The sequence below is a fragment of the Artemia franciscana genome, chromosome 9, assembly GCF_032884065.1.
Source record: "Artemia franciscana chromosome 9, ASM3288406v1, whole genome shotgun sequence".
NCBI lineage: Eukaryota > Metazoa > Arthropoda > Branchiopoda > Anostraca > Artemiidae > Artemia > Artemia franciscana.
Genome location: NC_088871.1, coordinates 32,102,334 through 32,208,727, shown reverse-complemented (window position 1 = coordinate 32,208,727; position 106,394 = coordinate 32,102,334). Strand labels below are relative to the sequence as shown.

The 106,394-nt window shown below is 36.2% G+C and overlaps 1 protein-coding gene across 2 annotated transcripts; it reads right to left on the bottom strand.

Annotated features, from left to right (window-relative positions):
- Positions 1–9,332: 9,332 nt before the first annotated feature.
- LOC136031279 (uncharacterized) lies at positions 9,333–103,908 on the bottom strand. 2 transcript variants are annotated; one of them, XM_065710720.1, is made up of 11 exons: positions 101,867–102,048; positions 90,881–91,654; positions 80,773–80,973; positions 75,816–75,929; positions 43,050–43,202; positions 38,746–38,918; positions 31,134–31,322; positions 25,745–25,939; positions 21,196–22,595; positions 15,318–15,577; positions 9,333–9,878 (listed from the first exon to the last, which is right to left on the bottom strand). In XM_065710720.1, exons 2-11 carry the CDS (start codon positions 91,592–91,594, stop codon positions 9,711–9,713), a joined length of 3,567 nt encoding a protein of 1,188 aa, XP_065566792.1. In that variant the 5' UTR covers positions 91,595–91,654; positions 101,867–102,048; the 3' UTR covers positions 9,333–9,710. The 2 variants fall into 2 exon arrangements, with proteins under 2 accessions (XP_065566792.1, XP_065566793.1); XM_065710721.1 differs by lacking the exon at positions 101,867–102,048 and adding an exon at positions 103,799–103,908 and having other exon boundaries at positions 9,480–9,878.
- Between the last annotated feature and the right edge of the window lie 2,486 nt (positions 103,909–106,394).

The following is a 106,394-nucleotide window of genomic DNA, read 5'->3' as shown; positions in this document are numbered from 1 at the left end:
GCATATAAGGTTTTTACGGAAGGAATGGTAGTAAAAACTTCGGAGGGGGCTCATTCTATTGTGAATCGGATTTGCTACTGCCCTTTTTAAGAGTCAAAAATGATCGGAGGACAACTATCCTCCCCCCGCAAGGTCCCATTCCCCCTAAATGTATCTGATCAAACTATTGAGATAGTCGTTTTGTTCAAAATAGCCTAAAGTTAAAACAAAAAACTCAGGGGTCAACACAGCCCCCCGGAGCACGGGGAAGTAATGCAAGTTATACCCCGGGGACGGATAAGGTTTTTTTGTAAGGGGTGGTGGTATAAACATCAGAGATGGCGTATTTGACTAGAAATTGAAATTTCAAAAGGCCATACGGCTCCAATGTTTTATTTTTTCCCCCAGAGGCACTTCATATGGAAGAGGTCGTCGTGTAAACTTCAGAGGGTGCTCATTTGATTGGAAATTGGAACTTCAAGTGCACTTTTTGAGAGTCAAAAGTGATCGGAGGGCAACTAGCCCCCCTCCTCACGCCCTTTTCCCCAAATACTTCTGATGGGTTTCATCTATTCTTTAATAGTAATTTCTTGTAATTTATTTATTTATATTAGTACTTGTAGGTTTTTTTTTGCTATGATTGTTCATTTAATTTCTGTTCGTTTGGGTTTCATTTATTCTTTAATAGTAATTTGTTGTCGTTTCTAGTTTCAATTTTAACAGATATTTGTATCTGCTGATCTGAAGTTTAATATGGCTTTTACTTTTCTTTGAAAAACTTCCTTTTCAGAATTTTTTTAAAATTAATATCTTTGAAAAGACCGCAAATTGAAAAGACAATAGATTGCTTAGAGAGCTTTTGCTTAAAGAGAAAATATTTGTATGCAGTTTAACAAGCGATTGACAATTCAACAACCTTAAAAAAGAAAACCAAAAGTTTGAAGCTTAGCAGACAATCGGTGTTAGAAATTGGACTCCCTTCAATAATCGACTATTTTTGAAAAGACTTCAGTATGAAAAACTTATCTAGAGGTACACCCCCCCCCCCAAAAAAAAATCTACAAGCGTTGTAAATCATAATATGTTGGAAGAAATAAAGTTTTTGTGCCACCCACAAAGGGCATTGGAAAATTGTCTGAAGTAATGAATATCCAAAATCAAGATGAAAAAAAATGAGGCTGAAAAATAAGCGACAGCGAGAATCAAGACGTGTCAAAATTGAAAATGATAGCGATGAAAATGCAAATGATGATTCTTTGGACCCACCTGAACTATCAAACGTGATAAGACCAAGAGGACAACCCAAACAAATTAAATTCACAGTGGGTGAAAATCAACAACCTGTACTATCAAACGAGACCAGAGTCAAAAAATGAAAATTTACAAGTATTTTAAATGATAATTTATTGGAAGAAAAAGAAGTTTTTGTCCCAGCACCTGATCAATTAACAAATCTACAACCGGGACGATCATGTACCAATAATGACACCTAAGGACAGCTAAAGCAAAGGGAATTGACAAATTTTCTGAAGTAAGGAAAATCCAAAATGAAGAAAAAAGAAAAATGAGGTTAGAATGTAAAAGTTAAAGGTCTAATAACAAAAAAAAACATAATTTTACGAAGGCGCTAATTCTAATTTACGGTGATTTAAAATGTTTAAGGGGTTGATTGATGATAATGAAGCACAGGTAAATGTGATTAGAAAACTAATGAAAGTGAGAATCGCAACAGCTAAAGAAAAGGGAATGGAGTAAAAAATGGCGAGAATCACATTAAACTGTAAAAGAAATTTTGAATAGTGATGTGGTTGGAAACTGGAAAAGACGTATTTGTTATCTATACCGTCTTAAGAAATTGAATGAGATGATGTATGAATCTAAACCACTAAAGCAAAAGGAGTGGAAAAAACTTGCAGGCGAAGATGCAGTTTTTTGTCATTTTTTTTAAATATTGTCTTTTGCCAATCAATAAAGCGAGTAGATGTAGCTATTAAAATAATAAAATTTCAGTTACTATTGTCCAAGGCTAGCCCTTTACTAGGTTGCAGCTACCACTGCAACTACGATACAATTTGAACAGTGTTTTGTATTATGGCGGAATTATCTTTAATTAATTTTCTGCGTAAAGCTTATTATAGATGCACGACTTAATATACCAGGTGGCTTTTTTTTATTATTATTAATTATTTCAATCATAATATCGATGAATATAGTCTGAACTTAGGTTTGATCAGGTGCTGAGCTATTAAAAAAGCATCCTCTGTATGTCGAGATATCCTTTATGAATAACAAATTGTTATCTTTCCACTTTCTAAATGTGTTTTCAAAACTTGGCATGTATTCCTGGTAAAGATCTGATGTCAGCTATGTATCAGTAGAGTGGGTTTTGTTAAATAGTTTTTTTTTTATGAAGGCTGTGCTTAGTGGTCTTACACTGCCTACTGAAGGCTTATACTCCCCAAGAAAGTAAGCCAGATCTCATTCTTACCTTTTACGACACAGGAGGCGATGCATACAAGACCTCTATACCCCTTTTCCAACAACTCAAGAGACTATTGAATGGTCTCGAAGAAGAAACTCCCTGTCCACACTTACTATCTCGTCAAGCGGAACAAAAACTCTGATACCTGGATTATCAACTTTAATGTAGAAAAAAAGAAGTTGTTTTCCTCCGTCAGAAGTTCGATGCCGTCATCCTGACTTCATCTTAAGAAGTGAATCCACAAAGAGTTGTGGGGCTTCGTCACCAGGGAATTTATTTTTATACTGATCCATTTTCAGCGCCCAACTTGATTGGATGCAATCCCTCTGCACTCAAGAATAAAGGAGTATTCATTAGTCTCAAAAGCTTCTTCAACTGAGTTCTTTGAGCCACCCTAACTGAGTGGATAGCATGCTAGACTTCCAATCCAACGTTCTTTGAGGTGGTTGGGGGGTCAGTGATGTAACTCTGGTAGATCAGCCCCACTGTCCAGGGGGCTTATGATAAAAAAAAATTCCTACTAAACACCTAATTTCAGATATTAGGCGAGGTGGAAAACACTTGGTATAAAAAACAAAAACAAAAAAAAAACTCAGAAAGACCAGTTGTCAAATCAGGCCGTCCATTTTATGCCTGGCAATTTCTAAACACCAACTTTGCTGGGCAAAAAGTCAACCGTAACAGAGTAAGGAGTATCTTTAAATGAAGACAGTAGGGTTACACTAAATCTGCTGTAGGATATTATTGATATAGCAAAAGACGATTTTTGTTAATTTTAAAATTCAGCAATAAGAGCTTTGAATATGAATTAATATAATTAAATACGGTGGCATCAGATCGCGTATCGCGTAAGCAAAGGAGCATGATAGGCTTTACCATCCATTGAAGCGACAACTTTTCAATGGCAATCCCGTATTATTATTATTTTTTTATTCATTTCGAGTCAATTTCCTTTATTGACTTGCGTGTCGTCAGTGGTCATGCAATCCCTTCTCTATTCGCTGTTGTTTCAGTTTTGATGCTCGTATCTACCCTTCTTACATGTTTTTACATTTATAGACTCATTCATTAATTCAAATTTCGAAGGGGTTCCAAATATCTCCAAGGAAACTCAAAATAATTTTCTGAAAAACTATGCTAATTATCTTCTTTACGAAAAGGAAATTAATAATCTTCATTCCATTTGTTACAAAATTCCTAAAATTATGGCTTTTATTTTCCGGTTCTTGTTTTCCCCATAAATACTTTCCGTTTGTACCTCTCTCCTTCTTATTTTCAGTTCTCCCTTTCCAGTTTTAATCTTTCTACCAGTCAAGATTTTTCTTTCTTAATCATCCTGGTCATCAAGTTTATCCAAACTTATATTTACTGTGTTCACCCTGACCTCAAATGTAAATGCAGTGCATTGTAACTTATCAAAGACTTTTTAAATTAAACATCACCGTATCTGGCAGACAGACAACTATCCCAAATAAATGGAAAGAATTTCTAATGTTACGACTGGCCAATAAAAGATTTTTATGAATTCATGAAGGATACATCAAACTAAAATTCCTGATACAGTACTTAACCGCAATAGTTAATAAATAAACAAGACGTTTTAAGAAATTCAGTTTTCAAGTTATAAGTATTTTTTTTTAAGTGGTCTATCGTATTTAATTAAGATATGCCTCGTTTTGTCAGCGACTTTGAATAATTCCTAATTGATGTGTAGTTTTTCATTAAGGAGGTCGATTGAGTTTCCAACCAAACTATATTTAAAAAAATAACAACTTAAAACAATCATCCATATCCCAAGCACTTGAGATACATTTTATTTGCTTCCTAATTCTGGGCCATTTTTCAGCAAGGCAATTAATCTTTATTCAGGAATATGAATTGATTTATTTATTTAGCCTTATAATAGGCAAAGATGACCAAGAACATACATACATCTTTTATGCAGAGAAAGGCGCTAAAGGGCTATTTACAAGGCTCGTTTCAAGATTGCTGTTAAATTGATAAGTTCGAAAAATCTTTCCAATTTTTGCCAAGTTAAACCGTCTCTTTTTTTAACACTATCCGTAAATATATTTTATGAGCATTTTATGTCCATATTTGGACATAATTCATTTTTTTTTTTTTGAATATATCCGATTTTTTTTTTCGAGCCAAAGAGTGGACGTGAAAAAAAAAAAAAACAGAGTATCTACCGTTTTGTGAAGACAAGAGAACATATATTTTACCCTTTCCCCAAACACAAAATCCATGTCAAAGTATCCCCCGCCCCCGAAAAAAACTTTTCCTGAAAGGTTTCAACTCGATATCCCAGTTGTGAGACAAAACAGTATACTTAAATAAACTATAGAATTCGTCACCTTTTTTATGAAAACTGACTGTATATAATCCCAATAACGAAAACTCCTCGGCTGCCTTCAGGCTTTGTGCATAAGAAAGAAGAAACATACACTGTTTTATGATTAAATCAAAAACATACTGATGCTTTAGCGTAGTTTGTTCTCTTGCACACGCCTCGGCTAAACATACACATTGTATGAAATCAAGCGATTATTTTCAGATTAGGGATTGGTTGGGAGTTACCAACATTATCAATTATATAAAGCAAGAAATTAAAACCAGTGAATCAAACTTTAGGTCTGGTAAAAGGTATACAGAATTGTCTCAAAGAAAAAAAATCTAGCAAAGAATGGAAGATAATATAGTATAACAATATATTAATAGATTCATGGCACGAAAATCACATATATAATCAATAACAAAACTGTAACATGAGTAGTGGAACGAGGTAGAATTACGGACGGAAACTATGAAATATTCATGAAAAATGTTGAGCAACTATACATAACAAGTCCACGATATACAATTAGAATAGAAGGAAATCAAAATCCCAATCATCAAAAACCCAAACACCCTAAAAAAGCCAAATAAAAAATCTTTGGCATAATAGAAAATTACAGAAACACGGACGGGGAACTTTTGTACTGTGTCTGAACTTAATAATCAATTTAGCACGCCTAAACTAGCGGAGCCACATACAACTGCACAGCAGCTTATGTAAATATGAGCAGTAAAATAAACAGTAATAAATAATCATTAACAGGGCAATGATCATTTAAGCTACATTTGAATGTGAAACAAATATAACGTGATGAACATGGTAACGAATTATTAAAAGCATGTTTGTTAGATATCTCCTACTAAGTCCAATAAATTAAATCAATAATTTATAAAATCATATCATTAAAATGCATACTTAATCCCTCTAGCCATAAAGACGCACCAAATTTCACACTTTCAAAAATAATATTTAGTCAGATCTTATACCTCTAAAGATGTTCATGATCAAATAAAGAACACATTTTTACATAAAAAAAAAAAAAAATAAAAAATAACGAAGACACACCAATTTGCTATTCAATCCTAATTTTACAATACTACATTTCAAGTTAGATTTCATCCATCTTGTTTTGGTTACAAAAAAAAAGTTTATATGCATTTTTGTTAAATTTTTTTGAGTCAGACAAATATTTCAGGGGAGGGGGGTTCAAATCAAACCCCCTAGCCCCTAACCTGGATAAGGCCTTGTAAACACCACTGTTCAACTTCCCGTATTTCGTACGTTGCAAAGCTGATATACTTCTCATTCTCATTATAAGCTTACCATAAAATTTCCCCAAAATCTGGATGGCTGAATAGACATAGCGTTTTCTTGGCAAATCTTTTAAAGTTGTAAAGCATGGACGGTCAAACTTTACATCAATGGATTGATAAGAATTTTAAGTTAGACTGGATGACCTTAAACGACTCTAGAAAGAACTTACACAATACAGCATTGAAAGAGTCCAGTTTGGTGAGTCAAACTTTTAAACTCGAGCCAAGATAAACAACACTCATGTTGCATTTTTGCAAAGCTTAACACAAATGAGCATTAATCCATAAAAGTCGTGGTCAAAACCTGGCGTCGAGTTCACAATATTGATTAAATATGGCCACTGTTAGCTTGAAAAATCTAGGTCGTCCAGCCCTCGAGCGACTAACTGTTCTTTTTTCTCATACACGGCAAAGAAAATGGATGCTAACAAATTCGATTTCAGGGTAAATATCATTTCCTTGAAACCAAGAAATATGGTTCACACGTTTCATGAGGTCAAGGTTTTGCTCATTTTAAAGCATCCCCAGGTTAAGTTAAGACATTTCTAGTTAGAAAATAACTAGAAGACATTTCTAGTTAGGAATAAAGTCACTTAGACCGTTTCATATTCAAAATATACAAAAAAAAAGGAATGAAATAATAAAACACGTATACGTTTTTTATTCTACGAAAGATGAATATCGTCAGAACTACCGGGAGATGTCCAAAAACCCAATTTTTTGTGCTTTTACATTATAATAAAGACAATTTAAATAAAAGAAGAATATTTTGAAGAATAGAAACAGATCAAATAATTGAGAAGATTTTAAGAAATATCCCTGACATAAAGTGGCCTACATGGGATTAGCTTCCCTTCATGGTATCTTAGAATAACAATCTTTGGAAATTTCACACTCTTCCACAAATTTTGACACGAAAGAAGTTGCAAGTACTATTTATATTGAACTAAATATGCAGATTTTTCACTTGTCTAAAATAATAAGCTTTACTTATATAGCACAGGGAGATTCTAACAACACAATCATAGATCATGCCAATTATAGTGATCATTCCTATATGTGTAATATATATATATATATATATATATATATATATATATATATATATATATATATATATATATATATATATATATATATATATATATATATATATATATATAGGAGGCCGGAACAGTAATGTGAGGTCCAGGTGAGCTAATTTAGCAGTAATATACGAGGGTGTTACATGGCAAAAGTGGTTTTATTACCGCAACTTTGCCGCAAGTCTTAACACCAAGATGCAAAATTCTAAAAGACATTTTTCAATAAGTATTTATATAAACATAGACTATAACAGAAATTAATGTGGGGAAAAAAGTATCTCTCTTAGCGAAATAAAGAAGCTTTGTTTTCACCCTTTTCATTTAAAATATTTGTTTCATCATTTCACATGTTTTCGAAAAAAACGTAACTATAACTTCCTGATGAATAAAAAAAGAAAAAGCAATAGCTCTTGAGGAGAGGATTACCTTAGCCTGCCAAATATTCTACGAGTGGTTGGGTGGGAAGAGGGCTCATCCAGGCGGGAGAACTATGAAAAATGCTAGAACATCCTGATATTTTGTGAGGGAGAGGAATCCTCCCATCCTACTTACATGTCCAGATATAGTGTTACTTTGTGTTATAGATGGTAGAACCCTAAATTCTGCGGGAAGGGTGTAACCACTCCATCTTAGCACCGGTACTAGCATCATACTTTATGCCAGCATTACCAGAAGTTAATCCATATTTTAGCACAGAAGATTCGAGCAAAGTGGTGTTAGGGTAATTTGTCGTTTCGTTCATAAATTTCTTTCTTCCCTGAAATTAAAGGTACATCAACACGAGGGGTGGCTGTGGCCGAGAAAAAATTAATTACAGCACCCCATCCCGACTCACGTATAGGCAAGAAAAAAGCTGAATCTAAGTGAGACTTTTGATCAAAGTAGGCAGCCCCCAAGCAGCAAACGCCTCCTCCCCCCAGCCACGGCAACCGGGGCAGCTGCCCCAATTACCCCTCCCTGCGAACAGCTGTGATCAACACTGTTCTAGATGTACAAGATATTACACGTATTTTCTTTTTTTTCTCTTGAAAATGTCAGAAAGTCAACAATCAACACTTGAAAAGAATTATCATTATTTTAAGTATCTACCACAGAGGCTTTCATTAAAATATTTTTTATTACTTCAGCTTCATATTTACTGATATACACCTTTTTTTGTTTTCATCAGAAAATTGTTTCAGCTGAATATTGTACTTGCCTAAAGTTTATCATCTCCTCCAATAAAAAAGGAAAAAAGTTTGGTTACGATATCTAAATGCATACTTCCTCAAACCGAAAAATAGCCCTTACTTTTCCAAGTGTGATCGGGAATATTTAAAAATGTCTTGGAACAGTGCCAACTAAAATATAAATACTATTCAGAAAAGGTAATTCAAAGACCGAACATATAAAATTCAGAAACTGAACCTCTTTGACTAAACCAAATACTTACGCAGAAAACAAATGTTTTTATAATAGTGTGTCAGACTCTGAAATAATACAGGTGCGTTTACATACCTCTAAGGTAAAAAATACTATAAACATCTCCTTCTGATACAAATATTTCAGTGGATGCGTTTGCTTGGATTAGTATGCTACATGGAATCAATTGAATTTCTAACATATATTCTTTCCTGGCAAAACTTTGACAAGAAAAGGTTAATATGTAGATCCCCATTTGTGTCTTCTTTTTTTCGTAGACTAGAAATGTTTTTAATTTTTTATGCTCGTATGCGGGCGGGGTCTTGTCCTCTCTGATCGTAAAAACCTCCAAATTTTCACAAATACGCTCTTATTTTTTGTACAATTTGCCTTAACTTTACATTTTTACCTCCTCCCTCCTCCAAAAAAATTATTCAAGTTCTATAGTTTTACTTTTATATTAACTTATTCATAAAGCTTCCTGAGGCTTATTTTTCATATACATAACTAATATAAAATATGCTCAAATTCTTCTTCTTCCAAAAAGTATTAATTCCCAAACAATATGTGGGACCGTGACATTATGCTTTGACTCAAAATTCTAATATGGTACCAATCAATACAGACAATTTGATAACTAATGATTATACCTCTTACTCAATAGCACGAATGCATTCACAGTACAGTTTAAACTGGTATGGTCGATTAATATCAGATAATTGAAAACCACAGAACCAACATCTCGACCAACTGTATTTTCTATCTAACAGTATGACACGTTTAAAACGACTGAAAAGAAAATCAACAAAAGAAATGACATAATAATAATTTATACACTCCGAAATACCAGCTTATACTGTTTCAGCTTAAGGGGAGGATGTAAGAGAAGCTACTGCTGTGATCCCTTGTTTAAGTCGACCAGTCACCGATTACATAAAATTGACTTTCATTTTTATTGCAGATAGCAGCTTTAGTAGACCCTTAGAAGAGAAAGCTTTTACAATGGTCTCTCTGGAGATTATCTCTTGTAACTATAAGATGGTCATTTTTGACAATGATTGAAAGTAATCAACCCAAACAGGTGAGTAAATACGGAAGTATAGAATGAAGCATCAGACTGTTTCCGGTTCTTCTTCGCTGCTAGGCGAGCGCACAGATGGCACAGCTGAGAGTCTTGAGGAAGTAATGAGCAGGTCATCGTTTTCGTCGTCTGAAACGTCGTACCAGGGACGTTCAAGCCGATTTTTTTTCCTCATTGCTTTTTCTTCACGCAACATTCTCTAAAAAAAGAAGAAGTAGATTGAAACCGTGTTGAAAAAAAAACGAAAAAATTTAACGCGAATTACTTTTTTAGGAGCTGAGAAATCCTTAGCTAAACATCAAATATGGATTACATTACACTTATTAATATCTCTATGCATGTTTAAATGATGCGGAACATTCAAAATTCCACACTGTAGGGGGAAGGAACATTTCTTCTCTTAAGGTTGTTCCAAAAGACAACTATACTGTAAGGCAATTGCTTATTTTTTGTTATTTTCGTTCTAAAAGCACATAATTTGAAAAAAAAAAAGCTGATTCTTGGTATTAAGCGCAAGAAGACCCAAAAAGTTGGGCCAAACCAAGAGTGAGAAGAATGAAACAGTAAAATTGTTAATTCTGTTCAAATAGATCCATCCAATTTTAGAACACCGCCATTTTAGGATGATGAATAGTTATTAACCATTATTAAAAGGTAGAACCCACTGCAGCTAATCTAATATTTATTTCATTTCATCAATACTTATTTCATTCATTTATTTCACACTGCCCTTCAAAATTAGTGGTTAGGAGCTGCACTATTGAGTTGCTGCCTACTGAGATTCAAACTAGAACCAGTCAGATTACTCCCACCCTTTTTAGTCATAATAACGTAAATATAATTAACAAAGTACATAGTAAATAAGTATCTAAGCATAAGCATATAATAAGAAAACAAGTATTATATGTAAGTAGGCTATATTAGTATATAAGCATCTCACATATACGTAACAAAGGTGACCCATAAGGAACGCTGTTACTAATTTTATAACATATTATGATATATTATAAGTGCTTTTACGGAAACAGATTTTCTCGCTGATTTCAAACAAGAAAACAAAAGAACGAAAAATTCATGCAATAAAATCAGCAGATCGATGTAACCAGGACGAGTATATATCTCCTTCTAGTCTATCCAGTGCATTGAGCCTAAACATAAAACCGTTTCATAGACAGCGCAATAGCGTTGTCTACGTAAAGAGCGAAGTGGGTACGATGTGCTATTTACTTATTTTGTTGATGTTGTTTTTTCTTCTTAAGAAGGCACTTTGTATGGAAGGAGTTGTCGTAGAGACTTCTGGAAGGGCTCATTTGATAGGAAATTGGAAGTTCGAGTGCCTTTTTAAAAGTCAAAAGTGACTGGGTTGCACCCAGACCCCCTCCCACGCACTTTTCCCTAAGTTCATCAGATTAAAATTTTCAGATAGCCACATTGTTCAGCATAGTTGAAAGTCTACATGCTATGCCTCTTGTTATGTAAACATCACAACCCTCAGGGCAAGGGCTATCGTCCATCGTTTATATATAGTATTTGCTATCAGAAAGGAGGGCATATTCGTCATTTGGTGTAACAAAAGGTCAAGGGCATTCAGGTGGAACTTTCAGGGAATGTTGAAGAGTGTGTTGAACTAAATCGAAACACGCTACGTCCATGAAGATTGTTAAAAAGGCTTATCTAAGGAGTGGCTTAGAGAATTAAGCTATTATTTTCCAGGAATTATGAGTGGGATGATCAACTGATCAAGATGCAATGTGTACGCAACTACTACTACTAGTACTAGTACTACTAGTACTGCTAGTACTGCTAGTACTACTAGTACTACTACTACTACCACTACTACTACTACTACTACTACTACTACTACTACTACTACTACTACTACTACTACTACTACTACTACTACTACTACTACTACTACTACTCCTACTACTGCGAAGATTACTATTACTAAGTCTAGGGGACGAAGAAGAAAATTATAAGGAATACTGAGGTAGAATTTGAATTAAATCAAAACCTACGATGTGCATGCACTTTATAAAAGGGGCGTTTCAACAACATCTTACTATATTGGAGCATTATTGGAGTAAAGTTGAAGCCTATTTGCATGCTACTCCTACTACTATTTTTACTGCTACTACTACTACTGTTACTAATGCTACTACTACGAAAGTTAGAGTATTAAGGCGAGAACATCAGGGAACGTTGAAAGCATGTCGAGCTAAATCATAACAAACTATTTGCACGCAGGTTGTAAAAAGGGCGTAACAGCGATGTCCCAGGAACTACTTAGGATATAAAATTGAAACTTTCAGGGCATGTTGAGGGGAAATTTAAAAAAAAGGCACTAAGTGTAAACTCCTAATAATTGAAAAATAGTAGAAAACTCCTACTGAGGTTAAGGGTATTAAGGTCAAGCTTTCAGGAATTGTTTAGGGAGATGTTGGACTAAATCAAAACACACTTTGTGCATGTAAGTTATCAAAAAGATGTATGTAAAAGGTCTAGGCACCAGCTTAAGCCATGAAGCTGAAACTTTCAGGGTACGTTGAGGGCAATGTTCAACTAAGCAAAAAGCACTACGTGCATACTACTGCTTCTACTGCCCTTACGATTACCGCTACTACTGAAGCTAATGATAATAAGGTGGAACTTTCAGGGAATGTCGAAGGGGATATTGAATTAAATCAAAGCACAATATAAATTTAGGGTGTCAAGAAAAGCATATAAGCAATATCTTAAGAACAGACAACAGTAATAAGGCTACTAAAGGTAAGGATAAGAAGGTGAAAATCGTAAAGTATATCAAGGGAAAATTTGAATTAAATCAATACACGGTATGCCCAAGAGGGTTGTTAAAAGGGCGTATCAACAATATTTTAGGAATGAACTGGACTATTAAGTTGAAACTTAATGGGCACGTTGTGTCGCGATGTTGATCTATCCCAAAGGCAACATTTACATGCTACTACTGCTACTTTTATTACTACTGCTGCAACAACTACTACTGCTAAAGCTAAGGGTATTAAGGTAAAATTTTCAGAGAATGCTTAGAGGGATACTGAACTAAATCAGAACACATTTTCTGCATATAAGTTGTCAAAGGGCGTGTATATCCCACGAAAGGTCAAGGGCACCAAGTTGAAACTTTCAGAGTACGTTAAGGGGGATGTTGAATTGACAAAAAAGGCACTATTTGCATACTATTACCACTTTTACTACTACAATTACAACTGATACTACTACTACTGCTACTATAACTAATACTTTAGCCGGTACTATTACTACTACGACGACTACTTCTACGAGCATTACTAATAGTACAATTGGATCTAAGAGTATTACGGGGAAACTTTCAGAGAATTTTGAGGAAGATGTTGAACCAAATCGAAAAACACTATGTCGATAAAAGTTATTAAAAGGGCATAATAGCTATATCCCATGAGTATCTGAGTGTTAAGTTGAAACATTTAGTGCATGTTAAGTTGAATGTTGAATCAGTAAGATACTATATGCATAATCCTACTGCTACTTCTACTTATACTACTAATGCTACAACTAAGGGTAAGGGTATTAAGGCACAACTTCCAACAAATATTTTGAGGGACATTGAATTAAATTCAAACAAGCTATGTATATACACACTGTCAAAATGGTGTATCAGCAATGTCTCAGGAATGGCTTAGAGTATTAGGTTGAAACTTTCAGGGCATGACAAGTCGTATGTTGAACTAATAAGAGTGCACTGTGTGCATACTACTAGCAAAAACACACTATGTACATACAAGTTATCAAAAAGGGCGTAGCAGAAGCATATCAGATATGAATTAAATTATTAAGCTAAAACTATCAGGGCGTAAGGAGGGGATATTGAGCTAGACCAAAGAGGCAAAATGTGAATACTATTACTGCTACTACTATCAATATTACTGCTACTAACTCTAATACTAATCTAAATGTTCATACTATTACTTCTGCTAATATAACTCCTACTATTGCTAACACAAAGGGTATTAGCAAAACTTTCAGGAAATAGCGATGGTGGTGTTGAACTGAATTAAAACACACTATGCACATGTGGGTTATCAAAGAGGTGTATTAACAACATCCGAGCAACACCTTAGGATATTAGGCTGAAATTCCCAGGGCTACCAATAATACTACTACTTTTACTACTTTCTATTACTAATATTGCTACTATTACTACTACTATTGAACTAGACCAAAATATTTAAAGTGCATGCAGGTTGTCAAGATATCTAGGCGGTACATCTTCGGGATAGAATAGGGTATAAAGTAAAAACTTTCTGGGAAAAGTCTAAACTTTCAGTAAAGCCAAAATCTAGATTTTTATAGAAAAAAACCGAAAATGTTTAAAATATTATTTTTTTTTAAGCAGTGAAAAACACTATGTCAATTGAAAACAAACAGAAATTAAATAACTGAGTCAAACTAAAACGAGCAGAAACTATGAGGAGTAGGGCTGACACGCTCCCCCCGAGCCATCTAAAGACCAGAATGTAATTTGCACTTTAATGAAAAAAATACATTTTAAACGTTTTCTCTTTTTAACTTTATAAAATCCGAAATTACAAGACTTTCGAGGATGAACATCAATATAAATTAAACTGTCAATGCCACATTCATTTTTTTTTTCAGTAATATGGCTTTTGATGGTGATCTTTTTTTTCATTTTTTTCGGTATTATGAAAATCCTTTTCAGTAAAGTAAAAGTTAACGGATTGTTTTCAGTAAAGTACAAATTATATTGTGGTCTTTAGAAGGCACAGGAGACGTCAGCTCTACTCTTCTTAGTTAATGCTCGTTTTAAGTTTGACTCAATTATGTTTTTAATTTCTGTTAGTTTTAGGTTACATTTATATATCTATTGTCTTTTATGATAGTTTTAAGATTGAAGAATTATTTGACTTTACTTCTGCTCGTCTTTGGGCTAATGTCTCTTCTTATTTTTCTTTGAAAAACTTCCTTTGTGAAAATCTTTTCGAAATGTTAATAATCATTTTAAAAATAGAAATAATCCAACAGTAAATTTTATTTTCCAAAACATGGTTATGTAGCTTCATCAAAGCCTTACAGAGTTACAAAACTGAAAATAAAATAAATAAAACTCTTAAAATGCCAATAAGCTTTCAGTAACTGTTGGCTTCCTTGGAATGAAAGCAACAAGACTAGCAGCATATAATATAGTAAGGGCATACCCCAAATTAAACTGAAATTAAACCATACAATAATGGGTAAGATATTTAGTTAAGTTGTTTTTCTATGTCTTAATTAAAAGTTTTCCGATATTATATAATTTTATTTCGGTTGAATTATAAATGCAACATCAATCAACTAAACACCAATGTTATATTTAAATTTCAAACGTGCACCGTACATAATACAACTGTATAATGTGTCAAAAATTGAAATAATTTTGATAACTTAATTTATAAAGAGGATATGGTAATATTGCGCATGACCGAATCTCAAGCTAGACACCTTTGTTCTTGGCTCACTCTTCAGCTAGATTTAGGCTGCGACAAGGGTATTCGACTATAGTAACATCACTTGTACTATATATAAAGTAATTGGAACATCAGTTGTACCGACATAGCCCAATTTAAAAAGCAACTCTTACCCGTGGAATCCTTTTAACTTGAAGCATTTCAGGTCCTTTCTCCTTCTTTCCTACTTCTAACGGGGGAGATTCCGCTTCTTCTTTCAGAGCTGGACTCTTAATAATGGCCTGCTCGACACGACCAATGAGTCGCCCCTGCCGTTTATGTTCGTGCCGTGGCTGATCGGAGGATTGTTCTTGCTCTAATTTAGGTGTGTCAATAGGAGTAGGAGATAAGCGATCCAAATGCTGAGGAGGAGTTTTGGCAAGAGAAAATGTTCCTGAAAAATCGTATGTTTAATATTTCTGGACCGATTCTTGAAAAACTCTAGTTTTTGTATTTTAGTGGAACCTATGATAGTTTTGAGAAGGATTTGTTCCCTATAGGAGTAGCTGCAGCCTAACCAAGAGTCTGGGCAAGAAAAAAAGCCAAAGAAATTGCCTCATGAGAACAGATGGCACTGAATCGGTAATAATAACGTTCATTCAAACTGCTGAAAAGTAATCTGTAAATGCAAAAAATTTTTAAGAAGTTTCGAAAAATAGCGCAAAACCCCCCAAACATGAAGCCAAATTGAAATAAAAGTAAAAACTTTAACCCGATATTTATAGTCTCCCATCTTAAAAAAATAAAGACATCCTGCTTTTGCATGGGTTGCACTTCTTTTTCTTTTTTCTTCTTTGAAGGTTATTACATAATACAGATGGTCGTAGGTAAACGAATTGTAGACGTTAAGCAAATCAGGTAGTGCTATTATCGTTTTTCAAAATACTTCCTTCGCCTCCCACCCTGGGCACTGAACTCGTTATCTCTAATCGTTATAATATAACTAATCCATGCACTGCCGCTGCACCTCATATTGTGAATTTTAAAGGTAAACTGTCACACGATATGTTGCAGTAGAAAGATAATGGCTACAGTAGGAAATAAATATTCTTGTCTAAACCTGTTGAATTAGAACTTTTTTTCTTTTGTGTATTTGCTGATGGTGGAATCCGTCTAGTTTTTTTTTTTTTTTTTTTTTTTTTTTTTTTTTTTTTTTTTTTTTTTTTTTTTTTTTTTTTTTAAGAACGGGTTTTAATAAATGATTAATTCATAAGGGATTGTATGGAAGCTTTACACTTATAGCTTCAGGTTTGACCGAATTATACCATCAAAATTGCGCTTTTGGGTACCATCTCTTGAACAGGGAGCGTTAGGAAACCAATTAGTCTTCTTAAGAACAGTATTGCTGAAATGTACACAAATGCTGTAACACCAGATGAGGCAGTACCACATGTAACTAAGACTTAACATCTTCTTAATGTCGTAAAAAGACGGCCAAAGGCAAAAAATAAATCCTATGTTGACTCACAAACTATTTGTAAAAACTGATGACGGCGCAGTGGATAAGCCACGCTTGACGCTGGAAAGTTTGGTTCAATCATACCAATTTCAAGGAAAGTATTCCATTATAAGTTGTTTGCACCACGTTCGCGGGTCACATGACATCAAAATTGTCACTTTAGGCACTATTTCCGGAACCGTGAGGATTGGAAAAGGGATGGTGCCACTCAATGAAGGTATTTTTAAGGAGAGTTGATGGAATAGATATACGCTGGATGACAAGATGAAATACCACATGAGACAGTCACACAAGGAAATCAATACTTGATATCTTTTTACTGCAATACACAGATGAATAAGGACTGACATCAAAACTAATGTGGACGTCCACATAGTTTTTAAAATCGGAACTGATGGAAAGATATTTGAACGTCATATGGCATTCAAAAACGCAACTCTTGGGGGCATTTCTGGAATTGGAAGGCTAGAAAGCTCGTTAGTCCATTTTCCGAAAAGTATTATTGGGGGGAATTGCCGAAACACACAGACTGGATACACAGGTGAAAAGCTAGATGAGGCAGTGCCCCATGGTACTGAGAATTGTCGTATTGATATTCCTTATAACTGTTTTTCCAAAAAGATGAATGTGGAATCAAGTTGCTATATGCTAGTATGCATTAATAGATAAAAAACCAAGTTTTGTTTTAACCATTCAGACCGACAGATGCCGGTAGATGGCATCTGTAACTAACAGTCAACAGATTACATCACACGGGCATATATTACCAAAAAAAAAACCATTTACTTCAGCATAGCAGTTTGATAACAGCAAGTTATCATATAATTAATTGTATTTTGCCACAGATCAAAAAGACACCTATTTACAAATGTTTTTTGATTCTTTATATAGTCGCCAATAAAAGTGGACAAGAGAAGAAATTGTGAGAAAGTGCTAGTGTTAGATATAGATACTACTTTCAGGGATAGATCCATAGCCTACTCCAGGACCCGGGAAGGTATTTACAATTCTCTATTTTACCCATTCTTTACTTGTAAGGCTGGAAAGCTATCTGTGGAGACAAGCAATTGATACCTATTTTACATTAAAAAAACAACACATTTGAAAGCTAATAACGACGCAGACTATATTGTCTTTCCATTATACGAACAATAAAGAGGAAAATGAGTAATTTTCAAGACGTACTGAAGTACAAATGTAGTACAAATTAGTTGAATATTTTGCCTTTATATTTAAAAGCTGCTATCTACAATTAAGATAATTAAATATATATATAAATTAAACTTAAAATAAAAACAAGAGCTCATATGACACTTGTGACGAGGTCGGAAGTGCCAAGAGCTCATATGGTATGAGCTCTAGCAAAATTCTAAGAATCAATAGATTGCTTTAAAAGGAAAATCAGAGGCTTAATTTCAGTCGCGATTTAAAATAAGATCTCTGAGTCACGAGGTCCTTTTGAATATCAAAATTCATTAAGATCCGATCACCCAATCGTAAGTTAAAAATACCTCAATTTTTCTAATTTTTCCTCTCTCTTCAGCCCCTCAGATGGTCGAATCAGGGAAAACGACTTTAAAAAGTTAATTTGTGCAGCTCCCTGACATGCCTATCAATTTTCATCGTCCTAGCACGTCCAGATGCACCAAACTCGCCAAAGCACTGAACCCCACCCCCTAACTCCCAGAAAGAGAGTGGATCCAGTCCGGTTATGTCAATCACGTATCTACGATATTTATAAGCGTTTTCCAAGATTTTCGGTTTTCCCTCCAACTCCCCCCACTGTCAATAGATCTGGTCGGGATTTGAAATAAGAGCTCTGAGACATAAGGTCCTTCTAAGTATCAAATTTCATTAAGATTCGGTCACCAGTCCTTAAGTTAAAATACCTCAATTATTCTACTTTTTGCAAATTAATAACCCAATTATATCAGTTCCAATAAGTTCCAATTATATCAATCTTGCATCTGTAACTTGTGCTTATTCTTTCCATCAAGTTTCATCCCGATCTCTCGACTCCAAGCGTATTCCAAGATTTCCAGTTTCCAAGATTTCTGATTTCCCCCCCCCCCCAAACACTCTATGTCCCCGGATACGATTCGAATTGAAAATGGAGCATCTGAGACATAAGATTCTTCTATATATTAAGTTTCATTAAGATCCGATCACCGATTCCTAAGATACCTCGATTTTCACGTTTTCCAAGAATTCTGGTTTCCCCCCTCCAACTCCCCCAATGTCAACAGATCTGGTCGGGATTTAAAATGAGATTTCTAAAGCACAAGATTCTTCTAAACATCAAATTTCATTAAGATCTGATCACCCGTTCGTAAGTTACGAATACCTCATTTTTTCTAATTTTTCCGAATTACCCCCCCCCCCCCAACTCCACCAAAGAAAGCGGATCTGGTCCGGTTATGCCAGTCACGTATCTTGGACTTTTGCTTATTCTTCCCACCAAGTTTCATCCTGATCTCTCCGCTTTAAGCGTTTTCCAAGACTTCCGGTCTCCTCCCCCAATGACACTGGATCCGGTCGGGATTTGAAATAAGAGATCTGAGTTACGAGACCCTTCTAAATATAAAAAAAATTCATTAACATCCGATCAATCCTTCATTCATGAGGTATTAAAAATACCTCATTTTTTCTAATTTTTAGAATTAACCCTCCCTCCAACTCCCCCAAAGAGAGCATATCCGTTCTGGTTATGTCAATCACGTATCAAGGACTTGTGCTTAATTTTGCCACCAAGTTTCATTCCGATCCCTCCACTCTAAGCATTTTCCAAGATTTTAGGTTCTCCCCCCCCCCTCCCAACTCCCCTCAATGTCACCAGATACGGTCGGGATTTAAAATAAGAGCTCTGAAACATGATATCCTTCACCCATTCACCCGTTCGTAAATTAAAAATACCTCATTTTTTTTAATTGTTCCGATTTAACCGTGCCCCCACTCCCCACCCCAGATGGTTGAATTGGGGAAACGACAATTTTTAATTTAATCTGGTCTCGCCTGCCAAATTTCACCGTCGTAGCTTACCTGGAAGTGCCTGAAGTAGCAAAATCGGGACAGACAGACCGACAGACATACCGACAGAATTTGCGATCGCTATATGTCACTTGGTAGATACCAAGTGCCATAACGAGAAAAATAAAAGCAACAATTTTTTAGATCACCTTAGCACACATGATAGAAAGTTACAGTTTACCAAAGAAAGTGAAGATGCAAATAAATATCTTTTTTTTAGATCTGATAAAATAAGTTTTACTTTTAATAAAAAGCCTCTATAAAATAACAGATACCTTCATTTAAAACCCAATGAGGCATCACTAGACAAAATGTTTTGGGAGGGGGTAATGGATTTCACCGTCTGGCTGGTCATTTTTACCGATTAATTTGGTAATATTGCTTTTATGCCCCACGCAAGTTAAAAAGGGTGTTGTAATTTCTCTCGCGGATTGTGTCCCATAGATTTGCTCAGTGTCTTATATCCCAGAAGAATCAAATTTTAATAGAGATGTACTCATTGGAAAAATACAATTAGTATTGTATTAAATAGTATGGCTATACAGACATTGTCCTAAAAATTAAGACATCTTATTCCGTGATGTTTCCAATAAACAAATGTAATTTATCCTTCCTACATACCAAAAATTACAACAAAATTAAGAAAAAAGTTTGTATACAGAATAATATGTACGTTCTTTTCACAAAGGATTAAAAAATTATGAGTTTCTTCAATACTGGTAAAGATAAGACACTATTTACTCGTCAAAGAGGGATATATCAAATACCCTTTGACTGTGGCAACTATTCTGTTGGCAGAGCCAATCAAAATTTCATAAAACAACACAAATATAGCTTTAAAAAAGTTTCAAAATTCTAGCAGCATTTCTATTCCTTCTGGTCCAGTTTTGAACAACCATATTCTCAAAATCCAATACTTCTTGAAGACACCACCCTCATCATTAATGATCTAGGTATTGAAAAAAAATTTTCGAGAGGCAATTGAAATTAAACTTATGTTAAATAATAATATATCTTTAAATAAAGACTTAGCAAAAACACACTTAATACCAAAACGCAAATTTAATCATGATCTAAACTATTGTATAACAAAACCTATCACTAATTTTAATGAATGAATGAATTCGTTTTATTAAATCAAAAAGACCTACAGGGCTAGCTGCCAAAAAAGCAAGACATGATTTAAAAACTTGCCCCTGAAATATTTTTGTCTGAATGAATTACCTTGTTTACCAGTCCTACCTGAACTTGCTTTAAGTCATGATGTTGGGACTGTTTTATTGTTGGTTCTAGTTTTCTCGTTTTTTATCGTAAGTTTAATTTTATATTTATTTTGATCATTTGTAGCGTTGATGACGACTTTTATATATAAAGCCGAAATATTCAATTAATTTCTTTTAAATTTCACTGTCTTTAAAATTCCTCATCAAATTACACAATTTATTGTTCGTCAAAGAGAGAAAGAAAAAAAGAAAGAAACAAAGAAACAAAAAAAGAGAAAGAGAGAGAGAGAGAGAGATCCTTACCCTTAAACGGCGGATATATGCCACTAAGACTCTCGGGACGAGATAACGTGTCAGATTTGGATGCAGAGCTGGCAGGCCTTATGACAATACCTGAGTCTTCAGAAGTGCCAACACTCATCGCTTCAATCTGAATTGATGAATGGGAGGCGGTGTTTTTCAAATCGTGATTGCTCTTACTTAAATGTGACTGAAGCCTGAGAGAAGAAGGAGGGTCCCTTGGTTGTTCAAGATCATCTCCACATGGCTTATGACTAGAAGAATTTGGTATGGATTCCCTTTCGGGATCGGGTGGAGCTGGAGGCAGGACCTCTCCTAAAGGGACACTTGAAACTTTGTCTTTTTCTTCTGTTTGAAATATTCCGACGTTATGAATTTCCCATTCTAAAGAGTTCGATTTTTCATTTTTTGTTTCTAAGGTTGGAGTAAGCAAACTTTGTTTCAGGATATCTTCTTCTGTTGGTGACAAAAGTGTTTCAAGAGACGGATAATGAGACGCGGACGCAGGTTGTGCCATCTCTTCAAACATTTGAGACAAACCAGCAACTCTACCCTTTGGGGATGCAACTTCATCTTTCACTTCATCAGTAGGTGTGTCACCTTCAGAAGCTGATGCTTGACTGTTGGCATCAATTGATTTCTCCCTTCGTTTATTCCATTTTAGCGACAACTTATTAAAAAATCCTTTCTTCTTCAAACTCACGTGCTGGTTATCAAACTCAATTGGAGGTGGGAGATGAAATTCTTCTCTCCTTCCATCAGGAATGTCAATACCTCTTTCCGAGTCACGAAAAGTACCTGCTAATAAATCTGGTTCAGGAAACTGAGCTCTCTCTAACACTGATTTTGCAGTGCCCTGTTCTCTATTAGGAGTTGATTGAGATTCCGGCAATAAATTTCGGAAATCTCCTTCATCAGGGTCAGATCCTGACGGCTCAATAATCTCGAGGACTGATGCATTACCACTCTCAGATACTAGCCGTATTTCTTGCATTTTCAGTTTAATCTCTTCTTTGCTTATTTTTCTTGCTTGCACACGCACAGGTAGAGTGGCGCTGGTTTGATCATGTCTAGAACCCACACTTCCTCCATTATCTCCTTTCACCCTAATATTTGCTACATCTGTTCTTGTTCTTTCAGAAGCTCGACGTTTAGGAGACAAAGGCTCTACTCGTGGTTCGATACAAACTCCATCCACCTCCAAAACTTTCCGCAAACGAGATTGAGGAGCACAACTAACAGACAGAGGGCTTGTTGTTTCATATAGAGGTATGCCATCAGATTCGCTAAAATACTTTGATTGGCATAATGAAGGTTCGTCAAGAGAAGACTGAGAGCTTGAGAGATGATTCATGTCTAACTTCATTGTAGTTGGTGCAATAGCGATGCTTTCTAGACGACATCTATAAAAAGAAAAATGTATGTAAGTAAAAAAAAAAAAAAAAATCGAACGATAAATTCGAGAAAATGGGCAGCCAAACAGGTATGAAACTAGAAACATACACAAAAAAACAAGATAGACAGATAAATTGCCGAGTACAAGTTATTTATATATTTATTTATCGGAGAAAAAAAAGAAGAAGAAGAATAAAAAGAAAAAAGAAAAAAAACACGCTTTGGGTGGAGAAGGAGATTATTTCTACGGGTTTTTATATTGAGCCAATACATTTATTTTTGTTAAGAGAATTGGCAGAAACATAATAACAGCTGTATTTCTAGGAAAGGGCCTGTAAATTGTCTGAATAATCTTACATATACAAAAAGAAAGTAGCTTTTAAATTCATCATTAAATTTCTAGCAAAGGGACAAGGGTACAGTAGTTCTCACCTTATCTGACTCAAATCCCAAAATGAAAAATGAAACTGGAATTAGCAAGAGCCAAATTCTTCACAAGCAACTTATTACTGAGCATCTCAGACGCTGAAGTCCACTTTCAGTATTTTTTAGATTTTGGGGTGGAAGAAAGTTTAGCCCAGGACTTGGAATTAACAAAGGGACATTCCCTAAGCCTGGGGATTAGTACCCTAAAGCTAACAGAATTGTTAGGCTACCTAAAGCGGAATGAATTTTGAAAGTTAATTTGACGAAATTCATACTAAGATCCCTTCAAACACAATATTAAATTCAAAATACTACTGCTACTGCTGACAATTCATAGCAGCACCAAGCCACCTGAGATCATCACAACTACGCATGCTCGATCTCCAGCAATTCTACTATTACCTTTACTCTTTACTCCCTTCCAAGAAAATTCTCCCTTCTTCAAATCGTTCTTTATGACTTCTTCCCAATCCATCTGAGGACATACTACTTTTCATTAAGAGCTAGATGACTCCCATTTAGAGCTAGTAAGCAAATTGCTTTGCTATTACCGATATACAGCTAACATCCCCATAACCGCTAAATTTGTTCATATCATGTTATTATAAATGAACTTATTTAAAGTTTTCCGAAAGTCACTAGGTTTTTCTTCTTCATTAAACATTATATTTACAATTTTCAATATCTCATCTCCAACTTCGTAGCCACCCTTTTTCAAAAACTTATTTAACAGGGTATCAACATTCACAGTATCGTCATTTATTATTCTTTTAAGTTTCATCTCTGATTCCTCTTTACTAGATAAATCTTCATTCACTTATAAATTATCAAAACCATTTCACTATTTTATAACATTCCCTACACCTTTATTACGGTTTACCAAACTCTCAAAACGTTCTACCCATCTCTTCTTAATATTCGCTCGCCACTAGCTTTAACCTACATTCTATCCTACTAGCACTCATGCACAGTGGCTAGCGAACAACCTAAGCAAACTCCAAAAAAGCCTAGAAATGTTCACTGCCATTCGATCAATACACTAAAGCCATAACTGGCAATTTTCACCTTTTCCCCCAATTTTTTTTCACTATATAGATAGTGGATTTTTTTTTACTATCTAGATATTTATAGTTAGATTATAGATGCAAATATATTTTATATATATGTATATACATTATATTATGGATAGGTCAACTAGATATTACAGATACATAGATACAGATTCTATTAATGTTATAGATAGATTATATGAGGGTAGTTCCGAAACTAGTGCCGCCTTTTTTTTTGTATCAACTTCAGATATCCGAGTCATATGTCATTAGTGTAGTGGTAATGCTTTAACCTTCCGTTTTCATTCGCAAGTGACTTCATTACTCGTAGATAGATATATCACATAGATAGATGAATTTTAATCCTCAATGGTTCAACTGACAATGTACAAAGATTAGAAAACAGTAAACTTCTTGATTATTAATTTGTCCCACAAATCAGATGTAGTACAATCCACAATCAGAAAAGTTCAGGCATTTCCGACTGTAGCACATGAGTTCTATGCTTTTCTAAGGAAAACAAATTGAAAATTATAATTACCACATGTTAAGGTTTAAAATAAAAAAAAAAAAAAATAAAGTTGAATTCCATTTCTGAAAAAAAACAAAAAACAATCCAACTAGAAAAATTTAAGACAGCCGTTTTCCAACTATGATTTTCACTCCAACAAACGACTAGAAACTCGGTATAAATTTACGTTAAAGTGAAGGCACTCCCAAGTCCGTGGCCTCTTGCAAAAAGGGCCTCAGTCCATTTTTTTCGAAAATGAGTCTAGTATATGGTTCGAAAGAGCTCGAAGAGATCTATCGATTGGCCTATTCAAAATGGAACTATGTTTAACTCTAACCGAGTTATAAATTGTTCCAAAAGGGCACAAAATATAGCGTAAGTCCTTTTTCTTCCACGTTCGGAACAATTCAGCAACTTCAACTTCTCCAGCGAATTTCGATCGAAAAGCTAACTAGGAATTAGTCTTTAAAGTTTCTTAAATTCTGAGTTGTGAGAAATACCTTTTCTTTGTGCGTTTTTATTTTCATTTTGCTCCCATGTTATTTTAGTATAAATGGACTTAAGCCCTTTATGCGGAACTCCACGGATGCGAGGAAAACGAAATATATTTTCTTAGAATATCAAGATCCACAACGGTTCCAATCACTTAAAAATTCAACAAGCATAAGACCTTTTCTACTCCCATTGGAAAGTTTCTGCAAGCTGGTCCCTGGGAAATTACTACAAGTGGCCTTGAATCTAGGGTTAGCTATAATTCTTCCTGATCTCAGGAATTGCAATTCGTCCTGATCAATAATTCTCCGCAAAATACTAATTTCTGTCCCTGTTTCTCTTATTTGCTTTTCTGGCAGTACCTGATAATACCTAACTAGAATATAGAAGCTAGGTCTTTCTTTGATAATCTCAGATTTTAATCTTCATTTTTTGAATTACAAGTCCTCCTGATCAATAATTCTTCAAAAAATATTAATCTCTGTCCCTGTTCCTCTTATTTACTTTTCTGGCAGTACCAAACTGGATTATAGATTCTGTATCTTTCTTAAGTACTCTGAGATTTCCAGCAGCATCAACAACAAAGACGATATACACTTTGACTTGGCAATCACCTGAATTCGTTTTACCATTAGAAATAATTGAACCCTTTAAACCTAAAGATGTAAACAAAGAGTACCTCAAAATCTCCTCCGGTGTTGTATCACCATGCTTCCCCTTAATAGAGCCAAGCCTGATTCGCTTCCAAGCATCTTCAGCAAGCAAAAGCTTGTGTTCCATGTCTGCTAAGCCTCCAGAGAACCATCCACGCTGGGCTGCTTGCCACCTTTCATGAAGGGATTCGACAACAGAGACAGTTTCCTCAAGAGTTTGCCTGAAATAACTTACGTTTATATAAAATTAAAATACGATTAACCTAACACATTGAAAAATTATAAAAATACCGAAACGCTCAACGAGGAAATTTCTCTCTCGGCTAATTAAAAAAATATAGGTAAAGTTTATCTACGTTACAGAGCATCACGACCCGTATCCACAGAATCTCGAGACTGTGATATCAACTGTCAGTCCAAAACTAGGCTTAAAGCATTTGACCAATCACGCTTATGCAAATTAAAATGCTTCTTCTTCTTTTTTCAGCAGGCTCCTATTTTCAAGAAAGGGGTAGATTATCAAGGAGGCACACTCGTGCCTCTTTAAAGAGGCGAACCACGACAATGTTAAGCGATCTTCGGCTCCAGTGGTCGCAGAGGGGTGGATTTTTGTTTTGTTAATTAAAAGAGGGCCTTTCCGAAGCCAAGAGCGGGGGGTTAGGGGGGCGGCAGCCCCCCACAACAAAAAACCTGTACAAAAGTCTTTAAAAGCGGGGGGTTTGGGGGGCAGCAGCCCCCCAACTGCCTCTCCTAATTCCTGTACGTTTTAAGGTTCGATTTTGGGACGCAGCCTCTTTAACTCTTTAAGAAAACGAAGTTTTTTTCATATTATACGATATAGAGTAAAGGCACATTTGATAAAAATTAGGGATGCGATCGTAGACATCTTGATATTCAATGCACCCCATAACGTCCTGATTATGTGTGCGCATCACTTAAGGACTTGCGTAAGGGAAATTAGGCGTTAGAACTGGTTCACAATAGCTAAGAGAAAAAAAATGCCAAGAATAAATTACTTAAGAGACCCAGGCCCTTAAGGAACAATATAAGATCACGGTTACTTCAGCAGCGTGATGCGGGGCTTACTCAAGTTTTACTGAAATAGGAACATAGTCAGAAACAAGACAGCCAGGCAGCTTTTCGCTGATTCAAAAGCTGCAGTTCTAAATGATCAAAACTTCAAAATTAGGTTCCAGGAAGGAGTCTTCAAGCTCTTACCTTCCCAACCGCCCCCTACTCGTAAAGCAATATAAGGTGTTGTGGAACAAACCAAGAGTTGCCAGTTTGTCAAACAAATATTTCTAAACGAAAATGTTCTTTATAAAACCGTTTCCGTACCCACTAACACGATATTCTCTTAAATCATCTCAAATATTTCAAATTTATTAATATTTAAATTTAATATATAAATGTAAAATTTATTTTAAAAAGGTTTCAAATTAATCGAAAAAAAAAAGTTTGCGATAAGAAAAACTCTGCGAAGAGCATTCATTGATAATAATAAATAAAAAATTAGTCATTCTTTTATGCCAGTTTTACCAAAATATTTGATTTGGAGCTCAGAATTAGCGAAAATTGGGATTTGCAGAATATGAAATTAAAAGCATCCAATAAGGAATGAGCAGAGCAGTTTGTAAACCAACGATTATACAAAAACAGTTTTAAATGGTGAATTTTGGTCATTTGAAAACGGAACAGTTTATAAGAAACATAAGTTCCACGAAAAGTATTGCCATTTTAAAACCAAAAACGAGCATGAATTGGCTAGTATAACATATCAAACATGTAGCCAGTAGAAATTAATAAAAACAAATAAATGAAAACTAAAACAAACGTATTATAATGAACGAAAAGGTCAAACTTAAAAAAGAAAAGTTATCATAAGTAACCGTAGTGTCGTCATCTTAAAACCCAAGAGCCTAAAATGTCTTTTCCGCTTTGCTGAAAACTGAATAGAATATATACCTTGAAAATTTTGTCAAGCCAACGGATTTTTCCATTAATCTAACGAAGTTATTACACATTTGAAAGGAACAGATTTAAAAGGAAGAAAATGCTGAATTAGAACGAAGCATCTTAAAATAGTAAAACTAAATTGATTGCAAAAACACAAGTTATATCCATAGATTTTGTTGCCGTGGTACATTAATTATGTTATTTAAATCATTATTTATTTTCCATAATGCGCAAATACCACTCCAACCTTGGGGGGGGGGGGGGGGAGCAGCAGCATCATCACTTAAGGTACTTTTTATTTTTCTTTTTTTTTGAAGTCTGACTTCATTTCTGAATTTCAATTTGTTTTAAGTCTGATATCTTATATAAGGTATTTTATCATGTCTAAAGTTTTAAAACAAGGCTTATTTTTCGTTGAACAACTGTATTTTATAATTTTTAGTTGAGCTCATTTTCTGGTAATGTTTTGTTCTGCAAATTTTGCATAATTTCCTGAAATACGCAACCAAAACCTAAGAAATACTCCAATACGAACTCTGCTGGATATTAATTTTAAAAACAAAGTTAAATTAATATCCTGATGGAATAATTTTTCTGATGGAAAATTATTTTCCTGATGGAAAATAATTTTCCATAATTTTAAAAACTCCATAATTTTCCTGATGGAAGTCAAGAGCGAAATTGAAACTTAAGCGCTTACTAGCGCTTTATTGAAAACACAAACCGACGCAACAAAACTTGGAGGGGCCGCTAAGTCCTTAAGTAGCCTGCAGAAAATAAAAGACTAATTTGTGACCCCTCAATAGTCCTTCACCGGTCATGAAATCAATTAATTTTTGTATACAACTTCAAACCTCCAAAAAATGGAGCAAGCTAGGTATTAGCAAGGCGCTAGTTCTTCAGAATTCTACAGATACAAGGAAATATTACGAGTCAATTTATTTAGACGTTTTGTAGATGTATGTTGCATCGACTGTGAGACAATAGTTTCTGTTCGTTTTAAGTTTTAATTTTGTTCTTTAAAAACGTTTGTTTTCAAACAAATTTTTGCTCGTTTCCAGGTAGCAATAAACATTACAAAAGATTTTTGTCAAACATAGGCGATGCAACAAAGAAGTCAACATGAGTTTTTGTTATAATGGGGCATTAAATAAAGGTTAAATATAGGACCTATCTTAAACTTCCCCACTAAAAATATGTGCAATTTTGTCACGCAAACAGTCCATGGGGTGAATTATCATCAATGCCTTTGCGGAGTTTGAAATAAAAAAAATCAACTATTTGTAAAATATCATCCCAGATAAAATACATAGAGATATAAGAAAACTCAAAGACACTAAAAGATTTTAAACGTATAATGAATATAATTTACAGAAATTCATGTTAGTACCATTGCAAGTTTTAGGCCGTAATACTGCAGAGAATTTTGAATTTCTCGAAATAAAGCATACTTTCGTTACTTTTTGGACTTCAACATTTTAGGACTGGTCACTAAAATCGCAATGTCATGATTATTATAAAGGTTAAAACAAAACAAAAATACACTGAATTCAGGAGTGGGCATTGCTCACAATACCAACCAAATAGCGGGCCAGTGTGTGATGTCATATGCTTTCTTAACTTACTTTTACAATTAGGATAAACAAACATAACATTCATCGTCATTCCTGAATAAAGTTTGAATTTGAGTGAAAACATTTTGCCACTATACAGTTAATTTTTCTAAATTCGTTCTTTTTTTTTAATTTTCACTTAATAAGGGTGCTGGGAGAAGGGGCATTCAAGAGAAAGATTTTAAGGTATCCAGTTAAAAATTTCCGGCTAAGGAGATTTCAATGGTACACACTGTTGTCCCTTTTCGTATACCCTTGAAAAACTGTTTTCGAAATTATGTTTTACTGTTAGGATAAATATAAATAACAGTTGTTATTCCAAAATCAAATTCAAAATGATTTTTTTTTTCATTCGGCAGTTTTTTGTTGTTGTTTTTTTTTTTTAAATCGAAGTTTTGAGTTTGGACTTACTACAGGGGATGAGAGGGGGAGTATACAAGAGGGAAATATGTATGCCTCCTGTTAAGAGTTTCTGATCACGCACATTATAATTTGAACCTTTTTCATGCTTCCTAGCCTTTCAACTGCAGAAATGGCAACAAAAATATCATTTTGGTACCATGTGGCACTTTACGATGTCATTATCAGGATGAATTTACAAAAATAATGTAGATATGATCAAGAGCTTAGAATGAGGCAATAGGCATTTGTGTACGATTTTCCAGTAGCCTCTTAGTCCTGCTAGTCAGCAGATGAGTCATAACTTGGAACACACTGCAGCGTTCTGTCTGCCTCATTTTTCAATATGGGGGCTAACAAAATTGATGTTTCGTGGCACAACATGGCAGGGAAAGAGGGAATGCCATGAGTAAAAAAAATCGAAAGAAAAATTGTAAGCTTAGAAATATATGCGACAATAGAAAAAAGACCTAGTGATAAAAAACAGAAAAAAAAACTGATTGAATTGTACCACAGTTTGTACATAGTAATATTCATCCAAGCAAAAAACATATCACTTTCAAGCAAGTTCTCAGTCTTAAGTTGACACATTCATCATCACTTTCATTCCTTGTGCTCAACGGTGATACAAATTTTGTCAACCTTTTTTTATCGGGATATAGAGCTAAAAATTACTCTACAAAATGTCTGTCTAAGTTTAGCCTTAAATTTTTGTTATTAACAATCCTTTCATATGGTCCCATGTCCAGAAATATTCTAAGTTAATAATTCAATAATCCATTTTAGAAATATAGTTCTATCTTACCCAGCACTATCTGAAGCTTTTCTATATCCCGACAAAATAATTAACGACTCTTCACACGTAAGAATACCACCTTGTCAGATGGGTTGCTTTGCTTGAGGATTGCCCCCTCCCAAAGATGGCAAGGGGGTATTTGTCCTCTCTTAGGTTTTAAAGAACAACTTTTTAAGAGGTTTTATTGAAAAATGCCTGTTTTGTATTTTCACTGAAAAAATTGAACCCAGGTTTCAAAAAATAAATCTTCTAACATTTCCGTAAATTAGCACTACTTACACCACTGTGTTCCCCCTCCCTCAGTGATGACCATAAAATAAAGCTGTAAATAAATCTCTAAGCTTTAAAAAGTCTTTTAAAGAAATATTCAGGCATCGCACCACCTGTAAAATAAGGAAGCAAATATAAAAGTTTAACTTTGCAGGAGCCCGAAAAAGAGGCCTAAACTGTTGAATTGCGGCACAAAGGGGCCAAAAGTGAAAGTCAGAAGTGACGCTGCTGATATTAATTCACAAATTCAGGAACTGTGGAAATAAATTTACATGTTGTAACATTAGTGCAAACTAACAATCCTTTCATACGGTCCCATATCCTGAAATATTCTCGGTTAATAATTCAATAATCCATTTTAGAAATATAGTTCTATCTTACCCAGCACTATCTGAAGCTTTTCTGTTGCCATGTAATCGATCTCTCAGCACGGAAGCTTCACGGTGAAAGGCTCGTAACTCAAGAAGCAAACCTTCATGCAACGTCATAACATCTTCGTGAAGACGCCCTAGTTCACGACATAGTTCATCTCGCTCTTTTGCAAGCCGTTTCCCCACATTTAGCACATCCCTGAAAACCATGAATAGATACATAGGAATAGTTCAGACTATGTTCAGTGCAAGACTAAATTTGTATATTCACAGAATCCCCACAAACAACTAACAATAGAGGGAGAAGAAGCCAGTTAATTATAATTTCCTATATTCAGGATTTGTCCAGTTGAGGAAACACAAAAATAGAAGAAAAAAAAACACTCTAAACATTCTTCCTTTCACTTAAATGCAGAACCCATTTGACACCAATAACTGAAAACACTTGATTAAATTTATTTTAACATTTTATTTTTCTTAGTGCGACAAGGAATCAGCATCTATTATAGTCACTAAAAATAAACAGATAAATAAATACTGGCAATAAACGACGGAACTAGGCTAATTCCCCTCCCACCAAAAAAATCCAACCTGCAGAGAAAATTTCTTATTAATCCCCACCCCCTACTGATGAATCCCCCCTGGAAAGTTATCCCCATAGACAATTAACCCAAGAAAATTCTCCCACATGTGTAATTGAGCATTCGTGGGGGAAGTATGACAAATAAAAGAATGAAGAAGATATTTTGGGATGTTCTACATATATACCAAAATATAAACAGAATATATGGTGTAGAATATTCAACGTAGATAACTTCAAAGACCACACTGCCTCTCCATAGCAGTTCAAAATAGGGATGAAACCTTTTAATCGACACTGAAACAAATATAAAATTTTTAACTGAATATTTCGGACACATACACAGTGTCTATCATTAGTTTTACTGCTGATGATGGACACTGTATATGTGTCCAAAATATTCAGTTAAAAATTTTATATGTGCTTCACTGTCGATTAAAAGGTTTCATCCCTATTTTGAACTGTTATATTTTAGAATAATCAACAATATTTATTTTTATATTTTATTTCTTTTTTTTTGGCGGGGAGAAGGGTGAGTTACCATAGATAAAAGGAAATTATTTCCTTTTTACCAAGCTAAAAGTAAAAGGAAACAATTTGAAAGACATGGAACTAGTGGCAGCTGTAGAAGGGTCGCCCTATGATGGAAGCACGCAGAGATACAAACTGGAACCAAGAAGCATAAGTAATGACTTCCCGTGGACCTGGTCTGAAACCAGAATCTACAGTGCTTGATACTAGTTCACCGCTTGCGATCAAGAAAGCGTTGAATAGCCGTACACGAGAAAGTATGTTCGTCTAAAGCACCTTTAGTGGCTGATTTTTCTGTATCATTATTATTAAACTAATGAAAAACATGAGTCAAACTCCAATTCAGAACGAAGAAGATTGTTTCCTTTAACCTTTATCTTCTCCTTCTTTGACAATTCAACCTCCAGTTCCTAAAAACAAGAAAAAATAATTGAAAGAAATAAAAATATACAAATAAATCCTATTGGATATGCTACAGCCTATATTCTACACATATTATTTAAATTTAGGTAGAGTATTCCACAAACCCTTCTTTTCTTCATTTTTTTTATTTGTCTAGCTTTCCCCTTGACGGCACGATTTTAAATGAAGGGGAAAGTTTTCCAGGGGAGGGGATTTTTCGGGCGGATCTTTCCATGGAGTGGGGAATTTCCCGGAGGGTAATTGACCAGACACCATAAATGACCAGGTCTGACAATTTAATCTCAAGCCCCCAAAAACACAAAAAAAAATAATTAAAAGAAATATAAATATAAAAATCAATCCTATATGGTATGCTTTACCACAAATTCTGTATATATTTTGGAATATAGGTGGAGTATTCCATAATAACCTTTTTTCTCCATTTTTAAAAAATAAAATAGTCTTCCTTTCGCTTTGGTTGCTCGCTCTTAGATGCGGGAAAAAGTTTTCCGGGGAGGGTCGTCCACACAGGGGGGAAATGCCCACGGAAGAATTATCTAGTCGGAAGAATTGTCCACGCAGGTCATCGTTTGAGGAGAATTGTCCATGGGAGACGGAATTTTTCAGGCGGAATTATCTACGGAGAGGGAACTTCCCGTGGAAAAATTAACCAGACACCGTAAAAGACAAGGTTAAAATAAGATACTTTTTTATAGTATTTTCTTTGTTCTTCAATGCCAGTCACAAACATGCAGGGTGAGTTGTCCCACCATCAGGTATGTTCCCCTCCCCATGAAATAACAGAAAATAAACCATTTCTTAGTTTACAAACCGTACACATATTGTACACGTTTTCCTTATTCTAACCCCCTCCCACCAAAACAATTTCCCACGCATATACCTATCCCTTAGCCTATTTTCTGGGTAAAGGCATGATGACCTCACGAGTCATTATCTGTTATGTTGAACTTAGATGTCGCTAGTTTTACAAGTGGCTCTGTTTTAATACAATGCTTTACAGTTAATTTAATATCGTAGGGGAAACAAAAATTCGTTTCCGACATGTTACCACATCCCTAAAAAACCTCAGTTCAGGCAAGGCAATCAACTGAAATCTCCGTTTTAATATGGGAATTTATTAATCCAGAATTAGTGGTTTGGCAAGGGTGTGGTGCTTAAAATGTAAACACTTAAATGTTTGAATTTGGAAGCTATGAATTTTCCCAGTTATTCTCTGACCTTCACCAAAGATCAAGCTTAATTTAAAGTTAGAGTAGAGACAACACACTTTATTTTAGTTTATGTAATTAGCACCACCAAGGTAACTGAAATGAATAAATTCTATGTCATGAAAGGAAACAGCAAATCCATATGAATAAAACTTGACCCGTTTAAAAAAAAATCCATTTTCTGCTTGAAATTTTTCGAGTGGGGAATTTAATTTCCCTCCTTAAAAAGCATTTAATAAACGTTACGGAGCACAACATAGGGTGGAAACAAATTTTTAAAGTGCTGCAAAAGTGAAAGTGACAAATGAAAGAAGGAGACGTGCATTTTCAAAGTTTTAACGAAAAATAACAAGGACCAAGGAAAGAGACGTGGCGCCAGTAAGGTTCACAGAAAGAAATGTAGCTAGAATATTTCGTCCGTATAATCAGCAAGACATCTTAGGCGCAAAGAAAGAAAAAAAAACAGAAACTGAAGCAGATTAGTGGTGGGGAGGGGGAACTAGTACTTTTTTCATTCTAATCATTTACTTTGTCAGCTATCAGACATCACCCTTCCTATCTATGCCTCAGTTAAACATCCAGTTACGACATATCTCCAACTGGTATCTAATCTCAGTCGACATTCTTTTACTAAATGCCTTCTTAGGTCCACAGCCATCTTATGGGGGCACCAGATCATGACAATGTAGGGGGAGCCTTTTTCAATTTTGACAATGTGGGGGAAGCCTTTTTCAATATTTTCCAAAGTCTGTAGAGCAATCAGCCCCCCCTCCCAGTTCAAGATCCTGCCATTTCTTTTTGGTAACTGAAGAATCAGCTCTCAATATTCGACTGAGATGATTCCAAAAATTCTTGATACCTGTTACGGCTTCAGTATCCGTATTTTGGAACTATCAAATCGTAAAAGATGTTTAGTCAGCATGGGGTTAAGCTTCAGAATGGCCTCCTTGGTTTCTTCGGATCTCATCTTTCTAAGCCAAGTCGCTCCGCCCTGTGAAAGCTACTTTCCAGAAGACTGAATCTTCCAAGAAGATTTCCAGAAGATACCTTATTCAAACCAGGGGTATATCACTTATTCTAGTCCCCAATTTTCCACGGGTTCGTGAATCATCTGTGTACCAGATGGTTGCCTGCTTTGTCATTTCTTCCTCCTTCACTTCATTTCCATTCTTTATGACAATCTGGAATTGCCTTACAAGTTTTACCAATTGGACAATATTACCTATGGGCGTCTGGAGCTCTACTCACTTCCAGCATTGCTACTCCAGCAATGAGTCGCATGTTTACACCCAGCTTTCGATTTTTTCGTTTTGTATCTGCCGTCTTAAAGTCCAACGATCAGCCATCTGCAGCCTAATAACACTTTTTATTGCTTCTGAAGTCCTATATTATACTTAGATCCCGGGATACCTTGGCAGCTCCGTGATTCACTGAAGTGATCATAAGACAGGCTAGCCTTTGTCACCTTTTTGCCTTTATTAAAGCTTCACATGGCTCACACCTTGGGTTGAATTAATGCAGACCACTACGTTATTTGCAAGAATTGTTCGAATTAGAGCCTCGTATAAATACATAACCTTGTCGACACAAGTCCCAGCATTTCCGCACTTTCTCAATACAATGAGCTTTCCACCTCAAACGATGGTTGAAAATGATTCTCAGTTATTTTATCCTTTTTTAGTGATATCAGGAGAGCATATAATTTTAGAAGAAGAAGAACTTTACACTTTCTTTTATTTGTAAATACTACCACTTCACTCTTTGAGCAAATTGCAGTTTATGTTTTTGTGACCACACCTGAATTTTATCCAACATATGTTATCCTAGCTCAGTCAGAATATTAAGACCATTAGGAGATATATAAACAAGAAGATGAAAACCAAGAATTAAAATCAGGATAAAAATATAAATAAAACAAAATAAACATACCGGTCTAATTCAAAAAGCACCAAAATAAAGCAAAACTAAATCCACAAATTGTTAAATCCGGAACATAATGAAATTCAAACGAAAGTAACAAAAATATAAGTGCGACTTATTAATTTGACTTCTACTCATTTGTCTGTTATTTCTACTTGTATTACCAGAGGATGTTGCGTAACCGAGTTACTTACTTTAACAATGGATCCATATTTAAAAGTTATATTGTGCATACAAATACGGTAAGGAATAAGATATTTACATATGATCATCGTTAACACGTGTAGAACTCTCAAGCTTTTTTCTTAAGAATACACTGATTAGGAACTTGTTTACTATATATACAAATATACTAACAAAAATAAAGCAAAATTCACAATACAAATTGAGTAAATCTAGTCAAATCTTAAAGAAAACTAAAAATCAGAATGTATATGTATATGCATATATATATATATATATATATATATATATATATATATATATATATATATATATATATATATATATATATATATATATATATATATATATATATATATATATATATATTGGCACACTGAGATTTACAAGACATGAAACAACAAGCAACGAATCTCAAATAAAAATAATGGACAAAGAAATCTGCGATTAGAAGTAACAGGGATGATCATATCGAGTCGTAAACGAAATCTGAGGCTAGAAGCAAAGGAACAGTAAGAGTTACTACGAATCCCAGGAGAAAACAAATCCTAGAAATTGGATGGTTCTTTGATGCACTAACAAGAAGGCGGAATTGAATTCACGCCAGGATTTCTTAATATAATTGAAATTTCTGATTTGACACCTCATGACTTAAAAATAAAGAATAACGCAATAATTACGCTAAGCGTAATTAGATAATTAAATGTATACGAACTTGCCGCATGCCGAGGCCTGGGCTCCCGTGTTCTTTTGAATGTTGTCCTTAACTGAATCACCTGGGAATGTCCAGTAGCCGCGTTACTTTTTTTCAAAATTATATTAAAACATATAGATATGGTAGGGAATATGAGATTCAAATATGAATACTGTTACCATAAATAAAATAGGCTTCTTAGGATCTGTACCCAAGATTACGTTGATGAAACTTGTTTACTTAAAAGACCTACCGTGTTGTTTCAGAATGGTTACCTTATCGAGTTGTTCAATGACATAAGAGATAAAGTAAAGACAAGGGAAATGCCGAACCTCATGAAATAGAATTCAAACAGAAAAAAATATGATGCCCTTTACCCGATACATCAGTTCTGAGAGCCAAACTGAGAAGGTCTTTGTCAAAACACTTCAAATCTTTAAAGCTTTATCAACTCTTCTGAATTCTGGGAAAAATGGAAACCATTAATACTTAGAGAAGGGTGTTATCCCACACCTCTTCGGCAAATTTTACATTGGGTGGAATCATCGGTAATTCCAGGAGGGGCTAATAGAACACAGAAATTCCATTGATAATGTTCTTAGATAAATAAATGTCTCGAAATATCCGATTTAGTGTTAGCTGAACATTTAAAAATTGACTGAGATGAACAATAGGAAGAAAAGTTTTCACTAGTGAACAAAATAGGAAAATTGCTTCACAAATTAGAGAGATTAGAAAGAACAGAGAAAATTGAATTTCACATCTAGTGGGATGTGGGTAGCTGTTTAGGACATATGCATATTCATTTTAACAGTTTAAGTGCATAGAAGAAACCCTATTTTTAATATTGATTCCCTAATCACAAAAACTAAAAATATTGCGAAACTATTATGCATGGTTTTTTTCTACCTGATCATATACTACAAAATTTTGTCCAAGTTATAACAGTTGGGCTGTTTGCATTAGGCTGTTGAGGGCTGAATGCATCGGGTTATCTGACGGCTGTTTACCTGCTCCCATATCCCAAAAGTTTCTCCATATCATAATAGTTGGGCTGTGTGTTGTTTGCATTGGGTTGTTGAGGGCTAAATGCATTGGGCTGTTTGGGGGCTGTTCACCTGCTCATATACTACAAAAGTTTTTCTATATTATCTTGTACCAATTTATGAAACAGACTTATGGGTTCAATCCCATAACGTACATCTGCATTGGCTGACCATCCCAACCATATTTTTTGTTCAGCTTAATGAGCAAACAGCTATTTCCAACGCTATCTCCATTTTGAGCCAATTTATGATATTAAAAAAAAAAAACAATCGTTAAAGCAGTTACCTTAGCATCACAAAAATCTCTTTTGGATCAAGGAAGAACAGATAAGCCAAAAGCTGTTGTATAACCGAATAACAGGATTATTTCTCAACATTTGATTTTCAGTTAACTTTTGAAGCCAACAAGTAAAAAACACTTTGTCCATTTTCCTATATTTTTCCTATATTTGTTTTTCCTATAATTGGGCTAATTTCTGATTATACAATAGCAAATCTATTACGTAATTGTTTTGTTTTCTTTGTAATTTTTACCTTGACTTTAATTTCCCGTTTTAATTTTTGGTTTTCATCTTTTTCATCTATTTTAATTCCCTTTGAAGCCCTAATTTCCTTTTAATTTCTCGTTGCTTTGATTTCTATTTCTCCCAGTCTGATGCACTGAGTTATCCTGATTATTAAAGTGAAATGTCGTCGGAAATTTTTTCTCCTATGAATTCCGCAGGTATTGGACCTGTTTTCTTAGTTCATGTCATCATTTCTCTTTGAAAGATTTCCAGGGCTGTTCAGTTAGTCTTTTGATCCTGTACACGCTCCTTTTCAACTTAAAGAAACGTTTCTTATGAAAAAGATGATTAGTAGTAACTGTAACATTAGCTCTGGTGGATATTCTGTAAAGAAAAAAAAAGAAACAAAAAGAATCAGAAGACCATACAGGAGGCAGGTGTGCATTAAAAAAGAAAAGAGTATTAGTCAAGTTGCTATCACTTCAGTATGTTCATGTGTTAGACTTTTATCTTCTTTAATTGGTTTCCTACCTGAAATAGCTCTTTAAGGCCGAGTGATCATTCCTAATGTCTTCTAGTTCAACCGTTGATTCATAGAGATCAGAAGACAATCCCAAAGCAGCTTCATGGAGACGAAGCATATGGACTACACCTTTATGATTCAGCCTTGCTGCAACATCAAGCGCCCTTAGTCCGAAAAAATTCTGCAACAAATAGAACAAGATTAATATAAACTCAAGAAAAACAATGTACCAAATATACATAGTAAAGCATTGTATACTAAAACATGCAAAAAGATATGAAGTATATTTTACAGATACGAGCACAGGAGTCTTTTTGGCAGGAGGAAACAGTGAGCAAGTCAAAACGCTAAACAAAAGTATAACAGTTCAAAATAGGGATGAAACCTTTTAATCGACAGTGAACAGATATAAAAATTTTTAACTGGATATTTCGAACAGATATACAGTGTTCATCATCACTTTTACTGCTGATGATGAACAGTGTATATGTGTTCGAAATATCCAGTTAAAAAAATTTATATCTGTTCACTGTCGATTAAAAGGTTTCATCCCTATTTTGAACTATTATACTTTCGTTATTGAAAGGCAGTGTGGTCTTCGAAGTTCTCAACGCTAAACAAGAAGCTAATTTCATGAAAGTTACATCAGTTTATGGAACAAATGGAAAGCTAAAGAAGCATCGAGGGACATGCTGATTGGTCCTCGACGTATCTGCCCGATATAGTATTGCATGTCCAAAATTAATAAAAATTATGTGTACATATCCAATATAACAAAAACTACACCTGGCTCTATTGTATATATTTTCGATAGTCTTTTTTTTGTTCCTTTGATTATTGTTATTATTTATTTTTTTTGTTTTTTTTTTTTTTTAATTTCACGATTAGAGATTAGTCATAATTTGGTTGTTTTATTTCTTTTTTTTTGCTTGTTTTGTTCGTTTGTTAAGCGTTTGTTATATATTTGGTGGCCCAGTATCAAGGGCTTTCATGTCTTTGTTTGGGAAGGCACTTGGATTGATGTTATGTGACTTTATAATTAAACGAATTGAACTTATAATAGGTTTCTTTAGTATAAAGCAAGAGTGCACACAGGGACTTTTAATTTTTAGCTCCCTAGACAGTCCTTTAAACGAAAATTTTTGTGTTACTATTGCAACTATTACTTTTAGCTATGTTTTTTATAAATAGTAGCTCAAGTTACTACTATAAAAATCGTCAAGAGTTCAACAACTCTTGACCATTGTTACATCATTGCAATAGGAAGATTTAGTACAATAACTGGAGTCATTTTTTTTCTACTATAGTACTTTTGAGAACCTATTTTTACTTTTAAGGTACTGGTAAAAATACGTTGTTGGAGCGTTTGAACACTGTCATCTTCTTGGTTAAGGGGTTAGAAACTTCAGCAAATTAGTTCACCTGATATTTGATCAAAAGAGTTAGGAAAACAAAATTTAGAGGTAGGTGAGGGAGTTATGACAAACAAAGAAAAATGTAAAATATATAAATAACACAACTAAATAGCCGAGAAAACAAGGGTAATATCAGCAAGTAGACAGAAAAGATGCGAAAAGGACAAAATCAGATATTTTGGCAAGGACCTCCACCAAGCCATCTTCAGTGCAAAAAAAAAAAAAAAAAAGAAGAAGAAGGAAAGGGATGAAAAAAGAAGAAAAGTAAGTTTTTCTTTACAAAGTATATTTAATATTTTTTTCTTGTTTGTCATAAGTCATGTAAAGACAGTGTGTTTTTCGAATGTATTTAAATGAGGGAGTTATAATTAAGAATTGGTTGTTAGACGACAGTCGTCTTCATATATGAGGGGTTATGTACTTTTACTGACAACGTTAAAAGCTTTTAATTGTTTTAAAAAGTAGAATTGTGGCAAAGAGTCAAACTTTAGCGTAAAGAGCGAGGGATTGCGGAGGGGACAACCCATTTCATATACGGAGTAATTTCTGTTCGTTTTAAGTTTTAATGTTGCTCCTTACTTTCAGCTAAAAAAATCAGTTTTTTTTTTATTTAATTTCTGAACGTTTTTGAATTAATGCATGTTTGGTTTTGGCTCTCCGCACATAAATTATTAAAATGAAATTTGTATATTAATTGTTTTTTTGGCTAAATGGCTTTCTCTTAGTTTTGATCAGACGATTTTGAGAAATAAGGGGTGAAGAAGGAGGCCTAGTTGCCCTCCAATTTTTTTGTTACTTAAAAAGGCAACTAGAACTTTTAATTTTTAACGAACGTTTTTATTAGTAAAAAATATACATAGCTTAAGAATTAACTTACGTAACAAACTTTCATAACCTTATATTTTTATTATGTATACGAAGGGGTTTGTTCCCTCGTTAATACCTCGCTCTTTACACTAAATCGTAAGTTTTGTCCCTATTCTTTAAGAACGACCCCTGAATCAGAAAGGCCGTAGAATAAATAGTCGAAATTACTAAAAATACTTTAGCATAAAGAGCAAGGTATTTATCTCCTCCTAAATACCTCGCTCTTTATGCTAAAGTATTTTTAGAACCCCTCATTTGCGGAATAATCTCTGTTCGTTTTAAGTTTCAATGCTACTTCTTCCTTTCATTTGAAAAACCGTTTTCATGTTTATTTTTCATTGTTTTTTTATAGTAATGCTAGAGAATCCTGCGCCCTTTTCATTGAATTTTTCTTCCCCCATGACAGATTCCTCCAAGGAAAGATCCTCCAACATAGCCCCTTCTCCTCAGCCCCACCCCCAAACAAAATAAAATCCCCCTGAAAACGTCTGTACACTTCCCAATAACCATTACTATATGTAAACACTGGTCAAAGTTTGTAACTTGCAGCCCCTCCCCCAGGGATTGTGGGGGAGTAAGTCATAGACGTCCCCAAAGACGTAGTTATTATGGTTTTCCACTATTCTGAACAAAATGGCTATCTCAAAATTTTAATCCGTTGACTTTGGGAAAAAATGAGCGTTGGAGGGGGCCTAGATGCCCTCCAATTTTTTTGGTCACTTAAAAAGGGCACTAGAACTTTTCATTTCCGTTAGAATGAGCCCTCTTGTGAAATTCTAGGACCACTTGGTCGATACGATGACCCCTGGAAAAAAACAAAAAAAACAAATAAACACGCACCCGTGATTTGTCTTCTGGCAAAAAATACAAAATCCCACATTTTTGTAGATAGGAGCTTGAAACTTCTACAGTAGGGTTCTCTGATACGCTGAATGTGATGGTGCCATTTTCGTAAAGATCCTACGACTTTTAGGGGATGTTTCCGCCTATTTTCCTAAATAAGGCAAATTTTCTCAGGCTCGTAACTTTTGATGGGTAAGACTAAACTTGATGAAACTTATATATTTAAAATCAGCATTAAAATGCGATTCTTTTGATGTAGCTATTGATATCAAACTTCAATTTTTTAGAGTTTTGGTTACTATTGAGACGGGTCGCTCCTTACTACAGTTCGTTACCACGAACTGTTTGATAGTAAAGAGTATCTGCATCAATATGATACTGAAATGTTAGGGATAGATACGTAGTACTAATTAGGGTGTATAAGATGATAATTTATTTTCCAACCCGTAACGGTGCCAAAGATTAGAAGGATAAGGCTCAAAGGACTGCAAAGTTAATATAATATTTTAAAATCCTTCCCTAGGATTCCAGACAAAAAATTTGCTCCTGCAACACTTTTGTTGGCGAAGCTGACAAAGGGCTTCTGCAGCACTTCACGTTGCCTATGCAACTTAAATCTATTTATTATTACAATTCCCTTCTTAAATGTACATCCCTGCTCCAGCATCTCTTATATTATTCTGATCTATTTGTTATTTTTGTTCATGATCATTTGCTTGAAAGTTTAGTACTTTCAAAGGCATTTGTTTACTTTATGTGTGGAAACAACTTTGAAACGATTATGTTAAAACTGTTACTGAAATATTGTATGAATCTATTTTCTTGATTACTAATCAATTCTTTCTACGTCCCCAATATGAGTATAATTCATTAAAGACAATATTATAATCCTTACGCAAAAGTCGTTTTTTTTTCACATAGCTTTTCCGCAATAACACATCTCCATAACCGGCTTAATGATTTTTAAAATGAAATCATTTCTAGACGACGTAGTTATCCAACGGCTAGCGTTTTAAAAAGACGATTTATCTCTCTACTTAATTGCTACTATAAAAGACAGTTAAACTATGATGTAAGCATCAAAACTTGCGAGATTTCACACTTAGTAATCAGCACGTAACCCACATTGAAAAATAAGATTCAGCAAATACAACTGGATTCTCAATAAATACGAAATAACAACTTACTTTAATTGAAATGTTTGCCCCCCGCTGAAGCAGCAAAGCAACAGAGGCTATGAACCCCTTCCTTGCCGCAACATGAAGCGGCGTGTTTCCGTGTCGATCCTTAATATTCACATCCAATGAACATGACTCGAAGAGCCACTGCAAAACATCCATCTAGAAATAAAGAATATGTCTTATCAATCTACGATTATTGAAGGCTCCAAAAAGTTTATGTTAATTTTTTTTTTCCTTTAAGTGCCGAATATACAAATAATATTGGAAATATAACAAATTAAAGGGCAAATTGTAAAAATCTCTATATTTAAGGGGTTAGGGCATGGGCCTTAAGGCTCCCCCTTGCACACGGCCTATGTCCCAAGTAACTCCAATGACTCCAATATCCCAAAATGGACTCAGCTGCCTATTATTTCAGTTGTGTTCACGTATCACAGTATTTTGCGTCTTGTAGCTTTTTGAATCAGTTAGATCAAGTTCAAGTCACAACTACAGTTTTAGCTAACGTCTAAAGCTAGTCTAGCCAGACTCATGGCCCGATTGATTTGAACTTAGTCAAGATTGGCAAATGATAATATTCTTAAGAAAATTATGATATGAGCTGGTTTCTGACAAAACTAAACCTGACCACACTCACTCAGAGCAGCAGATCTAAGTTGCGGCCTCCTCCCTCGTCTTGGGTGCAGCGTTAATTCATATGTATTGAAGTCGTGTAAGAAAAAAGTTTGTGAAATATTTTCGTTAGGCAACTCTAGGTTATTTTTTTTTTTTTAAGGACCCAATCTCGGTATTTGAATTACGTTAATATAATTGGGTCTCAAAGGCAGACTTCAGGTTAGGTTGGCACTCAAGAGAGACGCACAAAATTAGACCGGGACGACATTATTAAACCATACCTTCTGTGCTAAGGACCAGGAAAGCGTTGCAGCAGCTGTGACTCAAGAATTGCTGTTGCTGAGCAACATTTGCGACTATATCTGTCGTATAAAAACTTCGACATTGCCTTTCATGTTTTCAACGGTATTATAGAGCCCCAGAGATAAGTTCTAAATGCACAAAGGAACGATAAGCAATGAAGACAGCTTTTTACAGATCTCAGCACCAATAATAAATCTTCGGCATTGATTAACGATGCGATGTTCCTGAAGTACAACTTACGGTCACGGATCATTCCTTGAAGCAATTGGTTTACGATTGCGAGGACAAATTTTAACAGTAAATAATGTAAGACCGACGTCTCATGGCACTATCTTTGAGGAGCAAATGTTTTATGAGCTATCAAGTCAGATTCAAAGACCCTAAAGATACTATTAAAACCCTGGCTGCTAATTTCTGCCAAATTCAGGAAAAACCAGAATTAGTGCATGAAAAAAAATGTGGTGTGTCTCTCATAAGGATCGAGTCGAGGATGAGCGCCCAAATTCACGACAGTAACTGTCGAAAAAGTTTGGCTCGATTCCGTTAGTCTGCATAGCGATTTGGGCGATGAAAAGAAATTTTGAGCACCCTTTCCCTCTCTCAACAACGGTCGTCTGAGATACCCACATTAGATCCGTACATCTATAAGCCTAGCTCTTACTTCTCACCGAGTTTGCTTGGGACCCTACGTCCTCTTTTTGCAGATACACTTATGACAAAAATTTAGGATAAATGGTTAATATTTAGGTACAATTTCTGGTAGATGTCCAGGTTACAGGAATTTTGGCCAACGTTTATCACAGATATTGCAGTTTATTGGTTTCTGACAGCATGGAAGTAGGACACACGCTCTAACTTCCTAGTATGTTCGATTGACACCCAACAACATGTTACGTTAGATATTGTACTGAAAAAACTTAAGGATCCCTTACCATCCCCTACATTGCTTGGATAGACAAAGAATTAGCAAATGGCATAACTAGGAAGCTTGCTGTTGATTATCACCAAGTTTCATTGGGATCCAGCATCGCGTTTGATGACAAATCTTGGTGACACGAATTTACGTACCGTACCCACTCTCCCAAAAGAGATCTAATAGGGCATGAGCCCCAAAGACTCAACTAGAACATCTACTCTTACTACCCATTATGCTTGATGATATACGATAACCCATTCTGGAAAATACTGAGATAACAAGATCTTTCCCCCCACAGAGGTCAGAATGGGTATGTACCCGAAGGCACAAGAAGGATAGTTACGTGATTTCCGAATAAGTTTGGTTGATATATGACGACTCCTTCTGTTAGACATCCTGGTCAAAAGAACTTTGCCCTCACCTCCTCCTCAAATATTTGAGCTAGTCCTTATCTTCAAAGGCATAATACAGTAGCCCTTATTTCCCACGAAGTTTGGCAAAGATCCAACTACCCTTTCTGGTAGATGACACAAGGATAGATTGTATACAGACACCAAGTTCCCTCTTACATTGTATATCTTGCGTATTGAAACTTCTCATCAAAGAGTTTTACTGATATCCGATAATTCATACTGGAAGATTTCACGATAAGAGTTTAGAGACTTCTTCAACCATTGTGTCAACATGGGGTAAGTGCCCAAAAAATAAAAACAAATCAGAATACTTTGCTTTTACTTCTTACCAAGTTTATTTGACATCATACAATACGTTTTGTTAAATGTCAAAATGGTAAGGGTTGAAAAAGGAGGCAAAAGGCCCCTTCCGCCATGTTTCGTCAAGTCCTAATAGCCTCTTTTGGTACAATTCTGATGCGAAGAAATCGAGGATCTTCCTCCTTCCCTCTCCCCCAAAAGTAGAAGCCGGCTAGATATCCCATCAAATTTGGCGAGGATCCAACAAACCCTGCTGTCAGATTCTCTGATAACAATGAGTTTAGAACCACCTCCTAACATCTCAAAAGCAAGTTGGATTGCGTCCTAACACCAAAAAATCATGAATGGCAAAGATTTGTCTTGATTCTTACTATGTTTGACTGAGATCCTATACAAATATTCTGGTAGATGTCTAGGTGACAAGATCTTCAAAAATTAACCCCTTCTTCTCCAACCTGAATCAAATCTAAGATGTATCTTTTTTCAGCCTGTTTCAGGTCCCAATCTTTATTTGTGTACAATATATTAAACAACGCCACAAAATAGAAATTTGCATTTTAAGATCCGCTTTTCTAAATAAGTTAAAGGAAATTTTGTAGCAGTAGCATTGATATGATTATATAGTAGCAGCAAATAGTAGGGTGGTTAAATTGTAGTGACAGTAGCACTATATTTAGGACCTCTGTGAACAAGAACAGTATCGTGCCTAAGTTAACTGGTTATAATCAAGGTGGTGGTAGAACTCATTCTCTTCTCTTGAAATATATCCCGCTCATGATTCAAATGTCTATAAATCATATTAATTCAAGTATTGATTGATTTTTTTTCTCTCTCTCAAAATCTGCACAGTAATGCTGAATTAGGGACTTGCAACGAAAGATGAATAGGCAGTAGTTTGAATAGAAGGACTGGAAATTTTTCGCATGACTAGGCTATTGTTGGATCAGTCACGGGTGTGATGAGATACCAACTATTACCAGGTGGTGATGCTTGAGACAAATTCGAAAATTTCGAAGATCACCACTCGAATTTTTATAAGAAACATAAACTAACTCTGCTACTGAGATTTTCTAATTACAACACTGGGTGGACATAGATGTTTGGGTGCTCATCTTCTTCTTTTGAATATATCGATTATTTTTGTCACGTGAAAAAGCAAAACTATTTCAGATTATGCAAATTAATGATTGAGCATGCCAGAATAGAAGTTCAACCCGGGATAACCGACATAGAGGAAAATTTGAAGAAGAAAAAGGCACCAAGCGCGAAGCTGCTTACAATAATCTGTATTTATTAGTGTTTGAAGATAGCATTATTACCCTGTAAACTATAGACAGTAAGGAAAAACATTCAAAAACTTAAAAGCCCGGCTTCAGAGTAGCTAGTGGGAAAACTATGAGCTTTAGCTATTGACAGACAAGTCAGTGATTACAGTATTTAGAAAAAAAAGTTTGTAAAATCTTCAGAGTAAAAAAAAACCAACAGAGTATTTGGGCAAATTAAGAGAATTATTGGTACTTGTTAATTAAACGAAACACACTCAAGAATTTAGTTTAGGTTAGATCTCAGAAAACCAGTTTCATAGCTACAAACACAAGTGATGGGTGATAGAATGCATTTGACTTGTATAATTTGGGTTACATATTTGCAAATTAGGGGGAGGGGTGTTGGTTAGGTTAGGGCCGCTCTCCAAACGCATGTGGTTATTACTTTTGGAATGTAAAGAAGTTAGTTCCACTGAGAGGAGGGGAAGTGGAATTTAATATAATAACAATAATGTGGATGATAATAAGGTTGATTTTAAGACGAAGAAACGTATTCTGGGACCGCCTTTCAGGAGTACTCCGTTATCTTTTTTATCATACACTATGGGAAAATATCAAAATAAAGAAGCGTCTTTTGTTCACGAGCAATGCAACGAAAGAACAGACATGGTGCGAGTTAAAAAAAAAAAAGTCCAACAATACGAGGGTGGTTTTTATGCTATGTGCATAAAAGTGATTGTCAAACCGGTGCTTACATGTTATAGCGACCACGCTAAAGAAGCGGAGTTATGTTAACCATAATGAAATATACCAAAATATGATGAATATATAATACTTTGGTAACAAAACTACAGAAATTACAACACAAAATTATGGAAAACAGGCCACCCAGAATGCATTATATTAAATACCTAACCTAGCCAACTCTATATATTAAATATTTAATTAAAATATACCTGCATAGATACCATTTATCTCGCTCAGGCTAAGATGATTGTCTCCGATTGGAAACAGAAAATCAGTTTTATTGCAGATCAAAAACAAAGTGTGGTCGCTATAACACGTGGTACCGTCAGATCAACAAGAGCTGTAAACCAGCAACAACGATTTGGCCCAGAGATATCACATATTGCTGCATTTTATGTTCATCTGCTTATGGTTTGAAGAAACTCCAGTTAACCCGCTACAGTTTGTCCAGGTTTGGACCAAAGTTATACTACCATTTTCAATCTAAATTCTAACTTCAGACCCATACGCAAGCTACTGCTACTGTTACTAACAACTCACAGCAACATCAAGTCACCTAAGGCCAGCACAACAACGCACGCTTCTCTTCGATATGTGGTCAGTCAAGCTGTACTTCATACTATCCCTAGAGCTGATTAACTCCGAGTGGACACAGAAAACCGGTTTCGTTACAAATGAAGAAAAAAGCGTGGTCGCTATAACACGTGAGTACCATCAAATCAACAAGAACTATATACCACCAACAACAATTTGGCCCAGCGATATTACATACTGCTGCATTTTGTGTTTATTTGCTAATGGTTTGACTAGATAACTTGCTAGACCTTGTCCAGGTTTGGACCAAACATATACTACCATTTTCCATCTAAAATCTAACTTCAGACCTGTAAGCAAGCTACTACTACTGTTGCTAACAGCTCACTGCGCACCAAGCCACCTAAGGCCAACACAGCTACGCACACTTCTCGTCGATGTGTGGTCAGTCAAGCTGTAGACTATTCTTACACAATTCCTCTGGAAAACATTTATTAAATACCTAAACCTTTCGAAGCTCCAAAGCAACATTTGACCACTATCGTTACTCTGGCTTTCCATATTCTGATCTTAGCTCGCAGACTTATCTTCCTGTCTTTTGATACCCTTTCAACAGTGAAAAAATTACCCGGCTCTTCGTTATTCTACTTTTTACCTATTTACTGAATCCACATCTTTACAAATAACACTACCCAGGTAAGTGAAGCCGTCTACTTTCACGATCGATTTCAGCACCTCATACTTAAAAGATGATTTCAATGGTTTGTAAAATCTGTCTATACAATTACCTATGTGGGTAACTCAAAGCCAATCACTAATATTCAGCTCTGAAGACAATCGTGTGACGATTTATAAAAGTTTCACGATGTCTGAAGTTAGGCGATTATTTCTCACTTAAGAATCAGCCGGTTTAATTAAAATGGTAGCGAATTCTATTCATAGTTTTGGCAAGTTCACCTTGTTTGTGTTACGGCTGTGGGATTAAACAGAAACTTTTTTGGAGGGGAGAGGGTTAAAGACTGTCAGAGTTATTTACTTTGGTAACCAAGGTCGTATCACTGGTTCTGTGTTAGACTACAGGACTGTACATTTGACTAGTTCCTCTCAATATCCCGGTTTCGATTTCCTAGACGACTCAGCAGGGCCAACTGCCGTGTTCACACGTCAGATGAGTTATAAACCTTCTCCCAGTAATGGGTTAAATTGCATGGTGAAGCAGAACACCATCGTGGGAGGATCCTCTATAGGAGGACAACTGCGGCAGGGCGTAAGATCCAGATTTATGGACAACAGCCTCTGTAAAGGGCTGCCTCGACCCTTTCGGGGTACCTGCAAGACTGGGAAACTTGCGGTCAATTTTTCCCACTTGAGGAGTGGCGCCCCTCGAGGAAATTATAGCCTAGTAAACAACACAGCACTCGTACGGGATTCTGATTATTGGATAATTTTCTGGGCCTGGTTTGTTTTGATGGGCGTTTTCGGGCTGAAAAACCTCTTCCTAGCTAATTTATCTACTATGGGCTGCCTCCCCGTAGTAGCATAATATTTGTAGGCATGAATATATAATGAGTCGGAGGTAATAGGCTTGGGACTGTCTGTGCAGGATTTCGACTCTTGTTGATAGAAGAGCATCGCCGTAGTAGCATAATATTTGTAGGCATGAATATATAATGAGTCGGAGGTAATAGGCTTGGGACTGTCTGTGCAGGATTTTGACTCTTGTTGATAGAAGAGCATCGCCAAGTGCTGAAAACCATGTTGTGACCAAGATGGGCCCAGGATTGCACAAAGCCTCCAACTTACTGGAGGTCCCAGGGACTTCTTGCTGTCCGGTTCTAAGCCGGCTTAAGCGCTTCGGTGTAGACTTGAGAAGATATGTTGGTCCCCATCCTGTACTGGTATCCGGGATCACTGCTTTTCTTGAGGCCAAAATAAGTTCGAAGATTTAAAGAACATGAAAATTGGAACTTGGAATGTTACGACGTTAAAAAATGACTATCGCATCGACATTTTAACTGACGAATTCAGACGGTTTGAACCGGATTTATTAGGAGTTTCAGAAACTCATATCCCAGGGGTAGGAAGCATGAAATTAGGTGACATACATTTGTTTACTCAGGCAGGAAGGATGGGGTACATAGACAGGGAGTAGGGCTCATGATGAATAAGGAAGCTGCTAAGTCTTGTTTAGGCTGGGAAGGTATTAATAATAGAATACTAATTGCTCATTTTATGACTAAAAAGTTTAGGGTATCAGTTATAGTAGTATATGCCCCTATTGAACCAACTGATGGAGATACTAGTGACTCAGATGAATTTTACTTACAGTTACAGGAGCAAATAGACAGGGTACCAGGTAGAAATATGGTGTTTTTGCTAGGAGATTTTAATGCCCAGGTGGGTAGAAATAGGGATAGATGGTATGCTAGCCTAGGTAAATTTGGTGTAGGAAAAGAAAACAGTAATGGTTATAGGCTTTTGCAATTTTGTAGGCATAACAACCTAGTTATAACCAATACGGTGTTTGGTCACAAAATGGCCCATAAGTTGACATGGTATTCACGTGATGGTAAGACAGCAAACCTTATTGATTATGTTATTGTAAACAGAAGACTAGCAGGAACAATACAAGATACTAGGGTGTATAGGAGTGCCGTTATTGATGTTAAAAGTAAAGATCACCATCTAGTAGTGTCTAAGGTTAATTTAAAGCTGAAATTTCGGAAGGGTAACTCCCTCCCGGAAAGTTATGATGTTGGTAGACTTCAGGATGAAAATTTGAGAAAAAAATTCCAGGAACAGTTGAGTACTAAACATGAGGGTTTAAAATTTGACAATGTGGAAGATGGATGGAATAATTTCAGAAAAACAATTTGTGAAGTTGCTGATGGTGTCCTAGGGAAGAGTGCTAAGACAGCAACTAGGAATATTAGTGAAAAAGCTTTAGGTTTAATAGAGAGTAGAAGGGGTTTGTATAAGAATTATCTGAGCGATAGGTCGTATGAAAACAAAAGGAATGCAAAGAAAGTGGAGAAAGCATTAAAATATGAACTAAGGAGATGTGAAATGGAGGCGATGGATAAAATTGCTGAGGACCTGGAAGATGCGGCTAGACGGCATAATAGTAAAATATTATACTGGCATGTTAATAAATTGAAAGGGAGTAGCCAATCCGGACTAGTCCCAGTTAAAGATAGAAATGGGGCCACAATTAGTGATAAGGAAAAAGTTAAAGAAAGATGGGTGGAACATTTTGAGAATGTGCTAAACCGAGATACAGCTGCAGGAAAAGATATAGATGAAAATGAAAATGTTTGTGATACCTTGGATGTGAAGGAAGATTTGTTTAGTGAGGAAGAATTAGCGACAGTACTAGAAGGATTAAAAAATAATAAGTCCCCAGGTGCTGATAGTATGATTAATGAGTTCCTTAAATATGGTGGCTCTGAGGTTAGGAATAAGCTACTGAAGATTATGAACATGATTTTTGAAAAAGGGGAAGTACCCAATGATTTTAGGAAAACCTTAATTAAACCACTGTATAAGAAAGGTGACAAGAGTGAGTGTCGTAATTATCGAGGCATTAGTCTGGTCTCTGTAGGTAGCAAATTACTGAGTAATATGATACTTTTTAGACTGAGACAGGCTGTAGACAAAGTTTTAAGGGAAGAACAATGCGGTTTTAGAAAAGGTAGAGGATGTGTCGACCATGTTTTCACTCTTAGGTTAATAATTGAGAAGTCCCTTCGTTGTCAAACACCTTTGGTCCTTAGTTTTATCGATTATGAGCAAGCTTTCGATCCTGTTGATAGAACAGCGTTAACAAAGGTCTTAACGTTATATGGTATACCAGAAAAATACATTAAAGTGACTTGCGCTATGTACGAGAATAATACTGCTGCGGTTAAGGTAGGAAATGAGGTTAGCAACTGGTTTTGTATTAAATCAGGAGTTAAACAGGGTTGTGTTCTATCCCCCTTTATATGGATGATTTTGATGGACTTCGTCTTAAGGAGCACAGGAAAGGCAATTGGAGACCATGGAATCAAATGGGGAGGAAGAACGCTCCTGGACTTAGATTATGCTGATGATTTAAGCATATTAGATGAAAGTGTGAGCAAAATGAATGAATTTTTAGAGGTTTTACGAGTTCAGGGTGCTAAAATAGGCTTGAAAATTAATGTTAAGAAGACTAAGTCACTAAGGCTAGGAATAAGTGAAGATGAACAGGTGACATTAGGTAACGAAAAGATTGATCAGGTTGGGAGCTTCAGTTACCTTGGTAGTATTATTAGTAAAGATGGTGGGAGCAGTGAAGATGTTAAAAGTAGAATAGCTAAAGCTCAGGGTGTTTTTTCAGTTAAAAAAAGTTTGGAAGAATAGAAAGATAAGCCTACAAACCAAGATTAGAATATTGGAAGCTACAGTGATGACAGTGGTCAAATATGGCTCTGAAGCCTGGGCACTCCGAAAAGCAGATGAAAATTTACTAGATGTTTTCCAGAGAAATTGCCTACGGATTGTTCTGGGTACCCGGCTGACTGACCGTATTTCAAACAGTAGGTTGTACGAAAAGTGTGGTTCAATCCCGCTTTCTGGGGCTATAATGAAAGAAAGGTTGAGATGGCTAGGCCACGTTCTACGGATGAAGGATGACAGATTACCGAAGATTGTCCTTTTTGGCCAACCGTCTGGGGCTACACGGAAAGCAGGTCGTCCTTGTCTGGGTTGGAAGGATGTCATAAATAAAGATTTAAAGGAAATGGGAACTTCCTGGGAGGGTGTAAAGAGGGAGGCTTTAAATAGATTAGGTTGGAGGAGGAGCGTGCGTAGCTGTGTTGGCCTCAGACGGCTTGGTGCTGCAGTGAGTTATTAGTAGTAGTAGTAGTAGTAGTAAATTATTGTACATAAACTGCTACCGGTTAATTATAAGGAACACACCCAAGAAGAGAAGTTAGGTTAATCATAATGAAATATATCAAAATGAGATGAAAAAATAATACTTTAAAAACAAAATTGTGGGAGCTACAGCAGAAAATTATGGAAAACAGGCCACCCAGAACCCACCCATTATATTAAATACCTAACCCCTAACCACCTCAACACATTAATTATTCAATTAAAATATACCTACATCGTAGTTTATCTCACTCACATTAAGCAAATTGTAACCGATTGCAGAGAGACAAACCGGTTTTTGTCAGATCTTAAAGAGCGAAATTCTTGAGGGTGTTCCGTGTAATTAATAAGTGCCCATAAACTTTATACAACAAACACACATTTTGCAGTAAAAGAGACTCTTCTGCCTCCTCTGCGAGATCCCTTAAGTCTTAACACTGAATGATTTTGCTCTGCTTACCAGAAGACAAAACTCGGTACTTATGTATTATGCGAGAAATACCGGAGAAGTGAAGTTGGGTTAATGCTAATGAAGGTTAGGTTACACTTCCTAAGATGTTGCTTCTCGTAAGAGTACAAAGTCATGGTGTGTCCATTGACCACTTTTTTGTTTTGGGCAACAACCCCTTATCCTAGAAAAATATATTTGCATGTTCTTCGGTCCATGGCCAATCACAAATCTTGATTCAAACATCTATGATTAGACACTATATTCTATCACTATGTATTGCAAACTAACTGGTTATTGTCCTATCTGATCTTCGCGATCCAAATTCTCAATTGTTTCTCGTATAACACATAAGTATCCAAAACTCTGTGATTCGGTTACACCCACCAAAGTAAACAATACACTAGCGGAGTAAAGTAAACCCCATTCCACATAGGGAGTAAATGCGACAAAGAGACATTATTCCACAAAAATTTAAATCAATAAGTAGGGATGTTTCTGCTTTTCCTATTTTTTACAATTTTTTAATTTTTTTTTAATTTCCAGGTGAGGAGTCAATGCCCCCTTGGACTTAACTGCCGGCACCCATGAATAGATCATAATCATCCCCCACCGTAATTCTACGAGCTGCCAGAACAGACGGTAACTTATTTTTAGGCTGTATGTGATTTGATTCTGAGCAGACAAACAGTTTACCCACAATCAAAATAGTTCCCTCCTGTACCAATTCTCACATTCCACAGCTTGGCAAATGAATCGTTTATCAAATTATGATACATTCATTTTGTCAGATTGAATTCTCATCTTTCATGGGATTTTAATTCTTTCAGATAAGATGAAAAAAAAAAAAAGAATCGGATTGGCATGGGCTCGGAAAACCTGTTTTGCATGAATAGAATTAATTATCAAGCAAACTTGTCAAGCTCTGGCTTCACCGACAGGGTTGTTATTCAAGTTGGACTAGTGCATTCCAGTGTCCGTGTAATTCTGAAGTATTATCTTCGAGTTTGACAGACGGCTGAACTGCAGAATTCCCCTTGCCTATTCAAATGTTGTAAACAACCTTTACTTAAGTAATTCCTTATAATGATGTGTCATTCAACTAGAAGAATAAATAGCTTAAAGAAAACGTTTATCCTCTTTGCAAAGCTACTATCATGTAAAACTTCAACTTTTTTGTTGCTTCAAAAAAAAAGGTAAGAAGATACATTTAAAAAAAAAAGAATTATTGCCGGTCATAAAAATTATGTGATTATAGAGGCCTCTGAAGTGATAATTTATCGTACATCAATAGAAAAAAAAAGAAAGAAAGAAAAATAAAATTTCTTAAACTACATTGGCTTGCCATAACATAAAGAAAGAAACGATCAAAAATGGAGAAGAGAGGCGGTTGTTCTCTCGAAATATCCGCGTAAAGTGTTTCTTCAGTATTTTCGTTTGATATTTAAAAACTCAATTTTTTATCGTTTTCTTTCTTTATGTTACAGAAAGAAAACAATACAAATTCAAAGAGCGCCACGCTTGGAAGTCTAAAAAAAAGGCTTTGATGTGTTATGATCTCCGAGTGTTTTAACATTCCTTTCCCCTCAAAATGAAGAAAATGTGGTTTATATACTCTAAGTTTAGGGAAGGGTTTGCCTGTAGAGCCTTAAACTTCAAATTTCACAACTACAAAAGACATCCAAACCCCCAAACAACCCCATCCTTCTTACTTTAAGAAAAACAAGAGCTAAGGGCACATGTGACGAGGTAAGAAGAGCTAAGAGCCAAGAGCTCATATGGTATGAGCTCTAATAAGATTCTAAGAATCAATAGACTGATTTAAAAGGAAAATCAGAGGCTTAATGCCGGTCGGGATTTAAAATAAGAGCTCTGAGTCACGATGTCCTTCTAAATATCGAAATACGTTAAGATCCGATCACCCACTCGTAAGTTGTAAATACCTCATTTTTTCTAATTTTTCCTTTCCCTTTAGCCCTCCAGATGGTCGAATCTGGGAAAACGACTATATCAAGTTAATTTGTGCAGCTCCCTGACACGCCTACCAATTTTCATCGTCCTAGCACGTCCAGAAGCACCAAACTCGCCAAAGCACTGAACCCACCCCCACCCCAACTCCCCCAAAGAGAGCGAATCCAGTACGGTTACGTCAATCACGTATCTACGACATTTGCTTATTCTATCCACCAAGCTTCATCCCGATTCCTCCACTCTAAGTGTTTTCCAACATTTCCAATTTCCTCCTCTAACTCCCTCCAATATCAACAGATCTGGTCGGGATTTGAAATAAGAGCTCTGAGACATGAACTCCTTCTAAATATCAAATTTCATTAAGATCTGGTCACCCGTTCTTAAGTTAAAAATACCTCAATTTTTCTAGATTTTCCAAATTAACACCCCCCAGCACCTCAAAGAGAACGGATCCGTTCCAATTATATCAATCACGTATCTAGAACTTATGTTTATTCTTCCCATCAAGTTTCATCCCTATCTCTCCGCTCTAAGCGTTTTCCAAGATTTCTGTTTCCCTCCTCCAACCCCCTATGTCCCCGGATGCAATTCGAGTCGAAAATGGAGCATCTGAAACATAATATCCTTCTATATATCAAGTTTCATTAAGATCCGATCACCTATTCATAAGATAAAAATACCCTAATTTTCACGTTTTCCAAGAATTCCGGTTTTCCCCTCCAGCTTCCACCAATGTCACAGGATCTCGTTGAAATTTAAAACACAGACTTAAAAGTACAAGATCCTTCTAAATATCAAATTTCATTAAGATTTGGTCACCCGTTCGTAAGTTAAGAATACCTCATTTTTCCAGACTACCCCACCACCAACTCCACCGAAGAGAGCGGATCCGGTTCGGTTATGTCATTCAGGTATCTTAGACTTGTTTTTATTCTTCCCATCCAGTTTCATCTTGATCTCTCCGCTTTAAGTATTTCCTAAGATTTCCACCCCCCCGCCCAAATGCCCCCCTCCAATGACGCTGAGATTTAAAATAAGAGATCTGAGTTGTGAGGTCCTTTTAAATATGAAGTTTCATGAAGATCCGATCACTCCTTCGTAAGTTAAAAATACGTTATTTTTCTAGTTTCTCAGAATTAACCCCCCCCCCCCCAATAGAGCGGATCCGTTCCAATTATGTCAATCACGTATCTAAGACTTCTGCTTATTTTTCCCACCAAGTTTCATCCCGATCCCTCCACTCTAAGCGTTTTCCGTGATTTTAGGTCCCCCCAAACTCCCCCCAATGTCACCAGGTCCGGTCGGTATTTAAAATTACATCTTTGAGACACGATATCCTTCTAAATATTAAATTTCATTGAGATCCGATCACCCGTTCGTAGGTTAAAAATACCTAATTTTTTCTAATTTTTAATAATTAACCCCCCCCTCCAACTACCCCAAAGAGAGCGGATCCGTCCCAGTTATGTCAATCATGTATCTAGGACTTGTGCTTATTTTTCCCACCTAGTTTCATTCGATCCCTCCACTCTAAGTACTTCTAAATACTTCATTTTTTTCGAATTAACCGGCCCCCCACTCCCCCCCCCCCAATAGTCAAATCGGGAAAATGACTATTTCTAATTTAATCTGGTCCGGTTCCTGATACGCCTGCCAAATTTCATCGTCCTAGCTTACCTGGAAGTGCCTAAAGTAGCAAAGCCGGGACCGACAGACCGACAGGCAAGACCGACAGACCGACAGGCAAGACCGACAGACCGACAGGCAAGACCGACAGACCGACAGGATTTGCGATTGCTATATGTCACTTGGTTAATACCAAGTGCCATAAAAATTGTGCATCACTTGATTATATATTTACTGACCATAGAAGAAATTTCTTAAGCTCCTTATAAGTTCAGTTGAAAACGTCGGAATTCGGTAGTAAAATGTCCATACTATAGTCCCCTTTCAACGTCGTAGAGTCCCATAATACAATTTTGACATTATTTAAAACATACTGTGCTTAGCTGGCTTGCAGCCAGACAGCAAGAAGTTCCCGGAACCTCCAATTGAATAAAAGTTTCTATGCAAGTCAGGGCCCATCTTGGTCATTACATGGTTCTCAGCACAGGACGATAGATTCTTATCATCAAGAATCGACGCCCTGCACAAGCCATCACAGCCACTCTCATTTTCTTTCAGTCATTAAATATTCATGTCCACAATTATTATCATATAATGGGGAGGAGACCCACGGCAAATAACATAGCTAGTAAAAGATCAGTCAGCCAACACCCCCTCCCCCCAAAAAAACAGAAGAATTGTCTCTTAATCAAAACCGATGCAATGCTGAATCGTTTACTCGGCATTAATTTACTCGAGAAGTGCCCCTCCTCAAAGTCACCCTAGAGCGATGTTTCCAGTCACGATTGTAGTTTGACAAATTCGTGAAAGGTCCTCCCTGACACCACTACGATGCCAGAAAGGCAGGGTTCTCCTTGCGGGGATAGGGACGAGAGAAGGAGGTTATAGCGCAGTGAAGACCTCAAACCATCTCACATTACCGGCACAGCCCCAGCCTTATGTATCCAGCCTATTCTCGTCAGTGCGTTTGCCAGTGTAAATTATTGACACAAACTATAGATCTAAGTTATTATTCTGCTTTTCCAACAGCCTCAATGTCTACTGATGAAAAAAAAAATGTTTCTCGTGATTAATTTTCGACCTCGAACGGTTTAGCAAGAATAAACCACAGATGGCAGATTATGTTGTTATACCATTTTTATTGCAGTTTTCAAATAATCTTACGGGGAGGGATACTAGGCACTCGCATTCCACTCACAAGTTAACTCTCAGGGTTACAACGCATTTTTAAGGGCATAATAAACAGATATGATCAAGCTTTCAAATAAGACTGAGTTGAAACTTCTAGGTGGTCCAAAAATACCTGCACAAATTAATCATGAGAAAGTAACGCAAAAAAAAGGTTATAATAGATATTTTGGAGCGAAATTTTAATTATGTGTACGGGTGGCTCAACATCAAGAAAACTACAAATTTTTTGAAGGGCAGGGAGGTGGTATCTTCACAATAAAACTTGTAAAAACAGACACAATTTAAATACTTATAAGCCAGTTTAGTATAATACATTGTAGATCCTGATTTCAATGAAACAATGACTTTTCAACGAAAAAAAAACGAGGACTTTTGCTGATGTGTATAAATTCGATTCAATCTAGATTTGGTCCATTTGGCTTCTAAAATGTTATTTAATATTCGATAACCAAAATGTTTTGGTCAGTTTATATTAATCATTTTCGGAGATACACTTTGGTGCAAAAATAAAAAAAATGGGGTTTGTTTAAGAAGTCGGCAAGTCACAAAAGCAGAAACTAATCAACGTTTCCATTGGTCGAAATGGACTTAGCTCTTTTCTGTAGATTCGACTAGGAAACAAGCTTGCACACAAGGTTCAAATTATCATTTTGAGCATAGAGTAGTTTGCAGCGTTGCATAGGGTTATCATATTCCTTGAGCAAATGTAAAACAATGCATTACCGACGATGATGTGCAGGAGCACCAGAGCCATGAAAAAGGTCGGGGTACATTTTCTAGTTAATTGGAATAATCTGTGAGCTATACACTTGAAACAACTATTTGAAATTACAAAATTATTCACTTCTTCAAAATTGTCAACAAATGAATGAGAGCAAAAGGGAGAAGAACTAAAAGAAAATAAAAAAAAATACATGTAAACTAGCGTGTACCTGCTATTAAAAAAAGGTGTACGACACGGGCATAATACCTCCCTCCGAACCCAATTTGTCCCCCAGCTGACATTTAGCGTCTTCAAAAATCTTATCAAAATTAAGATAGGTCTACATAATTCAAGCATCCACAGAAACAGATCACTTTTCATTAGTATACCTTTGGTTTTATGGTACTATATGGCAAGTTTTCACTGTCATTTCACTTGATTTGGAAAAATCGACTCCAACTTTGCCCCACCTCCCCAAATTTTGACGAAATTAAGCCACTAGTCTACGAGCTATATTTTATTCACTTTTCAATAAATGACCCTTAGGGCGTAAACACTTGCAAAAAAAAGTTTCCTAAAGAAACTTTATTGAAAATACAAGAATAACTTTTAATCCATGGCATCTTGCGCGTCACTACCGTCACGCATTCACCTTAATCAAATAATCTTAGGCCTTTGCAGCCAATCTTATCAACTTAGTTTTAACTGACAGTGACATACACGATAGATCAGCCACATACCACGTTTGTAATAGGCAACCCACTGGCTCAAAAATGCAGGCATACCCGCCCCCCTAACCAATGTCAGTTATATTGGGCCTAGTGTCAAATATTTTCCTAACGACGATATGTGAAACAAAGACAAGTTTAAATTGAGATTTATTCACGGCACGGGCCTAGTTATAAAAGCTCTTACGAATGGTTGAATTACTAATAAGTAAAGGGAATTCATTTATTATGACCAGTATGGCTGTCACTAGTGTATCACATTAGCGAAGTCATTATGGGTGGCTTGCTTGCATCCAAAATTTAAATATTATGGAAGTCACTTACAACACACTGACTATATCATTAAAAAAAAATTGTCATAAATTTTTTGCTGTAGCAACAAAAAAACCTAACTGGAAATACAAGCTTCAGCAATTTTCTGAATGAGGGGTCAGCGGCAGGCATATAAGTCAGTATCTGGCTTCGGAAGGAGGAACGGGCATATTCGTCAAAACCGAAGATAAAAAGCGCGATAAAATGTAATACCTACAACACTAGGAAATTACGGGGAAAATTGTGAGATTTCGGAGGGGATAAGGCAAAAAGGCCGTTTTTATACATACAAGGTAACAAAGTAACAGAGAGAGCACCCCATTTATTGAGTAGGTATTTACAAGTCCCCTGATTGGAAAAATACTACGGCCAAATTTATCAGCAAGGGAGTGCCGCAACCAAACGAGACGACTTTACAGTTTACATAAGGCTTGTTTAATTTAGAAAGCGTCATTCCAATTCTTCCTCACATTCTACGTTTTTTTTAGGAGTGATGTTAACTTCAGTTACTTAAAGAAGAATAGGTAGACTTTTCTTGTTTTATTAAGGAATGATTCCTTCGCTTGTTTAGACAAGGAAGGAATTGTCTCTCAATAGAACAAAAAAGGTTTGTCTATTCCTTTTTAATTAACTTCGGCTAACATTAATCCTTAACAAAACGTAGGAAGTGAGGAATGAATTGGAAAGGTACTTTCTTAATAAAACAAGCCTTTACTTTTTGCGGAACTGAAAGATGTCTGCATATTCTTTGTTGTTCAATAATATATGTTATCAAAGGATTCGTCCTTCTGTCCATAGAAACCCAAAACTTAACGCTTATTCGTTTTACCAGTGAGGCCTGATATATCCTGGAAAAACATAAAGAATGCGTTTTCACTGACCTAGTATCTACATTTTCAAAAGCTTGTTTTTCCAGAATGCTATTAGAGGCAACTAAAATTCAGACCCGCCATTTGGGAGGGGAGGGGGGAAATGTCAACCCCAAATTTTTCAGGGGGGCCCAAGCTTCCACCACAAAGGGCGCTTTGCCGGCCATAATAATCCATTATGTCCAATGTAATCCATTCTGCCCAATTGCTTTGAAATTACTGCACGCCTATTAACCATTAACATATAAGCCAAAGAGCGTAATTACCTGACGACCCTTGGGGTCGGAACAGAATCCTCGACAAACAATTTCGTCGAGATGGGCAAGCTTCTCGAAGAGTACTCTCCTACGCTCTTCAACAAGCTGCAGAGACGGTACGGTCACTACACATCCCATGAATACCAGAACGATCTTATTTCGGTGATCGGCTACGGGCTTCAGCACACGATAGTGCAAGAACTAAAAAGCGCCAAATACTTTGCCGTGTCGACAAAACGATCTTATTTCGGTGATCGGTTCCAAGCTTCAGCGCACGATAGTGCAAGAACTAAAAACCGCCAAATACTTTGCCGTGTCGACGAAACGAAGGACAACTGCAAGAAAGAGGAGCTCGCCATTCTTCTTAGGTCCTTCGACGAAGGAAAAGTAAAAGAAAGACCGATCAGATGCTATCACATGAAGAGCCTGGATGCTGAAAGTCTAGCAAATTTCATTCATGACACAGTGACAAGAATTGGACTCGTTTGGAACTACTGTGTCACACAGTGCTACGACAGAGCAAGCGTAACGAGTGGACCATTCTCCAGTGTTCAAGCTCGTTTGAGAGCGAAATCGCCACAGGCAATCTACATTCATTGCCATGCACATAAGCTAAATTTGGTCATTGCGAGCTGCGTTGAATCTGTCTGCACTGTTGGTTCTTTTTTCTCACTGGTCCAGACTCTATAGACATTCATTTCCAACAGCAACACTCGGCATCAGTTCTTTTTTGAGGCCCAGAAAGCTAACAAACTGCCAGTTCAGGAGCTGGAAAGAAGTGCTGCCACACGATGGTCTTACTGGTATCGATCTATATCGAAGGTTAGACTCCAATATGAACGCATTTTAACTGTACTGTTCGCTATAAGCGAGGGAGCAGATGGCGAAGCACGGGCAGAGACAGCTGGGCTCCAGAAGAAGATGGAATCGTTCCTTAGTATCTTCCCATTGCACTACATAAAAGCAATTATGCGAGCGACGAACTCGCTGTCTCCGCAGCTCCAGGCCGTCGACTTGGTTATTTCCCGATCGCACACCCTGATTCAGTCCACAAGAAGCGAACTCAACGACCTGCGTTCAGACGCTTCATTCGTATCGCTTTTCGAGAAGGCTAAAGAGTTTGCAACAGAACTCGAAATCAAAGTACCTGCTGTGAATGAACCCAAGACTAGACCCTCCTCTGTTGGTCAGAAAAGACGACTTCGAAGAACTCAAAAGTTCACCAAGCATCTGAAACAATTTGTGACAACTTCGGCGCTTGGAAAGAACTTCATCGAATCTGGCAATCGGACTACTACTTTGGCGAATGAAATGAAGCGAGACTACTTCGAGACTTTCGACAGTCTACTAGTCGATTTTGACAGAAGGTTCACAGATAACTTGCCAGTGCTGAGCACACTTGAAGCCTTGGATCCAAGCTCGACCAAGTTTATGGACACAAAGTTGCTCAAGCGTTTCTCTGCTCTTTACGGCGAGCTGGATATCGACGACATTCTTCTCGAATCTCAAGCTGATATTGCCAAGCGTTTCTTGCTCGATGAGAAGAAAAAGCCGGAAAACTTTCTAGACATTGTCGACCATCTTCAGGCATTACCAGTGGCTTGCTCAGAAGTAATTAAAGTACTTTGTATTGCTGCCACACTTCCTGTGACAACAGCGAGCAATGAGCGTTTGTTTTCTAGCCTAGAAACAGTGAAAACTACGTGCGGTCTATAACAGGAGATGATCGTCTCAGTCACCTCCTTTTGATTTTTACAGAGAAGGATTTAGTAAAAAAAAATTGGACTACGACCAGGTTGTTGACGATTTTGCAAAGATGAAACCTCAACGGTTCCCCTTGTTACCTTGAGTGTTGTAATATTTTTTTTCTCTTGTTATATTTTTCCTTTTTGTAAATATATTTGAACTGAAAGATTTCTGCTGAAGGAAAACCGAAATTTAGGTTACAACCCTCAGAATAACAATGGTTACCAACGTATTGTTTACTTAAATAAGGAAGTTTCTTGCTGAGGAAGGCCAGCCTGTAGTCTGGTTGAATTTTCCACTTTAAGTTTAATCACTTAACCTCGTTGATTGTAATCTTCGTTGTTACAATTAATCTTAGAGGTCAGTGTGGCTGAGTTCCATATTCGGTTACAGTACATTTCCAAGCAACACACGGGTGCTGGAAATGCGTTTTTACTTAGAATATTCGATCGATGTGCTGCCAAAACCCGCATTTTCTCTTACGCGAAACGAAGTGAATCGAGGGGGGGGGGCAGATGAAGTTCATGCCCACCCCAAGATTTGTTCCAAATGGCGCCTCTGCCAAAATTCCCCCCTCTCTCCTTGTACTGCACAAAGGAAAGTTTAAACCACTTAAATAGCCAATTTTGTCATAAAACCATCTGTTTCAACTTAGCAATTTTAGTCTTTTTCCAGAAGGAATAGTATATTTATTGCATATTTTGAGGACTTCGAATTATTTGAGGAAGTCTAGCACATCTAGGCTTCCACTTTTCATGTTTTTATTTCTAATAATAAGTTTCCGAAGAAATAGTACTTGTGGAAAAAGAATTCACCATACGTGCAGATGAAAAATAAGAATTATGAATAAATGAAACTTCAGTCAAAACATAAGGAATGTTGCAGATACTACTTCGAAAATATTTTATTAAAAAGAGACTGAAAGAAAAATAAAAATAAAAGAAAACAAGAGCTAAGAGCTCATATGGCACTTGTGAAGAGGAGAGAAGAGCTAAGAGCCAAGAGATCATATGGTATGAGCTCCAACAAAATTCTATGAATCAATAGATTGATTTAAAAAGGAAAATAAGAGGCTTAATGCCGGTCAAGATTTAAAATAAGAGCTCTGAGTCACAAAGTCCTTCTAAATATCAAAATTCATTAAAATCCGATCACCCACTCGTAAGTTATAAATACCTAATTTTTTCTAATTTTTCCTCTCCCTTTTGCCCCCCAGATGGTCGAATCTGGGGAAACGAATTTATCAAGTCAAATTGTGCAGCTCCCTGACACGCCTACCAATTTTCATCGCCCTAGCACGTCCAGAAGCACCGAACTCGCCAAATCACTGAACCCCTCCCCCCAACTCCCCCAAAGAGAGCGAATCCAGTACGATTCTGTCAATCACGTATCAAGGACATTTGTTTATTCTATCCACCAAGCTTCATCCCGATTCCTCCACTCCAAGTATTTTTTCCAAGATTTCCCCCTCCAACTCCCCCCAATGTCAAAAGATCTGGTCGGGATTTGAAATAAGAGCTCTGAGACATGAATTCCTTCTAAAAATCAAATTTCATTACGATCCGATCATCTATTCGGAAGATATAAATACCCCAATTTTCATGTTTTCCAAGAATTCCGGTTTCCCCCTCCAACTCCCCCGAATGTCACAGGATCTGGTCGGAATTTGAAATTAGAACTTTAAAGCACAAGATCCTTCTAAATATCAAATTTCATTAAGATCTGGTCACCCTTTCGTAAGTTACAAATACCTCAATTTTCAAAATTACCCCCCCCCCAATTCCACCAAAGAGAGCAGATCCGGTCCAGTTATGTCAGTCACGTATCTTAGACAGGTTTCTATTCTTCCCATCCAGTTTCATCCTGATCTCACCGCTTTAAGTATTTTCTAAGATTTCTGGTCCCCCCAACTGCCCCCCCAATTACGCTTGATCCGGTTGAGATTTAAAATAAGATATCTGAGTTACGAGGTCCTTCTAAATATGAAGTTTCATGAAGATCCGATCACTCCTTCGTAAGTTAAAAATACGTCATTTTTTCTTATTTTTCAGAATTAACCCCCCCCCCCCCGCAATTGAGCGGATCCGTTCCAATTATGTAAATCACGTATGCAAGACTTCTACTTATTTTTCCAACCAAGTTTCATCCCGATCCCTCCACTCTAAGCGTTTTCCAAGTTTTAGGTTTCCCCCTTCCAACTCCCCCCAATGTCACCAGATCTTGTCGGGTTTAAAATAAGAGCTCTGAGCCACGATATCCTTCTAAATATCAAATTTCATTGAGATCCGATCACCCGTTCGTAAGTTAAAAATACCTCATTTTTTTAATTTTTCAGAAATACCCCCCCCCCCCCCAACTACCCCAAAGAGAGCGGATCCGTTCCGTTTATGTCAATCATCTATCTAGGACTTGTGTTTATTTTTCCCACCATGTTTCATCCCGATTCCTCCACTAAGTGTTTTCCAAGTTTTAGGTTTCCCCCTCCCAACTCCCCGTCCTCGTCACCAGATCCGGTCGGGATTTAAAATAAGAGCTCTAAGACACGATATCCTTCTAAACATTAAATTTCATTGAGATCCGATCACCCGTTCGTAAGTTGAAAATACCTCATTTTTTCTAATTTTTAAGAATTACTCCCCCCCAACTACCCTAAAGAGAGCGAATCAGTTCCAATTATGTCAGTCATGTATCTGGGACTTGCGCTTATTTTTCCCATCAAGTTTCATCCCGATCCCTCCACTCTAAGTGTTTTCCAAGATTTTAGGTTACCCCCTTCAACTCCCCCCAATGTCATCAGATCCGGTCGGGATTTAAAATAAGAGCTCTGAGACACAATATCATTCCAAACATCAAATTTCATTAAGATTCAATCACCCGCTCATAAGTTAAAAATACTTCATTTTTTTTATTTATTCCGAATTAACCGGCCCCCCACTCCCCCCCCCCAGATGGTCAAATCGGGAAAACGACTATTTCCAATTTAATCTGGTCCGGTCCCTGATATGCTTGCCAAATTTCATCGTCCTAGCTTACCTGGAAGTGCCTAAAGTAGCAAAGCCGGGACTTTAGGTTTTCCCCCTCGAACTCCCCCCAATGTCATCAGATCCGGTCGGGATTTAAAATAAGAGCTCTGAGACACAATATCATTCCAAAAATCAAATTTCATTAAGATCCAATCACCCGCTCATAAGTTAAAAATACTTCAGTCAAATCGGGAAAACGACTATTTCTAATTTAATCTGGCCGGTCCCTGGTATGCTTACCAAATTTCATCGTCCTAGCTTACCTGGAAGTGCCTAAAGTAGCAAAACCGGGACCGATAGACAGACCGACCGACAGACAGACAGACAGACCGACAGAATTGGCGATTGCTATATGTCACTTGGTTAATACCAAGTGCCATAAAAATATGTAATAGGAATCTGAATGCTTCTTCCCTTATATTTTATTATTTTCCAATGTAGAGCTTACAAGGAGAAGGGCCACACTTGCAATACATGGAATTCAGAATCAGGAACATCCAATTTTCTACTTCGCTTACCAAGTATTAAATTTTTTTTTTAAACAAGTTTTTTTTAACGGAAAGTAAGGAGCGGCATTAAAACTTAAAACGAACAGAAATTACTTCGTATATGAAAGGGGCTGCTTCCTCATCAACGCCCCGCTCTTTACGCTAAAGTTTGACTCTTTCTCTTAACTCTACTTTTTAAACAGTAAAAAAATTTAGCGTAACGAGCGGGGCGTTGATGAGGAAACAGCCCCTTTCATATACGAAGTAATTTATGTTCGTTTTAAGTTTTAATGCCACTCCTTACTTTCCGTTAAAAAACTTTTTAAATTTAATTTCTGAACATTTTTGAATCAATGCATGTTTTGATTTTGGCTCTCCGCAAATGAATAATTAAAACGAAATTTGCATATTTATTTTTTTGGCCAAATGGCTTTCTTATGGTTTCGATCGAAAGATTTTGAGAAAAAAGGAGCGGGGGAGGAGGCCTAGTTGCCCTCAGATTTTTTGGTTACTTAAAAAGGCAACCAGAACTTTTAACTTTTTACGAATGTTTTTATAAGTAAAAGATATACGTAACTTAAAAATTAGCTTACGCAACGAACTTCTGTATGAGGGGGTTCACCCCCTCGTCAGTACCTCGCTCTTTACACTAAAACTTAAATTTTGTCCCAATTTCTTGAGAATGACCCCTCAATCACAAAAGCCGCAGAATAAATAGTTGAAAATACTAAAAATATCGGGTATTACCTAGTACTGGGGTATTAGGAGGAGGAAATCCCATCATATGTGTAGTAATTTCTGTTAGTTTTAAGTTTTAATGCTTCTCCTTACTTTCAGTTGAAAACTTTTTATATTTATTTTTTCATTGTTTTTTTTTTAAATAATGATAGAAAATCCTGCACTCCCTTCATGAAAATTTTCTTCCCCCATAACAAATTCCTCCAAGGAAAGTTCCCACAACATATCCTTCTTTTCTCAACCCCCCCCCCCAACCTAAAAATCCCCCTGAATACGTCTGTACACTTCCAAATAACCATTACTATATGTAAGCACTGGTCAAAGTTTGTAACTTGTAGCCCCTCCCGCGGGGACTGTGGGGGAGTAAGTCGTCCCCAAAGACATAGTTATAAGGTTTTTGGACTACGCTGAATAAAATGGCTATCTCAGAATTTGGTCCGTTGACTTTGGGAAAATGATTAGCGTGGGAGGGGGCCTAGGTGCCCTCCAATTTTTTTGATCACTTAAAAAGGGCACTAGAACTTTTCATTTCCGTTAGAACGAACCCTCTCGCAACATTCTAGAACCACTGGGCCGATACGATCAACCTTGGGAAAAAAAACAAACAAACAAATAAACACGCATCCGTGATCTGCTTTCTGGCAAAAAATATAAAATTCCACATTTTTTTAGATAGGAGCTTGAAACTTCTACAACAGGGTTCTCTGATACGTTGGGCTTTTAGGGGGTGTTTCTTCGTATTTTCTAAAATAAGGCAAATTTTCTCAGGCTCGTAACTTTTGATGGGTAAGACTAAACTTGATGAAACTTATATACTTAAAATCAACATTAAAATGCGATTCTTTTGATGTAGCTATTGGTATCAAAATTCCATTTTTTAGAGTTTTGGTTACTATTGAGCCGGGTCGCTCCTTACTACAGTTCGTTACCACGAACTGTTTGAAAAAAGATTTCACAAGCGAATATCCGCTTGTTCATAAGGTAACTGAAAAAAAAAAAGAAAAAAAGAGCAGGTGCGACTATTTTGTAGTCATTGGAATTTTCAGTATGAAAGTTAGAATATAGACTTGTAGACTATACCAAGAGACTGAACACTAGGAAGCTTAATGTACGCCATAGGAGGAATGTAATGGCCCAAGAAGCGGATGCACACCAGAATGCGGTCTTTGAGACAAAAGTGAGAATACTGAAGGCACAAAGTCATGCCTATTCAGTATATATATATATATATATATATATATATATATATATATATATATATATATATATATATATATATATATATATATATATATATATATATATATATATATATATATGTAAATATAGTGAATATACATGACTTGTGTGTGTGTGTGTGTGTGTGTGTGTGTGTATGTGTAAAGGTGTGTGTGTTTGTGTGTGAGACATATCTAACAGTTTAAAAATCCGTAAACAATTCAAGCAGCTAGTTTAGTTCCCTTCATATTTTCCTATTATGCATACCAGACCATGAAGCATGTAATTTGTAGCAGGTTTAAAAGTTAAGAGCCGGAGACCCCTTGAGGCTCAGCAACACCGGTTGGTAACGCTAACTCATTTATACCCATCATGGCATGAGGGAATGCGATAAGCCCAATCTTTCAAGCATAATTCCAGCCCTCCGCATAACTCTGAACGTGCGCAAATGACTAATAGTTTCTAGATCCGCGTGGCACTAATTACTAAGTGTCATTAAAGTTAGGCTATACCCCATACTTCGAATCCTGCAATCCAATTTTGGTAGGAAAACAGTTGGAGACTGTGTAATCAAAGTAATTAATGGATCTTTAGAAAAAAAAAGTCTGTATCAGCCTTTTAAGTACATATGGGTTTTTCATAAAAAACCCTACCAGCTCTAAACTTGGTCTTCCTGCCAGGTTAAAAATTACCATTAGCATAACATGTAATCGCTATCAACTTAATGCCTAAATGTTAAATTAAATTTATTGACTTCAATGCTTTATGTAAAGTTCAGTAAAAGGATAAAATACATGACGTGGATTGGCTTGTCTTTACATTGTCGTTAATATATTACTCCAGGCTTTCGATAATACTCGTCAGGTAGCCCTAAGGGCTGTTTATCTATCAGTTGAATGAGTTCTATGGTTCTACTAGAATTTGCACCAAACAATTTTAGAGACCATGCAAAGACAGATCTAAAGCAAAACCTTGGGGGGTCCGACGCGACAAGGGCACCAATAATGGACCAAATTGACAAGTTTATTTTTAAAAAAGAGCAAAAAAAGAAAAATGGAATGAGGGCACCAGAAAAAATATTGGGGGAAGGGGGCTGCGGCCTCCCTGTATCCACCCATGATGCAATGTCGGAATCGTATGCTACAGTGGTCCCCAAGCATTTTATGACGACGTTCCCCATTTACTTCTAACGTATCGTGTGGGCTAGCGTTGACGATGTTTTGAGAAAAATTGTACCAGTTTTCTGATCAGAATAAGCTGAAAGGCAAGCATCCTTTTTTTCACTAATATCCTCACCCTCCCTCAGAAGCCAATTTTGAGCACCGTTTCTCTTGTGAGGATTAGTCCAAAATTTGCGGAGATTTCTTTTCGTCTCACGTCGACGAAAATCCTTTTTTTGGGGGGTAGCTTGAGGAGTTCTGAAAATTTGGAAAGAATATAATTGACCCGGCAAGCACTGCTCACATTTACCAAAATGTACCAAAGATTTTGGAAATGTTCAAATGTACCCCATTGTACCTTACCAGGACCTCTAAATTATACCAAAAACGGTACCGCGTTGCCAGCTATACCACATTGGTAACGCTGGAGCGAACCTCTTAAAGAAAAATCTACAAAAAGAAGTCTGTAAATGTGTAGAAGATTGTATAAAAGCACAAAAGCACGTTCTTGATCTGCACTGAAACCGGTTTTCTGGGTCCACTCAGAGATAATCAACTTAGCCTGAGCAAGAAAAACGGTATCTATGCAGGAATATTTTAACTAAATATTTAATACATGGTGGTGGTTAGATTAGGTATTGAATATAATGTGTTTTGGGCGGTCTGCTTTCCATAATTCTCTGTTGTAGTTCCCATAATTTTATTATTTCAGTATTATATTTTCATCATATTTTGGAATATTTCATTATCACTAACAAAACTTCAATTGTTTGATGTGGTTGCTATAACACGTAGGTGCTGCATAATGTATTAATGAACGATAATAATCAACTAAATATAGAATCTAAAAAAAGATGGTTACCCATGTAAATTTGACATTAAATACCTCTTTACAACCCATATAATTTTGTGGCAGATGTTGCAAATATTTTCCTGCCTTACGTGTGTACCTACTAGAAATCTAAGACGATAATCGCATGATAAAAAAAAAGCAAACAAAAAAAACAACAAGATATCCTAAAAATAAGTAACAAAGCAGCAAATTAAATGAAAAATATACCAATTCTAGTGAAAAAAAAGAAAAAAGGAAACATTGTTCATACATACAGCTGGCTGAATGCTCGAAAGTTTCAATTTCAACTTTTGATTGAAATACAGTTTAGTGCGGTGTCTTGTTGTTATTAAATACAAAAAAACGAACAGAAATTATTGCGTATATGAAGGGTTTACCTCCTCCTAATACCTCGCTCTTTACGCTAAAGTATTTTTAGTAATTTCAACGATTTATTCTATGGCCTTTGTGATTCAGGGGTCATTCTTAAGGAATTGGGACAAAATTTAAGCTTTAGTGTAAAGAGGAAGGTACAGACGAGGGGGCAAACCCCCTCATATACGTAATAAAAACATACGAATATAGAAGTTCGTTACGTGAGCTAATTTTTAAGTTACGTATATCTTTTACTAATAAAAACGTTCGTAAAAAATTAGAAGTTCTAGTTGACTTTTTAAGTAACCAAAAAATTGGAGGGGAACTAGGCCTCCTCCCCCGCTCCTTTTTTCTCCAAATCATTTGATCAAAACTATGAGAAAGCCATTTAGCCAAAAAATAAAAATGCAAATTTTGTTTTAATTATTCATCTGCGGAAAGCCAAAATCAAAACATGCATTAATTCAAAAACATTCAAAAATTAAATAAAAAAAAACAAGTTTTTTAACTGAAAGTAAGGAGAGACATTAAAACTTAAGACGAACAGAAATTACTTCGTATATGAAAGGGGCTGTTCCCTCCTTAACGCCCCGCTCTTTACGCTAAAGTTTTTTACTGTTTTAAAAAGTAGAGTTGAGAGAAAGGGTCAAACATTAGCGTAAAGAGCGGGGTGTTGAGGAGAGAATAGCCCCTTTCATATACGAAGTAATTTCTGTTCGTTTTAAGTTTTAATGCTGCTCCTTACTTTCAGTTGAAAAAAACTTTTTAATATTTATTTTTTCATTGTTTTTTTAAATAGTGCTAGAAAATCCTGCACTCCCTTCATTGAAATTTTCTTCCCCCATGACAAATTCCTCAATGGAAAGTTGTCCCAACATATCCCCCTCTTCTCAACCCCTCCCCAACCAAAAAAATCCCCCGAAAACGTCTGTACACTTCCCAATAACCATTACTATATGTAAGCACTCGTCAAAGTTTGTAACTTGTAGCCCCTCCCACGGGGACTGTGGGGGAGTAAGTCGTCCTCAAAGACATAGTTATAAGGTTTTTTGACTATGCTGAATAAAATAGCTATCTCAGAATTTTGATCCGGTGACTTTGGGAAAATAATTGGCGTGGGAGGGGGCCTAGGTGCCCTCCAATTTTTGGTCACTTAAAAAGGGTACTAGAACTTTTCATTTCCGCTAGAATGAGCCCTCTCGCAACATTCTAGGACCACTGGGTCGATACGATCACCCCTGAAAAAAAGACGAAAACAAATAAACACGCATCCGTGACCTGTCTTCTGGCAAAAAAATACAAAATTCCGCATTTTTGTAGATAGGAGCTGGAAACTTTTACAGTAGGGTTCTCTGATACGCTGAATCTGATGGTGTAATTTTCGTTAAGATTCTATGACTTTTAGGGGGTATAAGACTTTTGATGGATAAGACTAAACTTGATGAAACTTATATATTTAAAATCAGCATTAAAATGCGATTCTTTTGATGTGTAACTATTGGTATCAAAATTCTATTTTTTAGAGTTTCGGTTACTATTGAGCCGGGTCACCCCTTACTACAGTTTGTTACCACGAACTGTTTGATAACAACAACACAAGAAAAAGTAGTTTCGCAAACACGTAAACAAGGGAATGAGAAATGTTAAAGCTTTTTGAGATTTTTTGGATAGGCCTACTCCTTTCGACATCTAAGCTAACAATTTGATAGTAACTCTTTTTAAAACATTAACTTCAGTGTTTTTTCACAAGTGGGTTCCATTACATTTTCTTCCTCTCCGTTAACAGAAATGAAATAAAAAAAACTAGCTTTTTTAACTGAAAGTAAGGAGCGACATTAAAGAAAGGGGCTGTTCACTTCTCAACGCCCCGCTCTTTACGCTAAAGTTTGACTCTTTCTCTCTATTCTACTTCGATAAACAGTAAAAACTTAAGCATAAAGAGCGGGGCATTGAGAAGGGAACAGCCCCTTTCATACACGCAGTAATTCCTGTTCGTTTTAAGTTTTAATGGCACTCCTTATTTTCGGTTAAAAAAACTAGCTTCTTTATTTAATTTCTGAACGTCTTCGAATTGATGCATATTTGATTTTGGCTCTCCGCAGATAAATTATTAAAATAAAATTTGCATATTAATTCTTTTTTTGGCTAAATGGATTTCTCTTAGTTTGATCAGACGATTTTGAGAAAAACGGGGTGGGGGAGGAGGCCTAGTGGCCCTCCAATTTTTCGGTTACTTAAAAAGGCAACTAGAACTTTAAATTTCAAACGAACGTTTTTATTAGTAAAAAATATACGTAACTTAAGAATTAACTTACATAACGAGCTTCTATGTTCTAATATTTTTATTATGTATATAAGGGGATTTGTCCCCTCGTTCATACCTCGCTTTTTACACTATGCATAAATTTCGTCGCAATTCTTTAAGAATGACCCCTGAATCAGAAAGGCCACAGAATAAATAGTTGAAATTACTAAAAATCCTTTAGCATAAAGAGCGAGGTATTTAGGAGGAGAAAAACCCCTCATATACGTATTAATCTCTTCTCGTTTTAATGCTGCTCCTTACTTTCAGTTGAAAAAACTTTTTATGTTTATTTTTTCATTGTTTTTTTATAATAATGCTAGAAAATCCTGCACCCCCTTCATCGAATTTCTCTTCCCTCATGACAAATTCCTCCAAGGAAAGATCCTCCCACATAGCCCCCTCCCCTCAACCCCTCCCCAAAAAAACAATAGAATCCCCCTAACGTCTGTACACTTCCCAATAACACTAGCCCAATAACCAGTGTGTAAACACTGGTCAAAGTTTGTAACTTGCAGCCCCTCCCCCGGGGACTGTGAGGGAGTAAGTCATCCCTAAAGACAGAGTTATTATGGTTTTCTACTATGCTGAACAAAATGACTATCTCAGAATTTTGATCCGTTGACTTTGGGGAAAAAATGAGCGTGGGAGGGGGCCAAGGTGCCCTCCAATTTTTTGGTCACTTAAATAGGGCACTATAACTTTTCATTTCCGTTAGAATGAGCCCTCTTGCGACATTTTAGGACCACTTGGTCGATACGATGACCCCTGAAAAAAAAACAACAAATAAACACGCACCCGTGATCAATCTTCTGGCAAAAAATACGAAGTTCGACATTTTTGTAGATAGGAGCTTGAAACTTTAGCAGTGGGATTCTCTGATACGCTGAATGCGATGGTGTGATTTTCGTTAAGATTCTATGACTTTTAGGGGATGTTTCCCCCTATTTTCCAAAATAAGGCAAATTTTCTCAGGATCGTAATTTTTGATGACAAAGATGAAATCTGATGAAACTTGTATATTTAAAATCAGCATAAAAACCGATTCTTTTGCTGTATCTTTTAGTATCAAAGTTCCGTTTTTTAGAGTTTCGTTTACTATTGAGCCGGGTCGCTCCTTACTACAGTTTGTTACCACGAACTGTTTGATAAATCCCAATTTTGAATTGCAGCAAACGGTTATCTTGTCCGTTGATAATTCAGATTGTACATGGGACAGATTCAGGTCTTCCTACACAGGGATGTACATTTTTCGACAGCGTGGCGCAATGGGCAAGTATACAATCAGAAACACTGGGTTCAACCTCTGACTGCCAGGGGTCCTAAACCATTGATATGTATCAGAATTCTCAATTAAAGAACCTGATATGAGAATACTTTGTTTACTCTACGCACATCCTTTAAACATTTCTTTATAGGAAAAATTCATTCTGTTTATACTACCTGCTGGGCGATAATATGGGATGTGGTATTTATTAGTTTTGCGTTTAGTTGAAAAAAAAAAGTAATTATGTATGCTGTTCTACCGTTCCACTGAATACCGAAACGACAGCCGAATGTGGATTATGTTCTTTTTTTGAATGTTTTCTATCAGTGCCGTAATTTAGTCAGAATCCAGGAAGAGGGGGGGGGGAGTTGGAGCCAATTTTCCCAAGTAAAGTAAAAATGGTAGCAAAAAATGAAGAACGAGCCACATAATACTATAAAGGCAAAGGTATACTAAAACAAAACTGATCTCTTTTGAAGATCAGGGGGGGGGGGCTTTTTTATATAAGCTTTTTGAAGACGCTAATTGCAGCTGGGGAATGGGGGAAGTTGCATCACACCCCCCTTTACCCCATACCAAATTACACGCCCGTTTTTATGCTGAGAGAAATTCTCTGTTAAATCAAGCAGGTAAATCTTCGAAATGACGATTTTTAGGATATTTTTACGTTTTTAAACATTTTTCTTCCGTCCTGACATTTACAGACAAGCAGTGACATTAAGCATCATTATCATCACATTATTTCTTAAATCACCTTGGTTTTCAATGTCAATTAATTTGAACAAGCGCCAATTGAGGAGAAACAACGTAGAAATAATCTCAAATGCCAACATGAACCTTTCAAAACCTTATAAATCAGCCTGGTGGTTTTCAAAGAAAAAGAAAGTTAACAAAGACGTAGCTCTCCCAATTTTTAGGGATAATATCTCTAGTTTAGTGATTTTTCAGCGAATTAAGACAAATAAAAAAAATCGTATTTCTTCAAGAAAATCGATTTTGTTGTGAGAAAAAAACCAACACCACTTCAACATAATTTTTCTTCTGATATAGCAACTTTCGGATGGCTTTTTTAGTGATTCATTTATCGGACCAGCTTCAGTTCTAGGTATATCATATCGTGCAGAAAATACGGTAGTTTGGAAGTAATGAGAAAAAACGACGATTTCCTATCCATTCAAAAATCAAATAGCCTACCTTCCTCCCGGGACGAAAATAGTGAATTTTAGCTTGATATAATGACAGTTCACATGTCTCAGCTTGCCTTATTATATCTGATGCCAACTGCTTTCAGCACGTAAAAATATAAAAAAGGCAAAAAAAACGTTTGTTGGTGAAACTTTGGATATTTAAGCCCTTACAGATAAACTACCCCTTAATGCTACAGTACTAAAACTTCTAATTTTGGAACAAGAAGAATAGAAAAACATCTGGGGAGCAAAACTTTTTGAAAAAAGACTTTGTCGGCGTTCAACAGCTAAAAACCCTAAACACTAGAAGCTAAAAAAAAATTAAGTTTAAAAAATGACCTTATCAGCTTTAACTGCTACATGCAAAATACTCTTTTCTGTGTCTGATGATCCGAGCACCGAGCCCACAGGGGTATTTTCTACTATCCATCTGACTGTTTCTAGTTGTCCATCCTAAAAAAGGAAAGAGAAAAACAATACTTAAGGATCCTGATATAGTTCAAAACAGAAACATTTTAAACCATTGCAATGACTTTCAAACATATTCACACAATCATAAGCTTCATGGTTGTTCCACGATAGAACGTGAAAAAGCTCAAGAAATTCAACTAAATTATGTGAAAAAATTTCAGAAGTTTCAAAATTAAGAAAATAAAATTGAGTAAGGAGGATGTCGTTGCTGTGAAGAAAGCCAAAAAAAGAAGGGCATCTCATGAAACATTGCTAGGGCGTCGGGCAAAAATGAAGGCTGACGGATACTGTAAATAGTTGATTTCCCTCTTTTATGTTTCCGTATCTGTTAAAATAAAATTGAGTAAAGAGGATGTCGTTGTTGTGAAGAAGGCCAAAAAAAGAAGGGCAACTTCATGAAACATTGCTAGGGCGTCGGGCAAAAATGAAGGCTGACGGATACTGTAAATAGTTGATTTCCCTCTTTTATGTTTCCGTATCTGTTAAAATAAAATTGAGTAGGAGGATTTCGTTGTTCTGAAGAAGGCCAAAAAAGGGCAACTTCATGAACCATTGCTAGGCCGTCGGACAAAAATGAAGGCTGATGGATACTGTAAATATTTGATTTCCCTCTGTTTATGTTTCCGTATCTGTTAAAATAAAATTGAGTAGGGAGGATGTCGTTGTTGTGAAGAAGGCCAAAAAAAGAAGGGCAACTTCATGAAACATTGCTAGGCCGTCGGGCAAAAATGAAGGCTGACTGATGCTGTAAATAGTTGATTTACCTCTTTTATGTTTCCAAATCTGTTTACTTGTAGTAAATAAAAAATTGCTTAGGTTTAAAATCCCTTATTTCCTTCTTTCCATTTTTTTCCTGGAGGCAATTTTTTCCTAGGTAAAAAAATGAGTAAATTTATCGAAGTCGGATTGTTGTCTTTCTAAAAAAAAGAAGAATGACATCTCCTTAAAACATTATTAGGCCACCTGACAAAATTAAGTCGAGCAGATGCTTTAATTAATTTATTCCCCTGTCCAGTACAGTTTGTTTTGTACTTTTAATGGCAAGCACAACGGATTGTGAAATCGTGACATGCGTTGCATGATATGCATCATGCATGGTACAGCGTGCGTCATGCGTGGCACTAAGAAGTAGAGGACTTCCTGGTTAAACTTCTTGAGTCTTTGTTGAACTTTGTTGAAGTAAGGATGCAGGGACCATTTTAAAACATTTTCATTTTTGTTTTAATGGTCGTATTTTAATATATGTCTCTTTTCTTTTATGTATCTATGTTTTGCTGAGGACGGCTCTTGGACATAGGGTCTAAAAATGTATTCAAATATAGAATTCCACTGTCTTGCGAAAGGAATTCCTTATTGTTCTTCATTTGTCGATGTTTATGCTACATTTCCTTGTCCCCAGATGCATTTCTAGGCCATACAGCCTTAGCTTGGAAGGCGGCTATGTTGTAGTATTTTTTTCGTTTAATAACAAACAAACTCGAGTTTTTCCCCGTTCTTCTTCTTACTAAGACAGAAAAAAAAATCAACTAGACTTTATTTGCCTTATATTTTATTACTGATGCAATGCATTTTAGCAATCGGATTCCAGTTGTGTGTTTTTCGGGTTCAGTTAAGGACTAGGGTTAAAAAAAAAACAGCCTAGGGCCAAAGTGTAAAAATGAAAAAAAAGACACTTTTAGCGATTCTCCACAAAACTACCAGCTTAGTTCAACTTGGTTCAACATCTGTAATTCTAGTATCCTTCTTTTTTTCTCAGCAGTGCAGTCCCGTATTGCTTCAGGTTTAAATTTTAGCCCAGTGTTGCCATTTTACAAAAAGTAAAGAAATTCAGCACGCACTCCAAACGGGAAAACCCCTTATTAATAAGAAAATATCGAACCAGAAAAATCACCGTGAAAAAGTGTCAAATGAGTAAGTGTCCCTTTGGCGACACTGGTTAGGAATATTACTTTGAGCTGCTCTTTTACTAGTGGTACCTCCAAGTCACAATCGCTATGGATTGTGCGCTTATTATATTGTAGCTAAAAGGTTACTAGTGATGTAAAAGACCATTACCATTGAGATATTTCAAAAATCATTGAAAACTGTTCAATTGAAATTGCTTAATACACTTTTTATATAGAATCATCCGGTTGTAAACCGACTAAATGTTGCACTGAAAGTGTAGATGTAAAAAGAGTTCATTTGCGAAAAAGAGTGGACTAACCAACTAAGTTATAAATTGCTTTCAAGCGAAAAACTGACCTAAAATTTAAAGAAAGAAGAGGAATTTTAATTCGAGCGCCGTGGGTAAGAATATTTCAAAGAGAGAATTGAAATACTTCTAAAAATGTACAGGGCGATCCCAAAAATTTGTAGTTGTGTTTATTATTCCGTCACATTCCACGTAATTTTAAAGTAAAATAAAGAAGTTGTTTGGATTTCTAAATCGGCTTTAAGCTGAGATAACGTCGATTAAGCTGAGATAAAACACAGACATGCTCGAATAGACTATTGGATAGTCCCATAGTTTGGACAAGAGCACAGACCGGGAACCGCACCAGAATATTAGCGAAAGTGCTAAAAGCTTGGTAGAAGAGAGAAGAGGTTAGTGCAAATAGTTTTAAGAGTGATAGATCTAATGAGAATAAGAGGAAAGTAGAGAATGTATAAAATCTAACTTAAGGAGTGAGAAATAGAGGCTATGGGTAAAATTGCCGAGGATCTGGGAGATGTAGCCAGAATGGCAAAATAATAAGATATTGTTTGGTCATGTTAAGAAATTGAGGCGAAGTAGCCAGCACGGACTTGACTCAGTTAACGATAGGACTGGAACCTCAATTAGTGACAAATAGAATATTAAGGAGATAGGGGCAAAACGACTTGGAAATATACTAAACCGTGATAAAGTTGCAGGGAAAATATATAGTAAAGAAGAGCTAATGAAGAACATTTCTTTGGTAATCTAGAAATGAAGGAAGATTTATCTAGCAAGGAGTTAGAGAGAACGTTAAAAGGACTTATAAACAATGATGTTAAAGTAGCCTACTGAAGCATAGTAAATAAGTTTTTGAACATGGAGGCTACAATGATACGTAGCCTATAAGATACTGAAAATTCTGATTATGATTTTTGGTAAATGGGTAAAGGGGACTTTGATTTTTGGTAAAGTGTTTTTAGGAAAACTTTAATTAAAAACCTTCATAAAAAGAGTAATTACAGTAAAGGTGGTAGTTAAAGAGGGATCAGCTCGCTTCCAATGGGAAACAACTTGCTTAGAACGGTGATAGTTATTAGAAAAGCAAATGATGTAGATATGATTATATGAAAAGAACGCGAGTTTTAGAAAAATCAGAGGATGTGCTCACATGATTTTCGCGCTTTTATTAAAAGTTACTTAAAAGTACTTTTTGTAAAAGTGACTAATTATCAAACCCCTACAGTCCTAAATTTCACAAGTTATAAACAGTCGAAAAAATTCAGACGAGATCTTATTCTCATTTTATAATGCATTCCAGAAAATTAGTTTAAAACGATTAGTATTACGTATAAGAACGTGGTATCAGGCACCTCATTCTTTACATATTGAATATGAAATATAAATTTCTCTTTAAGAATCAAAACCTTGCGTGCAAAAAGCACTTCTATACATGCTGCTGACTCTTAATAATAGTGAGTATAGAGGATAAGACGTTTGAGGTAGGAAGCGATGTTAGTAGTCACACTCGGTTTTGAGTCACAAGTTAAGTAGGGTTGTGTTTTTATCCATCTATATGTATTATTCGGACACAGTTCGTCCAAAGAGAACACATCAAAGGCTATGGAAGAACAAGATGTCCAATGCTAATATCAAATCTCCTAGACTTAGATAACGCAGATGGTCTGAGGATCCAAAATAAAAAAGTTAGCGAGCAGAAGCAATTTTTTGTCGCTTAAGTTAGGAATAAATCAGGGTATAGAGATGATATTTGGTAACGGAAAAATTGACGGGTAGGAAAGTCTTCCCGATCAAGGAAGTATTATTAGAGAGGGTGTTGGAAGTAGTAGATATAAAATGCGAAATGACCAGCGCAAGGTGTTTTCTTCGTAGTAAAAAAGAAAAAAAAAGTCTGAAAGAACAAGAAGACAAAGCTTAGAACCAAGATAAGGATACTAGAACATGTAGTAATGTCAGTTGTCAAGTGTAGCTGTGAAAAGGGTTTGCTTTCAAAGGATGGTCACGTTTATTGAAATAAATCTATTGAAATGCAAACACGAGAAGTTATACCCTTCTTTCCAATGGATTTCACGATCAGACCATTTGACTGAAACTTTTTCTTGTTTTTGTTTTTTATATCAGAAATTTTTTGCAAGTTCTTGAGTCCATAAAAAAAAATTAACAAATATTTTCAGTTGCATTTATTATCGTACACATTTTGACATTTTGAAGTTTTTCAAAGATATATAAATAATGTGTTACTAAATTAACATCAAGTAGATCTTTTTGCTTATTTGTACATTAGGCTAACTAATATAGTCTAGCCTTTAGCTTATTATTTTTAAGATAATTTGAAACCGTGACTTCTTACACAATCCAGTAGGCAGAGAAATGTGGGAGGTAGGAGGGGAGGGTGAGCAATACTTCAAATTTTCCTAAAAAAATAAATCCATGTTACACTACGTCACAGGCCGCCCAATATGTATTATGCCCAACGTATGTTACGCGTTGGTCAGTAAAATTGAATGATTTTTGTTTTCCTACGATTCAGAGGCCTATTTTTTTCAATTCTTTCATATTCCAAGAAGGAATATCTTTGTACTCTTTTGGGTAATTGACGTTTTAATCGATACATAAGAGATCACATACCTTTACAGCACACAGCACAGGACTGAAGCCTTTATCGTTCGTTTCAAATACAGCAGGTAAAAAATGTTCTCCCATTGCCGTAACAAGCCATGAAAGTGCTGCAGTATGACCATGTGAAGCGAGTATATGAGCCAGATTATTACCACGGTGATCAACCAGGGTCCTCACAAGAGTAGGCTCAAGAGACGCTACGGCACGTTGCTGAAAAACAACAGGCTAATTAGGTATTATAAATAGATGTACATAGCCTCATTTTTTCTGAAGCATCCAATTATTCTTCAAGGGGGGGGGGGATCTGAACTTCTCTAACTGCCTTTTCAGGTCCTTCGAAACTAATCTTGCAGGGTTTTCTTATGTTTCCTCTATGAGTGCGTTCCAGCATCCCTTAACCGACTAATTCGGCTAGCCTGAACTTCTCAGGATGCAATCTATAAGAAATAACAACAAATATTTATCCAACCATAAGCTAGCTGAAACACTTATAGAAAAATAGGAGAATAACAACAATGATCACGTGTACTCCACGTAAAAAAAAAAAAAAAAAAAAAAATATTAGAGACCCCCTGAAGATGTACCAATTGTCACTATTACTGACCGTTTTTGCTCTTTGTATATAATTAAATAAAAAAAACTTTAGCGTAAAGAGCGGGGTGTCGAGGAGGAAAAGTCCCTTTCATATACGGAGTAATTTCTGTTCGTTTTAAGTTTTAATGTCGCTACTTACTTTCATTTCAAAAAACTTGTTTTTTTTTTATTTAATTTCTGAAAGTTTTTGAATTAATGCATGTCTGATTTTGGCTCTCCGTACATAAATTATTAAAATGAAATTTATATATTAATTCTTTTTTTGGCTAAATGGCTTTCTCTTAGTTTTGATCAGACGATTTTGAGAAATAAGGGGTGGGGAAGGAGGCCTAGTTGCCCTCCAATTTTTCGGTTACTTAAAAAGGCAACTAAAACTTTTAATTTTTAACGAACGTTTTTATTAGTAAAAAATATACGTAACTTAAGAATTAACTTACGTAACAAACTTTTATATTCTTATATTTTTATTATATATATGAGGGGGTTTGTCCCCTCGTTAATACCTCGCTCTTCACACTAAATCTTAAGTTTTGTCCCAATTCTTTAAGAATGACCCCTAAATCAGAAAGGCCGTAGAATAAATAGTTGAAATTACTAAAAATAATTTTGCATAAAGAGCGAAGTATTTATTTCCTCCTAAATACCTCGCTCTTTATGCTAAAGTATTTTTAGAGCCCCTCATATGCGTAATAATCTTTGTTCGTTTTAAGTTTTAATGCTTCTCCTAACTTTCAATTGAAAAAACTTTTTCATGTTTATATTTTCATTGTTTTTTTTTAATAGTAATGCTAGAAAATCCTGCGCCCTTTTCATTGAATTTCTCTTCCCCCATGAAATATTCCTCCAAGGAAAGGTCCTCCCATATAGCCCCCTCCCCTGAGCCTCACATCCAAACCAAAAAAAAAAAATCCCCTGAAAACGTCGGTACACTTCCCAATAACCATTACTGTATGTAAACATTGGTCAAAGTTTGTAACTTGCAGCCCCTCCCCTAGGGACTGTGGGGGGGGGGGTTAAGTCATCCCCAAAGACATAGTTATTATGGTTTTCGACTATGCGGAACAAAATGGCTATCTCAAAATTTCGATCCGTTGACTTTGGAAAAAAAATGAGCGTGGGAGGGGGCCTAGGTGCCCTCTAAGTTTTTGGTCACTTCAAAAGGGCACTAGAACTTTTCATTTCCGTTAGAATGAGCCCTCTTGCAACACTCTAGGACCACTTGGTCGATACGATGACCCCTGGGAAAAAAACAACAACAAACAAACAAACAACTAAACACGCACCCGTGATTTGTGACAAAATCCCACATTTTTGTAGATTGGACCTTAAATTTTTTTCTATAGGGTTCTCTGATACGCTGAATGCGATGGTGTATTTAAAATCAGCATAAAAATACGATTCTTTTGATATATCTTTTAGCATCGAAATTCCGTTTTTAGAGTTTCGTTTACTATTGAGCCGGTTTGTTGTCAATATTTGTCTCATTATACAACTCGTACGGCAGCGTTTGACATGTATGGCGAGTTCAAGAAGGTAAAACTTCTACCAAAACAACTAAAAAGAGCGCAATAAACCATACATTTTTGTTTAGTGAGTGTTCACTTGCGTGGCTGAAAAATCCGAGATTCGATATACTAAAACCATTATATCCAGTCAAGGGCCCAGCTGAGAAGGGGGGTTGTAAGATGGTGAGGGGGAGGGACTTCCATAGTGTCGGCGCCTGGTGTTTGGCTTTTTTTATATCGGGGTAGCCTAGACCTAAGGACTTAGACAAAAAAAGATTAGTAGACCCATTTTCGAGAAGACTGTGTCTTGTTTTTATTTAGGGTTCCCTAGGCCCAGGGAATTTCGCAAGTAAGCTATAAACCTTTCAGAGCAACAGGTTTTTGGCGTTTTTTTTTAAACTTGACTTCCTTTGTCCAGGGATCGATACCTGAAAGTTTAAAGCAGATTAGATAGGAATGATTTTTATGGCACTTGGTATTAACCAAGTGACATATAGCAATCGCCAATTCTGTCGGTCCTGTCGGTCCCGGTTTTGCTACTTTAGGCACTTCTAGGTAAGCTAGGACGATGAAATTTGGCAGGCGTATCAGGGACGGGACCAGCTTAAATTAGAAATAGTCGTTTTCACAATTTGACCATCTGGGGGGGAGTGGGCGGCCGGTTAATTCGGAAAAAATAGAAAAAATGAAGTGTTTTTAACTTATGAATGGGTGATGGGATCTTAATGAAATTTGATGTTTGGAATGATATTGTGTCTCAGAGCTCTTATTTTAAATCCCGACCGGATTTGATGACATTGGGTGGAGTTGGAGGGGGGGGGGGAAACCTAAAATCTTGGAAAACACTTAGAGTGGAGGGATCGGGATGAAACTTGATGGGAAAAATAAGCACAAGTCCCATGATTGACATAATCGGAACTAACCCGCTCTCTTTGGGGTAGTTGGGGGGGGGATTCTTAAAAATTAGAAAAAATGAGGTATTTTAAACTTACGAACGGGTGATCGGATCTCAATGAAATTTGATGTTTAGAAGGATGTCGTGTCTTAGAGCTCTTATTTTAAATCCCGACCGGATCTGGTGACATTGGGGGGGGGAGTTGGGAGGGGGAAACCTAAAACTTGGAAAACACTTGGAGTGGAGGGATCGGGATGAAACTTGGTGGGAAAAATAAACACAAGTGCTAGATGCATGATTGACATAAACGGAACGGATCCGCTCTCTTTGGGATAGTTGGGGGGGGGGGGTTATTTCTGAAAAATTAGAAAAAATGAGGTATTTTTAAATTACGAACGGGTAATCGGATCTCAATGAAATTTGATATTTAGAAAAATATCGTGTCTCAAAGCTCTTATTTTAAATCCTCACTGGATCTGGTGACGTTGGGGGAAGTTTGGGGTGGGGAAACCTAAAATCATGGAAAACACTTAGATTGGAGGGATTGGGATGAAACTTGGTGGGAAAAATAAGCAGAAGTCTTACATACGTGATTTACATAATTGGAACGGATCCGATCTATTTGGGGGGGGGGTTAATTATGAAAAATAAGAAAAAATTACGTATTTTTAACTTACGAAGGAGTGATCGGATCTTCATGAAACTTCATATTTAGGAGGACCTCGTAACTCAGATCTCTTATTTTAAATCTCAACCGGATCAAGCGTAATTGGGGGGGGGGCAGTTGGGGGGAAACCGGAAATCCTAGAAAATACTTAAAGCGGTGAGATCAGAATGAAACTGGATGGGAAGAATAAAAACCTGTCTAAGATACGTGACTGACATAACCGGACCGGATCTGCTCTCTTTGGTGGAATTGGAGGGGGGTAATTTTGAAAATTGAGGTATTTGTAACTTGCGAAAGGGTGACCAGATCTTAATGAAATTTGATATTTAGAAGGATCTTGTGCTTTAAAGTTCTTATTTAAATTCCAACCAGATCCTGTGACGTTGGGGGGAGTTGGAGGGGGAAACCGGAATTCTTGGAAAACGTGAAAATTGGGGTATTTTTATCTTACGAATAGATGATCGGATCTTAATGAAATTTGATTTTTAGAAAGAATTCATGTCTCAGAGCTCTTATTTCAAGTCCCAACCAGATCGTTTGACATTGGGGGGAGTTGGAGGGGGAAATCTTGGAAAAACACTTGGAGTGTAGGAATCGGGATGAAGCTTGGTGGATAGAATAAACAAATGTCCTTGATACGTGATTGACAGAATCGTACTGGATTCGCTCTCTTTGGGGGAGTTGGGGGGAGGGGTTCAGTGATTTGGCGAGTTTGGTGCTTCTGGACGTGCTAGGACGATGAAAATTGATAGGCGTGTCAGGGAGCTGCACAATTTGACTTGATAAAGTCGTTTTCCCAGATTCGACCATCTGGGGGGCTAAAGGGAGAGGAAAAATTAGAAAAAATATAACTTACGAGTGGGTGATCGGATCTTAATGAATTTTTATATTTAGAAGGACATCGTGACTCGGAGCTCTTATTTTAAATCCTGACCGGCATTAAGCCTCTTATTTTTCTTTTTAAATCAATCTACTGATTCATAGAATTTTGTTAGAGCTCATACCATATGATCTCTTGGTTCTTAGCTCTTCTCGCCTCGTCACAAGTGCCATATGAGCTCTTAGCTCTTGTTTGGTCCTAAAAGGGCAAAAAAAAAATTTGCTTTAGCTCGGATTCCGGTTCCTTTAAGCAAATGCCCTTGAGCTTTTCCCTTTTCTACAGTTTTTTATTTATTATTATTTTTTATCCATTAATACTTGCTATGTAACATTTTAAGCTTAGCCTATAAGCAGTTAATATTTTGTTATAAATACTTGAAACTTTTAAGTGACTTTTTTATGCCTAATAAATCATTTTCCATCAATTTTCATTAGTAATATTGGTGGAAAGATGTGATGGTTTACTAAAGCCAACCAATCGGAAAACGAAAACTAAACCAACCAGAAAAATTCCCACCGATTTTTAGGTGCCACAAATCGATCCAACCAATTTTTGTTTCAGCTTGTTAAACTTGTTTGTCTTCACTGCATTTTCTGTGTTGAAGGATCGATACAGCCAAATGGAGTTTAATTATATCTGTACGTCTGAATTTAATAAGCAAAGGGGGCTATGGGTGAAAATTTCAGGCCGATCGAAGACATGAAATTTTTGGACCAAGAAAACGCTTCAAATCGAATAGCTCCTTTTGGTCTGGGAGGAACAAAATAAGACTACTAGCCGACCGAAAAAAATGATTTCAAGGTTTAGCCTACTTACGGGTGAATCTTTTTTCTTTTTTTATCATTGACGACTAACAAGCATAAATTTCATGCCACACGGAGAAAAAGCTTTTTGCCCCTTTTTCGGCAAATCAATAAGTTTTCTGTTTTGTTTTGTTTTTTTTTTTTGCATTGGAATTTACATGACCCAACGACTTCCAGCTAGAATTTCCAAACCGCTAAGGGAAAAGATTGGTCCATGCCAAATAAATGTAAGTAGAAAAAAAACTGCTATGAAACTACATAACTACACTTAAGAATAAAAAAATGAACTATGTGAAAATGTATACATAGCACACATTATAACTTTCTATAAAATAAAACTGTGCAAACTTTCAATCCGCATGATATCCATCCCAGATTTTATAGAAGAAAAGCTTATTTTAAAATTACTACCCAAAGCGATGGCTGAAACGGACATTTTGATTGAATATATAAATTTTTCCTAAAATATAAAATTTTAATCCAACATTTTACTTTCAGCAGAAATGCTGAAAAAATTAAAATAATCCTACTAGGCCAATAAAAATGAAGATAAATTAGTAGTACAAAAAGCATTTTCCATAAGATTATCCAGAGAAAACTAGGCTAAAGAGTGATGATAAACCCAAAAACGATCAGAAATAAAGTCCAAACTAAAACGAAACAAATTAATTGAATGCATAAATGACGCCTAAAACGAAGAGAAATCAAAATGATTAATTGAATCCATTTTAGAATGAACCGATTTTTACTATCAATGAATGAATGAAAGCTAAAATGAAGACAAATTAAAATGAACAACCTACTCTAACTTTGTACTCCATAGAAATTACAGCAAAGGTGGGCATTTGAAACCCTGGGAGGTTCTATATTTTATTCAAAGTGGCACAGAGTTAGTTTGTAAGTTGTGTTTTTGGAATAAGAACATCGATTGGGTGACCGGGAATAGAGAATAAAGTCAGTTTAAGGAACGTGTTTTCAAGGAACAGTTCAATTAAATCCCTTTGTGATATATATCATTTTGAATGGTCCAATGGGTTGGCAACTACATTGTTTAACACTTTTGTTGGCGAAGGCGACCAAAGGTTACTGTAACATTTCCCGTTGCCTAGACAACGTAAATCTAGTATTACGTAACGTATTAGTATATGTACATTAATGTAGTAGCATTAGTATATGTACAATTAATGTAGTAGCATTTAGTATATATACACCAGTATAACGTACTAGGATAACGTAAATCTGTTTCAGGTCCGGCTTTATCATTCGTTGTTCGTTTTAGGTTTGAAGCTTTTGCTACTGTGTGGAAAACTCTACATCTTAAAATTACAGAACAGCAACGCAGACTACGACAAGAGCCGGGGGGGGGGTGTAGAGGTGTGCAACTGACAATTTATTGCAATATTGTTACCAATCCTAAAATATTTCAAAAGTATACGTTCCAATTAATTTAATCAGCCTAGAAACGTCATAGAAAGTGAGAAAATAAGCTCAATTTCTACTTCCCCAAAGATATTAGTGTTTATTTGTTGTGTGAAAATTATTATTTTACAAAGCTGTCATTTATTAGGTAATAAATTTGTTTTTAAGGAGAATGCAAGGTGATAGAAATTTACATGCTAACCTTGCAAATAACAAGCACTAGGGTTCTTTAAGACCCAAACATAAAAACTACAAGGAGGATTACCCGCAAAATAACTTAGTCATGTCTTTAAACCACTAAATTAATCAAGAAGGTATTGTAAAGTAGACAATTTAGCGAGGTGCGTGAAATATGCACCTTGTGTACGTAAGTATGTTTGTGCTCATCTTTACGACAAAGAAAAAAAAAGACATATGAAGCTCTCTCGAAAAATGAATTGAATATATCGTATAATTGGGCGAATACATAAAAACATACGAACTTCTAAGACGTTCCCTGAATACAAAATGTCGCATTGCATAAGCCCTTTCCTTTTTGGCCTATGATGCCGCATGAAAAAAAAAACGGTGGTGATATCTTTCAGAAAATATCATAGCTTTTTATTTTAGCCTTCAACATGGCATGAGAACTTAACTTCCATGCCCCCATAGCTAAATTTTGCCAAAATAAATCAGAACTTTGGCTACACCATATCCCTTTTATCAAACAGTTCGTGGTAACGAACTGTAATAAGGAGCGACCCAGCTCAATAGTAACCGAAACTCCAAAAAACAGAATTTTGATACCAATATATACTTCAAAGAACCGCATTTTTATGCTGATTTTAAATATAGGCTTATAAGTTTCATCAAGTTTAGTCTTAACCATAATAAGTTACGAGCCTAAGAAAATTTGCCTTATTTTCAAAAAAAAGGGGGAAACACCTGCTAAGTCATAGAATATCAAAACTACACCATCACATTTACCGTATCAGAGAACCCTATTGTAGAGGTTTCAAGCTCATATCTGCAAAAATGTGGAATTTCGCATTTTTCACCGGAAGAAAGATCACGGATGCGTGTTTTTTTTTTTTTAGGGGTGATCGCATCGATCCAATGGTCCTAGAATCCCGTGAGAGGGCTCATTCTAACGGAAACTAAAAGTTCTAGTGCCCTTTTAAGTTACCAAAAAATTAGAGAGCAACAAGGCCCCCTCCCACGCTCATTTTTTCCCAAAGTCACCAGATCACAATTTTGAGATAGTCATTTTGTTGAGCATAGTAGAAAATCAAATAAATACGTCTCTGAGGAAGACTTGATCACCCACAGTCCCCTGGGGAAGGGCTGCAAGTTATGAACTTTGCCCATTGTTTACATATAGTATTGGTAATTGACGAAGTATAATGACGTTTTCAGGGGGTATTTTTTCTTGTGGTGGGGGGGGGGTCGGAGGTTACGTGGGAGGATCTGTCCGTGGAGAAATGTATCATGGGGGAAGAGAATTTCCATGAAGGGGGTGCTGGATTTTCCACCATTGTTTAAAACAACAGGATAAATTAAATATAAAAACAAGTTTTTTCAACTGAAGTAAGGAGCATCATTAAAACTTAAAACGAACAGAAATGATTACATATATTATGGGATTAGTCCCCTCCTCGATACCTCGCTCTTTACGCTAAAGTGTTTTTGGTAATTTCAAAAGAGCTATTTATTCTAATTAAACGGCGTTTGTGGTTCAGGGGTCATTCTTAAAGAATTGGAGCAAAATTCGAACTTTATTGTAAAGACCGAGGAAATGACGAGGGGGCGTACCCCCTCATATACGTAATAAAACATACGAATATAGAAGTTCGTTACATAAGTTTATTTATAAGTTACGCATATTTATTACCAGTAAAAACATTCGTAAATAAAATTAAAAGTTAGTGGCCTTTTTAAGTAAACAAATAAATTAGAGGGCCACAAGGCTTCCTCCCCCTCCCCTTTTTTCTCAAAATTGTCCGATCAAAACTTTGAGAAAGCCATTTAGCCAAAAAAAGTGAAATTTGTAAATTTCGTTTTAATCATTCATGTACGGTGAGCCAAAATCAAATCTTTATTAATTCAAAAACGTTCAGAAATTAAATAAAAAAACAAGTTTTTTCAAATGAAAATAAGGAGCAATATTAGAACTTAAAACAAACAAAAATCATTATGTATATGAGGGGGTTCATCCCCTTCTCAATGCCTCACTGTTTACGGTAAAGTATTTTTAGTTATTTCAAAAGAGCAATTTGTTCTAATTAAACGGCCTTTGTGGTTCAGGGCCATTCTTAAAGATTTGGAACAACATTCGACCTTTAGTGTAAAGAGCGAGGTATTGACGAAGGGACAACCGCCTCCCCCCATATACGTAATAAAAATATACAAATATAGAAGTTCAATCTGTAAGTTATGTATATCAATTACTAATAAAAATGTTCGTAAATAAAGTGAAAAGTTCTAGTGGCCTTTTTAAGTAATCAAAAAATTGGAGGGAAATAGGCCCCCTCCTACGCCTCTTTTTTTCTCAAATCATCCGATCAAAACTTTGAGGAAGCCATTCAGCAAAAAAAAAAGAAGCAAAGTTAATATGCAAATTTCGTCTTAATTATTCATGTAGGCCTACGGTGATCTAAAATCAATACCTGCATTAATTCAAAAACGCTCAGAAATTAAATAAAAAAGCAAGTTTTTTTAATTGAAAGTAAGGAGCGACATTAAAACTTAAAACGAACAGAAATTATTCCGTATATGAAAGGGACTGTCCCCTCTTCAACGCCCCGCTCTTTACGGTAGAGTTTGATTCTCTCACAACTCTTACCTTTTAAAACAATAAAAAACTAAAGTAAATGATTGGATATTACGCATGTTTGGAGAAAAATTCGCAAAACAAGAAGTAGGAGAATTATTTGGAAAATTCGGGAAAGCCGCAAATTTGAAATTCCAGGGAAGGGATAGACCCTTGTCACCTGTGTATAGACCTAGTAGAGGGTCTGATATAACAAAAAGCCCACTTTATGGCCGTAATATGCTTATTTTTTCCAGTTCAAGCCCCTTAAGGCCAATCACAATGGAGAAATCAGGCCTATTGACAATCCCTAAATCGCGTATGCGCTGGAGCAGGGGGGCCCCCTATACATTATTCCTTTCAATCCAATATTTCAACTGTTTTTCGAATCTTAATTTTCGCCATTTTAAAGTTTAGAGTTTTTAATGCTAATTCAAGTGAGACTTAAATATTTATACACGAAAAATGAATACATAGAGACCAAATTCGAGATATGGAAACAATTAAGGCCTATTTCAAAGACAATAAATCTTGGCTAGCAAATGCAATTAAGAAAAGTAACTTACCAGTTTGGCAAGTTGTCCCTTTGCCGCAGCATCGAGTATCTTTTTCAGCCAATCAGGCGTACAGCCTCTTTCTCTAGAATGTTTCGTTACATTTTTCACTGTTCTGTCAACCATTCTCGATCTATCTTTCCACATATAAGAAACACTACCTTTTGTACTTTTTGCTTTCAATTCACAGTCACTAAGAACATCACCAATTTCATCATCGTCGTCATCTTGTTCCCAGTCTGTTTCCCCTCTTCGTGGGTTAACGAAAAAACCCATTTTCCCACCCAGTCTTCTTCTCCTTCTTCTTTCTAAGGAGCCTATATAAGGGACTTCGGGAGGTGGTAGAGACGGAGGAGCCCGGGTTCTCAAAATATCGTCAACACTTCTTCCTCTTTTATTCAACTTGTATTTATCACCGTTCCAACTTAATTCCAAGTCACTACGCATAGCCTTTTGCGATTTATTTCGGTCGCGAAGCACTTCTTCCAACAATCTTTCCGACACACTCATAATGTGATCTGAGAATTCTCCCTGCTTTTCCGAGTTTCTTCGCGACTGTGGGTGGTGAAACCTCGAAACGTCTTTTCGAAGGAGGGGCTTGCCATGAGTCCCCGTTGCCAGCTCACTAAGCGTCTCCATGATTGACACGGTACGAAGAGATCCTTTAGGGGGTCCTGTCGGCTGGCGGACATGAATACCGCTGGAATGTTGAATATCATCTTCCATCGTCCTTAGTTGTAATCATATGATTAAAGGCATAACTGAGAAGCAAGTTATGCGTCCAGCCTAAAAAGACCTTTGATATTCATTAATTTGCAAAAGATGAGTCTTAACTTAGCCGAGGGAAAACAAAACCATTTAAAGATAAGGATAAATATCGCTCCAGTTTGGTCAAAACGATTCAGAAAGTTTATTATTTTTTTCGCATTCTTCAGTGAAAAACGCACAAAAATATTAAGAGATACACAGTTAAAAAAAAAAAAAAACAATACTGGGGCGCAGAAATTCCACATTCAGAATTACTTATAGAAGGAACCAGAAGTTTTGATTTCAGCTAAATTACTAAGAGCTGAAAGTGTGTTGTGTCCTGCCAACATCGGACTTTCTTTTTTTTAGGGCAAAATAAAACTTACAAAATAAAAAATAAAAATTAAACTCTTAAATTAAGTTGGCAAACATGGTCAACAACTCTAATTTGTGTAACATATCACACTCGCTATTTTGAACCATTATTCTCATCAAAATTTCGCCGAAACTATTTTCAGAAACTGGACAACTATCCTCAAATTCAGACAACAATCCTCATGGAATCTCGGGCCTAAACTGTATTATAACTCGGGGCCCTGAAACTGTACAAATTTAAATCATTGTATGATTCTGATTTCAACAGGGGGAACACGAGTGTGCTAAAACGAATCTCTGAAACCTCTTTATTCAAATAGGTTATTGTGTAATTTACCTTCCTTGCCCTCGGGGCTGCAAGCGTCAGGTTGCCCCTGGCAGCGTATTTAAAAGTTTTTCTGTCATTTTAATTAAAATAGCCATTTAAAATTTTGACCCGAAGTCATGCAGAGCCACAAGGGCACCTGGGCACAAAACAGGTGCAGAAAGACAGTTGTGTGCCCTCCAACCGATTTTGCTTTTGATCAAGGCATAAAAAACCTAAAAAATGTGATTTTTAGTGGATGTTAAATGCCATTAGTCAAGTATGTATATAACGTCTCTTAATTTCAATTTTTATATTACAATATTCGCCTCGGATTGTAACCATCAAGCTAATTAATAACTTTGCCTAAAATCAAACATCTCTTGTTAAGTATGCAATTAAAAGGTTTGGATTTTGGATTTCATTACTGCTTTGCCGAGTTAAAGAGGATTATTTAGTGCATTGGTGAAACCGGTGCCAGGGGCTTTCTACGACAAGGGAAGGGATATTTGTAAATAATAAGTTGATACTTCCAGATGTCTTAAATAGTACGTCGCCTCAGTTTATTTGTAGAGTACCAAGGTATCTGGAAATTTTGTTAAATAAAAAAAACTAATGAATAAATAAAAAATTCAGTATAAGGTAAATGTAATGTTTTATTTATGGATTTTTCCGAGTATTAAGCGTTCTTTTCAACGACCTTTTTTTCAAGTATTAAGTACTAGTATTAGGTTAAGGCCGTGTTTTATTTATGCGTTTTATGATGATCGCTGATCAAAGTTTATGTTATTTCTGTCTTTCGTTTATGTAATTGTACTGTGTTCATGGCTGTATATTTGGCTTTAAAATACACTTATCTATCTATCTATCTATCTATCTATTAACCTCAGACTTTTAAACTTTTAATTAGCAAGATACTCTTAAATAGAAGAGAATCTCAGATAGAAAGAATATGGAAGCTCAAGTACAGTTAAATATCAACTGTGGATAAAGATTGGTAATAAAAAGAACTTGAACTTATTTGAACTTGAATTCATTAATCATTAGTGAAACACGTAGTTAATGTCTTTTTGTTTGGAACCCCTTGCATGTTCGTATATTAAGCCTCATATTTATTAATAGCATGTTAAAGAATTATTAAACTTTGATGTTTTGATTTGGAAAATCAAATACCGATCTTTATTCTATTGAGTCACTAACATTTTGCTACTTCGATGTGCCCCATATTTGTAATCCAAAACCTTAAAAACCTTAGAAAGCATAGAAAATTTTGTAGAAATCCAATACTATTTGTATATATTTACAATGATTTTGTTTATGACAGTCATTTTACGATTAAAATGGTTTTTATGGATTAGCAGTAAAGAAGACTTGTGCCTAAAAATCTCTCAATGATAGTTAGTCCAAATCGGAACATTATGTGTATGTGCGCAGAGTTGGGGCAGCGGGTTTGAGCAGCTCAGGCTACAACAATGGCTCACCCACACGCCGCACTCAAAAAAAGTCCAGACATGTATAAACTAGCCTAAAATAGCTCATTCATGTTTTAGGGTTATGATTTGATATGTTTTCAGTAAAGGGCCCGATTTATGACAGCATGATAGAAAGACTTTAGGATATACAGCCTGCTCTTCACCTTAGCCAATCCTGGGTAAGATTAAAGGTATTAGTATGCTTTCTCTGTGAGGTGTTTATTGGGTGTTGACCAAGGGATCTCCTATCCTTTCGGGGACTACAGGCCCGCTGTGCTACCACGTTACTACGTGAAACTAAAGAAAATATATCCTTGGAATGCGCAGCATTATGCGACAAAATATTACAGATGGAAAGGGCAAAATCTCGTTTCTTTTATGGTCTTTGATGTACAGGCTAATTTACTGTCAAGGCATTATATTCAAACCCATTATAGTTTACCTGATTAAACTACGTACTCAGCTGAACACTTAGGTTTGACCAAAAACGCTTGGCCATGTAGCCGGACTACCTGCAATAAGCCTCAAAATATGCAATCACTACGAAGAAAAAACAGCTGAACCGGTTTTATGAAATACCATGCCAAGATAACATTTTGTTCTTATAAAGCAAAATGGCCTTCAACCAATGAGATGCGAACTCCAAGGCACAGAAGTTCCATTCAATTATTTTGGACTAACCTGCCACGTGAAATTTACCAACTACAAATACTAATATACAAGATTGTGAATAGATCGAATAGCCCCTTACAAACTGAAACTGCATTAGATCCATAGAACCAGAAGGTACTTATCGGTTATATAGTAAACACTCGGGAAGAGAATTTCGATTAATGCTAATGAAATCAAACAAAATATGATGAAAATATAACAGTTTAGAAACAAATTCGGGCTATATATTTGAACATTAGGGGGGGGGGTAAAGCATAGCATATATTATACTAACCAAACCAAAATACAATACCAACTAAATACTTAAATAAGAAATAACCACAATTTATTTTCGAATCAAGCTAAAGCTAAATGTGTGGTATAAACAAGTTGCTTGATCAGTTTCTTGTGTCATGTTCGCATCATCCGCGATCGAAATTCTATAGCGTTTACTATATAACCGAAAAGTACCCTTTTAAATTAGATAGCTATCCTTATTATTTAAACGCAAGACAGATAGGTGGCTTATACCTTTATTAAACTTTTTAAAGTTGAAAAATTTACACTAGGTAAAATGTAAATTAGATATTTTTTAATAAATTTTTCAAACATCAGAACAATGGGCAGTGTTCTTAATTCTTACCCGTCCTATATTTTATTATATAAGAGGATTTTAAGAATTTGCAAAGATGCGTTAATTTTAATGCTATTTCCTAGAATGAATTCAGCTAATACTAACAACTATACCTCCAATTCCAAGGCCAGCAAAAGTGTTGCAGTAGTTGGGTTCAATGGTATACACTTGCAGAGAAGCATATATGACAATAGCTTGCAAAAAACAAACTTGTGCGTTCAATCTTATGTTTGCCGTGAAACTGGACAACTCCAGGCTACTGAACACCAGGGAAACTTTTATTTTGCGAGAACTATGCAATTTTTAGGTCCAGACTTGTCTATCAGCATTAGAATTTTTTCTTTAGCTTTTGCAGAGAAAGTTTCCTCTACGATTTTGTGTAAAATGGATGTAGGACGAAAACTATTGAACTTGTGTCTAAGTATATAATTCCTTTTGACAAATAGAAGAGTATCTTCATGCACAGGCTGTTTTGCTCGATTAAATATTAAATTGACAATTTGTGAAAGAATTAGAATTTATTTTTCTAAAAAAGGATTAACGGCATTATTTTCACAAAAATGGACTTCAAATAGATAATTCCATGCATATTTAACATTACAAGATCCCAACGAAGTTGAGTTTCAGAGCATAGACGATTTTTGTATGTGTGTATGTACTATTTAGCAGACTAGATAGAAACAATTTCTGGAAAACGGCTGAGAGCTTTGTAAACTTCAGCATAAATTACCCTCTCCACGCCACAACCATATATTGGGAAAAGATTTGAATTTTAATCGCTTACGATTCCGATGTTCGTCACGAGAAAAAAAACGAACAGTAAAACTAGCAAAGCAGCACTGCTGTTCCGCAATATAATTGCCTAAAAACGAACAGTAAAACTAGCAAAGCAGCCATGCTGTTCCGTAATATAATTGTCTAAAAACGAACAGTAAAACTAGCAAAGCAGCACTGATGTTCCGCAATATAATTGCCTAAAAACGAACAGTAAAACTAGCAAAACAGCACTGCTGTTCCGCAATATAATTGTCGAAAAACGAACAGTAAAACTAGCAAAGCAGCACTGCTGTTCCGCAATATAATTGCCTAAAAACGAACAGTAAAACTAGCAAAGCAGCACTGCTGTGCCGCAATATAATTGTCTAAAAACGAACAGTAAAACTAGCAAAGCAGCACTGATGTTCCGCAATATAATTGCCTAAAAACGAACAGTAAAACTAGCAAAACAGCACTGCTGTTCCGCAATATAATTGTCTAAAAACGAACAGTAAAACTAGCAAAGCAGCACTGCTGTTCCGCAATATAATTGCCTAAAAACAAACAGTAAAACTAGCAAAGCAGCACTGCTGTGCCGCAATATAATTGTCTAAAAACGAACAGTAAAACTAGCAAAGCAGCACTGCTGTTCCGCAATATAATTGCCTAAAAACGAACAGTAAAACTAGCAAAGCAGCACTGCTGTGCCGCAATATAATTGTCTAAAAACAAACAGTAAAACTAGCAAAGCAGCACTGCTGTGCCGCAATATAATTGTCTAAAAACAAACAGTAAAACTAGCAAAGCAGCACTGCTGTGCCGCAATATAATTGTCTAAAAACGAACAGTAAAACTAGCAAAGCAGCACTGATGTTCCGCAATATAATTGTCTAAAAACGAACAGTAAAACTAGCAAAGCAGCACTGCTGTGCCGCAATATAATTGTCTAAAAACAAACAGTAAAACTAGCAAAGCAGCACTGCTGTGCCGCAATATAATTGTCTAAAAACGAACAGTAAAACTAGCAAAGCAGCACTGCTGTTCCGCAATATAATTGCCTAAAAACGAACAGTAAAACTAGCAAAGCAGCACTGCTGTGCCGCAATATAATTGTCTAAAAACAAACAGTAAAACTAGCAAAGCAGCACTGCTGTGCCGCAATATAATTGTCTAAAAACGAACAGTAAAACTAGCAAAGCAGCACTGATGTTCCGCAATATAATTGCCTAAAAACGAACAGCAAAACTAGCAAAACAGCGCTGCTGTTCCACAATATAATTGTCGAAAAACGAACAGTAAAACTAGCAAAGCAGCAGTGATGTTCCGCAATATAATTGCCTAAAAACGAACAGTAAAACTAGCAAAGCAGCACTGATGTTCCGCAATATAATTGCCTAAAAACGAACAGTAAAACTAGCAAAACAGCACTGCTGTTCCGCAATATAATTGTCTAAAAACGAACAGTAAAACTAGCAAAGCAGCACTGCTGTTCCGCAATATAATTGCCTAAAAACAAACAGTAAAACTAGCAAAGCAGCACTGCTGTTTCGCAATATAATTGTCTAAAAACGAACAGTAAAACTAGCAAAGCAGCACTGCTGTTCCGCAATATAATTGCCTAAAAACGAACAGTAAAACTAGCAAAGCAGCACTGCTGTGCCGCAATATAATTGTCTAAAAACGAACAGTAAAACTAGCAAAGCAGCACTGTTGTTCCGTAATATAATTGTCTAAAAACGAACAGTAAAACTAGCAAAGCAGCACTGCTGTTCCGCAATATAATTGCCTAAAAACGAACAGTAAAACTAGCAAAACAGCACTGCTGTTCCGCAATATAATTGTCGAAAAACGAACAGTAAAACTAGCAAAGCAGCACTGCTGTTCCGCAATATAATTGCCTAAAAACAAACAGTAAAACTAGCAAAGCAGCACTGCTGTTCCGTAATATAATTGTCTAAAAACGAACAGTAAAACTACCAAAGCAGCACTGCTGTTCCGCAATATAATTGCCTAAAAACGAACAGTAAAACTAGCAAAGCAGCACTGCTGTGCCGCAATATAATTGTCTAAAAACGAACAGTAAAACTAGCAAAGCAGCACTGTTGTTCCGTAATATAATTGTCTAAAAACGAACAGTAAAACTAGCAAAGCAGCACTGCTGTTCCGCAATATAATTGTCTAAAAACGAACAGTAAAACTAGCAAAGCAGCACTGCTGTTCCACAATATAATTTCCTTCGGCTGAGCCAGCATAGTTTTTATAAAGGCCCTGTTTTATTAAGAAAGCCTCATTTCACTTCACTCCTTTCATTCCACTTCATAAAGGCTCCGTTTTATCAAGAAAGCCTCGTTCCAATTCATTCCTCATTTCCTATTTTTTATTAGGAAATGATATTAGCCTTAAAGAGGAATAGGCAAAAAAAATTTATAGCCTGGAACGCAGAGGAGATTTTACGGGGGTGAAAGAAGGGGCACTTGCCCCTGCCGCGGAAACTTTAGGTGTACAAATTTTCCAATAAATAATCTAACGGTCTTATGAATATGCATGTTGTAACTTTATCCTCATTTCCTACTCTTGATTGATATCAGAATTACTAAGCGATGCCATAAAGTTCGGCAACTTCCTAAATGGTTTGACCAATACAGATTGTCACAAAGAGTGCATGACCCCAAAGCTGGTTCAAGACCAATTTTTTTTTTATTATTATTATTATTATTACAATAAAAAGCTTAACTCATTCGCTATAGTGGTCATAAGTGCAAAGGCAAAAAATTATGCAGAAAATATTAAATACCATATTTGTTTATAGATGGTGAACAGCCGACGGTTCAATCGGAAAAATTAGAAAAAATGAGGTATTTTAATTTACGAACGGGTGATCGGATCTTAATGAAATTTGATGTTTGGAAGGATATCGTGTCTCAGAGCTCTTATTTTAAATCCCAACCGGCATTAAGACTGATTTTCTTTTAAATCAATCTATTAATTCTTAGAATTTTGCTAGAGCTCATACCATATGAGCTCTTGGCTCTTCCAGCCACGTCACACAAGTGCCGTATGAGCTCTTAGCTCTTGTTTGTATCAATACTTTTATACCATTTTAATTTCAACAGATTTATTAGATCTTTAAACCTCTCCAGATTTTAGCCGTTATGCGCCCCTCCCCCCAAAGAAAATCCTGGTTCCACCCCTGCAACCCTGTCCGTAATATTAAATAATGACAATTGGAGGATAAAAAAAGAATCTGTAGTTTTGTATATAACTCAAGGCTATTAGGGGATTTACCCTCCAGAATTAAGGGAGGGGGCTGGCTGGGACACAATTACGATGCTAGTCATTGTCATATTGTAAGTTACTTATGCATTCGACAAATGTATTGTTTTTCCTTTATTTTATTTGAATTTACTTTCCTTTGAACCTCGGTTTCACAACAGAGTATCATTGATTTGAGTAAAATTTTCACCAATGGAAAAAAATTTCAATACTTGTGTCTTATAGCCACCACACTCGCGAACATGAGACAAGAGCCGGTTTCACGGTCTTTATAACAGACAATTAGCTTCGGCTTAGTGGGAAACTACATTGTAGCTATGTTTTAATTAAACATTTAGTTGGTATTTTGGTTAGGTAAGAATAGGCGGTCTAATTGCCTCTTCTTCAGTCCTTGATAAATCCCAAATTGTCATTTCAACATCCATGGTCAGACACTATCAAGGAGGCACACTCGTGCCTCTATAAAGAGGCGACACACGACAATGTTAAGCGATCTTCGGTTCCAGTGGTCGCAGAGGGATGGGGAGGGATGCATTTCATAGCCCGAGCTCCAACTAAGAAACCTGCAAAATTTCATCCCCCTCCAACTTTTCCTTCATGGGGAAAATCTGGCCGAAAGTTTCGACCCGTCAACCCCAGCCCCCCTTTAACGTTGTCCGATCGGGCTGAAATTCACAAGTTAAGGTCCCCTAGGGCCCAGGAGCTTATCCGCGAAATTTCAGCTCGATCCGATAACTCCTTCAATGTTTTCCAGAAACCACGCATAGCCACTTAAAATTCATGTTCTTTGTTTTTCTAGACGCCTACAGGTCACATCCGACATCGGATCTGGGTGTACGAAGACTCATTCGATGCGGAATTCTCCGAGTAATTTTCCTGGAAAGTTTCGTAGTAAAATCTTAACCCCCCGAAAGTTTCGACCCCCCAACCCCACCCCTCCTTTTAACGTTGTCCGATCGGGCTGAAATTCACAAGTTAAGGTCCCCTACGACCCAGGAGCTTATCCGCGAAATTTCAGCTCGATCCGATAACTCTTTCCCTGTTTTCCAGAAACCACGCATTAGCTATTTAATTAACGCATTTCTCTCCATAAGAGCCCATGTTAATTTGAAATTTTTAAAACTTATTGAGAAGTTATATTTACACACATGCAAGTGTTTAGCTCAGTCGGTAGAGCGTGGGACTTCTAATCCTCTGGTCAAGGGTTCAAGTCCCTTACGGGCGGTTTTTTTTCACAACATCAAAAAAAATTTGATAACACCTAGACAGCTTATCATTTGAGAGATAACAGAATATTAGCTTCTTATGAGCAAAAGAAACATTTCGGTCATTCTATCTATTTTTTTTCTATTTTATACAATGATTTAAAAGGGGGGGGGTTCCTCTCCTAATTCCTGTACGAGGAGTACAGGAATTATTAAATTACATCCACCATGGATTGTAGAAAAACGTACAGAATTAATATGAAAAAAATTAAACCTGTACAAAAGAGTCTTTAAAAGCGGAGGGTTTGCCTCTCCTAATAGTCTTCTTATAGTCCTAAGCACATGGACAGCTTATCAATTGAGAGATAACAGAATATTAGCTTCTTATGAGCAAAAGAAACATTTCGGTCATTCTATCTATTTTTTTCTATTTTATACAATGATTTAAAAGCGGGGTGGGGGTGCAGCCACCCAAGTTCCTCTCCTAATTCCTGTACGAGGAGTACAGGAATTATTAAATTACATCCACCATGGATTGTAGAAAAACGTACAGAAATAATATGAAAAAACTTCGTTTTCTTAAAGAGTTAAAGAGGCTGCGTCCCAAAGTCGAACCTTAAAACGTACAGGAATTAGAAGAGGCAGTTGGGGGGCTGCCGCCCCCCAAACCCCCAGCTTTTAAAGACTCTTTTGTACAGGTTTTTTTTGTGGGGGGACTTCATTGTTACTAATTACTAGTTTCGGCGCAATGGTTCTCCTGTCCTCTTGTGTTTAACATTTTTCGAAGTTATTCCATTATTCATTCATTTCAATTTTTTGTTAATTAAAAGAGGGCCTTTCCGAAGCCAAGAGCGGGGGGTTAGCAAAAAAACAAAAAACCTGTACAAAACAGTCTTTAAAAGCTGGGGGTTTGGGGGGCGGCAGCCCCCCAACTGCCTCTTCTAATTCCTGTACGTTTTAAGGTTCGACTTTGGGACGCAGCCTCTTTAACTCTTTAAGAAAACGAAGTTTTTTTCATATTATTTCCTATCAACACAGATCAAAAATTGAACACATGTCACCCCATGGTCTGAAAAACCAGTATTTTGTTTTATTTCAGTAGCATTAACTAAAGTTCACTTCCCGACAGAACTTGAGTGTGGTGGCTATATAATGCAAGTACCTAAAGTTCCATTCACCCAACTCAATTACATTCCAAGATAGCAAAAAGCCAATAAACCAGAAAATTCTAAATGCAAGAAAACTTTGATTGTAAATTAAGATAAAATCAATAACTACACATAGCTTATTTACTACAGCCAAAAAGACTACTAATCTAATTGGAAGCGGTGAAATGAAGAGTTTTAAACTGGGCATATTTAAACGCTCAAAGGTAAATTAATAAGAGATACTAATTAGAGAGCTGTGCAGAAAAAGGGAGATAATATAAAACAAAAACATACACTAAACAAGAACAGAAAGCCTCTCAGAAAAAAAAACTGTTCTACCACAATAACAAAACGCAAAGCAGTGTACAAAAGTGTCCCAAAAACGGTTCTGATTTCTTCTGACCCCATTGAATCATATATCAAGTGTACTGACCTTAAGTAAATCTTGATTCATCAGCATTTACAAATCACTATCAAAAATATGTGTTCCATATTACTAAACTCAACTCTACATACATGACGCTCGGGGTATGGTCCACCTCGCGGCAAACCCGATAATCGCGCGCAAAACCACAGCTTGGGTATAAGTCGCCTCATCAAATTCCAACGGATGATAACTCCCATAAAAGATCGCATACCCTGACGAGCACGAGCGTAAATTCGGGTAGTAAATTGTAATGGGAAATTTTATACCTGCCATGACTTTTTGAAATTTAATTCATAAATTTTGATTAAGTCGGGGTTTTTTGTGGTGCCAAAAAAAGGGTACAAAAAACATGTACATTTACCCATCAAATACTCTTCTGAAGATGTTGAAATGATTCAATGTATCATAGTATGTGTGATATAATAAGTCTGACAGGTCCGAGAGTGTAGGAAGGGAGAAAAAATGGTGAAGCATGTTACCGATGAACTCAAGCATATAAAGGTTAACCAAATTATGCAAAAGGCGTGAACAGTCAGTCGAAGAAGAAACGATCTAGTGGATGAAAAAGGATTGTAAAAATTGGAATTGATTTAACAGGGTTGTGGACATAGCGGATAAGATAAAAAGGCATTTAATTGAAGCAGAGCCATTCCTAGGGTTGGTGGTGCCTGGGGAAAAATTAATTAAAGCGACCTTCTCTTGACTCAAATACAAGCAAAAAAGATACTTGTTATTTATAGCGACCACAATAATATTTGGACAGCGTGAAGTAAGAAAATAATTCTTACTTCATGATATGCAGAATAATTGTAGTTAACAAATTTTGCATGCAGACCCGCTATACTTTACATACCCCCCCCCCTTATGTGCAAATATATAGCCCAAATTACATCAAGTCCAATGCATTCTGTCACCCGTCACTTGTTGTTCTGGTTCTTGTTTCGTCACAGTGATTCAATTTACAGGCAAACGGGTTGAAGCATCTTAGCCGCATTGGGAGAATAGATGGGAAATAAATAATTTGGACTATATTTTTGCACATTAGGGGAGTTGGGGTGAATTAAAGCGGGTCTGCATGCAAAATATGTTAGCTACTATTATTCTGCATATTATAAAATAAGAATTCTTTCTAATTTCACTTCTTAGGTGTGGTTGTTATAACTAACAAGTACCACGAAAAAAGACGAATCAAAATGAAAAATTAGATTAAAATGGGCTGCGGATGCCCCCCAGTCTCGCTGCCTCCCCCCAGTTGCAGCGCCCGGTTGCCCCCCCCCCAGGAACAGCTCTAACCTGAAGGCTGGGTTTGCAATAAAATAAAGCAGACAAGTATTTGAACGAACATTTAAACAAGAGCCAAGAAAAATGAAAGTAAGAGCATAAAAGAAAAACTCCTTAAGTAGTTCGAAACAATTCTGATTTCGAGCTGTGTTTTTATTCCTTATAACATAAAAAAAAATCACCATCATAACCAAAATTGCTGAAAGAAACAAATGATTGGGGATTAACAGATCAATGTCTATACTGATATGAATTCCTGAAAGTCTTAATAATTGTGAAATTAATAAAGTTACAAAAGAGAAAACGTTCAAAATGTCTTTTGTTGCCTGTAAAGTGCAAATTATTATATCCCAGAGACATTGCGTAAATGCAATTTTGACAACCTTCATGCACTTAAATTCTTTTCATTTAGTTCAATAGTAGTATTAGTAGCAGTAAGAGTACCCTCGACTGTTCCTGATGTATTAATGAACGCCCTTTTGACAACATGTATGCATATAATGCGCTTTGATATTGTTCAATGTACACCCCAGCGCTCCCTGAAAGTTTTATTTTAATGTCCTTTGCAATTCCAGATGTGTAGTAGATACGCCGTTTTAACATTCATATTTAATTAGACATCCTCCGCAACATGCCCTGTAAGTTTCAACTTAGTACCTTTATCTATTCCTAAGATATCCCAAATACGCCCTTACGGCAAACTTGAATGGACGTGGTGTCTTTTGATTTAATCGAACATTTCCAATACTATGCTCTGAAGGTTCCAATATAGAACCCTAGCTGCTGCTGGGATATTGCAAATGCAAACTTTTGACAATCTGGATACACATAAAACCTTCTGGTTTAGTTTTACAAACCCTCAACTTTCCCTGAAAAAAAAAACAACTTAATAATCTATTCTGTTTCTAAAACATTGTATATATGCTGTTTTGACAACCTGGATACACTTAAGCCTCTGATATAGTTCAATAGTAGTAGCCCTGGCAGTTTCAATTTAATACCCTCAGCCGTTCTTGAGATATTACTGATTCACTCTATTGCTAACCAACATATACATTAATTTAGTTTCGTACCAAGATGAACATAGTACATAGTGCCTTGGGGCCAACTTCCATACCCCTCTTAGCATGCCCTGAATGTTTCAACTTAATACCGTAAGCCGTCCCTGGAATCCCGCTTGTACGCTCTTTTGACAATCTGCATGTAGATAATGTATTTTAATTTAGTGTAACGTTCCGCTAAACCCTTCCTGAAAGTGTCACCTTAATAGCCTTAACCGCAATAGCAGTAGGAGCAGAAGTAGCAGTATTAGTTAATACCCTTAACCTTAGTTGTAGTATTAGTTGTGGCAGGAGTAGTAGTAATATGCACATAATGCCTTTTATTCAGTTCAATATACACCAAAACATTCCCTGAAAAATTCATCTTACTACCCTTAGCCTCAGTAACAGTAATAATCAATAGTAGTAGTAGTATTCGTTGAAGTATGCAAATAGCGTATTTTTTCTTCAACATCCAAATACTCTGTTTTGATTTTGTTGGACATATTCTCAACATTGCCAGAAATTCTCACTTAACTTTAGTAGTAGAAGTAGTAATTGTGGAAATAGTAAGAGCAGTAGCAGTAGTTACAATAAAATTAGTAGTAGCAGCATGCATAAATTTCCTTTTGGTTAGTTCAACATCCCCCACAAAATGCCCTGTAAGTTTCAAGATAATACTCCAATCCATTCCTAAGATGATGCTGACACGCCCTTTTGACAACCTTCATGCACATAGTGTGTTTTGATTTAACTTAAATCCCCCCTCAATACCGCTATAATTTTCGCTTTCATGTCCTTAATCTTATAAGCCTTGATTCTCTAATCTGGTCCTAAGATATATCTCAAATGCCCTTTTGACACCCTGTATGCACATAGTATGAATAAAACCAACAGTTCCTAAAAGTTTCCCCTCAATACCATTGGCCTTAAAAGTAGCAGTAATCTTCAGGGCAGTAGTCGTATGCATATAGTGCCTTTTTTTTGTTTTTTCAACATAATGCGCAGAATGTTCTTTTATTTAATTCAAATCCCCTTTAATTTTCACCTCCATACCCTTAATCTTAGTAGTAGTAGTAGTCGTTGTAGCAGTAATAATAGTAGTAGCAGCAGTATTATGCACATATTCTCTTTTGGCCAGTTAAACGTTCCCCTCATCATGTCCCAAATTGCAAATAGTGTGTTTTGATTTAGTTCAACTTTCCCCTCAACATTCCATAAAATTTTACCTGAAGAACTTTAGCCTTATTAGCAGTCACTAAAGAAATAACAGTTTTAGTAGTAGTAGTAGTAGTAGCGTGCACATATAACATTTTAATCTATTGGTCAAACCTCTCAGCATTCCTTGAAAGTTCCAACTTAATACCCTAAGTCATTCCTGAGGTAAGCTCTTTTGATAACCTGCATTGATATAGTTTGTTTTAATTTAGCTCAACATTCCCCTCAAAATTCCCTGAAGGCTTCACCTGAATGCCCTCGGTCTTTTGGGACACCAAAGGTCGAATATATTTCCCTTTCCTGATAACAAATACTATATGTAAAAAATGGGCGAATTGTATAACTTGCCATCCTTACCCCGAGGGTTGTGGAGGGGGAGAGTTGACATACCCAGAGGTATAGTTATTAGACTTTTCAACTACATTGAACAAAATGGCTATCTTGAAATTTCGATCCGATAAATTTGAGGGGGGTGCGTGGGAGGGGGACAGTTGCCCTCTAGTCACATTCGACTATTAAAAACAGCACTAAAACTTTCAGTTTCGAATCAAATGAGCCCCTTCCGGAGTCTCTACGACAACTCCTTCCATACGATGAGCCTTGGTGAAAAAGAACAAAAGAAAAGAAACAAGAGCTAAGAGCTCATATGGCACTTGTGACGAGGCAAGAAGAGCTAAGAGCCAAGAGCTCATATGGTATGAGGTCTAACAAAATTCTAAGAATCAATAGATTGATTTAAAAGGAAAATCAGAGGCTTAATACCGGTCAGGATTTAAAATAAGAGCTCTGAGTCACGATGTCCATCTAAATATCAAAATTCATTAAGATCCGATCACCCACTCGTAAGTTATAAATACCTCATTTTTTCTACCTTTTCCTCTCCCTTTAGCCCCCCCGATGGTCAAATCTGGGAAAACGACTTTATCAAGTCAATTTGTGCAGCTCCCAGACACGCTTACCAATTTTCATCGTCCTAGCACGTCCAGAAGCACCAA

Excerpts from the sequence above, each read along its gene's own strand:
- LOC136031279 (XM_065710721.1), bottom strand. The coding sequence starts at position 91,594 with ATGGAAGATGATATTCAACATTCCAGCGGTATTCATGTCCGCCAGCCG. Across the intron at positions 75,930-80,772 it reads CTGTGCTGTGTGCTGTAAAG|GATGGACAACTAGAAACAGT; the intron begins GTATGTGATCTC and ends TTCCTTTTTTAG. Across the intron at positions 25,940-31,133 it reads AAAGCTTCAGATAGTGCTGG|GCAAACTCTTGAGGAAACTG; the intron begins GTAAGATAGAAC and ends AAGTTATTTCAG.